Raw genomic sequence first — 144,179 nt, 5'->3', positions numbered from 1 at the left:
TAGAGATATATCTATATATATATTTTTTCCTTTGTTCCTCTGTTCTGGTTCTTTGTTTGTTTGATTGTACATTTTCTCTATACTTTTCTAGATCTCCTTCTTCATTTTCCTCCCTCTCTTTCTGGATTAAGCCCTATAGCTCCTTTGAGTCACTTCCTGGTCTTTTTTTCAACTCCAGTCATTTCTCTTTTTGTTTGGGCTAAGGATTCTTCCCCACCTTCTTCCCCTTTTTTCCAGGATTACTTCAACAAACAAATCAAAGCACACCTGGTGGAAGGCCCAAACCGCCACTCCAAGTAGCGAGGACAGCAGCCAAAGACGCACCCAAAGAGTGCACACAACACACTCAAAAAAAATTTGTTCAACTGCCAGGCCCTGGACAGTGTAGGGGCTCTTTTTATTACAGTAGTACTCGCAGGTGTGGGACACAGAACAAGCGATTAACACACATAAAGGGCAGGAATCTAGCCAAAACGACGAAATCGGAGAATTCCCCTCAAAAAAAATTCCGGGAAGAAAGGACAGCCAGAGAAGGGCGCAAAAGAGACAGAAACCATATATGTGAGCACATGTTTGGAATGACACTCATAAGACGCATAGTTGCGCTTGAAACCACGCATAGAAGACAGCAGACAATCTACTGCTTCAGAGATCAAGGACCTAAGGAATCGTCACGATGAACGCTGAACATGAAATGGTGTAAAGGAGATACAAAGTAAACTAGATGCAGTGACAGCAAGGACGGGAGAAGCAGCAGACAGAATCGGTGAAACAGAAGATACAATTGTGGACAAAGATGAAGCAGGGAAAGGAAAGGAAGGAAATGACTAGATCACGAGGCAGGTACTAGAGACCTACGTGATTCAGTGAGATGAAATATTAGCCACATCCTAGGAGTCCCAGAAGAAGAAGAGTGAGAGAAAGGGGCAGAAGGTTTTTTTGGAACAACTTATAGCTGAGAGCTTCCCTCATCTGGGGAAGGAAACGGGCATCCAAGTCCTGGCGGCACAGAGAATTCCTTTCCAAATCAACAAACCCAGGTCAACACCACGACATGCCATAGCGAAACTGGAAAACTACAAAGATAAGGAGAGGATTCTGAAAGCAGCTAGGGACAAACGGGTCTTAATCGACAAGGGAAGACACGTAAGGCTAGCAGCAGGCCTGTCCAAAGAAACTTGGCAGGGCAGAAGGGAGGGGTAGGAAACGGTCAATGTGCTGAATGGGAACATCTGCGGCGAAGAATCCCTTCCCAGGCAAGGCTGACATTTAGAATAGAAAGAGAGAGAAAGGCTTTCCCAGACAAACAAAACCTCATGGAGTTCATGACCACTAAACCAGCCCTGCGGGAGATCCTAACGGGCGACTCTGTGAGTGGAAAGCAGCAGAGACTACAAAGGACCAGAGGCCTCACCAAAAGCATGAAACCTTCAGATAACACAAGGACACTAAATCCATATCTTTAACTAATCACTCTGAATGTGAATGGACTCAATGCCCCAATCAAAAGACACAGGGAATCAGAATGGGTAAAACACAAAACAAAACCAAACAACAAGATCCATCTATATGTTGTCAACAAGAAACTGATTTTAGACCCCAGGACACCTCCAGGTTCAAAGTGAAGGTATGGGGAACCACCTATCATGCTACTAGAAGTCAAAAGAAAGCTGGAGTCGCCACACCTCCACCAGACAGACTAGATTTTAAACCAGAGACTGTAGTAACAGATTCAGAAGGGCATTGGGTCGTAATTAAGGGGTCTATCCATCAAGAGGAGCTAACAATTGCAAATGTTTATGGCCCCAAAGTGAAACGCCCACACATATGAATCGATTACTCACAAACATGATTAAATGTATACATACAAATACCATGATTGTAGACGACTTTAAGACTCCACTCATGGCAAAAGGCGGATCGTCAAGGCAGAAAATCAGTAAGGAAACACAGATCCAATGTGTCACTGGACCAGATGTATTCAGATATACATAGATCTATATTGGCCTCATATATATACATTTATATACATGGGTATCAACACCGATATATTAAGATCTTTTCACCCAACAGCAGTAGAACGCACATTCTTCTTAAGTGCACATAGAACATTCTCCAATGTCTCCAAGTGACATCCTGGGTCACAAAACAGCCCTCCACAAATATAAAAGGACTGAGATCATACCTTGCCTATTGTCAGATCACAACAACGAGCACTTGCTCATTCTTTCTCTCTCTCCCTCCCTTTCCAAGAGAAATGCAAACATTTCAAAAACATTTAGCTCAGCCCCTTCCAAGAAAGAGAAAAACAAGAATAATAAACCTTGTGGGGCAACGAGTCCTGGATGGAAACCACACACAGACAGTAGAATTCCATAACCAATATGTTGACAATGGAGTTGACAGAAAGTGATGTACTAAAAGAACAGACACTAAAGAAATCGTTTCTGCAAGGACAAATTAGGGTAGGGGTAAACCATTAAAAACGAGCCTGGTGCGGGGAACACATATGTGGCACAGTGAGTTCAGCATCCACCTTCAGCTCATGAGTCATGATCTCACGGTTTGTGGTTATCAGCCCCACGTTGAGCTCTGTGTTGACAGCTCGGAGCCTGCAGCCTGCTTTGGATTCTGTGTCTCTCTCTGTCTCTGCCCCTACCCCGCTTGCACTCTGTGTCTGTCTCTGTCTCAAAAAGAAATAAACTTTGAAAAAATTTTGAAAATACCGTAAAAAGCACGGGGTGAGAAGAGGGAAAAAGGAAACAAAAACAAAAACAAAAACAAATGACCAATCAATCAAGCATGAGCTTAAGACAAAAAAGAAAAGGAAAAATGTGAGCCAAAGAAGGCAAGTGGAAACAACATACATTTTTCAACAGGTACATAAGTAGGATTGGGAATATACTAGGAAAAATAGTCCCTTTAAACCTTTTAAAAATATATGTCTTTATATATGTGTGATATACACACATATATATATATATATATATATATATATATATATATATATATGTGTGTGTGTGTGTGTGTGTATGTTTAGGTGTACATAAATATGTATACATATAAGTGTGTATTTATTTATGTGTAAATATATATGTGTATATATGTGTATATTATATATATCTCTACCTATATCTATCTATATCTATCTATCTATCTATCTATCTATATCCATATCCATCTACCTATGTATCTGTCTATATAATATTTATGTAAAAGAGAGGCTTTGACTCACAGTATATCCCTAATAATACTGACTCTTATCACTCTACAGTTATCTGGTTATAAATACTGTAATAAAGAATTTAATTTTTTTCACTATAAATACATTGTTCAATTCCTGGCATCTTTCGCTTCCGAAAAGCTAGAAATTATTACTAGACTAACAAAAGAACAGAAAAAGAGAGGTTCCTAACACGTCAACATCCACTATGGAGAAAGAATTGGGAATGAGAATTCTAGGAAGAAATGGGAACCTTTAAAGGATGTAGGTAATGGGACACAGATGGGGTTAAACAAACAAAGGCTGAGGACTTTTTCTCTGCAATTCTAAGCTCACAATGGGAGGATACTAAAAATAGACTGTAACCTTCTTTCTTATGTAACTCCTGATTTCCTCAATAGAATTCATTTGCGTGTATACATGTTAAACACTAAAACGGAATATAAACTGAAGCCTGACTTTTTAAATTCACATATTTAATTGTGATATATCATGCGTATTTGGTTACTTTTCAAACTCCATTCTACGGAATTCCATTTCCCTACTCATTTGTTCACATTCAAAAACCATGACATTGCTTCTTCCAAGCAAGACTTTATTTTAGGAGCTCCAGGAGCCAAACCAGTGCGTTCCCTAACCTCCAGGAGCTTATCATGATTTAGGGGCTTTGAAATGAATACTGAAACAAATATCAGATGTCTGAAACTTTAAATTTTAGAATCTGACACAAGGACTAGGAGGAGATAGTGTTCAAAGCTAGAATGGGCAAGATTTCTGAAATTAGAAATTTGACACCTTGGCTATGAAGAGCCTCTGCCCATAGAGCTACTCTTTTCAGCAAAATACGTATTCTTCGGGGAGATGCACAATTTTAACTTACTCTTCATGGAGTTATTTCAAAACTACAGGGGAACACCTTTGTAAGGTAAATGTTGAGAAATAATGTAAACATCTAAATTTCTACATTTTCTAATATGATTTTATTCTAAATGGAGAACAAAGGATAGAGCCAAAGGAAAATGCTGTATCTCACCAAAATAAAACGTGCCCGGGGCGGGGGGCAACCTACAATAGATACTTGGACCCAATCAGGTTTCATTTAGGCATGAGTATTATCAGTCATGTTATGATCACAGTAAGAATCCTTATCCTTAAGCAAACGTCATATTGCCTCCATTGTGGGAAAGCTTTTCCCAATATAATTTGACGGTCATTATATATTTTCCAGCCCATTCATTTATCAGCCTCCACCTGTAGGATTTACCAAAGTACAACACAACAAAACAAAACATTCAACGCGTCATGTATCTGTAACGTGGTTTGTCCTTGCTAACTTTCCATGACACACATAAAATGATGATACACAGGCTCCTCTTAAATTTTCAGAGTGAATAAGGGAGAAAACTCAATTCAGAGCAGGAAAGTGAGTTTCACGGGAGGGTACTTTACCTTGGTACCAAAATCTAAGTCTTCGCTAGATGAGGTAGACCATGAATCGTCAGGACCAGGTATGTTAGGAAGCCTTTAGAGCAAAAAAATACAACAAAAACATGTTCATTCATTTAAAAACAAAATTTAAAAAAGTTAAGGGAAAGGTCACCTATCTGTTTATTCCACGAAGTTTCTTGGTATAATGAAATTTGGCCTCTGGTTTTGTCATTAAGTTTTATTTTAATTCCAGTAATAGAAACATCCAGAGTTATAGTAGTTTAAGTTGTACAATATAGTGATTCACCAACTCCATACTCACCCCGTGCTCATCATGACAAGGGCACTCCTTCATCCCCATCATCTCTTTCACCTTTCCCACCACTCACCTCCTCTCCACAACCATCCGTTTCTTCTCTGCAGTTAAGAGCCTATTTCTTGGTTTGTCTCCCCTTTTGTTTCCTCCCTTTGCTCGTTTGTTGTTTCTTAAGTGCTACATGAGTAAAATCATATGGTATTTGTCTTTCCCTGACTTTGCTTACCATACTACCCTCAGGCTCCATCCAGGTGATTGCAAATGGCAAGATTTCATTGTTTTATGATTGAGTAATATTACAGTGTGTGTGTGTGCATGTGTGTGTGCGTGTGTGCGTGTGTGTGTGTGTATGGATATACATATACACACACACATACATTCATATAGGGCTTCTTCTTCGTTCACTCAGCTGTCAATGGACGCTTGCGCTGGCTGTTGGAAATAATGCCGCAATAAACACAGGAGTGCGTGTGTCCCGTGGAATTCATGTTTTTGTATTCTCTTGGGTAGTATCCAGTAGTGCAATTACTGGATCATAGGAGAGTTCTGTTTTTAATTTTTTGAGGAACCTGCATACTGTTTTCCACAGGGGCCGCACCCATTTGCATTTCCACCAACGGTGCAAGAGGTTTCCTTTGTCTCCACATCCTCGCGAACACTAGCTTCTTGTGTCTTGGAGTGTAGCCATTCTGACAGGTGTGACGTGGTATCTCGTTGTAGTTTGGGGGAGCATCTTTTCATGTGTCTGTTGACCATCTGTATGTTGTCGTTGGAAAAGTGTCTGGTTATGTGTACTGCTCATTGGTAAACTGGGCTTTTTTGGAGGGGGGTGATGTTGACATGTGTCAAGTTTTTAGACATTGTGGATACTAACCCTTTACTGGATTTGCCAAATATTTCCAAATTTCTTCTCCCATTCCAGAGGTTGCCTTTCAGGTTTGACTGTTTCCTTCACTGTGCAAAAGCTTCGTAGGTTGATATAGTCCCCAAACTTTATTCTTGCTTTATTTCCCTTGGCTCAAGAGACATAACTAGTAAAATGTGGCTACAGCCAAAGTTTGAGAAATGACGGCCTGTGTTCTCGTCAAGGATTTTTTTTTTTTTTTTTATGGTTTCACGTCTCACACTTAGGTCTTTAATTCATTTTGAGTTTATTTGTGGGTATGGTAGAGAAATTGGTCCAGGTTCATTCTTTGGCATGTGGCTTGTCCAGTTGTCCCCACACCATTTGGTGAAGAGACTGCCTTTTCCCCACTGGATAGTCTTTCCTGTTTGTGGAAGATGAACTGACCATACAGTGGTGGATTTATGTCTGGCTTTGCGGTCCTATTCCACTGAGCGATGAGGCTATTTTGTACGCCAGTACCCACCATACTGTTTGGAATACTACAGCTTTGGAATAGAACTTGAAAGCTGAGATTGTGATACCTCCAGGTTTCTTCGTTTTCAATATTGCTTTGGCCATTCAACGTCTTTTGTGGTTCTATACAACGTTTAGGATTGTTTGTCTAGCTCTGTGACAAATGCTGTTGGTATGTTGACAGGGATTGCATGACATCTGTCGATGGCTTTGGGTAGTGTAGACACTTTAAAAATATGTATTCTTCCCATCTGTGAGCATCGGATGTCTTTCTCTTTCTTTCCGTCACTTTCAATTTCCTTCATCAGTGTTTTACGGTTTCCAGAGTACAGGTCTTTCACAATTTGGACCCTGTTTTTAAAAAAGCTTTCTGTTCTCTATTTGGCCTCGACCTCCCCTAACCTGTGAAATCTCCAGGAAAGACCCAGTCTCAGTTTCCATAACCAAATATGACAGGCAGGGAATGCTCTGAAATGGTTGAAAATTAAATGTGTAAACGTTACCACAATGACGTCTCACCTCACATCTGTCAGAATGGCTCAGTTTCCACACACAGGAAACAACAAGGGTGGCTCAGGGTGTGGAGAAAAAACAACCCTTGTGCACCGGTCATGGGATGTAAATTGGTATCGCCGCAGTGAAAGCCAGTATGGAGGGGCCTCAACAAATTAAAAACACAAATACCATAGGATCCAGTGATTCCACTACTGGCTATTTATTTACCCAAGGGAAATGGAAATACTAATTTGAAAAGATATACGCACCCCTATCTTTATTATAGCATTATTTACAATAGACAAGATATGGAAGCAACCCAAGTGTCCACCAATACATGAAGAGACCACACACACACACACACACACACACACACATACACACACACACACACAATGAAATATTATGCAGCTCTAAATGAGAATGAGATCCTGCCATCTGCAACATCATGGATGTACCTAGATGGCATGAGGGTAAGTGAAATAAGTCAGACAGAGAAACACAAATCCTATATGATTTCACTTCTGTGCAGAATGTAAAAAGGGGAATAAATGAACAAACAGAGCAAAAGCAGAAACAGACCCATAAATGCAGAGATTTGACTCTTGCCAGAAGGGAGGGGAGGTGGGGGGATGGACAAAATGGGAGAAGGGGAGAGGGAAGTTCAGGGTTCCAGTTATAGAATGAATAAATCACAAGGCTCAAAGGTACAGCATAGGGAATCTAGTCAGTGGTATCCTAATAGCCTCATACATTGACAGATGGGAGCTACGCTTATGGCGATCACGGTGAAACATCCAGAGTTGTTGCATCACATATTACATTGTGTGTCACGTAGACCTCCGTTTATGTAAACGTATCAAAGTTTAGGCTTCTATGTTATGAGTGGTAGTACTAACTAGAGATTGACAGACTCAAAGTTCCCAAGGCCAACTTTGTTCCCACACTGGTCTTGCCTTATTTAGGTCCATAATAACTAGCAAGACACTCCAAGCCTTCAGGGGCATTCAGCTACCCAAGGAGGGAGATTGTGATCAAAATGGTCCTGGTAGTTGTGCCTCTATTTCTCTATACGCTGCCTGAATATTTTCTTCCCTATGAGCTCCCACTCCTACATCACTCTTCGGCACGGTTGTGTGGCATTCCCCAACCTTTCAATCTTTAGCCTATGAAGCCATACACTCCTACAACAAGGATGGGCTCCAATGACCGAGGGTAGGAACCATGTCCTGCTCCTGGAGAACAAGCGAATTGGGAGTCTCACTCATCCACACAGTCACCTCAACAGAGGCATGTTATCACCGATCCAGATGAAGCTCCCTTACTGATTTGACAAGTCAGACCTACCCCTGCCCAGCCCTACAAGTACATGGGAAGGGCATCACAGATTGAGGAAAAGAGGTGGAGTGAGGAGACAGCTTGCCTTGGGCCATACATCTCTGATGTTCGGAATCTCCACCCCCACCCCCAATTCCTTGAGAGGATCTAAGCTATCCTCCCTCAGTTGGGGTGGAAGTAGGGGATATCATATTTCTATCTGCTGTAAACAGACTCTGCCCAGAAGCTCAAATGATTTTTAATCTCTCTCATCAGAAAATCTGAGGTATGCTCGCACCTTCAATGAAACCAACACACGCAAAAGCAGAAACTTGGTCACGACCCTCTTGAACTCTCTATTTGAATATGTCTTTCTAAACAACTCCCCTAATCCTGGGTCCTTCATTCCTGTCATTCACCTTTATCTCACTTGGCATAACCCCCCATATTCTGACATCTTTTCTCAAACTCGTATTCCTAACCAACTCAGTGTAGTTCTCCTGGAAACCTGGTCTCCTCTGCTAATTCGATTCTTACCCTCCTTCATTGTATTCATTAGACCCACTCCCCAGGCTTCTATTATTAAAACAGTTGCCTGCAAGATCAAGACAAAAAAAGAAGGAAGGAAAGGAAGAAAGAAAGAAAGAAAGAAAGAAAGAAAGAAAGAAAGAAAGAAAGAAAACCAGAATTTAAGTCGCATTTCTGTCACTTATCATATCCAAATAGGTCACTTCAATCTCTTTTGAGTTTCAAATTCTCCAGGGAAACAACCATTGGGCAAGGAGGTTAAACATAGGTTGACACACCAGAGGGTGTTTGGAAGAATTAATCTCTGAGGATCCCTACATCTGGAGACTCTAAGTGCTTTTGATTTGGCCTCTGGAAAAATGGAGAGTCCTTAGCTGGAAGAAGTGGGGAAATTATTGGAAAAAAAAAAGAAGAAGAAATACCAAGGAAAAAAAGAGAACAAAGTCAAAAGGCAAAAACACAGTACAAAAAGTCATTGGAAAAAAAAAAACAACTCCAAAAAAACCGAAAAGCTTCTTAGAACTAGACAAGGATACTAGCCCAAAGGGAAACCAGCCTGGGAACTTAGGCAACAGAGAATCATATAGGAATATCCTCGAAATAGAGAGTGAGTTTAATTAATGTAACATGGTCTACAACTAGATATCCTTCCCTTACAGAAAACTCATTTGTCTCAAGAAGAGGGGATATCACTGCATCTAAGGAGTTGCCTGACGACGTCTTGCTTTTTATGTAAAAGCCTTGACACCATGGCCATAGCTGACATCCACCCTAAAATCTCGGATGGTAAAAACAAGGGACTAGTTACCACTGCACTAATGACTTTTGTTGGCACTAGTGGTCAAATATATGAGGCCAAATGCTTGGACTAACCTGGGTTCTTAAGCAAACCCTAAATTAGTGTTCCGACATCATTACCTTTGACATTCTGAGTTGATCTGCCCTAGGATCTGTATCTTCATCTCAGTGCTGCTGAGGAACCAGGGAATGGATGTGGAAGCTTCACGGGCTGATGGGCAAAGCCCCTCAGCAACCCGTGAACTATGGAATCATGGTCGAGTCATCAACCTCCCTGAACCACAGTTGACAAAGGAATAAAATGTAGGCTACAATAGCACAGCTACTTGGCAAAGCTATACAATGACTATATAACGGAACAGATGTTACCCATAGGATATAGTGTCTGGTCCAGTGTAGAACACGCAACAACTGCTTTTGTTCTCTTCGTTCCCTTAGGAGACACATAATTTTCAGTTCATTCATTCCCTTTCCTTTCCTTTCCTTTCATTATCCGTTTCATTTCATTTCATTCCTTTATACTTTGAGAGTGAGTGCCCACAGAAATCGGGAAAGATATCCCAAGGAGGCTGTCAGCGCAAAACCCGACGTGGGGCTTGAACTCACAAACCTGAGTTGAAATCAAGAGTCACACCCTTAACCGACTGAGCCACCCGGGTGCCCCAGCAAATGTCATTTTTACAAATCCATAAAAATCCTACCTGGCTCTAGAATCTTCCTCAGCATTCTTATCTGCTCCTAAAGAAGAAAGCAAAATACATGTTAAATCAACAATCGAAAAATAGAGGAAAATTGCAAGTGTACGGCTTATGATTTGTCAAAAAGTATTGCTTTCGGACCACACCTGGAAACCACACTACACTGAATGGTAATTATACCATTCGTAGGCTTAAAGCACTAAGAAATCTTACTTTCTCCTCTATATTGACCAAAACCAAGAATGGGTTTTATCAGAATTTGACACCTACAGGGGAACTGATGTTTACAATGGCCATCGCTGACCGACACTGTGACACTGGAGGAAACGGGTATCGTTCGGAGAATGATTATCATGAGCTGACAATGTCAGACTGAAGCTAGCATGATTTTTCTGGACTTCCACTACTAGAGGAATTGAAAGAGAATATCTTTATTTTGCTGTAACACGGCAGAACTTCCCCAGCTCTTCAGCAGACACTCTTCAGTTTTAGGAGGAAACACCCCCTCACAACGTGTGCTCTATAGCTATTGTACTTGGCAGCGTGGCCAAACAATAGCAAACAGACTCTCCCTGGCCTTGTTTCCAATGGCAAGGTAAGAAGGAAAGATTTGGCATTCCACTTTGATATAGTTCTAACCTCTTGAGGCTGTCTCCTTCCATTGCTAGAGAGTCTATCTAGACCCGCCGCACATCACAGAGGAGGATGATCCCAATGTGAGTGCTCTGTAGTGGTTCATGAGGTCATTTTTCTCAACCCTCCCCATTAGGTGACACACATCTAGAGAAATCATACTTTTTGTCATGGAAGGCAGAGGTCATCAGATCCTCTACTGATGAGCAACTAAACAAAACAAAGGGCAAAGAATATCTTGAATGCCTACATTCAATTACCAGGATATTTTCACTTTCTAAACATTCAAAGACATCCACTCTATGATTCTAACTATATGACACCTGGAAAGAGCAAGGCTATGGAGCTAAGGGTTGGGGTGAATGTAAGGAGAAACGGGCACAGCACAGAGGACTTTTAAGGCAGTGGAACTCTTTCACACGATACCACAAAGGTGGATTCACATCATTACACATTTGTTAAGACTCATAGAACGTATGACACCAAGGCTGAACACTAATGCAAATTAGAGACTTGGCCTCCAAATGAAGAGTTCGTGTCCATTGAAAATGCACCACTGTTGTCAGGGCGCCTGGGTGGCTCAGTCGGTTCAGCGTCCAACTCTGGATCTGAGCTCAGGTCATGATCTCACAGTTCATGGGATCAAGTCCTGCATCAGGCTCTGGGCTGACAGCACAGGATTCTTTCCCCTCTCTCCCTCTGCCCCTTGGCTGCTCACACGCATGCATGCTCTCTCACTCAAAACTAAACCAAGGAACTGAAAAAAAAATTCCTACTAAAAATGGGCCACTGTCGTGCAAGATGTTAACAACAGGGGAGGCTAGGCGTGTACGGGAGCATGGTATGGTATATGCAGACTCTCTGTACTTCCTATTATATTTTGCTGTGAACTTAAAACTGATGTAAAACATCAGGCTTATTAAATGTATGAAACAGCAAAAACAACAAAATATGGTTTCCATTGAAGCTACTCTTAGCATATACTAACTCATGATACGGTCACCTTGAACATTAAAATAGAGATCAAAGTAACACAATAGGGGTACTGTCTCCCATTTGGAAGTGTATGAAAATACATACACAAAACACAAAAATACAACGGTTATTTGTATACTTAGGCAACAAAACAATTGATGAATATGATCCAAAATCTTATACCTATAAACAGGGGTTCAGCACCATAGGAATCAAACCTGGGTTTTCCATATAATTACGAGATTTTCATTCTAATTTTAAATCAAAAATCATTATGTTGATCATACGTAAGAATCATAATGAAAGCTTAATCACATAAAAAAAAGATTATAATCACCTCATATTGCCCTAGTAATTTTTATACAAATACATACTTCATATGGATGATAAAACTGAAACCAGTACCATGGTAGCCATCATGTTACATGCTAGCAAAACAAAATTTGAAGACACCACCAAAAATGACGTCAGGGCTATAATTCCTACGCAGAACAGATTTCATCCAGCAGGCCAAAGATGGCTACCCTCACAACATCCTACTTGAATGACTGGCCCTTGGTTGTTCCCTGGGATCTTGGATTTCAGGAGGGTTCCCACCATTCCCTAGCTGGTTAAGAGTGGTTCACTGTGCCTAAGTGCTGGTGCAAGCAATGTCCTTTAGGCTGTACACTTGATTTCCTTGGTGGAAACCTGGAATTTTGGGACATGCTAAGGAGAAGATGCCTATGTGATTAGCATTTGATGAAAACCTCGGGCACTGAGTATCCGTAAGCCTCGTACTGGCAGACAACATTTCACTTGTGCTGTCCTAATTTCATGCTGGAGGAATTTAGCACATCCTGCTAACTCCATAGAGAAAGGATTCCTGGAAGCCTGCGCTTGCTTTCCTCTGGCCTTCACCCCATACACCATTGCTCGGTGCTCATTGGCCTTTCTAGCCTGTCCCCATACCAAGCCACACGCATGACTACAACTATATGCTGAGTCCTGTGAGCTCTTCTAGTGAATAATCAAATCTGGGTGTCATTGGGATGCCTCTAACACAACTGCATTATATGAAATTTTATTATTTCGGTTGATGTCTTTCACGTGGTTACAGTCAGAAGGTTATGTCACAGAATACCTTTCCTGGAATCTCTTTTCTTGGTATTTGCCTTGAAAATTCCTACATCCCTATTTATCCATTTGAAGAAAGGTTTAAAAGGAATAGATGAAATCATGATGTCAGAAAGTGTGAAACAATCAACGATCTTATTTTACTCTGAAAAAAAAAACACAGAGGGAGAGAGCAAATCCTGGTGATTGCCCCTATGTTCTACCATATAAAAGTTCTCTGAAATATGAAAAATCAGTTAATTTTCTCCAACTACCTAGGACTTAGTTCATTTTTCTGGCAGGTAGGAATCAAAGAAGTAACAGGGATCATTCTACAACAATCAGAACTGTCAGACAGAATATGAAAACATACTACTGATTATAGTGTTCTTTTGTTTCTTTCCCTTATGTTCCTAGAACATTAAAAATATAGTTCACCTATTAAAGGCAGTTATTGCCAAAATAATCAAAAGCCACAAATACGGCATCCAAAATGCCAGATGAGTTATCTTGATGTCTCCCTATCTGACCCTCCTTCCAATTCTCTTATTTTGCCCTAAATGATACTACCGTATGAAGTACACCCATTTTATATGGCATTAACGTATATACATTTATCACTGACTACAAATGCTTATGTTCACCCATGGTAGTTAGGACATAACTCTGCATCATCAGCTAGGTCAGTCCTTAATGTCTTGCCAACAGTGAGGATCACAGTAAGAGTGGGAACATTTGGGGATACTACTCTGGCAAATTCTGGTACGAGAAGCTCACCTGATTGTGTTGCTGCATTTTAAATAGTCTGCTCTTCCCTTTAAAGAACTAGTGTATTTTACCACCTTCCAGTAGAAACACAATACACACCGGCTTACTTTCCTTCATTTACTCCCTGTAGTCTCCGCCATTCACATCATTCCCTGTTTGGCTCGTCTCTTCTTTCCTGAGGTTCCTTAGGCCTTCCAGTGTCTTGAAAGGGAACTAGTCATTTAGCTCGTTTGGTGGCACTCTCAATTTAATCTGTTGCTGACATCACATATATGCAACTTATCTCCTTTTCGCATCTCTTTCACTTTCCTATGCACTTAACAGGCGGTTTTCTTTAGATATTAGAATATATCAGTGTTCCTGTTTTAAATCAACATTCTGTCAAATAACCTTTGAATAAAATACTGGTCTTACCTTCTACTTGTCCATTTAATATACTTTGCACTTTCTGATCCGCAGCACCAGAGAAATGAAGAACATATTTGTTGGGCTTCTCAGACATACTCTGTTAAAAGTAGCATCAGTAATGAGTTGCGTGAAGACTTCCTATTCCTTTTCCAAGAAAATATCTGAATTTATGACTTTAATAACAATCAGACTTACAAATAAGAAAACCGTATTGAACACCAAAACATTTAAATACAAAACCTCATATATGCTCTCTTGATTCAGCGTCCCTTTGAATCTTCATTTGGCTATTGACTCTCTAAACGGATCATGGAAGGCCAGAATAAATACTTTCAAAGGCAGAAGCCTGGCTTGTATGCAGATTTCAAAAAGGAACTAACAAAAATCCCTTCCTTTGCATTCCTGACCAAAATGAAAGGACACTTGAAATAAGTTTTGAAACAAAATCTTTAAAAGTGTACTTGCTATAAAGGAAAACTGCTTCTAATAAAATGGCCGACATTTGTTTCAGTGTCAATTCATACCTCACATGATCAGAAACTTTGGAGTATATCATGTTGTGTATCAACAAAACACTGTCGTAGCTGCTGCTTCGTTTAGGTAAACATAGGCTTGACCTTTTTCTTGACGAAAGAAGGGTTGGATCGAACGGCAAAGTTGGAAGAGAAACTTTTCTTAAAATTGTGATGAACTAGTAGCAGAAACAATGTAGATATAGGTATGGAACTCTTCAGAATGTGTAGTAAGCATTCAAACGGCAAGTATAAGAACATGTATGTCTCAGTCACCTAAAATGTGCCAAGCACTCATTTCACTATGCACATTTTCTTTTTTACACACAACAATAATAATAGTGATTATGATGATGGAGTGAGCCTTCCTACAGCTTGGTCACTCTAAGGCGTTGGAGTAAAATGATGATCCGTGGTCCTCTCTGTCCAGAATGTCCCTCGCCACGGTCTACACGACTGGGCCTTCTCATCTTTCACTTGGCACCTTTTGCCACTCTCAGATCTTTTCTGGCTACCAAAATTCCCACTCCCACTCTCATCCTCATCCTCACTACAAACGCCCCCAATATTCTCTCAACTAACATTGTCCATTTCCTATCGATGAAGCCTTTATAGTGACTTCTAACAGACTGCTGTTGACTTACTTTTCTGCTCCGACCACAACAACCTAAACCCTCCACTTGTACACTCAGTAGCTAACTGCTTGGTACGTACTCAGTATACAAGGACCAATTAATTAAGGTCAAAACATTTACACTAATCTCACTGAGAAGATCCTCAAAAGTACCCAATCACTATACCGTTGGCCCTTGAACAAAGCAAGGGTTACGGGCTCTGATGGCCATGCCCTCGACAATCCACAAATATCTTTTGAAACCTCAAAACCAAATCAAAGAAAACAAAAATTCCTACCGAATTTCCTACTTTAAAAGCAATCACACTTAAAAATCAAAAAGTATATATGTATTGAAAACCAGAACATTAAAGCAGAATCGCTTGTATATGCTCTCTAGGTCTAATCTACCTTTTCGGCCTAATTTGGCCATTGACTCTGTAAACTGAGCGTGGGAGGTCAGGGTTAGGATAACGGAATGCTGAGCTTACCAACAATATACACAGTCGATTAATGCATGCTTTCCCTGTTATATGTATTACATACTGTATTTTTACACTATAAACTGAAGGAAAGGTTACTAAGAAAATCGTAAGGAAGGGGTGCTGGGTGGCACTGTCGGTTCAGGGTCAGGCTCTTGACTTTGGCTCAAGTCATGATCTATACTTCCTGAGTTGAACGCTGACAGTGTGGAGCCTGATGAAAATTCGCTCTCTGCCCCCACTTCCCTACTCACGTGCTCTGTCCTCTCTCACGCTCCCAAAATGAATAATTAAAAAAAAAACAAGATGAAAAAGAAAATCATAAGGAAGAGAAAATATGTTTACAGGATGGTACTGTATTTATTGAAAAAAATCTGTATGTATGTGGACTCCCACATTCCAAACGCATCTTGTTCAAGGGTCAAATGTATACCTTTATGATGTCATCGCTAAGAGCTTAGGGGAACTTATTATAGCCCCAAATGAGAACATCAAAAACCCATTCTAACTTTCCATTCTTTTCTGGACACAAGGGCCATTTTATTGGCCTTCGAACATCTTCCCATCGAAAACAAGTATTCTTTGGGGAGCATGGGTGACTTAGTCGATTAGGCAGCCAACTTTGAAATTGCGAAAAGCAAAGCAAAAGGTGGAGGGGGGAGTTAAGATGGCAGGGGAGGGGAATCCGAATTCCCCTTGTCCCTCAAACACAGCAGTATTGAGGTCACAACACTTGGAATACCAGGAATACAGGCTGCAGAGGGACAGAAAAATCTCCACAGGTGCAGAGTGACAGCTTGGCGGGACAGAAGGGTGTGTATGAGAATTGGGAGAAATAAAATGGGCAGCACAGGCATGGAGTGGGGGAAGGCCTTTGGTGGAGAAACGAAAGGAAGGTAGAGAGAGAGAGAGGCTGTGGGAAGTGCATTTGGATATGAGAAAGCCTGTCCGGACCACAGACCAAGGAGAGGACCAGAGAGCCAGTTTCTACTTTGGAAAACAGCCTTAGAGGGCAAAAAACAGAATTTTCAAGGCGGCACACTTTCTCTCGACCAGAGCTACCACCTCCCATGCCTGGTGGGGAGGGAGCCGCCCCTAGGCTTGGTAGCAATCTCAGGGCTACACTGGGAGAGAACACCTTGAGTATGGTGGAAAGGGGAGGTATTGCCCTGCCCAACGGAAAAAGACCATGCAGGCATGAGCCAGAGGCCCTCTGTCCACTGGGCAGAGTGGCGCAACTCCACTACCAGGTCGGAGCAAAGCGGGATCCTACAGGGTTTTGAATCCCAGCTCAGTGCTCGGGTGGCACAGGGGACTGTGCAGCAAGGCAAGCCGGCTCCCCAGGCTATTCCGTGAGGATAGCCTAAACAGTGAGTTTTGAGACACCTCGTGTGGGCAGGATAGATGGGGTGTCGCCATGTCTCTCCCCATGACCAACATCGTGGGGCTTCAGGGAATGGACAGTGAGCCTCAGTGAAGGCAGGCCCATTACACCAAACCCTGACACTCTGTGCCTCGTAACTGCTTCTCTATAGGAGTGAGACTGACACTGATGGGACCAGACAGCCCCTGCTCTAGACCAGCACAGCCACCGGTCCCAGGCACCAATAGACAACTCTCCTCCGGTTTTCTATCTTAGTTTGTTTCTTTGTTTGTTTGTTTGTTTGTTTGTTTTCATTTGAGTTATTATTCTTTTGTCTTTCCTTTTCTTTTTTAATGTTTATTTCTTTATTTTGAGAGAGAGAGAGAGTGAGTGATCAAGCAGAAGAGATGCAGAGAGAGGGAGAGAGAGAGAATCCGAGCAGGATCCATGCTCTCACTGCAGAACCTGTTGGGGGTTTCGAACCCACCCACAGTGACAACATGACCTGAGCCAAATTCAAGAGTCAGACGCTTCACCTACTGAGCCACCCAGGCGCCCATCTTTTCTTTCCTTTGCTTTCCCTTTCTTCTCTTTTCCCTTTTTTCTCTTTCTACTCTCCTCTTTCCCCTTCTCCCTTTGGAAACAGCCTAGTAGTGTCGAGTTCACGTGGGTCAAAGCTAATTATATATCTACATTTATCTATATATCTTAATATATACCTATATATCTATACATAGATATATAGAGATATATCTATATATTTTTTTCCTTTGTTCCTCTGTTCTGGTTCTTTGTTTGTTTGATTGTACATTTTCTCTATACTTTTCTAGATCTCCTTCTTCATTTTCCTCCCTCTCTTTCTGGATTAAGCCCTATAGCTCCTTTGAGTCACTTCGTGGTCTTTTTTTCAACTCCAGTCATTTCTCTTTTTGTTTGGGCTAAGGATTCTTCCCCACCTTCTTCCCCTTTTTTCCAGGATTACTTCAACAAACAAATCAAAGCACACCTGGTGGAAGGCCCAAACCGCCACTCCAAGTAGCGAGGACAGCAGCCAAAGACGCACCCAAAGAGTGCACACAACACACTCAAAAAAAATTTGTTCAACTGCCAGGCCCTGGACAGTGTAGGGGCTCTTTTTATTACAGTAGTACTCGCAGGTGTGGGACACAGAACAAGCGATTAACACACATAAAGGGCAGGAATCTAGCCAAAACGACGAAATCGGAGAATTCCCCTCAAAAAAAATTCCGGGAAGAAAGGACAGCCAGAGAAGGGCGCAAAAGAGACAGAAACCATATATGTGAGCACATGTTTGGAATGACACTCATAAGACGCATAGTTGCGCTTGAAACCACGCATAGAAGACAGCAGACATTCTACTGCTTCAGAGATCAAGGACGTAAGTAATCATCACGATGAACGCTGAACATGAAATGGTGTAAAGGAGATACAAAGTAAACTAGATGCAGTGACAGCAAGGACGGGAGAAGCAGCAGACAGAATCGGTGAAACAGAAGATACAATTGTGGACAAAGATGAAGCAGGGAAAGGAAAGGAAGGAAATGACTAGATCACGAGGCAGGTACTAGAGACCTACGTGATTCAGTGAGATGAAATATTAGCCACATCCTAGGAGTCCCAGAAGAAGAAGAGTGAGAGAAAGGGGCAGAAGGTTTTTTTGGAACAACTTATAGCTGAGAGCTTCCCTCATCTGGGGAAGGAAACGGGCATCCAAGTCCTGGCGGCACAGAGAATTCCTTTCCAAATCAACAAACCCAGGTCAACACCACGACATGCCATAGCGAAACTGGAAAACTACAAAGATAAGGAGAGGATTCTGAAAGCAGCTAGGGACAAACGGGTCTTAATCGACAAGGGAAGACACGTAAGGCTAGCAGCAGGCCTGTCCAAAGAAACTTGGCAGGGCAGAAGGGAGGGGTAGGAAACGGTCAATGTGCTGAATGGGAACATCTGCGGCGAAGAATCCCTTCCCAGGCAAGGCTGACATTTAGAATAGAAAGAGAGAGAAAGGCTTTCCCAGACAAACAAAACCTAATGGAGTTCATGACCACTAAACCAGCCCTGCAGGAGATCCTAACGGGCGACTCTGTGAGTGGAAACCAGCAGAGACTACAAAGGACCAGAGGCCTCACCAAAAGCATGAAACCTTCAGATAACACAATGACACTAAATCCATATCTTTAACTAATCACTCTGAATGTGAATGGACTCAATGCCCCAATCAAAAGACACAGGGAATCAGAATGGGTAAAACACAAAACAAAACCAAACAACAAGATCCATCTATATGCTGTCAACAAGACACTGATTTTAGACCCCAGGACACCTCCAGGTTCAAAGTGAAGGTATGGGGAACCACCTATCATGCTACTAGAAGTCAAAAGAAAGCTGGAGTCACCACACCTCCACCAGACAGACTAGATTTTAAACCAGAGACTGTAGTAACAGATTCAGAAGGGCATTGGGTCGTAATTAAGGGGTCTATCCATCAAGAGGAGCTAACAATTGCAAATGTTTATGGCCCCAAAGTGAAACGCCCACACATGTGAATCGATTACTCACAAACATGATTAAATGTATACATACAAATGCCATGATTGTAGACGAGTTTAAGACTCCACTCATGGCAAAAGGCGGATCGTCAAGGCAGAAAATCAGTAAGGAAACACAGATCCAATGTGTCACTGGACCAGATGTATTCAGATATACATAGATATATATTGGCCTCATATATATACATTTATATACATGGGTATCAACACCGATATATAAGATCTTTTCACCCAACAGCAGTAGAACGCACATTCTTCTTAAGTGCACATAGAACATTCTCCAATGTCTCCAAGTGACATCCTGGGTCACAAAACAGCCCTCCACAAATATAAAAGGACTGAGATCATACCTTGCATATTGTCAGATCACAACAACGAGCACTTGCTCATTCTTTCTCTCTCTCCCTCCCTTTCCAAGAGAAATGCAAACATTTCAAAAACATTTAGCTCAGCCCCTTCCAAGAAAGAGAAAAACAAGAATAATAAACCTTGTGGGGCAACGAGTCCTGGATGGAAACCACACACAGACAGTAGAATTCCATAACCAATATGTTGACAATGGAGTTGACAGAAAGTGATGTACTAAAAGAACAGACACTAAAGAAATCATTTCTGCAAGGACAAATTAGGGTAGGGGTAAACCATTAAAAATGAGCCTGGTGCAGGGAACACATATGTGGCACAGTGAGTTCAGCATCCACCTTCAGCTCATGAGTCATGATCTCACGGTTTGTGGTTATCAGCCCCACGTTGAGCTCTGGGTTGACAGCTCGGAGCCTGCAGCCTGCTTTGGATTCTGTGTCTCTCTCTGTCTCTGCCCCTACCCCGCTTGCACTCTGTGTCTGTCTCTGTCTCAAAAAGAAATAAACTTTGAAAAAATTTTGAAAATACCGTAAAAAGCACGGGGTGAGAAGAGGGAAAAAGGAAACAAAAACAAAAACAAAAACAAATGACCAATCAATCAAGCATGAGCTTAAGACAAAAAAGAAAAGGAAAAATGTGAGCCAAAGAAGGCAAGTGGAAACAACATACATTTTTCAACAGGTACATAAGTAGGATTGGGAATATACTAGGAAAAATAGTCCCTTTTAAACCTTTTAAGGGAGAAGTTCCGGAAGATGGCGGCGTAGGAGGACGCTGGGCTCACCGCGTGTCCTGCTGATCACTTAGATTCCACCTACACCTGCCTAAAGAACCCAGAAAACCGCCAGAGGATTAGCAGAACGGAGTCTCCGGAGCCAAGCGCAGACGAGAGGCCCACGGAAGAGGGTAGGAAGGGCGGCGAGTCGGTGCGCGCTCCACGGACTGGCGGGAGGGAGCCGGGGCGGAGGGGCGGCTCGCCGGCCAAGCAGAGCCCCCGAGTCAGGCTGGCAAAAGCGGAGGGGCCGGACGGACTGTGTTCCGACAGCAAGCGCGACTTAGCGTCTGGGAGGTCATAAGTTAACAGCTCTGCTCAGAAAGCGGGAAGGCTGGAGGACAAAGGGAGGGAGAGCTGCTGAGCCCCCGGACGGCAGAGCTCAGCTTGGCGTGGAACAAAGGCGCTCGCCAGCGCCATCTCCCCCGCCCATCCCCCAGCCAAAATCCCAAAGAGAACCAGTTCCTCCCAGGGAACTTGCTCGCTCCGCGCAAACACCCAACTCTGTGCTTCTGCGGAGCCAAACCTCCGGCAGTGGATCTGACTCCCTCCCGCTGCCACAGGGCCCCTCCTGAAGTGGATCACCTAAGGAGAAGCGAGCTAAGCCTGCCCCTCCCGCCCCCGTGCACCTTGCCTACCGACCCCAGCTAATACGCCAGATCCCCAGCACCACAAGCCTGGTAGTGTGCAAGTAGACCAGACGGGCCACACCACCCCACAGTGAATCCCGCCCCTAGGAGAGGGGAAGAGAAGGCACACACCAGTCTGACTGTGGCCCCAGCGGTGGGCTGGGGGCAGACATCAGGTCGGACTGCGGCCCCGCCCACCAACTCCAGCTATACACCACAGCACGGGGGAAGTGCCCTGCAGGTCCTCACCGCTCCAGGGACTATCCAAAATGACCAAACGGAAGAATTCCCCTCAGAAGAATCTCCAGGAAATAACAGCTAATGAACTGATCAAAAAGGATTTAAATAATATAACAGAAAGTGAATTTAGAATAATAGTCATAAAATTAATCGCTGGGCTTGAAAACAGTATACAGGACAGCAGGGAATCTCTTGCTACAGAGATCAAGGGACTAAGGAACAGTCACGAGGAGCTGAAAAGCGCTTTAAACGAAATGCAAAACAAAATGGAAACCACGACGGCTCGGATTGAAGAGGCAGAGGAGAGAATAGGTGAACTAGAAGATAAAGTTATGGAGAAAGAGGAAGCTGAAAGAAAGAGAGATAAAAAAATCCAGGAGTATGAGGGGAAAATTAGAGAACTAAGTGATACACTAAAAAGAAATAATATACGCATAATTGGTATCCCAGAGGAGGAAGAGAGAGGGAAAGGTGCTGAAGGGGTACGTGAAGAAATTATAGCTGAGAACTTCCCTGAACTGGGGAAGGAAAAAGGCATTGAAATCTAAGAGGCACAGAGAACTCCCTTCAGACGTGACTTGAATCGATCTTCTGCACGACATATCATAGTGAAACTGGCAAAATACAAGGATAAAGAGAAAATTCTGAAAGCAGCAAGGGATAAACGTGCCCTCACATATAAAGGGAGACCTATTAGACTCGTGACTGATCTCTCCTTTGAAACTTGGCAGGCCAGAAAGGCTTGGCACGATATCTTCAGTGTGCTAAACAGAAAAAATATGCAGCCGAGAATCCTTTATCCAGCAAGTCTGTCATTTAGAATAGAAGGAGAGATAAAGGTCTTCCCAAACAAACAAAAACTGAAGGAATTTGTCACCACGAAACCAGCCCTACAAGAGATCCTAAGGGGGATCCTGTGAGACAAAGTACCAGAGACATCACTACAAGCATAAAACATACAGACATCACAATGACTCTAAACCCGTATCTTTCTATAATAACACTGAATGTAAATGGATTAAATGCGCCAACCAAAAGACATAGGGTATCAGAATGGATAAAAAAACAAGACCCATCTATTTGCTGTCTACAAGAGACTCATTTGAGATCTGAGGACACCTTTAGATTGAGAGTGAGGGGATGGAGAACTATTTATCATGCTACTGGAAGCCAAAAGAAAGCTGGAGTAGCCATACTTATATCAGACAAACTAGACTTTAAATTAAAGGCTGTAACAAGAGATGAAGAAGGGCATTATATAATAATTACAGGGTCTATCCATCAGGAAGAGCTAACAATTATAAATGTCTATGCGCCAAATACCGGAGCCCCCAGATATATAAAACAGTTACTCATAAACATAAACAACCTTATTGATAAGAATGTGATCATTGCAGGGGACTTTAACACCCCACTTACAGAAATGGATAGATCATCTAGACACACAGTCAATAAAGAAACAAGGGCCCTGAATGATACATTGGATCAGATGGACTTGACAGATATATTTAGAACTCTGCATCCCAAAGCAACAGAATATACTTTCTTCTCGAGTGCACATGGAACATTCTCCAAGATAGATCATATACTGGGTCACAAAACAGCCCTTCATAAGTTTACAAGAATTGAAATTATACCATGCATACTTTCAGACCACAATGCTATGAAGCTTGAAATCAACCACAGGAAAAAGTCTGGAAAACCTCCAAAAGCATGGAGGTTAAAGAACACCCTACTAACGAATGAGTGGGTCAACCAGGTAATTAGAGAAGAAATTAAAAAATATATGGAAACAAACGAAAATGAAAATACAACAATCCAAACGCTTTGGGACGCAGCGAAGGCAGTCCTGAGAGGAAAATACATTGCAATCCAGGCCTATCTCAAGAAACAAGAAAAATCCCAAATACAAAATCTAACAGCACACCTAAAGGAAATAGAAGCAGAACAGCAAAGGCAGCCTAAACCCAGCAGAAGAAGAGAAATCATAAAGATCAGAGCAGAAATAAACAATATAGAATCTAAAAAAACTGTAGAGCAGATCAACGAAACCAAGAGTTGGTTTTTTGAAAAAATAAACAAAATTGACAAACCTCTAGCCAGGCTTCTCAAAAAGAAAAGGGAGATGATCCAAATAGATAAAATCATGAATGAAAATGGAATTATTACAACCAATCCCTCAGAGATACAAACAATTATCAGGGAATACTATGAAAAATTATATGCCAACAAATTGGACAACCTGGAAGAAATGGACAAATTCCTAAACACCCACACTCTTCCAAAACTCAATCAGGAGGAAATAGAAAGCTTGAACAGACCCATAACCAGCGAAGAAATTGAATCGGTTATCAAAAATCTCCCAACAAATAAGAGTCCAGGACCAGATGGCTTCCCAGGGGAGTTCTATCAGACGTTTAAAGCAGAGATAATACCTATCCTTCTCAAGCTATTCCAAGAAATAGAAAGGGAAGGAAAACTTCCAGACTCATTCTATGAAGCCAGTATTACTTTGATTCCTAAACCAGACAGAGACCCAGTAAAAAAAGAGAACTACAGGCCAATATCCCTGATGAATATGGATGCAAAAATTCTCAATAAGATACTAGCAAATCGAATTCAACAGCATATAAAAAGAATTATTCACCATGATCAAGTGGGATTCATTCCTGGGATGCAGGGCTGGTTCAACATTCGCAAATCGATCAACGTGATACATCACATTAACAAAAAAAAAAGAGAAGAACCATATGATCCTGTCAATCGATGCAGAAAAGGCCTTTGACAAAATCCAGCACCCTTTCTTAATAAAAACCCTTGAGAAAGTCGGGATAGAAGGAACATACTTAAAGATCATAAAAGCCATTTATGAAAAGCCCACAGCTAACATCATCCTCAATGGGGAAAAACTGAGAGCTTTTTCCCTGAGATCAGGAACACGACAGGGATGCCCACTCTCACCGCTGCTGTTTAATATAGTGCTGGAAGTTCTAGCATCAGCAATCAGACAACAAAAGGAAATCAAAGGCATCCAGATTGGCAAAGATGAAGTCAAGCTTTCGCTTTTTGCAGATGACATGATATTATACATGGAAAATCCGATACACTCCACCAAAAGTCTGCTAGAACTGATACATGAATTCAGCAAAGTTGCCGGATACAAAATCAATGTACAGAAATCAGTTGCATTCTTATACACTAACAATGAAGCAACAGAAAGACAAATAAAGAAACTGATCCCATTCACAATTGCACCAAGAAGCATAAAATACCTAGGAATAAATCTAACCAAAGATGTAAAAGATCTGTATGCTGAAAACTATAGAAAGCTTATGCAGGTAATTGAAGAAGATATAAAGAAATGGAAAGACATTCCCTGCTCATGGATTGGAAGAATAAATATTGTCAAAATGTCAATACTACCCAAAGCTATCTACACATTCAATGCAATCCCAATCAAAATTGCACCAGCATTCTTCTCGAAACTAGAACAAGCAATCCTAAAATTCATATGGAACCACAAAAGGCCCCGAATAGCCAAAGTAATTTTGAAGAAGAAGACCAAAGCAGGAGGCATCACAATCCCAGACTTTAGCCTCTACTACAAAGCTGTCATCATCAAGACAGCATGGTATTGGCATAAAAACAGACACATAGACCAATGGAATCGAATAGAAACCCCAGAACTAGACCCACAAACGTATGGCCAACTCATTTTTGACAAAGCAGGAAAGAACATCCAATGGAAAAAAGACAGTCTCTTTAACAAATGGTGCTGGGAGAACTGGACAGCAACATGCAGAAGGTTGAAACTAGACCACTTTCTCACACCATTCACAAAAATAAACTCAAAATGGATAAAGGACCTGAATGTGAGACAGGAAACCATCAAAACCTTAGAGGAGAAAGCAGGAAAAGACCTCTCTGACCTCAGCCGTAGCAATCTCTTACTCGGCACATGCCCAAAGGCAAGGGAATTAAAAGCAAAAGTGAATTACTGGGACCTTATGAAGATAAAAAGCTTCTGCACAGCAAAGGAAACAATCAACAAAACTAAAAGGCAACCAACGGAATGGGAAAAGATATTTGCAAATGACACATCGGACAAAGGGCTAGTATCCAAAATCTATAAAGAGCTCATCAAACTCCACACCCGAAAAACAAATAACCCAGTGAAGAAATGGGCAGAAAACATGAATAGACACTTCTCTAAAGAAGACATTCGGATGGCCAACAGGCACATGAAAAGATGTTCAACGTCGCTCCTCATCAGGGAAATACAAATCAAAACCACACTCAGATACCACCTCATGCCAGTCAGAGTGGCCAAAATGAAGAAATCAGGAGACTATAGATGCTGGAGAGGATGTGGAGAGACGGGAACCCTCTTGCACTGTTGGTGGGAATGCAAATTGGTGCAGCCGCTCTGGAAAGCAGTGTGGAGGTTCCTCAGAAAATTAAAAATAGACCTACCCTATGACCCAGCAATAGCACTGCTAGGAATTTATCCAAGGGATACAGGAGTACTGATGCATAGGGGCACTTGTACCCCAATGTTTATAGCAGCACTCTCAACAATAGCCAAATTATGGAAAGAGCATAAATGTCCATCAACTGATGAATGGATAAAGAAATTGTGGTTTATATACACAATGGAATACTACGTGGCAATGAGAAAAAATGAAATATGGCCTTTTGTAGCAACGTGGATGGAAATGGAGAGTGTGATGCTAAGTGAAATAAGCCATACAGAGAAAGACAGATACCATATGGTTTCACTCTTATGTGGATCCTGAGAAACGTAACAGAAACCCATGGGGGAGGGGAAGGGAAAAAAAAAAAAGAGGTTAGAGTGGGAGAAAGCCAAAGCATAAGAGACTGTTAAAAACTGAGAACAGGGGCGCCTGGGTGGCGCAGTCGGTTAAGCGTCCGACTTCAGCCAGGTCACGATCTCGCGGTCCGTGAGTTCGAGCCCCGCGTCAGGCTCTGGGCTGATGGCTCCGAGCCTGGAGCCTGTTTCCGATTCTGTGTCTCCCTTTCTCTCTGCCCCTCCCCCGTTCATGCTCTGTCTCTCTCTGTCCCAAAAATAAATTTAAAAAAAAAAAAAAAAAAAAAAACTGAGAACAAACTGAGGGTGGATGGGGGGTGGGAGGGAGGGCAGGGTGGGTGATGGGTATTGAGGGCACCTTTTGAGATGAGCACTGGGCGTTGTATGGAAACCAATTTGACAGTAAATTTCATATATTAACAAAATAAATAAATAAATAAATAAATAAATAAATAAATAAATAATAAACCTTTTAAAAATATATGTCTTTATATATGTGATATATATATATATATATATATATATATATATATATATATGTGTGTGTGTGTGTGTGTGTGTGTACGTTTAGGTGTACATAAATATGTATACATATAAGTGTGTATTTATATATGTGTAAATATATATGTGTATATATGTGTATATTATATATATCTCTACCTATATCTATCTATATCTATCTATCTATCTACCTATCTATATCCATATCCATCTACCTATGTATCTGTCTATATAATATTTATGTAAAAGAGAGACTTTGACTCACAGTATATCCCTAATAATACTGACTCTTATCACTCTACAGTTATCTGGTTATAAATACTGTAATAAAGAATTTAATTTTTTTCACTATAAATACATTGTTCAATTCCTGGCATCTTTCGCTTCCGAAAAGCTAGAAATTATTACTAGACTAACAAAAGAACAGAAAAAGAGAGGTTCCTAACACGTCAACATCCACTATGGAGAAAGAATTGGGAATGAGAATTCTAGGAAGAAATGGGAACCTTTAAAGGATGTAGGTAATGGGACACAGATGGGGTTAAACAAACAAAGGCTGAGGACTTTTTCTCTGCAATTCTAAGCTCACAATGGGAGGATACTAAAAATAGACTGTAACCTTCTTTCTTATGTAACTCCTGATTTCCTCAATAGAATTCATTTGCGTGTATACATGTTAAACACTAAAACGGAATATAAACTGAAGCCTGACTTTTTAAATTCACATATTTAATTGTGATATATCATGCGTATTTGGTTACTTTTCAAACTCCATTCTACGGAATTCCATTTCCCTACTCATTTGTTCACATTCAAAAACCATGACATTGCTTCTTCCAAGCAAGACTTTATTTTAGGAGCTCCAGGAGCCAAACCAGTGCGTTCCCTAACCTCCAGGAGCTTATCATGATTTAGGGGCTTTGAAATGAATACTGAAACAAATATCAGATGTCTGAAACCTTAAATTTTAGAATCTGACACAAGGACTAGGAGGAGATAGTGTTCAAAGCTAGAATGGGCAAGATTTCTGAAATTAGAAATTTGACACCTTGGCTATGAAGAGCCTCTGCCCATAGAGCTACTCTTTTCAGCAAAATACGTATTCTTCGGGGAGATGCACAATTTTAACTTACTCTTCATGGAGTTATTTCAAAACTACAGGGGAACACCTTTGTAAGGTAAATGTTGAGAAATAATGTAAACATCTAAATTTCTACATTTTCTAATATGATTTTATTCTAAATGGAGAACAAAGGATAGAGCCAAAGGAAAATGCTGTATCTCACCAAAATAAAACGTGCCCGGGGCGGGGGGCAACCTACAATAGATACTTGGACCCAATCAGGTTTCATTTAGGCATGAGTATTATCAGTCATGTTATGATCACAGTAAGAATCCTTATCCTTAAGCAAACGTCATATTGCCTCCATTGTGGGAAAGCTTTTCCCAATATAATTTGACGGTCATTATATATTTTCCAGCCCATTCATTTATCAGCCTCCACCTGTAGGATTTACCAAAGTACAACACAACAAAACAAAACATTCAACGCGTCATGTATCTGTAACGTGGTTTGTCCTTGCTAACTTTCCATGACACACATAAAATGATGATACACAGGCTCCTCTTAAATTTTCAGAGTGAATAAGGGAGAAAACTCAATTCAGAGCAGGAAAGTGAGTTTCACGGGAGGGTACTTTACCTTGGTACCAAAATCTAAGTCTTCGCTAGATGAGGTAGACCATGAATCGTCAGGACCAGGTTTGTCAGAAAGCCTTTAGAGCAAAAAAATACAACAAAAACATGTTCATTCATTTAAAAACAAAATTTAAAAAAGTTAAGGGAAAGGTCACCTATCTGTTTATTCCACGAAGTTTCTTGGTATAATGAAAAGTTGGCCTCTGGTTTTGTCATTAAGTTTTATTTTAATTCCAGTAATAGAAACATCCAGAGTTATAGTAGTTTAAGTTGTACAATATAGTGATTCACCAACTCCATACTCACCCCGTGCTCATCATGACAAGGGCACTCCTTCATCCCCATCATCTCTTTCACCTTTCCCACCACTCACCTCCTCTCCACAACCATCCGTTTCTTCTCTGCAGTTAAGAGCCTATTTCTTGGTTTGTCTCCCCTTTTGTTTCCTCCCTTTGCTCGTTTGTTGTTTCTTAAGTGCTACATGAGTAAAATCATATGGTATTTGTCTTTCCCTGACTTTGCTTACCATACTACCCTCAGGCTCCAACCAGGTGATTGCAAACGGCAAGATTTCATTGTTTTATGATTGAGTAATATTACAGTGTGTGTGTGTGCATGTGTGTGTGCGTGTGTGTGCGTGTGTGCGTGTGTGTGGGTGTATGGATATACATATACACACACACATACATTCATATAGGGCTTCTTCTTCGTTCACTCAGCTGTCAATGGACGCTTGCGCTGGCTGTTGGAAATAATGCCGCAATAAACACAGGAGTGCGTGTGTCCCGTGGAATTCATGTTTTTGTATTCTCTTGGGTAGTATCCAGTAGTGCAATTACTGGATCATAGGAGAGTTCTGTTTTTAATTTTTTGAGGAACCTGCATACTGTTTTCCACAGGGGCCGCACCCATTTGCATTTCCACCAACGGTGCAAGAGGTTTCCTTTGTCTCCACATCCTCGCGAACACTAGCTTCTTGTGTCTTGGAGTGTAGCCATTCTGACAGGTGTGACGTGGTATCTCGTTGTAGTTTGGGGGAGCATCTTTTCATGTGTCTGTTGACCATCTGTATGTTGTCGTTGGAAAAGTGTCTGGTTATGTGTACTGCTCATTGGTAAACTGGGCTTTTTTGGAGGGGGGTGATGTTGACATGTGTCAAGTTTTTAGACATTGTGGATACTAACCCTTTACTGGATTTGCCAAATATTTCCAAATTTGTTCTCCCATTCCAGAGGTTGCCTTTCAGGTTTGACTGTTTCCTTCACTGTGCAAAAGCTTTGTAGGTTGATATAGTCCCCAAATTTTATTCTTGCTTTATTTCCCTTGGCTCAAGAGACATAACTAGTAAAATGTGGCTACAGCCAAACTTTGAGAAATGACGGCCTGTGTTCTCGTCAAGGATTTTTTTTTTATGGTTTCAAGTCTCACACTTAGGTCTTTAATTCATTTTGAGTTTATTTGTGGGTATGGTAGAGAAATTGGTCCAGGTTCATTCTTTGGCATGTGGCTTGTCCAGTTGTCCCCACACCATTTGGTGAAGAGACTGCCTTTTCCCCACTGGATAGTCTTTCCTGTTTGTGGAAGATGAACTGACCATACAGTGGTGGATTTATGTCTGGCTTTGCGGTCCTATTCCACTGAGCGATGAGGCTATTTTGTACGCCAGTACCCACCATACTGTTTGGAATACTACAGCTTTGGAATAGAACTTGAAAGCTGAGATTGTGATACCTCCAGGTTTCTTCGTTTTCAATATTGCTTTGGCCATTCAACGTCTTTTGTGGTTCTATACAACATTTAGGATTGTTTGTCTAGCTCTGTGACAAATGCTGTTGGTATGTTGACAGGGATTGCATGACATCTGTCGATGGCTTTGGGTAGTGTAGACACTTTAAAAATATGTATTCTTCCCATCTGTGAGCATCGGATGTCTCTTTCTTTCCGTCACTTTCAATTTCCTTCATCAGTGTTTTACAGTTTCCAGAGTACAGGTCTTTCACAATTTGGACCCTGTTTTTAAAAAAGCTTTCTGTTCTCTATTTGGCCTCGACCTCTCCTAACCTGTGAAATCTCCAGGAAAGACCCAGTCTCAGTTTCCATAACCAAATATGACAGGCAGGGAATGCTCTGAAATGGTTGAAAATTAAATGTGTAAACGTTACCACAATGACTTCTCACCTCACATCTGTCAGAATGGCTCAGTTTCCACACACAGGAAACAACAAGGGTGGCTCAGGGTGTGGAGAAAAAACAACCCTTGTGCACCGGTCATGGGATGTAAATTGGTATCGCCGCAGTGAAAGCCAGTATGGAGGGGCCTCAACAAATTAAAAACACAAATACCATAGGATCCAGTGATTCCACTACTGGGTTTTTATTTACCCAAGGGAAATGGAAATACTAATTTGAAAAGATATACGCACCCCTATCTTTATTATAGCATTATTTACAATAGACAAGATATGGAAGCAACCCAAGTGTCCACCAATACATGAAGAGACCACACACACACACACACACACACACACACACACAATGAAATATTATGCAGCTCTAAATGAGAATGAGATCCTGCCATCTGCAACATCATGGATGTACCTAGATGGCATGAGGGTAAGTGAAATAAGTCAGACAGAGAAACACAAATCCTATATGATTTCACTTCTGTGCAGAATGTAAAAAGGGGAATAAATGAACAAACAGAGCAAAAGCAGAAACAGAACCATAAATGCAGAGATTTGACTCTTGCCAGAAGGGAGGGGAGGTGGGGGGATGGACAAAATGGGGGAAGGGGAGAGGGAAGTTCAGGGTTCCAGTTATAGAATGAATAAATCACAAGGCTCAAAGGTACAGCATAGGGAATCTAGTCAGTGGTATCCTAATAGCCTCATACATTGACAGATGGGAGCTACGCTTATGGCGATCACGGTGAAACATCCAGAGTTGTTGCATCACATATTACATTGTGTGTCACGTAGACCTCCGTTTAAGTAAACGTATCAAAGTTTTGGCTTCTATGTTATGAGTGGTAGTACTAACTAGAGATTGACAGACTCAAAGTTCCCAAGGCCAACTTTGTTCCCACACTGGTCTTGCCTTATTTAGGTCCATAATAACTAGCAAGACACTCCAAGCCTTCAGGGGCATTCAGCTACCCAAGGAGGGAGATTGTGATCAAAATGGTCCTGGTAGTTGTGCCTCTATTTCTCTATACGCTGCCTGAATATTTTCTTCCCTATGAGCTCCCACTCCTACATCACTCTTCGGCACGGTTGTGTGGCATTCCCCAACCTTTCAATCTTTAGCCTATGAAGCCATACACTCCTACAACAAGGATGGGCTCCAATGACCGAGGGTAGGAACCATGTCCTGCTCCTGGAGAACAAGCGAATTGGGAGTCTCACTCATCCACACAGTCACCTCAACAGAGGCATGTTATCACCGATCCAGATGAAGCTCCCTTACTGATTTGACAAGTCAGACCCACCCCTGCCCAGCCCTACAAGTACATGGGAAGGGCATCACAGATTGAGGAAAAGAGGTGGAGTGAGGAGACAGCTTGCCTTGGGCCATACATCTCTGATGTTCGGAATCTCCACCCCCACCCCCAATTCCTTGAGAGGATCTAAGCTATCCTCCCTCAGTTGGGGTGGAAGTAGGGGATATCATATTTCTATCTGCTGTAAACAGACTCTGCCCAGAAGCTCAAATGATTTTTAATCTCTCTCATCAGAAAATCTGAGGTATGCTCGCACCTTCAATGAAACCAACACACGCAAAAGCAGAAACTTGGTCACGACCCTCTTGAACTCTCTATTTGAATATGTCTTTCTAAACAACTCCCCTTATCCTGGGTCCTTCATTCCTGTCATTCACCTTTATCTCACTTGGCATAACCCCCCATATTCTGACATCTTTTCTCAAACTCGTATTCCTAACCAACTCAGTGTAGTTCTCCTGGAAACCTGGTCTCCTCTGCTAATTCGATTCTTACCCTCCTTCATTGTATTCATTAGACCCACTCCCCAGGCTTCTATTATTAAAACAGTTGCCTGCAAGATCAAGACAAAAAAAGAAGGAAGGAAAGGAAGAAAGAAAGAAAGAAAGAAAGAAAGAAAGAAAGAAAGAAAGAAAGAAAGAAAACCAGAATTTAAGTCGCATTTCTGTCACTTATCATATCCAAATAGGTCACTTCAATCTCTTTTGAGTTTCAAATTCTCCAGGGAAACAACCATTGGGCAAGGAGGTTAAACATAGGTTGACACACCAGAGGGTGTTTTGAAGAATTAATCTCTGAGGATCCCTACATCTGGAGACTCTAAGTGCTTTTGATTTGGCCTCTGGAAAAATGGAGAGTCCTTAGCTGGAAGAAGTGGGGAAATTATTGGAAAAAAAAAGAAGAAGAAATACCAAGGAAAAAAAGAGAACAAAGTCAAAAGGCAAAAACACAGTACAAAAAGTCATTGGAAAAAAAAAAAAAAACAACTCCAAAAAAACCAAAAAGCTTCCTAGAACTAGACAAGGATACTAGCCCAAAGGGAAACCAGCCTGGGAACTTAGGCAACAGAGAATCATAATGCAATATCCTCGAAATAGAGAGTGAGTTTAATTAATGTAACATGGTCTACAACTAGATATCCTTCCCTTACAGAAAACTCATTTGTCTCAAGAAGAGGGGATATCACTGCATCTAAGGAGTTGCCTGACGACATCTTGCTTTTTATGTAAAAGCCTTGACACCATGGCCATAGCTGACATCCACCCTAAAATCTCGGATGGTAAAAACAAGGGACTAGTTACCACTGCACTAATGACTTTTGTTGGCACTAGTGGTCAAATATATGAGGCCAAATGCTTGGACTAACCTGGGTTCTTAAGCAAACCCTAAATTAGTGTTCCGACATCATTACCTTTGACATTCTGAGTTGATCTGCCCTAGGATCTGTATCTTCATCTCGGTGCTGCTGAGGAACCAGGGCATAGATGTGGAAGCTTCACGGGCTGATGGGCAAAGCCCCTCAGCAACCCGTGAACTATGGAATCATGGTCGAGTCATCAACCTCCATGAACCACAGTTGACAAAGGAATAAAACGTAGGCTACAATAGCACAGCTACTTGGCAAAGCTATGCAATGACTATATAACGGAACAGATGTTACCCATAGGATATAGTGTCTGGTCCAGTGTAGAACACGCAACAACTGCTTTTGTTCTCTGTGTTCCCTTAGGAGACACATAATTTTCAGTTCATTCATTCCCTTTCCTTTCCTTTCATTATCCGTTTCATTTCATTTCATTCCTTTATACTTTGAGAGTGAGTGCCCACAGAAATCGGGAAAGATATCCCAAGGAGGCTGTCAGCGCAAAACCCGACGTGGGGCTTGAACTCGCAAACCTGAGTTGAAATCAAGAGTCACACCCTTAACCGACTGAGCCACCCGGGTGCCCCAGCAAATGTCATTTTTACAAATCCATAAAAATCCTACCTGGCTCTAGAATCTTCCTCAGCATTCTTATCTGCTCCTAAAGAAGAAAGCAAAATACATGTTAAATCAACAATCGAAAAATAGAGGAAAATTACAAGTGTACGGCTTATGATTTGTCAAAAATATTGCTTTCGGACCACACCTGGAAACCACACTACACTGAATGGTAATTATACCATTCGTAGGCTTAAAGCACTAAGAAATCTTACTTTCTCCTCTATGTTGACCAAAAGAAAGAATGGGTTTTATCAAAATTTGACACCTACAGGTGAACTTATGTTTACAATGGCCATCGCTGACTGACTCTGTGACACTAGTGGAAAATGGTGTCGTTAGGAGAATGATTATCACAAGCTGACAATGTCAAACTGAAACTAGCATGATTTTTCTGGACTTCCACTGCTATAGAAGTTAAAGGAGAGTTTTGTTTTTTTGTTTTTTTTGTTTGTTTGTTTTTTGCTGTAACACAGCAGAACTTCCCCAGCCGTTTAGTAGAGACTGTTCAGTTTTAGGATGAAACAACACCTCACAAATGTGCTCCATAGCTATTGTACTTTGAATCATGGCCAAACCATAGCAAACAGACTCTCCCTGGCCTTATTTCCAATGACAAGGTAAGTAGGAAGGATGTGGCATTCCAATTTGATAAAGTTCTAACTTCTCGAGACTGTCTCCTTCCATTGCTAGAGATCTAGACCCAATGAACATCACAGAGGATGATCCCAATGTCAGTGCTATGTAGCGGCTCATGATGTCATTTTTCTCAACCCTCCCCATTAGGTGACACACATCTAGAAAAATCATGCTTTTTTTCATGGAAGGCATATGTCATCAGATCCTCTACTGATGAGCAACAAAACAAAACAAAGTGCAAAGAATATCTTGAATGCCTACATTCAATTAGTGGGGAATTTTAATGTTCTAAACATTCAACGATATCCACTGTATGGTTGTTACTATATGACACTCTTTAAAGAGCAAGACTATGGAGGTAAGGGTTGGGGTGAATGTAGGGAAAAAGGGGCACACCCCCGAGGACTATTTTTTTAAATTTTTTTAACGTTTATTTATTTTAGAGACAGAACATGAATGGGGGGAGGGTCAGAGAGAGAGGGAGACACATAATCGGAAGCAGGCTCCAGGTTCCGATCTGTCATTCCAGAGCCTGACACGGGGCTCGAACTCGGGAACCACGAGATCATGACTTGAGCCAAAGTCGGACACTTAACCAACTGAGCCACCCAGGCGCCCAAGCACAGAGGACTTTTAAGGCAGTGAAACTCTTTCACACGATACCACAAAGGTGGATTCACATCATTACACATTTGTTAAAACTCTTAGAATGTATAACACCAAGGCTGAACACTAATGCAAATTAGAGACTTTGCCTGAAAATTATGAGTTAGTGTCCATATAAAATGCACCACTCTTGTCAGGGTGCCTCGGTGGCCCAATTGTTTCAGCGTCCATGTCTGGATCTGAGATCAGGTCATGATCTCACAGTTCATGGGATCAAGTCCTGCATCAGGCTCTGTGCTGACAGCACAGGATTCTTTCTCCCTTCTCCCTCTGCCCCTTGGCTGCTCACACGCATGCATGCTCTCTCACTCAAAACTAAACAAAGGAACTGAAAAATAATTCCTACTAAAAATGGACCACTGTCGTGCAAGATGTTAACAACAGGGGAGGCTAGGCGTGTACGGGTGCATGGTATGGTATATGGAGACTCTCTGTACTTTCTATTATATTTTTCTGTTTACTTAAAACTGCTGAAAAAATAAGGCTCATTAAATGTAAAAAACAATCAAACAAAGTACAACAACCAAACATGGTATCCATTGAAGCTACTCTTAGCATATATTAACCATGATACAGTCACCTTGAACTGTATACATAGAGATCAAAGTAACATAATAGGGGTACTGTCTCCCATATGGAAGTATATGAAAATACATAAAGCAAAATACAAAAATACAAGTTATTTGTATATTTAGGCAAGAAAACAATTGATGAATATGACCAAATATAACTATAAACAGGGATTCAGCACTATATGAATCAAACCTGGGTTTTCCATATAATTGAGATTTTATTCTAATTTTAAATCAAAAATCATTATGCTGATCGTATCTAAGAATCATAATGAAAGCTTAATCACATAAAAAAAGATTATAATGACCTTATATTGCCCTAGTCTTTTTTGTACAAATACCTACTACATATGGATAATGAAACTGAAACCAGTACCATGTTAACCATCATTTTACTTGCTATTAAAATAAAAATGTAAGACACCACCAAAAATGAATTGAGCGCTGTAATCTCTATGCAGAAAAGGTTTCATCCAGCAGGCCGAAGATGGCTACCCTCAGAATATCCTACTTGAATGACTGGCCCTTGGTTGTTCCCTGGGATCTTGGATTTAAGGAAGGTTTCCACCATTCCCTAGCTCGGTAATAGAAGCTCACTGTGCCTAAGTGTTTGTAAAATCAGTGTGATTAACGCCGTACACTTGATTTCTTTATGGAAACCTGGAATTTTGGGACATGCTAAGGAGAAGATGCCTATGTGATTAGCATTTGATGAAAACCTCGGGCACTGAGTATCCATAAGCCTCGTACTGGCAGACTACATTTCACTTGTGCTGTCCTAATTTGATGCTGGAGGAGTTAAGCACATCCTGATAACTCCATAAAGATAGGATTCCTGGAAGCCTGTGCTTGGTCTACTCTGGACTTCACCCCATGCACCTTTTGTCTGTGCTGATTGGCCTTTCTAGCCTGTCCCCATAACAAACCATAGGCAACAACTATATGCTGAGTTCTGTGAGATCTTCCAGTGAATAATCAAATCTGGGTGTCGTTGGGGTGCCTCTATCACAACTGCATTATATGAAATTTTATTATTTGGGTTGATGTCATACACGTGGTTACAGTCAGAAAGTTATGTCACAGAATACCTTTCCTGGAATCTCTTTTTCTTGGTATTTGCCCGGAAAATTCCTACATTCCTATATATCCATTTGAAGAAAGGTTTAAAAGGAATAGATGAAATCATGATGTCACAAAGTGTGAAACAAGCAACAATCCTATTTTACTCAGAAAAAAAAAAAGAGAGAGAATCCTGGTGGTTGCCACTATGTTCTACCATACACAAGTTCCTCTCAAATATGAAAAATCAGTTAATTTTTCCAACTAACTAGGACTTAGTTCATTTTTCTGGCAGATAGGAATGAAAAGAAGTAACAGGGATTGTTCTAGAAAAAACAGAACTATCAGACCCAGTATAAAAACATACTACTGATTATAGTTTTTTGTTTCTTTCCTTTCCTTAATTCTTAGAAAATTAAAAATATACTTCACCTATTAAAGGCAGTCATTGCCAAAATAATCAAAAAGTCATAATTACTGTGCCCTCATTCCTGCTGCTCTCCTCTGTTCATCTGATAAAGTCCTACACATTTTTCATGTCCAATTTACATGCTGGCACACAACCTGGAAACTTCTGAATCTTCTGAGAGTTCTCTCTCACCCCCTAACTTTTCATATTCAGGAATCACAGATTCGTATTAACTATACAGTTTCGGTCTCTGCTTTATCTTTTCCCTGCCATTGCCCTAGTCAAACATGAATTCTTAACTGATAATTTTCGCAGGGAAAAAAAAAGCCACAAAATATTATTGTTATTTCTTTTTTTTTTCAACGTTTTTTTTTTTTTTTTTTTTTTTTATTTCTGGGACAGAGAGGGACAGAGCATGAACAGGGGAGGGGCAGAGAGAGAGGGAGACACAGAGTCGGAAACAGGCTCCAGGCTCCGAGCCATCAGCCCAGAGCCTGACGCGGGGCTCGAACTCACAGACCGCGAGATCGTGACCTGGCTGAAGTCGGACGCTTAACCGACTGCGCCACCCAGGCGCCCCTGTTATTTCTTAAATGAATAAAAAAAATAAGCAAAACAAATGAGAAAGACACAAGGCCCTGAAAAAAAAATTAATGGAATAAATTGAACCCCCTGACGTTTTCAAACTACACAGCTGAAAGTTTCACAATGGACTAATACCAGGCTAAGAAAACAAGAGCTTCCTTTGCCTCCCAGTCTCTTTATGTGGTTTCCTATAACCTATCCTTCATATGAGGGTTCAGCAAGCTACGGCCACTGGTCAAATCCAACCTGCCATCTGGTTCTGTAAATAACATTTTATTGGGGCATAGCCCCATGTCTTCACTTACATATTGCTATGGCTGCTTTCACAAGGGCAGAGCTGAGAAACCACATCACCTAAATTATTCACTGGCTCTTTAGGAAAAAGGCTTGGTGATCTGTATTTTATGCCATAACCAGAGTGTCCTAACTCAAATCTAATCTTACTGGTCTTCTGCTTCAAATTCTCCAAAATCCCTGCATCAAATACTGCTGGCTCCCTCCCTAAGAGCCATTCCATATTCTTCATTCTTGCTAGAGAATCATAACTTTATTTGGATATTTATTGTCTCCATACACAGAGAAGGTGGCCTCACCCTGGCTTCAAAAAGAGAAAGGATTATTCTAAGCTAATCACAGTACCTGATTTACCAGGGACCAGTTTAGGAATGAGTATGTGACATAACCTAGTCTTTAAAATGTTAGGGGCGCCTGGGTGGCGCAGTCGGTTAAGCGTCCGACTTCAGCCAGGTCACGATCTCGCGGTCCGTGAGTTCGAGCCCCGCGTCAGGCTCTGGGCTGATGGCTCAGAGCCTGGAGCCTGTTTCCGATTCTGTGTCTCCCTCTCTCTCTGCCCCTCCCCCGTTCATGCTTGTCTCTCTCTGTCCCAAAAATAAATAAAAAACATTGAAAAAAAAAATGTTAGAGGAAGTCTACTGCAAGCCTCTTCCTAGTGAAAAGAAACACCTAAAGAAAAGCAGTCCTTCCCACCCACTGGATGTTGCCATGTGAGAATATGATACCTGGAGCTGTTGCTAATTAGCCACCCCGGAAAGGAGAAATAAAAATACAAGCAACTCCAAAACTGGACAAGAGATGACTGGGATCCTGATGACATCACTGAACCATCAAAACATTTCTGGTTCCTACTGTTTTAGTCACTGTTAGAAGTCACCTATTATTTGCCGCTAAAAGCATTCTACAGAAGAAATTTCCCAAGGCCTATCGGGTAAGATCTACTCCTTTCTATAGCACTAACAAACTTCCATAAGCTTGTCTTACCTAGGTATTCACCTCATTTCCAACCATTCCCATAGCACACGTTTTCTACCAGCAAAACCCAACTGCTCCTAAATCCTGCTAAGTTCACTCGTACACCTTCGCCTCTGCACTGCTGTGTACTCCGCCAAACACGTAATCGTGATAGTTTACAAACATTGTCAAACATACAAATGTTGGTCCTTCTGCCTCTCTACCTGGCAAACTGAACTCTTCACTCTGCATGCTTACCATAGATTCTACCCAGTTCTTGAAAACTCGGATTCCTCACCGGGAACTTACGGTAACTGGAACAAATGCCAATACAAAATAACAATGATAATTATAAGCACTATGAGACTCTGGCACCCAGTAAGCACTAAATAGAGTAAATAATACAAATGGCAGTGGTAACAACAAAGTCCTGGGGTGCAGAGACTGGTTTTTGAATGTTTGTATTCTACAACAACAGGATAACACTTAGTAGCTAACAGGCACTTAAGAGTTACTTGTGAAGTGAACAAATGGACATGAATAAAAATGATTCCTTTGAAAATTATTTTTAAAAACCACAGAAACTTTTCTGTTTCAAAAACCGCAGGGACAGCTCTATTCTGTTATGAGCACCTTAATGATCCAAACACTGTCTGCTCGATCTCTGTCTTTCCTGTAACTTCCAAAACTAACCTACAGAAGTCCTTTGGTAACAGTCTACCAAGTTAAAGCTTTCTTCCTACTTTTCAGATTGTACAGTGCACTGGGTCCCACAACTAGGGAGCAACAGTAGCATTTTGTGTGTGTGTGTGTGTGATTGTGAAACATCTTTGTGCTGTTATTATAATTTCTGGAGCCCAAGTTGCCCTATTTGAATACTTGTGAAGATAAAATTTTGACTAATGGCAACAGAGTATCTTATTCTAACAAAATTACAGTGTCATGACAATTCTCCAACAAACAGAAGAAAACATTGTTCTAATGAAGTCAACATATCTCATTCTGGATTTGTTGTTGTTGTTGTTGTTTTTAAATGTTTATTTTTTTTGAGAGATACAGAGCATGCATGTACAGGGGAGGGGCAGAGAGAGAAGGAAAAGGGAAAATGCCACACAGGCTCTGAGCTGTCAGCAAAGAGCCCGACAGAGAAGTCTGACACAGGACTCCAACTCACCAACTGTGAGATGATGATGACCTGAGCTGAAATCAAGAGTTGGACACTTAACTGACGCAGCCACCCAAGCGCCCCTCTCATTCTGTCTTGATTTATGAGGAGTGAAGTTGATAATGATGAGACCTTGTTGAGACAATATGTGAAATAACCTATGCCTCTCAACAAGGCAGTGCTTTTCTTCGGTACTCCTGGAAGCTATCTATAAAAAAACAATCTCCTTGGGAGTGCTGCACACTAGCTAAGATTTTCAGTTCTTATTATTCGCCATTTGTTTATGGTACCAGGAAAGTACTGTAGAATTCCCAGTTTTAGGGCTGTTTTCATTTTTTAATGAGACAAATCGCTAGGTAACAATATTTTCTAAATATAATCCATTTGTAAACATTTTATAAAAGATCCATTTTTATAACAAGTGCAATTTGTTATAATATGTTTATGGAGGAAACATAAAACATGCTAACTTAAAAATCTTTTTTTCCTCTGGGCACCTGCATGGCTCAGTTGGTGAAGCATCTGACCTTGGCTCAGGTCGTGATCTCGCAGCTCACGAGTTCGAGCCCCACATTGGGCTCTCTGCTGTCAGCGGTGGAGCCTGCTTTGGATCCTCTGTCTACCTTCCTCTGTCCCTCTCCTGCTCGCTCTCTCTCTCTCTCTGTCTCTCTCTCAAAATTAAATAAACAGTTAACAAAGCATTTTCGTATTTATTACACAAAGATGTCACATGGTATTTTAGGGGTCATGACTAAAATAATGAATTTCTTTTCAGATAATACTGCCTCTTATTTTCAATTACCTACAGTTAACTTCTTAAATAATTCTGAACATTAGACTATAAAGAAAGAAATTAAGAAAGAAAAAATATACATGCAATTTACACATTGGTGTTCTTTTCTTCATTGTTCTTTCATTATCAAAACACCCTTACTCTGACTTTACTTATGTTAGGACGACCAAGAGCAATTCACTATGTAAAGTCTTACCAGGATTGCTGTTTTGCAAAGAATTTTTAAGCATGATTTCTCCTTTATGTCGACAAATTATTTCGTAACTGCAATGTATAAAAAAGGGTGATAAATAATATTACTATTTTAACGCTGATATGAAAAACATTTACCAAATACATCAAATTCTTAGAGTATTTCAAATAATAACAGAGCAAATATGAAAACTTGAATTACCCCATATACTTCAAGTTTGTACGTTCTAGAAGCTTTTCATTAAGTCTGTACTTAAAGAAGAAAAAAACAGGAAGATGAACCAGTCATGAATTGAGGGCATTGTAGCTTAGTAAATTAGAACTAGCTTGCCAGGGGCACCTGGGTAGTTAAGCGTCCAACTTTAGCTCAGGTCATGATCTCACGGTTTATGGCTTTGAGCTCCACGTCGGGCTCTGTGCTGATAGCACAGAGCCTGGAGCCTGCTTCGGATTCTGTGTCTCCCTCTCTCTCTGCAACCACCCCCCACCCCAGCTCGTACTCCGTCTCTCTCTATCAAAAGTAAATACACATCAAATAGAAATGAGAATAATTAGAATTCGCTTGCCAGAATGGAAAGTGTTTGGAACTCAGAAGTTCTAGCTCTATAACCTATAGCTATTTGTTCTTGGAGAAGCCACTTCTCTTTGGCTCAAAATCTCCCTATATAAAAGAAGGGAAATTACTGCCTTATTTTACAAGGTTGATAAGAGGATTTAATGAGATATTATACCCAAAAGATGGCCTCTCAGGCCGCCTCTTAGGTGATGCTCATTACTCTGGGAAGGGCAAGATGAGACCTTCCCTGACTTCAGAAAAGATGCTCCACAGGATTTAAAGCAGTGGTCCAGGGGCACCTGGGTGGCTCAGTCCATTGGGCATCCAACTCTTGATCTCAGCTTGGGTCTTGATCTCAGGCTCGTGAGTTCAAGCCCCATGATGGAATCCATGCTGGGCATGGAGCCTACTTTAAAAAAGGCAGGGGTACAGATATGCTAACAAAGGGGAAAGAGAAGTCCGATCTCTTCCTGCAGCATCATTTGAACCTCTCTGACAGCTTAGAATGGTCCCAACTAACATCTTCTGGCAAAAAAAAAAAAAAAAAAAGACCAACAAGATCCTCAAAGGGTAACTCATAAGGAAAGTCTAGGCTAAGATATGGGTTCCACATAAGGTCTTTGAGTGCGGAGGGACAGGGGTGTATGGCAAAAGCCAGGAGGCCCAGCTGCCCAAACAGGGTGCTGGTGCTTTGGGATAGCTGCTGAGCATATGTGCATGTGCAGTGAACAAAGAAACTTTGTAGCTTTGAAATCTAAGTGTGGAACACCATGAAGACTGTAAACTCTGGATCAGCAAGGGAATCCTGGGAGTAAAGGTCAATCACGACCTGACTGCAGCACCAGCTTCAACAGCAATGCCGCAACAACAGAATCAAAGGAAACTGTAGAATGATCAGGATGTCCTTTTTTCCCCCTCCAAATGACTTGTGAAAGAGGACTCTTTGGTCTTAGGGTGCTCCTTAGGTTCTTGGAAAATTCAAGGGACAGAGTACAGGAGATAGCCCTCAAAGGAAAGTAGAGGGTCTTCTACAAAACTGAACATTTCAAGACCCAAGTTACTAGTTAGAAAACACAGATGTAACATTATTTGTGTCCCATGCAGAGGGGTTATACTTGAAATGAAATGGATAAGGTTAGGCTCCTGGAGGATAAAGGTCTCAAAAGTCCTGAGATAAAGAATCCTGCACACATTCCTACTTCCAACTAGCCTAGTCCTTTGCTTGATTTCTGGCTAATGTTGTGGACTAACTGACTGCCATTCCAAAACTGCCTGACCAAACTACGAAATCCCATCTGTTACATACGAAGTTAACAGTTAAATTATTTTAAACCTCAGTTTAGTAATAACTAGCATTTTAGTACAAACACTTACAGATTAAAACCCCTAATATAAGCATATTCATCTGCAGCCCATCCATATACATCTTGAGGAAAGGGGTCAATACCTTGCTGAAGAACAAGCCTGACTACATTTGTTGAGTCATAATTTACAGCAAGCATGAAGGCTGTTCTAAAATAACAGAGATGACTTCATTCTTAGGAATTTAGAGTTATTTCAACAGCTAATTTGATATACTTTATCAGGTTAATATCTTGCCTATCTGTTCAGAATCGACCATTTACATGTTTCAGTGTTCATCTATGTAAATGACTCCAAGACTAAAATGAAGGGACAAAAAGGAAGCTTCTTGTCCCACCTGGGTAATGTATTATAGAGTTGTTAATTTAAAGTCTTTTGATAAACAAAAAACTATGCTAGGTCACTTATCTGAATAGATAAAGATTTAAAAAAAATAATTCCCCACGTTTTCCTTAATCTGATACAGTGCACTTCAAAGCCATCTAGAGGTCGAGTAAGTATAAAAACTATCTGCAGGCTTGAAATGATAATATTTTAATGCAAATGCTAACAAAACAGGCATAATTATAGTTAACGATGCTGATAAGCATATGGTAGGCACTAAATTAAATGCTATATATATAAAATATGATTTACACACAACCACCCTTGAAGGATATATTATTATCCTCCTTTTCATATCAGGAAACATATTTAGTGATGATACATAACACTCCCAAGGTCACAACACCTAGCCAGTAGGAAAGCTATGAATCAACCTAGTCTTGTGTGAATCTAAAGCACAGCTCTTCCTTCTTTATCACCCACCTATAACTTATCCTCATTAAAGGAAAAATCTATACGGTTAAAGTTATTTTTCATCTTTCTACTCCTACCAATTGAAAATAAAATCAAAAATACATATACTGTACATGAAAAAGGATAAAACCTGATGAGACTTGGTAATAGTAATCATCATTTAGAGATCACCTAACGACATCAGTATTACTCAAAAAAAAAAAGCAATTTAAAGAAAAGTGTCATCCAAAAGACACAACAACTCCTATTTATGTTTAATATGCATCTTTTTTTAACATTTATTTGCTTTTGAGAGACAGAGCTCAAACAAGGAAAGGGAGAGAGAGCGGGATACACAGAATCCAAAGCAACTCCAGGCTCTGAGCTGTCAGCACAGAGCCCGGCGTGGGGCTCGAACCCACGAACCATGACATCATGTCCACAGCCAAAGTCATAGACTTAACCAACTGAGACACCTAGGCACCCCAATAAACATCTTTGAAGGAAAAATGTATATGAAGTAGAAATTCTTTTTTTTTTAAGTTTATTTACGATTTATTTTGAGAAAGAGAGAGAGTGCACACCAGACTGTGGGCAAGGGGCAGAGACACCGAGAGAGAGAGAGAGAGAGAGAGAGAGAGAGAGAGAGAGAGAGAGAATCCGAAGCAGGCTCTGCACTGTCAGCACAGAGCCTGATGTGGGGTTTAACCCATGAACCATGAGATGATCACCTGAGCCAAAGTTGGATGCTTAACCAACTGAGCCACCCAGGTCCCTCTATGAAGTAGAAGTTTAAAAAATACCATAAAAGGGTTAAGAAGGCCAATAGTGTGCCATTAAGTAAATTAAGAGCTGAGAGTCCACCCTTTATAAAACTAAAATGAAATCCCTTTAGTTAACACAAAATCATGTGGCAGAAAACAAACAAACAAACAAACAAACAAAAAACATTGCAGGAGCAACTGGGTGACTCAGTTGTTTAAGCATCAGACTCTTGACCTCAGCTCAGGTCTTGATCTCAGAGTCATGAGTTCAGGCCCAGCATTGGACTCTACGCCGAACATGGAACCTACTTAAAAATAAACACTGCAAATGACATGAGTCAACATCATCAAGGAATATGAATTCTGCTATACCCTGTTCTTCATGTTGCCCAGTCAGAATAATTGCTTTCTACCTAACTGGTGATGTGTTGACATTTTTCACTATATAATTATAAATTAATCTTCTTCTTCTGAAGTTAGTCTTCCTGACTTGAATAATTATTACCGCTGTAGAACCATACTAAGGTTGAAAAGAAAACTACTGCACCTTTTTAATTTATCCTCTGCATGTATATTTGCTGCCTTTTCTACCAGAACTTCCACTATTTGCTGTTTGTTTTCATTTATGGCAACTAGAAGTGGTGTGATGTTATCCTGTAAAAGAGCAAAAACAATTTAGAATTTACAAAATTACACCTTTCCATACGGAATTTTAAAACATACAAAAGATCCTCTAAACTGAAACATATAATACAAAAAGTAAATAAAAAATGGCCTCTTCCTTCCCACCACTGTGCTTTCACCTGCTGCTGCTTCTCTTTAAAATAGCCCTCCTCCACTGGGGCACCTGGGTGGCTCAGTTGGTTAAGTGACCAACTGCAGCTCAGGTCATGAGCTCAGGGTTTGTGAGTTCGATCCCTGCATTGTGCTCTATGCTGGCAGCGCACAGCCTGGAGCCTGTTCCAGATTCTGTCTCTCTCTCTCTCTCTCTCTCAAAAAGAAATACACATTAGGGGCGCCTGGGTGGCGCAGTCGGTTAAGCGTCCGACTTCAGCCAGGTCACGATCTCGCGGTCCGTGAGTTCGAGCCCCGCGTCAGGCTCTGGGCTGATGGCTCGGAGCCTGGAGCCTGTTTCCGATTCTGTGTCTCCCTCTCTCTCTGCCCCTCCCCGTTCATGCTCTGTCTCTCTGTGTCCCAAAAATAAATAAAAAATGTTGAAAAAAAAAAGAAATACACATTAAAAATTGTTTTTAATAAAATAGCCCTTCTCCACCTTCTTCAACAGATCATATGAAGTCATTCTCTTAAACTCACTTCAAACACTCACTGGTTCCAAGACTGTTGCTTCTATCACAGTACTTATCATGGTATACTGTATTATTCCCTATCTAAACCAAGAGCTTCTTGAGAGCAGGGGCTATTTCTTATCTCTGTATCTCCAAACTCCAAAACACAGCAGTATATGATTTAAGTACTTTTACTGAATTAATAACCTAAATGATCATCTCTGGAGTAGTGTTTCTTAAATTATCTTCCAAAGAATACCTACTTTGCCAGAAGGTAAGTACTATGTCCCAATGGAAATATTTCATGATCATCTATGTTTGAGAAATATTATAAAACTGCATTATATGTCTGGCATTACAGAAATCCATGTAAATCTGCTCAGTCCCCATTTGACAATCCTTTTTGTGGCAAACATTCACATTTGAGGAATCAGAGTTTCAGGGATATAGTTTGGAGAGATTTCCGATAAAGGTGAAGCTTTTCCCCAAGTTATACAAACTTGCTTGTCTTCTGTCAGTGGTATCAGGATCCACTGACATCCGAGATGTCAACATAAGGCATCACTGCTCCAAATGGGTCACTAAGGAGATGGGCTCAGAACTCCAAGAGTTAAGCCTCAAATGAACTTTGATTACTTAATATTAAATAGCCCATGGTCTTTCTCCTATTATAAAATGCTAAATTTTTATCTTAACTGTTAGGAAGCTCCATATGAAATTTTATTGTCAATTATAATAATCCTGGGACCCTAATATGTATCTACTTCTAAAAAAATTGTTTGTATTCTAGTTGTATTCCAGTTTCCACTGGAATAGCTACTTACTTTATATTTTAGGCAAAATATAAATTAGAAATAAAAATGTAATGGCTTATCAATAAAAATTCAAACACTGATTTATACAGATCATTTTTAGCATAATGAAAGTGACTACATTATTTGCATTTTTAGGGAACAATGCTGAGGAGAAAGAGAATATTGTCTGCAATAGGCATAACCTATTCAACTGTAACCATGATTAATCTAATACAGTTTGCAAATATTCCAATAGGAATATGATTATTCAAATTTTGTTTCTTTTAATGCTTATTTATTTTTGACAGAGAGAGACAGAGCATGAGCTGGCGAGGGGCAGAGAGAGAGGGAGACACAGAATCCGAAGCAGGCTACAGTCTCTGAGCTGTCAGCACAGAGCCCCACACGGGGCTCAAACTCGCAGACAGCGAGATCATGACCTGAGCCGAAGTCGGACGCTCAACCGACTGAGCCACCCAGGCGCCCCAGGAATACGATTATTTATAGTATACAGAAGGAAAAAGTGTCTTGTTTTCAAACTAACTTATGGGGCACCTGGGTGGCTCAGTCAGTTAAAAGGCCGACTTCGGTTCAGGTCATGATGTCATGGTTTGTGAGTTCAAGCCCTGCATTGGGCTCTATGCTGACAGCTCAGCCTGGAGCCTGCTTGGGATTCTGTGTCTCCCTTTCTCTCTGCCCCTCCCCCACTCATGCACGTGCTCTCTCTCTTTGAAAAATCAATAAACATTAAAAAAAATGAATAGAATACAAAAACAACTTAGAAAGTCTAACCTGGAAAATTCAATCCTATTCCGAAGACACTAACATAAAATACAAAATATATATTATAAATTAATATGGATTGCCTTGAAACCCTTGAAATCTTTATCAAAATAGACCATAAAACAGAGGCGACTGGGTAGCTCAGTCAGTTAAGCATATGACTCCTGACTTTGGCTCAAGACATGGTCTCATGATTCATGAGTTCAAACCCAGTGCCTCCTAGGGATTGTCTCTCTCTTTCTCAAAATTAACTTTAAAAAAAATTACCAAGATTTCTTTGTGTCCAAAAGAGATCTGATTAGCACAGTCTAATATATATATATATATATATATATATATATATATATATATATGTATATGTATAAATATATGTGTGTATGTTTTTGTGTATATCACAGAAATATATGATATATATGTGTATATATATATACATATATATATATACATATATATATACATATATATAATAAAACAGTAATTGTAAACGCATTGCTTATGGAGGCAAAGTAGGTGACTTGAGTAAGTGAAGAACCTAAGTGGGGACAGTAGCAAACTGGAGACACACATACCTCATATAAAAAGGTCAGCCGCTGAAATGCATACCAAACAGTAGTATGGGCTCAAAGTACCAGGTATGATTCTATAAGAAGTGTCTGATCCAGATTTCTGCATGAGTGTCATAATTTTAAATGTTGACTCAATTTATGGAGGAAACGAAACACATCCAGGGGACAAATTTAGTCAATAGCCCACGGGTATTTTGGTTGTGCATAAAGCAAATATTTGTATGTAAATCTTTCCTGAAGTATCAGTATCACATTTTAGCAAAAACTTAGGCCCCGACATGTAATAAAAATTGCTATTAAGACTCATAAGAGGGTAGGGGAGCCTGGGTGGTTCAGTCGGTTGAGCGTCCGACTTCGGCTCAGGTCACGATCTCACAGTCCATGAGTTCGAGCCCCGCGTCAGGCTCTGGGATGATGGCTCAGAGCCTGGAGCCTGCTTCCAATTCTGTGTCTCCCTCTCTCTCTGCCCCTCCCCCATTCATGCTCTGTCCCTCTCTGTCTCAAAAATAAATAAATGTTAAAAAAATATTTTAAAAAACAAGAAAAAAAAAGACTCATAAGAGGGGAGCCTGGGTGGCTTAGTCACTTGAGCATCTGACGCTTGACTTCAGCTCAGGTCATGATCCCAGAGTTGTGGGACTGAGTTCTGCATCAAGCTTGGCACTGAGCTTGGAGCCTGCTTGAGGTTCTCCCTCTCTCCCTCTGCCCTTCTCCCCCACTCACACTCTCTCTGTCTAAAAGAATCACAACAAAAAGACTCGTAACACCCACTTTAAGAATTTTTCCAACGCTTCTTAAAACCGCAATCTATCTGTGTTTAATTCTCCCAGACTGTTAATCAAATAGACAAATTAGTTCACAACTATGCCAAAACTAAATTATGAAAACAATTCCCAACTGCATTGTCACTAACTACATTTCCATGTTTAAAACTACCATTTGGATTATACCAGGGCAATATGAATTTAACAGACATCATAAGACAGTCGGTCACATAGCTTCAACTAATAAAGAAGATTGAAGATTTTATCCTATTGCAATCAGGAAAACACTGCTTGTAATAACCAAATGGCTATGAATATGAGAGAGAGAGAGAGAGAGAGAGAGAGCAAGCATGAGCGAGTGGGGGAGGGGCAGGGAGAGAGATTCTCATGTGTCTCTGCACCATCAGTGCAGAGCCCAATGTGGGGCTCAAACTCACAAACCATGAGATCACAACCTGAGTGGAAGTCGGTCACTTAATCAACCGAAAAACCTGTGTACCCCTGCATTCAATAGTTAGCTTTTTTTAATTTTTTTTAAATGTGCACTTTTTGTGGAAGAGAGAGAAAGAGCACGAGCAGGGGAGGGGCAAAAAGAGAGGGAGACTACAGAATATGAAGCAGGCTCCACGCTTTGTCTAAGCTGTCAGCACAGAGCCCAACACGGGGCTAGAACTTGTGAACTGTGAGATGATGCCTGAGCCTGAAGTCAGACACTTAACCGACTGAGCCACCCACACACCCCAGTAGTTCTTAACCAAGAGTTGTAGCACAGTCTCAAAAAAAATATTTCTAAATATCCATGTCTATGTATACATGTTACTAGATTTACTCAAACTCTTCAGGGGAGAGTTTAGGCTTGTTAAAAAAAAATTGAAACTTCCCCAGGGCACGGGGATTCACCACCACAATTCTAGCTGAGAGGTGGTGCAGCAGACAATCACATCAGTCTCATCTATGTGGCCAACTCCCTCTATCATTTAAATATTTAGCCAAAAAAATGACTTATCAAAACTGCATTTAATTTCCCTGAGCAGAGGTAGAACAGGGACTAAATGTAAAGTCCAAATGCAACTTGATTGCATTACTTTTAAACTTCTTACTTCCAATCAAGATATTCTAGATTTCAGAGCAGAGTTTAGACTCTTACCTAAGTGGCTGTTTCTGCCAGAATAGGATTATATGACAGTGAATTATTTGTTCTTTTTTCTCCTTGACCACTTAATCAACCACCTGTTCACTGCCAATCTGATTTCCTCTGAGTCCTCCTACACTTGGTCTCTAGGCAGGTTTGCAACTCACTCTTTCCCTAAGTAACAATTATTCCCCTCAAACATTGAAGACTCCTTGACTAAACGTATAAACTGAAGGGGAAAAAAAAACAATAAAACAAACAACCTCTTCTTGATATTTTCTCTCACTTGTCAAATTTCCAAATTGGCCCACTTAGTTCTGACTGCTCCCTCCTTTCCCCTTTTTTCTCTTAAGCCTTGGCCAATAAAAGATAAATCCCATTTTTATAAATCACTTTTTTATCAAATAGGAACTTGTCAACAGCAGCAATATTTTTTATTGTAAAATGCATTTCTTTTCTTTGAGTTTTAAGACAAAGCCTAGGGCAAATTTTGCTTTCCTGTGTTGTTTTTCACTAATAAAAAAAATTGGATGGGAAAAATATTTGAAAAAAAATAAGTTTTACCTTTAACAAATATATTGTTTTCATAAATATTTGCCATAAATACATAAAACAAAGCAGTATTCTCTGTTTCTTTAGAAGTATCCTTATTTAAAATGAAATCGTAGGGGTGCCTAGGTGGCTCAGTTGGTAGAGCATCCAACTTTGGCTCAGGTCTTAATCTCATGGCTCATGAGTTCATGCCCTGCATTGGGCTCTGTGCTGACAGCTGGGAGCCTGGAGCCTGCTTCAGATTCTGAGTCTCCCTCTCTCTCTCTGCCCCTCTCCCCCTCTTGTTCTCTCTCTCTCTCTCTCTCTCTCTCTCTCTCTCTCTCTCAAAAATAAATAAAAAATAATAGGAAGAAAGAAAGAAAGAAAGAAAGAAATCTTAGATAAATAAGTTACTGCCAAATATTTTCATTCAGGGAACCCTTGAACTTCCGAATACGTAAAATTGACCCTGCCCATGTCAACCAAGGGTGTTCCTCTAGGGGCTTCAGCAGTGAGAGGTAATGCATGTCAAAGAAAAGGAAGGTGGGCCAGCAAGTGTGGCCATCATCTACTCCCCATGTACAGCTACAACCCTGCTGAGGAGCTACACAAGGTTGAGCAGGAGCTACTCTCTGAAGTGGGACACCCCAACATGGTACATGGCTGGCCGAGTGGCTACCAACACAAGTAGATGCCTTTGCTGGATGTCCAGACATGACCTGACCCCAATGTCCTCATCTTCAGAGCACCGGGGCCTGCAGTGCCCAGCACCTGCAACCTGTTGCTTTCTCCTCCCGCTTGCACACATCCAAGCTCTCCCTGCTGGGTCTGGGTCTCCATTCCTCCTCCCACCTATCCCCAGCAGCACCCCTTGCCTAAGCCCCTGCATAGCACCCAGCCTCCATCGTCGCCTCACTCCCCTCTAGACCTTTAGTCCTTTATGGGCTCTGAGACTACCATCCACTTGTAGGCACTAATGGAAACATTTTCTTTCTGGGGTGGAAGGGTGGCTGGGAGATACAACTTTGCCCTTTCTGTGGGCACTACTTTTTTCTAGCCCTCCCTGACTTGGCATTGGAGTTATTTCCATGATGAAAGGGCCTGATATATAGAATTCAGTGAGTGAGTATGTGTGTGCATGCGTGCATGCGTGTGTGTGTGTGTGAAATAAAACATTTTGTGGCTAAAATATTCACGTGTATATATAAAATTTCAAATAATGTATAAATTAGTTCTTTACCTTATTTCTTGCTTCAGTATTCGCATTGTATAGCAGCAGCTTCTCTATTATGGATATATTATCACCAAAGGCCGCATAGTGGAGAGCAGTGTTGCCACTCACATCCCTAATATTTGGATCGGCACCATTTTCCAATAGTATGTTTACACATTTCTCTTCCTGGCACTGTACGGCCTGTCAGTGATATGCCAAGAAACAGAGTGTAAATTCTGAGAATTTAAAGTAAGCATGCCACAGGTTTCACCAATTCGTTTTGTTTCAAGGCAATAATTTCATTTTCATTCTAAGTAATGACATCAAATCTATCTCAGGCAGACATAGCTGGTACTACATACCTTCATGAGAGCTGTCCTGTTTTCATGATCACAGAGGTTAAGATGACATTTCCTCTCTACTAGGAGGCTCACCACTTCTGGATGGCCATTGGCACAGGCCAAATGGAGAGCAGTCCTAAAAAAGTGAGAGGACTTTTTAGGAAATGATAGTGCACTCTCTCAAAACTTGCAGTTAATTCAGGAAATTGTAAACATTAAGTAGCATGTTATTCCTATGCCTCCAAAACAAAGATTCAGTTTTCCTCTGGAGAAAGTACAATATTTAGTAGTGATTACTCATCACACTAATAAAAGAGTGGCCTGTTTGAAGAGAAAGAGCATGACCTGGGGATTCAGCTCCACTTGGGTTTGAATCCTAGTTTAACTCTGTCACTCACTAGTTATTGCTTAGACTTATCCTCAATGTCCTCAACAAAAGGGGATAACAATAGTAGTTGTCTCGTGTCATCTGGCTAGCTCAGTCTGAAAAGCATGTAACTCTTGATCTCAGGGTCGTGAGTTTGAAGCCCCACGTAGGTGCAGAGATTAGTAAAAAAAAAAAAAAGATAATAAAATGAAATGAAATGAAATGAAATGAAATGAAATACTGAGTAGTTATCTCACAAGACCTCGTTGTGATGCTTAAATGAGGATCTATGCAAGTATTTAGAACATTTCCTAGCACAAATAACATCTCAATAGTTGTTGGATAATATAATTAAATAACATCTCAATAGTTGTTGGATAATATAATTTTTACCATTACTACTGCTTTACATAAACAACACTTCAATTAGGTACCTTGATACAATTACACCTACTTTGCAGATATGTTTTAAGGATTAGCAAGAATACTGCGTTTCAATGATTCTAAGATGCTCATTTTGTCACATTTTAATATCTCTGATATTGGAATGCAATTTATAACTCAAAATGTCTTACAACTGTAAATGGCAGGACTTTAAAAAAATAATTGGCATATAAAATAGTGGGACACCATAGAATCTTGGTGCCTTCCATTATGTGAAATGATGGTATATACAATAGGTCTATTGCAGTTCTAGTCATATGATTGGCACTTAAATAAATTTTAGTTCTGAAAAGCATTATAGGAAAAGAGGACTAAATTAACAAAAGGAAAACATTTTTTAAGGACTCCTTACTTTGCTTCTCAAGAAAGTTTAAGCCACAGGAAACTCAGGATTCCAATGACTAGGAACAGCTCATTTTATTAAGTATTGAGGTCTACAGATTGTACGAAAATCAAGTATTTCCAGTGATCAATATTAGTACCTACTACTATCGTAAATTTCAGAAGGGCAGGTAAAGGTTATCTTTTACAATTTCCTATCTTCAGAAACTTTGACAGGAAAGAGGAAAACTTCCCATTGAGAGTAAATCCTAATACTTCAATGTAAAATTTCTCATCTTAGGGGTGCCTTGCCGGCTCAGTCAGTAGCGCATAGGACCTTGATCTCAGGGTTGTAAATTTGAGCCCCACGATGGGTATAGAGATTACTTAAAAATAAAATCTGGTGCAGAGCCTGCTTTAGATGCTCTGTCCCTCCTCTCCTTTTCCCCCTCCCCCTGCTCATGCTTTCACCCTCAACAATAAATAACACTTAAAACATAAAGTAAACAAGATAAAAGCTGGGGCACCTGGGTGGCTCAGTCTGTTAAGCGTGCAGCTCTTGATCGGGCTCAAGTCACGATCTCATGTTCACTGGCTCAAGCCCCATGCTGGGACTCTTGGAAAAGTGTATTGGAAAAGTTCCTGCTTTCAGCACGGGGCCTGCTTGGGATTCTCTCTCTGTCCTTCCATTGTCCCCATCCCCACCCCCACCCCATCTTTCTCAAAAAATAAATAAATAAACTTAAAAAAATAAAATCTTTAGAAAATAAATAAATAAAATTCCTCATCTTGCTCATACTGTGCAAAATGAAGTCTTTGTGAACAAAAGGATCTTGGGTAGAGTATGTCCGCTAAATAATATATGTGCAGGTTCTAGGTGATAAATAAATGGATGGAAAGAGTGGATAAATACATTTGGAGAGTTCAATATTTTTAAAGAAAAGGTATATAAAGGAAAGCATACTTCTGAAACAGTAAATAATCACTTATATCTGCTGTCTTATTTTTTTCATAAGCACACAACTAATATATTTTATTTTCATGATTAATATAAACCATTTACCTATTACTCGTAATAAAGCTACCTATAACAGAAAACATATGTATATGCTTAATATATGCATAATAAAATCTACAAGTGCAAATAAAAATACTCCCTTTACTTCTGAAGAGGCCAAAAGTTGTCCAAATATGCCAATCCTCAAAAATCATTTTAATTAACTCACTTTTCTTATTTTACATCCAAAAATATTTTTTAACACAAAGTGAGAAATTATTTTTATGTATATAAGATCAATATTCTTGCTCTTCTCCAGGATTACTTCAACGACAATAAACCCTTTCTGTTGATAATAAACTTTTAATAGGACCTTTATACACCTTTTCCTGTAGAAAGCACAGATTTTCTTTGAAGGCAAAGAAAAATGCATGTAAATACAAAGGCTCAGAAATAACAAATGTCATCCCATTTTGTGCATATTTGGGCTTAACATAAAACCGTAGTCTGCTTGTGTGTACCTATGATCACACTGATTTTTGTTCTCACTTAATGATCAACTAAAGCACAGCTCTGCATCTCTGTGTATATCTATTATCTATGCCACTTTCAATGATCACATATCCATCTTATGGATGTAATGACATTTACTTATAAAAGCCATTATACGAGTTCTTCTTAATACATTGCTATTTTAAATAGTGCTGAGAAAAGCAAAATGTATGTCATTTATCTCTAGTGATTTCCTAAAGATATTTTAGTAGAAATAAAATTGATGGGTAAAAGGAATACATATTTTTAAAATGTGGTACTTACACGAAATTGTCTATTGGAAAGTTGAAAACAACTTAAACTTTAGCGGCAGTATAAGCACCATCACTCTATTTTCACAAAGGTTGTAGATGGAAAACTGTATTTCAGTCGCTTTTTCACTTAAATTTCTTTTTTCCCAGGGACACTATATTTCCCTATGTCCACTGGTCCCTTGTAGATATGCAAAGAAATACTTTGCACGATTTCAAATTACAGGTTTTTGTTCATTTTGATTTCAAAGACTTCTCTGTAAAACGAAGATAGATTCTGTTGTCTGATACAAATATGTTGTAAATATTTGCAAGTGCATTGTCTTTTATTTTAATAATATTATTTTCTGATAGAGGCTTTTAGTTTTTTATGTTGCTAAATCAATCTCCAGAATTCTTGATATAAAAAAATATTTTTTAATATTTATGTATTTTTGGGAGACAGAGACACAGCGTGCAAGCAAGGGAGGGGCAGAGAGAGAGGGAGACACAGAATCTGAGCTGTCAGCACAGAGCCTGAAGCGGGGCTCGAACCCACAAAGCACGGGATCATGACTCCCAAAGTCAGACCACTTAACTGACTGAGCCACCCAGGGGCCCCATTTTTTTTTTTTTTGAGAGAGAGAGAGAGAGAGAGAGAGAGAGAGGCAACACAGAATCCCAAGCATGCTCCACATTGACAGCAGGGAGCCCGTCGAAGGACTTGAACACACGAACACCTGAGATTATGACCTGAGCCGAAATCAAGAGTCAGAGGCTTAACTGACTGAGCCACCCAGGCACCCCCCAAAAGTCTTGCTTTTCAAGTCATTCTTAGGATGGGTAAATAGGCATTTGTAGGATTTTTTTCTGTTACTTTTCTTATTTTGCCAATTAAAATTTTTAAATTGACATCCCATCTGGAACTTAATTTAGGGAGATAAAATTCTAACAAGTTTTCTCCAAATCGGCTGTTTCTCCACTACTTACGAATAGTTCACCTTTTCCTACTAATATGAAATGTCACCAGTATGAAATTCTAAAGTCTTATGTATATTTGAGCGTTGGTCATGTTCTACACTGCACCACTCCTTTATCTGTCTTTTCAGCTGTGTGTAAATGAATAATTTGAGGAAATTTCAGGTATATTTTGATATCTGGAAGGGCAAATCTACCTCCTATATAAAAACATAAGTTCTTAGGTTAATTCCAGTTTGTTAACATACAGTGTTCTATAAATTTCAGATGTACAAGATAGTGAGTCCAAAACTTTCCTTAATGACATCACAAGAAGAGCATGTGTAGCTCAAAATTCTTAAAACCAGGATGCTTTCATTTGCTTTACCTAACACTGACAAATACAGGAAGGGCACACATTTTGAGAAAAAGGAGTCCTCCTATTCAGAGCCATCTTCCACTTCAAAATGTCCTTCCAAGGTCCCTCAGGAAATAGCACCTAAGTGTACACAGACATAAACTGGATACTGGATTTTGTCCCAAGAATTTCTAGCCCAGAAGTTGATTACAGGAATTATTTCTCCCATTATGCACTTTTCTGTGACGTTATGGTATGAAAATGAGTCCATTACAAACAACATGTTGTCGACACTTAATTTCGTGTGTATTACTATTGAAATTTGGGTAAATCATGTCAAATTTGAGAGTCAAGTGGTCTATTCAGGAATTACGGGGTACGTGCCAGGGCAGCTGAAGACTCTGTTTTTGCCGCTCACGCTGTTGGCCTGGTGCTAGACCACATAGGGTTCCCACGACCGAGGGGCAGCGGGACCTCAGGAGGGAAGAGAACCCAGCTCCCCGAGGGAGGGCTCGGATGCACAGGTAGAGCTAGGCCAGGTGTGCTCTTCTCCCAGGTCCGTCCCGCCTCCTCCCTGCCAGCCTCCAAGCCCCTATTACCTGTTCATTTTGTCTCTATCATCCACGCCATTTTCCGCGAAGAACAGAATCTGCTGCACTTGCGCTGCGTTGCCCACACAGGCAGCCTTGTGGATCTTTCTGAGATCTCTGTCTTGGACATGGTAACCCAGCAGCAAGTTGTCAATTCCATTGTTCTTCTGCCCAACGCCCCTGCCCTGCCTCTGCAAGCCAGAAGCGGAGCCCAAGGGCGACATGCCCTTCTCCCTCCCGAACCCCCAATTCCTCTTCATTGTGAAGCCTGCGGGCTCCACAGAGACTTCACCCCGCCCTCCCTTTCCACTACCTCCCGAGCCCAACACTAGCGCCGGAGACAGGCCAAACCCGCCTGGCCACAACACCCCAGCAGTGAGGATCCGCCTTTTGGTAGCTGCCACTTCTCAGTAACCGGCAACAAGCAATACCGCCAGACACAAGCGCGCTTGCGCACTTCAGAAGAGGCATCCACTGCGCATGCGCACAGAGGCCTAACTGTCAACGGTAACCAAAGCTCCGATGCCCCCCACCCCCCCCCCCCCAGGCCCAGGGCCGCGCAGCGAACAGAGAGGAGGGGGCTCCGGTGGGGGGTGGGGCGGGGTCCAAAGCCGCGGAACCCAGCGGGAGCCAGCACCTCTGCTCGCCACGCTCGGGTCTCGCCTCGGCACCCTTCTCGCCCCACGCGCGCCTCCCGAGGGGCCCCTTCCCCGCGCCGCAGCCCAGGGTGCAGCCAGGCGGCCATGCCTGCACCGTGGGAAGGGGTGGAGGTGGGGCGTGAGGCGGGGATAGGGGCCGGGCCGGGGCCGCGACGCCCGCGAAGCCTGGAGCCCGCTGCAGCCGCCACCGGATCCCGGGATGGGACGAGAGACTGCGGCGGAAGCCAGCATCTCCCAGCCTGGGGCTCCGGGGGCCGCGGAGCCAACGCCGCCGCCACCGCCGCCGCCACCGCCGCTGTTGCCTCCGCTGCTGAGACCAGGCTGGAGATGGGTGAGTTGACACTGGCGTCACGGGGGACCCGCGCCACAGCCCCTCCATCCACGCACTCCTAGCCCTCCGCCTTGAACTCCGCGCTGACGGCACAATCCCCCCCCCCACGCTTTCAGGGCTCCCACAGCCCCCTCCCTCCCTGAGCATGACCCTAGGGGCGGGAGCGGGAACCCCGGGCCCGGGGGTTGGGGGCTTCGATACAGGGAGGTGGGGGTCGGATGCCAGGGAGACTATTGGGCTCCCACTCCCACGCCCAGGCCCAGCGTGGCACTGTGAACGGAGGGGGGGGGGGGCTCCGGTGGGTGGTGGGGCAGGGTCCGGAGCTGCCAAGCCAGGCGGGAGCTGGCACCTCTGCTCGCCGCGCTGAGGCCTGCCTTTGGCACCCCTCTCGCCACATACGCCCATCCCAGGTGGCCCCTTCCCCGCGCCGCGTCCCAGGGTGCAGCCTGTCCGACGTGCCTGGACTGCGGGAAGGGGTGGAGGTGGGGCCGGGACGCGGGGCTATGGGCCGGGCGCGGGGCCGCGATGCCCGCGATGCCGGGCGCATGCCTCAGCCTCCGCCCGAGCCCGGGATGGGGTCAGAGGCTGCAGCAGACGCCAGCATCTCCCCGCGGGGGCCTCGAGGTCCGCGCAGCCATCGCCGCCGCCGCCGCCGCCGCCGCTGTTGCCTGCGCTGCTGAGACCAGGCTGGAGATGGGTGAGTTGACCCTGGCATCCCAGGGAACCCGCTCCGCAGCCCCTCCATCCATGCCCTCCTCCTGGCCCTCAGCCTCCATCTCCGCGCTCCCGGCACAACCACCCTCCCACAGCGTCAGGGCTCCCACAGCCCACTCCCTCCCTGAGCGTGACCCTTGGGGCAGGAGTGGGAGCCCCGGGCCCGGGGGTTGCGGGCGTGGAGACAGAAAGGTGAGGGTCGGATGCCAGGGAGACTATTGGATGCCAGGGAGACTATAGGGCCCCGGGCCTACAGGGGAACTGCGAACAAAAGGCAGGGGGCTCCGGTGGGCTAATGGGGTGGGGTCCGGAGCCGGGGAGCCTGGCAGGAGCTGGCACCTCTTCTCGCCTAGCTCCGGCCTCCCTTTGGCACCCCTCTCGCCCCACACACCCTTCCCGGGGGGGGGCCCCTCCCCCGCGCCGCGTCCCAGGGTGCAGCCTGGCGGCAGTGCCTGGAAGGCGGAAGTGGTGGAGGTGGGGGCGTGAGGCGGGGATGTGGGCCGGGCGCGGGGCCTCAAGGCCCACGATGCCCTGCGCTCGCCCCAGACTCTGCAGGAGCTCGAGATGGGGTGAGAGGCTGTAGCAGACGCCAGTATCTCCCCGCTGGGGCCTCCAGTGCCGCGCAGCCATCGCCGACGCTGCTGCTGTTGCCTCCGCTGCCGAGACCAGGCTGGAGATGGGTGAGTTGACCCTGGTGTCCAGTGTAACCCTAGCCGCAGTCCCTCCATCCCCGCACTCCTGGCCTTCCGCCTCCATCTCTGGGCCCCCGGCCCAACCCCCACCCCGCCAAGCCCTCAGGGCTCACACAGCCCACTCCCTCCCTGAGCGTCACCCTATGGGAGGGAATGGGATCCCCAGAAACAGGGATTGGGGGCATAGAGACAAAGATGTGGGGGCGGGATTCCAGGGAGACTACTGGGCTCTGATGCCCCCTCACCCAACCAGGCTGGCCCTAGGACCTTTCCCAGGCCCTGGAGGGCAAAGCCTCATGCCTTAGATCCCCTCCCTAGGCCTGGGCAGGGGCGTCCCCTAGGCGCTGGGCTCAAAAGGCTCTTTGTGAGCTGTGCCCCCCACTCCCCAAGCCTCCAGCTTGGGGGTCGTGGAACAGGGCGAGGCGGAGGCTGGGACTGTGGCTGCTCGTCTGTACCAGGCAGAGGGGCGTGGGGAGAGCACCCTTAGTCCTTTCGTTGGGGTTGGGGGGGCGTGGCGAGGCTCAGTTGCTTTTCACTGCACTGCAAAGGGTGGGGAAGGGAACCTGGCCGGAGGAGGGCTCTATCAATATCTGCAAATAGTGAGTTCTGGAAGCTGAGTTGGGGAGGGAAGCTTGGATGTAAGTCAGAATGATGACACCTGAGCTGGAGTGCCATGAGAAGCAGAGGTGAGTCTCAGCCAGCCCTAGTAGCTGGAGGTCACGTGACTCTCCTGGCTCTGGAAGACTCCCTAGAAGGCCTGTGGGCAGGAATACTACCCCAGAGAGACCCCTCCATGGCCCCCCAGAACTGGCACTGCCCCATCCCCATAGCACTCCTTGCCACTCCTGGGACACCAGTCCTGACCTGCCTTGATGAGGAGCTGTGGATACTGGCGGGTCACCTCCCCGGGCAGGGCAGGTACTGAAGATCCAGGCCTCCAGGTGCTGAGGAGATAGGCACAGGGTCTTGGGAAAGTTTGGAAGAGGTTCTGCCAGCCCAGGGAGGAGAGAGAAGTTGCTGGAAGAGTTGGCTTGCTCAGAACTAAAGGGAAGGGCACTCTAGGTAGAGGGAATGGCTGGAACAGAGGCTGTGAGATGTGAGCGCCTGGTCGGGGTGGAGTTGTGGAAGGGGGGGCTAGTCAGGTATGGGAGTGACCCATGTGAACGAAGGGAAGGAGGGCCAAGTGGAGGTGAGGTGTCAGGCCATCCCAGCGATCTGGCACAAGCAAGCTCCCAAGGACAGCGAGGAACTGATGGGGCGGCAGTGCTGCCATCTGGCTCAGCAGCCCCTCTGGAGTCTGCCCAGGGTCCCTGCTGTAGTCAGGGCTGCTTGGCCCACATCTGCTGGTGGCTGGACCACCCCAAGCAAGTCTGCTTTCTGAGTCTCAGTGTCCACATCTGTCAAACGGGGAGACTCCTCCACAGGGTTGTGGGGAGATCTGCATGAGGTGATGAGTGTAGGGAGCCCAGCCCCTGAGAAGGCCTCGGGAAATCCTTGGCCGCTGTGCCAGTATGTTTACCTGGAAAATGGGGGCATTGATGTCAGCTGGTGGGCCAGTCTCAATTTACCCTGTGGCGATGAGGATCCTGTGAGGGCTGGATGTGATCCAGGGAAGCCAGGGCTGGGGGCACTGTAAGTCCGTGTGCTCATGCTATTCTGGAAGAAGAGAGAAGCAGTGGGCGGCGACCGGGGTGGGGTGGCCCTCCTTGTGCCCCTATAGGCACCTTAGCCATGGCATTCAATGGACCCTGCTGTGTTCCCCAAGGCCAAAGCCTCTTTTTTCTCCATGTTGCACGATGCACCCCTTCCTCCTAGTCAGCCCTAGGCCTGCACATGGGGGACCAGAGCTCCCTTCCAGAAGGATCTTCAGACACTGAGACCAACAAACACAATATCTTCCTGCGAGGGGCACTGTCATGGGCAGCCGGGTGGAGAGGACACAGACCTTAGCCCCAGGAGAATGGAATCTATTTGGGCAGCAAAACCAGTCGGGCCTCCATGGTCTTGCGTGGCCCTGTGCTGGCTGCTTAGGGGTGTGTGTGGGGGGCCGGGATTGGGGGGATGGGGGACTGGGCGTTGCAATAATTGCACCATGGGACAGTCAAGGGCAGAAGTTAAAAGCAAGGACTCCAGATCCAGTGGCCCAGGTTCAAATCTCAACTCTGCTACTTCTTACTGTGTGAATGTGGACTGGTGACTCTGCCTCTCAGTGCCTCTATTTCCTTGCCTGTAAAATGGGAACAAGGCACACTAGTGCTATTTGAACAGCTTGGTTCTGTTTCTAGTGGGCATTTATGCCCCCTCTTCCAGAATGGGTCTCCCAGTTCACCCCTGCGTCCAGGAAGATTACACAGCCTGCTCCAGTAGGCTATCATCTCCCTCTTGTGTGTGAGTCCCTATAGGCGGGGGCCTGCCTTTCTGTGTCCGTTGCTTGGGCAGGGGGCAATGGTGTGCTGGCAACAGGCCCTCTGGGAGAAAAAGGTACCTGATAAACAGCGTTGGCAGGTTTCCATGGTGTAAATCTTCCAGCAAGGCCTATTTGAGGTTACCAACAGCTTAACCATCTCGCAGTGGGAGCTGGTCCATGCCAGCTTTAGCACCCAGGCATTCAGTAGGTGCTTAATAAATGATGGTTGAATAAGGAGAGAAGGCTCCAGAGACTTGGAGAGCTGCCAGGCCATACTGTAGCTGAGAGAGGGAGGCATCCGACAGGCTGAGGCCAGGAAAAGAGACCACTCTGAATAAGTAACCCATGGTGAGATGGAGGGCAGAGGGGAAGGAGGACTGGTGGCCTCCCTTCCTGGGAACCTCTGCACCTCTGACCCTGCGTCACTTCTGTGCTGGATCCTCTTGACCTTAGCCTGGTTTGGGCTGTCTGCACAGCATGACCTAACTGGATCCCAAACATTAACCTGACAGAGCTCTGAGAAAGGGTCCAGACGGGTCTCAAATGTCAGATTCTATTCCCTTGCTTATGCTGTTCCCTCTGCCTGAATGTCTGTTCCACCCACTTCTTCCTATGTGCCCTGAAACTCTGTCACCCTTCAAAAGCCTCCACCCCAAATCCCACAGACCCTCCTCCCCTTCTGCTGTTTCTCTGGCCTTACAGCCCCTCTCTTGTGCACCCTGCCTGCCCATAAAAATATTAGTAGCTAACATTGCATCTGGACAACAACCTGTGATAGAGGTACTGTGATAATCCCTTTTGCAGATGGGGCAATGGAGGCTCTGTCTTGTTATCGACCACCCATCCTTTGCCTCTCGGCTTGAGCATCCATTCGTTGTGCAGAGAGGCTCCTTGCTGTGGGCTGGGCAGAGCACCACTTCTCTTTCTTCAGTGTGTTTGCTGTGGCGTGTTCCACTAGACCGTGAGTTCCCTATCCTATAGGAGCTTGAATGAATGAAAGAATGAATGAATGAGTGAATGACTTTCAGCCCCAGGGAGCATCCCTGTTCTTTTACCCATTCCTCCTCCCTTTCCATCCCTGTGGGAGGAGACTGACCCTCCAGAGGGCATCCTGACACCATGGAGGGATGGTCACAGGGACCCTGCTTAGCCACACCTGCCAGAAGGGAAGGGGAAGTGAGGCTTTGGGCGGGGCTGAAAGCAGGCATGGTAGAAGGGTAGTGGACCACCCTCCTGTGGTCTAGAGTGGGGCTGACATGGGCCCACAGCACTGCCTGTAACCCAGGAAGTTAACGGGGTCCCAAAATACTTTTTCTTGCACCGCCCCATGTGGAAATTCCCCTGTTGGCCCACTTATTTTTGTTTTATCTAGAAAAATAAAGTTGGAAACAATCATTCACACACCCTAATTACTCCATTGCTTTACGAATTTAGAGCCTGTTTGGCTCTAGACTTTGGCTCCTGCTGAAGGAGGAATCCCCTGGGAGGGGCAGGGTGAGGGCCAAGGCAGGAGACCAGAGCTTGCTCTGACGCTGGGGCCTCCTCGGGGTCTGCCCTCCAGTTGCCCTCTCCTAGCAGGCTGGGAACTTCCCAGAAGCAGCAGCCCAGATGGGGGTCTGAGCAAGGGAGGGTGGCCAGAGGCAGACTCCAGGATTCTGGTTGACTGGGGCCCATAAAGGATGACTTCCCAGGCTCAACCTCTGAGTCATAATAATTTGCTGCTATTTATCGAGCACTTACTATGTGCTCGGCGCTGGGCCAAGCACTTTGTCGGCATCATTTCAGCTATGCCTGCTAACTTCCCTTGAAGCAGGTACTATTATTCTCCCCTTTTGGCAGTTTGAGTGTGCCTGGGGCCCGGGGCACAGGGCCGGGAAGTGGTGGGGCTGGGATTGTATCCAGCCTAAAGGACCCCCATAGCCCGATGGGGCCCCTTGGATAGGCGCCTCAGTCACTCAAAAGGGAACGGTCTCTGAAGCCTGGACGCCCAAGACAACCACGTCACTGGTGTCCTGGCCTCCAGGCCACCCTCCTTGTGGCCCTGATTGCCACTCCTTTCTTCCCCATAGTCCTGGGCTCTGTCTATGGAAGCCCCATGTAGCCTCACCTGGGTGGCTTGGGGAAAATACAGACTTCCTAGGCCCTGCCACACCCCGCTGAGTCAGAGTCCCACTACGGGAGAGGGGGCTGGAAACCCAGATTTTAAAATGTTGTCCTGGGGATACAGAGGCTTGCAGACTCCCAGAACCACTGCCCGGCCCAGTGGAGTTCAGGCTGCTTTAAGAGACTCCCTTGCCCTTAACCCAGATCCGTATGACCCTGCCCCCGCTTGTGTTCTCAGCCTCTGCCCCCTGCTACCCTAACCCAGCTCTGCACACACCACACCACACTGACCCCCCACGCCCCAATTTGCCTTTATCCAGGCACCTGCTGCTGCTGCTGTTCCCTTCTGGAAACAGGTCGCAGCTGGCCACAGACCCCACAGAGCTTGTTTAATACTCTGGGCAGGTCGATCGTGGCCCCACTCTTGCTAACCCGGGCCTGGCACACAGCCTGGGGGAATCATGGTGGGTGAGCGATGGTGGCCGGGGAAGGCGGAACAAGGGAGGGCTGCCCATGACACGTGGGGCTTCTAGGCTGGGCACACAGGCACTCTCTGGGGGCCGGCACGTTGCCTAACATGCAAAAGGCATTTGATGACTGTTTCTTAACTGCTTAATGAATGGTGCTGGGTCGTGTGACAGGTGAGGGCCACTTCCAGAAGCAGTGCAGATTGGCCGGTTTAGGCAAAAGATGGAGAAGGTGCCTTCCGGGCCATCTCTGAGGACCGTGAATATTAATGGTCCGAACTCATTTATGGCTTGGATGGGAGTGAGGGGCTGGTGCTTTCTTGCTTGATTTCATTTCAGTATCTCAGGAGCCCTGGGAGGGGGTGCTGATGTAATCCTTATTTCGTTCAATGGAAACTGAGCCCTAGACAGGTGACTTAGTAGGGTCACACAGCTGGGAGGGGTCCTGCAGAACGGAGCCTTGCCCATTGTGTGAAAAAAAAAAATAAATGAGTCTGCACTCTACAGTTTCTGAAGCAGTAACACATTATCTCAGTTGGTTCTAGCTGTGGCTTGGAGGTGTGGCTCTACATTTTCACCTATGCCCACATCCCAGGGTCAGAAAACCTGCATCCAGGGGCCTTCTGTGTCTGTAAGGGGTGGTGGTGGGAAGAGATCCTGCCTCCGGGCTGGCAGGAGAGAGAAACAAAGAGGCAGTGTTGAGGGCTCTGGCACATAGTAGGTGTTTGGGAACCCCTGTGGTCAGTTCAGGCAGAGCCAGCTCTGGTCCCATCTGGACCTTGGAACAGCCCAGATCAGTCTCCAGTCTTTGAGCCAAGGCCCACAGGGTGTGGATGACGGGTCCAAGGTTATACCTGCCATAAGGACTAGAGCAGAGGGTGTGAGGCTCCTCCACCAAGGCGGAGAGGTCCAGGGAATGGGGCAGGGGCATTCTGTGTGTGCGGGATGACCTCTGTCAGAGCCATTAAACCACAGAGCCTGGCCCCAAAGGGCCCCCAGGCAAACCCCCTCTCAGGGGTGTCCAGGACTGCTGTGGGGCCTGGCATATTATTGCTGTCACGGAAGTTCAGGGCCATACCTGAGTAGGGGCAGTGGTCCTACAGCCACCAGTGAGGGATGTAACAGACTCTGTGGTCTGCCTCCAGGCACTGGCATGTGGGGAGGGTGAAATGCACCAGCACCCCATCCAGACTAGAATCCAGGTGCTGGCTTCCCCCACACACACCTCCGCCACCCCCGCCCCGCCCCGCCCCGCCCCGCCGCTGGGCTTTTGCAGTTGCTATCCCTCTGTCTGCAGTGGCCTTCCCCTCCTCTCCTGGCAGGTGCTGGATCATCCTTTAAGACCCCACCAGGAAGCCCTGCCTGACTCCAACCCCAAGGGCCAGGCTGACCCACCCTGACAGGATTTCCATCTGGCTGCTCCACAAGATGCTGAGAACCTTGAGGGCCTGGTCTGAGATGCCAGTGGAGTGGACAGGGAAAACAGCTGTAAGGCGCAGCCCAGTTCAGGCAACTGTCCCTGCAGCCCAGAGAGGAGACCACGCTGGGGAGCTAGCCAAACACGTCCATTTCACAGAGGAAACATTGAAGGCGCGAGGTGCTTGGGACTGACCCAGAGCACCCTGGGGAGTGGTTGGTAGTCCCTTTGTGGCTTGTAAGAGGAGAGCCCAGGGCTATGTGGCCGTACCCCTCCCCCACTCCGGTCCCCGGCTGGAACATTTGTCTGCAGGATCCAGGTCAGGTCTAAGGGGGATGGGAAGAAGCCCAGGAGAGCAAAGTCCCCAGGGCTCAGGTCTGCACTAGGTCTTCCCATGTGGAGGACAAAGCTCCTTAGAGAAAAGGCTTGCTGTCCAAAAGCTGGCAGGAAATCCACATCGATAGCTCATTCTAGCAAGAAGGTGCACGGGAAAAAAAGCCTGTGAGAACTTAGGCCCAAATGTTAGGCCAGGGATGGTGGGTGATATTACCCTTCTTTCGCTGTGATTTTCACATTTCCTAGGTTGTAGGTGAAACCTTTATAGCCAGAAAAATGAAGTTACCATGTAAAGGAGAGTGGTCTAAGAAAAGGTGCCCTGAGAACAGCCAGCTCCCCATTCATGAGACTCTGGGGTCACCAAGTGTCAGTGGCTTCCAGAGGGACCCTGGCCCCGGGCCCATCCCCCAGAACAGGCGTGCCTGGGGCAGACAGCTTAGCCTATGTGTCTCTCTTTCTCGGAATTGGGGTCAGAGAGAGTCCAGACCTGGGACTACTGGGATGTAGCACACCCAGAATTCCATTCAAACCTCTGCTGTCCTTTCTGTCGTGTGGGTTAGGCCTCAGGGCCCTCGCCTTCCCACCTCCACCTGGAAAGCCACCCCACCCCAGGCTGCCCTCTGCCCCTCCCAGCCAGAGGTGGCCCTAAGGCTATTTGCTTCACCTCCATCTGGGTGCCCAGGTGGGTGTGTAGCACTGTTGACTGCCTTCCTTACTGACTCCGGCCCCGAAGTGCCTTTCCAGGGGGTCTTCCTACAATGTAGTCAAGTTCGACCTCGTGGAAATGGTCTTTGGAATCACAGCTGAGCCTTGATCCTGGGTGAGGATTCGATCTCCATCTCCCCCATATACCTAGTACAGAGCACCCATTCATTCGATCAGCTATTATTCAGCCAAGTGCCAGGGCCCAGGCTAGGTGCCAGGGGCACAGATCTGCTAACTTGAGGATGTGACGTGTCTGTGTTTTTGAGCACGTGTTTTGTGCACATCACCTGCACGCACACACAGCGTGAGCATCTCTGTCATATGTGAACTCTTGTCTTTGAGGCTGTGACAGTGTGTAATCCTGCTGGGACTCTGGGCACACCTGGTTAATTCATTCTGCAAGTGTTTAACAGACACCCACTAAGGAAGTACCAGGCTCTGACCCCAAAGAAAAATGACCCAAGGTCTCTGTCCTCGGGAAGTGCCATCTTGGGGGCTGTCGCCGTGCGGACTCGTGGGGGCAGAAGCCAGCAGGGCTGGGGGTGGTCAGAAACGTGGTCCTGGAGACACAGGGAAGAGTGGGGAAGAGTGTTCCTGCCCAGCTGTGAGTATGATCTCCAGTATCCCCTTCAGCCCAGTGACCTGGGGCCTGGGACAGGCCTCCCCAGCTATTTTCATGCCCTAAAGCAGCCCTGAAGGCCGACGGAACTGGAGCTTCAGGTGGTGACCTGTGGGCCCCGACTGCTGGGGGCTGGGAGAGAATACAGGGAATGAAAATGAAGCATGTGGGCTGGAGAAACTGCCTGGGCTGCAGACCTTTCTGAGAGGCGAACTTGGGGACCAGGCACCAGAACACAGCACCTGGAAAGTAGAACCCCATGATCCAGACCAGAGAAGCGGGATCACGGAACTCAGAGGAGGAAGATGGAGCAGCAGACCTAGAATGTGGGCCTTCTAGAACCTGGAACACTCAAGTCAGCCAGAAGCTGGAAGATCCAGTCTGTGCCCCTGATGGTCAGTGGGGGAAACTGAGGTCTGGCAAGAACGGGGAGGTCTTGAGCATTGGTGAGCTGCAGTGGCATGCACGTGGTCTCTGCTGAGCCAGGACCTCTCCACAGCTCGCTGCTGCCTGACCTGGTGCGAGTCCTGTCCCCTCTGAAAACCTCAGTTTCCCCCTCTGTGAAATGGTCACGTGATGGTGAGACAAGATGGAGCACTTCACCTGGTGCTCAGGCTCTCCCGGCAAGCTTAGTGGCATTGCTAAGGCCTGGACCCTGGCCACTTGACTCCTGAATGACTCTGTCCCCTTGTGGTGATGGTCTGGTCACTGCTGTTCCTTTCTCTTCTTTCTCACACTCAGTGGGACATTTGGGCACTTGCGGCCCTTTTCTGGAATGCTCTCGGGATCTAGCAGAGGGAAAAGACTAATCAGAGGAGCAAGAACAGACTGACGGCTCCATATGAAGGAGCAGGGGCCCGGTGCCTACAGCCCTGCATGGTGCCCTGTGCCATTTGGTGAGGGCTTCTTGAGTGTCCCCCGGTGGAGACAGTCGGGTCCTGAGCCGAGGGCACCACGGACCCTCGAAGGCAGGGGTGGGCAGAGGTGCATTGGGAAGGGAAAAGAGAAAGGGCTCATTGTTCCAGCTACACGGAGGCTCCCCAGGCGCACCTGCTCCAGGCCACCTCTCCTGAAGGAGGTGGAATACCTTGATCGGGCTCCCAGAGAGCCGGAGCTGTAGGATCTGGGCCAGGAGCAGCCTGGTCACTTCCCCAGATCCCCGTGAGGCGGCATTACCAGCCCCCGCTTTTCTGCCTCCAAGAGAGTAGGATTCCAGAGTTGGGGGCGGGGGGCAGAGCAAGGGTCCCAGCCCATCCTTTGAGCCAGCAGCAGCCGGGCATGGTGCCAGGCACTGATGGGGTGAACCAGGGGTGAACTGAGCACCCAGAGGTGAACTGAGATCCCTTCCTGTTTCCCCTCCTTCCTTGCCGGTCTCCTCCGGACCATCAGCCGTCCTGCTCAGAGCGCTTTGAAGGCTGGAGCCCTTCCCCATGTCTCCGCTCTCCACCACTTCCCTCCCATTGTGGGGGACCTGTCGAGTTCCTGTACATGAGCCACCTCATCGGGGTGTGCCTTGCCCAGGCAGGACTAGACTTTTTACAACCCCCGACCAGTTGTGAGAGCCCAGCAGCACTGACTGCAGGTGCAGGTATGTGGATTTGGGGGCGGAGGGGGGGCTGTCGTCAGCACCTCCTTTGTATCAGGGTCTGTCCTGGGGCCCCAGGAGAGTTGGTCAGCACTGTACAGTTTAGGGTGAGGAGCCCTGATGTGCAGGCCAGGGGTGAGGGAGCTCAGTCCTTCGTCAGTCTGGGGGAATTGCAGTTCAGCTGAGCCTACCTGGGCAGGGAGTGAAAGATTACACAGAAACTTGGAGCCTCCTAGAGGATTTGGACTTTATCCTGGGAGCAGGTGTTCCAAGCTGAGAGGGACAACATCAGATGTGGCTTTTGCTTGGCTCCTGGGGCTGAAGCCAGGAGCCCCTTCCCTGGCAAGGCTCCTGCTGTTGTCCAGGTGAGCGGGGATGGTGGCGCAGGCAGCATGGGACAGTGGCACAGGGGGCCGGGTGGGATGACAAGTACCTGGGCATCGAAGAGATGTGCCTGGCGATGGGGAGCTCGAGGTCAACGAGAAGCCAGATTCAGGATGACTGCCGGGCTCCTGGCCTGGGAGACTGGGTGGATGGTCACATCTCGGGTTATCAGCTCAGGTTTTGGGAAACAGTATTTGAGCGAGTTCTTTGTGCCTGGTTTTGCGGCGGAGGGTCCCAGGCAGGATGGGAGCCAACTCTGAGCCCAGGCCTCTGCCCTCCAGCTTGGCCCAGACCCCGCCTGGTCTGCTCCTCTCTCTCCCTTCACCCTACAGGCACTTTAGCCTCTTGAGTGCATGGCTGCACTTCACAACTGTGCCCTGTACACATGGGCGAGCGCCACTCCACTCCTGCTGCCTGGGTACACAGGGACTGTCCTCTGCCCCAGCACGCTGACCCTGTGCATTGATGTGTCTCATCCACTCGCTGTGCAAGGGCATCTCCCCCAGGCCGCAAGGCTCAGCTCCTGGAACAAAGCCTCTCCGCACTACAGCTTGAATCTGTCACCCTCCTGGCCCTGTGCTGGAGCAGGCTCCAAGAGGACAGAAGAGGGCTGGGGCCCACCCTCCCCTCCCCTCTCCCACCTCAGGCCTGTGGGCTAGAGATGGAGTTGAAGCTCCGTGCTGAAGTGGCCCTTTGCACATTGTCCCCCTGGAGGATGGGGGAGCCTGGTGGGAGGGGCTGGCACTGCCAGACACCCTGTGCTGATCTCAGTGGCAGTGCGGATCCAGATGGGGAGTGCGGGGAGTGGGGGGTGCGGGTTCTCTGGGGCTGGGATCAGGGGAGAACACCCTGCCATGTATGGGCTCGCACTGGCCGGGCCTGCCACCCCACACTAGATGGTACTTGTCATCACTTCTCAGGCAAGGTGTGTCTTCAGACACCAGTTGTTTAGGGAGTGTCTGCTCGGGGCCAGGCTTTGTTCTAGGGGGTGGGGCTCCACTGTGACCGGTGACCGCTGACTGAGGCTGGCAGGCTTAAGATGACCCTGTTCTGTTGACACTCTGAGCGCCAGGGTGTGGGTGGAGGAGACAGACCACGAACAGGTAAACAAGGAGACTGCTAGCTTCCGCTGTGAGTGCTGGGGAGCAGAAGACCTGGGCAGGGGACAGCCGCTGTAGCTGGAGGGCCAGGAGGGCCCCTCTGAGCAGGCAGCCACATTCCAGGCCAAGGAGCAGCCAGTGGGAGGACACTGAGACGGAAAGGTGGAGACTGTGACTGGAGCCGAGTGGACGAGGGCGGCGAGGGCAGCAAAGATTTGAGGACCAGATTGGTGGGGTCTGTGGGCCCAGAGAGGAGGTTGGATTTCATTCTGAGGGAGACTAGTGTGCAGTGGGGTCGAGGGGAGGGTCTTGTGGGAGGAGGTTGGGTGGGGTGGGGGGAGGGGGGATGTGCCCTGGTGGGAACTTTGCAGTGATAAATTTGTGGGGCCCAGTGCCAAATGAAAATGTAGGCCCTGAGGGGTGCCTGGGTGTCTCAGTGGTTTAAGCATACGACTCTTGATTTCTGCTCAGGTCAGGAGTCCAGGGTTATGGGATTGAGCCCTGCGTCTGGCTCCGCATTGAGACTGGAGCTTGCTTAAGATTCTCTCTCTCTCTCCCTTTGCCCCCCTCCACTCTTGTGTGCGCTCTCTCTCTCTCTCTCTCTCTTTCTCCCAAATAAAATAAACTAGAGGCACCTGGGTGGCTCACTTGGTTGACCACTTCAGCTCAGGTCATGATATCGAAGTTCATGAGTTTGAGCTCTGCGTCAGGCTCTGTGCTGACAGCTCAGAGCCTGGAGCCTGCTTCAAATTCCGTGTTTCCCTCTCTCTCTGCCCCTCCCCTGCTCACACTCGGTCTCTCTCTCTCTCAAAAATAAACATAAAAATATAAAATCATGAAAAGAAAAAAAAATGAATGAAATCACAACTATATTCAGTTAATCTGAGAAATGCAAAGTTGGTTTAACATGAGCAAATAATGTAATTCCACACATTAACAAATACTTTCTTTTATTTTTTTATTTTTACTTTTTAAATTTATTTTTTTATTTTTCAGAATTTACATCCCAATTAGTTAGCATAGAGTGAAACAATGATTTCAGGAGTAGATTCCTTAGTGCCCTTGCCCATTTAGCCCATCCCCCCTCCCACTACCCCTCCAGCAACCCTCAGTTTGTTCTCCATATTTGTGAGTCTCTTCTGTTTTGTCCCCCTCCCTGTTTTTATATTATGTTTGTTTCCTTTCCCTTATGTTCATCTGTTTTGTCTCTTACAGTCCTCATACGAGTGAAGTCATATGATTTTTGTCATTCTATGACTGACTAATTTCACTTAGCATAATACCCTCCAGTTCCATCCATGTAGTTGCAAATGGCAAGATTTCATTCTTTTTGATTGCCGAGTAATATTCCATTGTATCTAGATACCACATCTTTATCCATTCATCGATCGATGGACATTTGGGCTCCTTAGCATACTTTGGCTATTGTTGATAGTGCTGCTATAGACATGGGGTGCATGTGTCCCGTCGAAACAGCACACCTGTATCTTGTGGATAAATGCTTAGTAGTGCAATTGCTGGGTCGTAGGGTAGTTCTATTTTTAGTTTTTTGAGGAAACTCCATACTGTTTTCCAGAGTGGCTGCACAAGCTTGCATTGCCTCCAACAGTGCAAAAGAGATCCTCCTCCACATCCTCTCCAACATCTGTTGTTGCCTGAGTTGTTCATGTGAGCCATTCTGACAGGCATAAGGGGGTAGCTCAGTGTGGTTTTGATCTTTATTTCCCTGATGATGAGTGATGTGGAGCATTTTTTCATGTGTCAGTTGGCCATCTGGATGTCTTCTTTGGAGAAGTGTCTATTCATGTCTTTTGCCCATTTCTTCACTGGATTATTTGTTGTTTGGGTGGTTGAGTTTGACAAGTTCTTTGCAGATTTTGGATACTAACCCTTTATCTGATATGTCATTTGCAAATACCTTCTCCCATTCTGTCAGTTGCCTTTTCGTTTTGCTGATTGTTTCCTTCTCTGTGCAGAAGCCTTTTTGTCTGATGAGGTCCCATTAGTTCATTTTTGCTTTTGTTTCCCTTGCCTCCAGGGACGTATTGAATAAGAATTTGCTGCGACCAAGATCAAAGAGGTTTTTGCCTGCTTTCTCCTTGAGGATTTTGATGGCTTCCTGTCTTGCATTGAGGTCTTCCATCCATTTTGAGTTTATTTTTGTGTAAGAAAGGTGTAAGAAAGTGGTCCAGGTTCATTCTTCTGTATGTCGCTGTCCAGTTTCCCAGCACCACTTGCTCAAGAGACTGTCTTTATGCCACTAGATATTCTTCCCTGCTCTGTGAAAGATTAGTTGGCCATACGTTTGTGGGTCCATGTCTGGGTTCTCTATTCTGTTCCATTGTTCTGACTGTCTGTTCAAGTGCCGGTACCATATTGTCTTGATGATTACAGCTTTGTAGTATAGGTTGAAGTCTGGGATTGTGATGCCTCCTGCTTTAGTTTTCTTTTTCAAGATTTCTTTGGCTCTTCGAGGCCTTTTCTGGTTCCATACACATTTTAGGATTATATGTTCTAGCTCTGTGAAGAATGCTGGTGTTACTTTGATAGGGATTGCATTGAATATGTAGATGGCTTTGGGTGGTATCGACATTTTAACAATATTTGTTCTTCATATCCAGGAGCATGGAATCTTTTTTTTTCCATTTTTTTTGTGTCTTCTTCAATTTCTTTCATAAGCTTTCTATGGTTTTCAGTATATACATTTTTCACCTATTTGGTTAGATGTATTCCTAGGTATTTTGTGGCTTTTTGTGCAACTGTAAGTGGGACCGATTCCTTGATTTCTCTTTCTGTTGCTTCATTGTTGGTGTATAGGAATGCAACCGATTTCTGCGCATTGATTTCATATCCTGCAACTTTGCCGAATTCAGGAATCCATTCTAGCAGTTTTTTGGTGGCATCTTTGGGGTTTTCCATATAGAGTATCGTATCATCTGCGAAGAGGGAAAGTTTGACCTCCTCCCGGCTGTTTTGGATACCTTTTATTTCTTTGTGTTGTCTGATTGCAGAGGCTAAGACTCCCAATACTATGTTGAGTAACAGTGGCGAGAGCGGACATCCCTCTCTTGTTCCGACCTTAGAGGGGAAACTCCCATTTTTCCCCACTGAGGATGATATTAGCATTGGGTTGTTAATATATGGCTTTTATGATCTCGAGGTAGGCTCCTTCTCTCCCTCCTTTCTTGAGGGTTTTTATCAAGAAAGGATGCTGTATTTTGTCAAATGCTTTCTCTGCATCTATTGAGAGGGTCATATGGTTCTTGCCCTTTCTTTTGTTGATGTGATGAATCACATTAATTGTTTTGCAGATATGGAACCAGCCCCGCATCCCAGGTATAAATCCCGCTTGGTCGTGGTGAGTAATACTTTTCATGTATTGTTGGATCCAGTTAGCTAATATCTTGTTGAGAATTTTTGCATCCATGTTCCTCAGGGAACGTTGTCTATAGTTCTCCTTTTTAGTGGGGTCTCTGACTGGTTTTGGAATCAAGGTAGTGCTGGCTTCATAGAAAGAGTTTGCAAGTTTTCCTTCCATTTCTATGTTTTGGAACAGTTTCAAGAGAATAGGTGCTAACTCTTCCTTAAATGTTTGGTAGAATATCCCCCTGGAAAGCCATCTGGCCCTGGACTCTTGTTTTTTGGCAGATTTGTGATTACTAATTCAATTTCCTTACTGGTTATTGGTCTGTTCAAATTTTCTATTTCTTCCTGTTTCAGTGTTGGTAGTGTATATGTTTCTAGGAATTTGTCCATTTCTTCCAGATTGCCCATTTCATTGGCATATAATTGCTCATACTATTCTCTTGTTATTGTTTTTATTTCTGCTGTGTTGGTTGTGATCTCTCCTCTTTCATTCTTGATTTTATTTATTTTGACCCTTTCCTTTTTTTCTTTTTTGACCAGACTTGCTAGTGGTTTATCAATTTTGTTAATTCTTTCAAGGCACCAGATTCTGGCTTGATTGATCTGTTCTACTGGTATTTTTCTGTTTTTTGTTTGTTTGTTTGTTTGTTTGTTTGTTTGTTTTGATAGCATTAATTTCTGCTGTAATCTTTAGTATTTCCTGTCTTCTGCTGGTTTGGGGTTTTATTTGCTGTTCTTTTTCCCGCTCCTTAAGGCGTAAGGTTAGGTTGTGTATCTAAGATCTTTCTTCCTTCTTTAGGAAGGCCTGGATTGCTATATATTTTCCTCTTATAACCACCTTTGTTGTGTCCCAATGGCTTTGGGTTGTGGTGTTATCCCTTTCATTGACTTCCATATACTTTTCAATTTCCTCTTTAACTGCTTGGTTGGCTCATTCATTCTTTAGTAGGATGTTCTTCAGTCTCCAAGTATGTGTTACCTTTCCCAATATTTTCTTGTGGTTGATTTCGAGTTTCATAATGTTGTGGTCTGAAAATATGCACGATATGATCTCAATCTTTTTGTACTTACTTAGGACTGATTTATGTCCCAGTATATGGTCTATTCTGGAGAATGTTCCATGTGCACTGGAGAAGAAAGTATATTCTGCTTGTTTAGGATGAAATGTTCTGAATATATCTGTTAAGTCCATCTGGTCCAGTGTGTCATTCAAAGCCATTGTTCCCTTGTTGATTTTTTTTTTTGATTAGATGACCTGTCCATTGCTGTGAGTGGGCTGTTGAAGTTTCCTACTATTATGGTATTACTATCGATGGGTTTTTTTATGTTTGTGATTAATGGATTTACACACTTGGGTGCTGTCACATTTGGCGCATAAATGTTTACAATTGTTAGGTCTTCTTGGTGGATAGACACCTTGATTATGACATAATGCCCTTCTGCATCTCTTGATACAGTCTTTATTTTAAAGTCTAGATTGTCTGATATAAGTATGGCTACTCTAGCTTTCTTTGGTTGACCATTAGCATGATAAATGGTTCTTCATCCCCTTATTTTCAATCTGAAGGTGTCTTTAGGTCTAAACTAGGTCTCCTGTAAAGAGCATATAGATGGACCTTGTTTTCTTATCCATTCTGTTACCCCATGCTTTTTGATTGGAGCATTGAGGCCACTGACATTTAGAGTGAGTACTGAAAGATATGAATTTATTGCCATTATGATGCTTGTACACTTGGAGTTTCTGTGGTGTTCTCTGCTCCTTTCTAATCTTTGTTGCTTTTGAGATATATATATATATATATATATATATATATATATATATATATATATGCATATATATGTATGTATGTATGTATATATTTTTTCAACTTTTCTTCCCTCAGAAAGTCCCCCTTAAAATTTCTTGCAGGGCTGGTTTAGTGGTCACAAATTCCTTTAATTTTTGTTTGTCTGGGAAACTTTTTCTCTCTCCTATTTTGAGTGACAGCCTTGTTGGATAAAGAATTCTTGGCTGCATTTATTTTTTTATTTTATTTGTTTAATGTTTATTTTTGCAGAGAGAGAGAGAGAGAGACAGAGACAGAGCATGAGCAGAGGAGGGGCAGAGAGAGAGGGAGACACAGAATCCGAAGCAGGCTCCAGGCTCTGAGCTGTCAGCACAGATCCCTTCACGGGGCTCGGACTCACAGACCACGAGATCATGACCAGAGCTGAAATCGGATGCCTAACCGACTGAGCCACCCAGGTCCCCCTGCATATTTTTCTGATTCAGCACCCTGAATATATCCCGCCACTGCTTTATGGCCTGCCAAGTTTCTGTGGATAGGTCTGCTGCAAACCTGATATGTCTTCCCTTTCAGGTCAGGGAACATTTTTTTTTCCCTTGCTGCTTTCATGATTCTCACCTAGCCTGAGTATTTTGTGAATTTGACTATGATAAGCCTTGTTGATGGTCGGTTTTGTTGAATCTAATGGGGGTCCTCTATGCTTCCTGGATTTTGATGTCTGTGTCTTTCCCCAGGTTTCGTAAATGTTTTCCGCTATGATTTGCGCACATAAACCTAATACCCCTATATCTCTCTCTTCCACTTCTGGGACCCCTATGATTCTGATGTTGTTCCTTTTTAATGAGTCACTGGTTTCTCTGATTAAATTGTGCTCTTTTGCCTTAAGCTCCCTCTTTTTTTTCTGCTTCGTTATTCTTTATAATTTTGTCCTCTATATCGCGGATTCTCTGTTCTGCCTTGTCCATCCTTGCCACCACTGAATCCATCCGTGATTGCAGCTCAGTTATAGTATTTTTAATTTCATTCTAGCTATTTTTTACTTCTTTTATCTCTGCAGAAAGGGATTCTAATCTATTTTCGACCCCAGCTAATATTCTTATTATCGTGAATTTAAATTCTGGTTCAGACATCTTGCTTGTACCTGTGTTGGTTAAATCCCTGGCTGTCGTTTATTCATGCTCTTTCTTTTGGGGTAAATTCCTACTGAATTCTGTGGTTTGGGTTGTGCAGACTGTTGTGTTAGTCCTCCAATCAGTGTTCTAGGTGTGTAGGATGGTTTCGTGTTGGCCTGGTTGTATTTCATGGATGGGAGACACACACAAAACTTCCATGCTGTTCCGCCATCTTGGCCTCTCCCCCCATTCACAAATATTTTATTTTATTTTATTTATTTATTTATTTTTATTTATTTTTGGGACAGAGAGAGACAGAGCATGAACGGGGGAGGGGCAGAGAGAGAGAGTGACACAGATCAGAAACAGGCTCCAGGCTCCGAGCCGTCAGCCCGGAGCCTGACGTGGGGCTCGAACTCACAGACCGCGAGATCGTGACCTGGCTGAAGTCAGACGCTTAACTGACTGCGCCACCCAGGCGCCCCAACACAAATATTTTAAAAACTTATCTCAGGGTGCCTGAGTAGCTCAGTCGGTTAAGCATCCAACTTAGGCTCAGGTCATGATCTCACAGTATATGAGTTTAAGCCCCACGTGTTGTTCGCATTAGGTTCACCACTGTCAGTGCAGAGCTTGCTTCAGATCCTTTCTCCCTCTCTCTCTGCCCCTGCCCTGCTGGCTTCCTTGGTCTCTCTTAAAAATAAACAGTTAAAAATAATTATCTCAATAGATGTGAAATAAACATCTTTTAACATTCCATATTCATTCATGACAGAACTTAGAAAACTAGTATTATAAGGGAACTTGCTTAATATACTTGTAGCAGAAAGACCCTAAGTGACCCCATAATATCTGTCCTTTAGTGTTGTCACCTTTTCTTTATAATTCTTTTCTCTTAAGATCTGTGACTTGACTCTAGCTATTAGAATATGGCAAATGTAGGGGCGCCTGGGTGGCGCAGTCGGTTAAGCGTTCGACTTCAGCCAGGTCACGATCTCGCAGTCCGTGAGTTCGAGCCCCGCGTCAGGCTCTGGGCTGATGGCTTGGAGCCTGGAGCCTGTTTCCGATTCTGTGTCTCCCTCTCTCTCTGCCCCTCCCACGTTCATGCTCTGTCTCTCTCTGTCCCAAAAATAAATAAAAAACGTTGAAAAAAAATTTAGAATATGGCAAATGTAAAGGAAGGTTGCAGACATAATTCAGTTAATTCAGAGTCAGTCAAAAGAGGATTATGCTAGGCAAACCTGATCTAATCACGTGAACACCCTCCAAGGAGGACTGAGCCTTCTCTGAAGTGACATTCTCCTTGCTGGCCTCCTAAACTAAGTGGCTGTATTGAGGAAGTCTACGTGGCCAAGAACAAGGAACAGCCTTGCTCTAGGCTGAATATTTGTGTCCCCACTCACCCGAATACATGTGTTAACTCTTAATGTTCATCGTGATAGTATTTAGAAGTGGGGGATTTGGGAAATGATGAAGTCACGAAGGTGGAGCCCTCCTGAATGGGATTAGTGCCCTTATGAAGGAGGGCTGTGAGAGCTCCCTTGGCCCTGCGCCAAGCAGGAAGACCAGAGTCCATGAACCAGGAAGCAGGCCGTCACTGTACACTGAATCTGCCAGTGCCTTAATTTTGTACTTCCCAGCCTCCAGAAGGGTGGAAATAAAACTTTCTTTTTCATAATCCTATGGCATTTTGTTAGAGCAGCCAAAAGGACTAAGACAAGTGTCTGGGAACGCTTAGGACCTAAGCCTCCAACTAGCCTCCAACTAGCAAAGAGCTGTGGAAATGAGTCCAGTCATACAGTCACAAGGAAATTCTCTTAAAAACAAACTCAATGGGCTTGGAAGCAGATTCTTCCCCATTGAAGCACCCAAATGGGGAAGCGTAGTCTAGCAGACACCTTGGCTACAGCCTTGTGAGAACCTGAACAAAGGACCCAGCTAAGCCATTGCTTAGCTTCTGGCCCATAAAAATGTGAGATAAATGTGTGTGGCTTTAAGGCGCTGTGTTGATGGTGATCTGTTGTAAACGGCAAGAGCAAACTAAGAGACTAATAAGACATAAACTTTTAAAAACCCCACTATCTACATAGTTATAGGAAACTACTTTTACATGTTGCAATTTCAAGAAGACATGAACACTCACTATCCTCACATTTACTCAACATCATTCTTATAGTAGGAAACAAAAAAAAATGAAAGCTCTAGGAATTGGAAACAAAAATGCCACTATTTATAGATTATATGTCGCTGCATGTACCAAATACAAAGGAATCTGCAGATAAAACACTCGAGTAAGAAACAATATATTGTGGGGAATAAGCTTAGACAATTAAAAGACTAAGTGTTTGGAAAAATCAGTATAAGAAATGTCTTTCCTTACAAACTGTTGACCGATTCGATGCAATTCCAATGAGAAACAGCTTTGGAGAGCTTGCCAAGTTGATTATAAAAGACCTGTGGAGCCCTTCCTTCCTTTCTTCTTTCTCATCCCCAACACTTTAGTTCCCAGTCCTAGAAACAGAGGCATGGAGTTGGGGTCCAGAGTGAGGTGTTGGAGCTTAGAATGGGAAGGCATTACGTGCGGTAAGGTCACCCTGCACCGTGTTGGAGCTCAAGTGACAGCATCCCTGAAAAGTGAATGGTATAGAATAATGAAGTATCACAGACTCAACAGGGTAGGGAGGCATCTGCACAGGGGAAGAATAGCCCAGTGTGGGTTTTCAGAACCTGCAGGGGGCAAATCATCTGCAGAAGACGTAGCCTGGCACAGGGTGTCTGAGAAAGGAGATATTTACGTATCTCAAAGTACTTCCCCATAAAATACTAAATAATTGGAAAGTGGAAAGTTAACATTCCAGGCGAGAAACCTGGCAGATACTACCTCCGGTGGCCAACATTAACATCACCAGTATGGGGACAATTCAAAATTGTAGGTCACATGATAGGATGCAAAGAGTAGGTTGTAGTGATACTCTTGCTAAACATGTATGGTCTGAATTTTACCATAAGGAAACCTAAGAAAAATCCACGTTGAAAGACATTCCACATTACTGGAATTTACTCGTCAAAAGGTTAAAAGTCATGAAAGTCAAGGAAAGACAAAGGAACTGTTCTAGAGTGAAAGAGACTAAGACATACAACTGAATTCAATACATGGCTCTGAACAGGACCTTCCTTGGTATAACGTATACTACAGATAAGTGACCAAACTTAAAAAGAATTATGAGGGGGCGCCTGGGTGGCTCAGTGGGTTAGACGTCCGACTTCAGCCCAGGTCACGATCTCACGGTCCGTGAGTTCGAGCCCCGCGTCGGGCTCTGGGCTGATGGCTCAGAGCCTGGAGCCTGCTTCTGATTCTGTGTCTCCCTCTCTCTCTGCCCCTCCCCCGTTCATGCTCTGTCTCACTCTGTCTCAAAAATAAATAAACGTTAAAAAAAAAAAAGAATTATGAGGAATAAATGATAGAATTATACTTAACCCTTGGACAAAACAGTTTTAATGGGTGCACTGACTGCACACAGATATTTTTTTCAGTACTGGAAATGTATTTTCTTTTATAATTTTCTTCATGGTATTTTTTTCTGTAGGTTTATTTTAAGAATAGAGTATGATACATATACAAAAGATTATTGGTAGTAGTAGTGGTTAAGTCTTTGGGGGTCAAAAGTTGTTCATGGCTTTTTGACTGTGGAGGGTGGGGTCAGAGCCCTTAACCCCATTGTTCAAGCATCCAGTGTATTAGAGTTAATGTTCTGATTGTGAAGGTTGTATGGTAGTTATGTGGAATGTACTGACTTGTAGGATTTAAATGCTACAGGAATCAGGCATCCCATTAGCAATTTACTTGCAAATGGCTTTGGGGCGGGGGGGGGGGGGAGTTCTTTTTTTTTCTCTAATTTTTATTTTCTCTAACTTTGTTTCTAAAAAGCAAATCAAAAATAAATAAATAAATAACTAGAAAAGGTGAAAAGCCTTTGGCAAATCTTATTTCTCCATGTGGAAAGAGCTACGAATCAGTGTTTACAATTAAAATCATAGATAGGTTTTATGGCACTATAAAAAAAATGTAATATGTACAAACATTGTCAATAGCCACAGCAGGAATACATCAAAATAATGTCTAAATCTTTAGGCCCACATATAGTCATAAAAATTGGAAAATACAAAAAGCCATCCATGAACACTACTGAAGTATTAATGACAACTTGGTTGTTTGGGTGCTGTTCAAACCGCTGGTAGTGGAGCGGTCTGATGTATGTAAAACCCTCTAGTGCTGGTTTCCACGTACAAAATGTGCTTAAAAGTTAATGGGATGCCAAGAAACATAGTTTGAAATATTATAAAGATTTTCATTACACACATATGAAACAAAAACTTTTTCCTTTAATCAAGATTTTGCCGTATAGTGTGTTCAATTGGGAAGCAATGAAAATGTTTTGTAAGCATCCAGTAAATTTTTTCTATTTATTTTTCAAATTGTATAATTTTTGTTCAAAATCTGTACATATTCTCGTGGCGCTTTCCATACTGGATCTTGATTTAGAATTGAATCATCAGTAGATACTAAAGGATTTCTACAGGATCCTCATTCAAATTCGGTAGCAGCTGAAAAGGAAAAGAAAGAATTATTTTCTTTCTCCAAAATAATTTTCAACTACAAGTGATTAAAAAAAAAAAAAGAAGAAGAAAAGAAAAAAAAAATAAAAAGACAAAAAGAAAGTTGGGGCCTTTATGATGTTAAGAAAAATGAAAAATACCTATGTACAACTGCAATATGAAACCCAAGATTAGTATTAAATATATTTTGCTCAGGGTTGCACACTGAATTAATTGCTATTGTGGATACATATCAGAGTTTCTGGTTTTTTCATTACAAGGTGAAATTACAAGATGAGGACACAGTCCACCCTGAACCATCATAAACTATAAACTGAAAAATCAAACAGGCATTTCCAAACAGAGCCAAGTAAACAGATGTAAGTGACAGGTATAAAACACAGCACTACTGGAACATACGGAAGGGACATCCCAGTTTTGTGTCAATATTGTCTGCTCTTTGGTGAAGGTGATATGTCAGCTGATACCTGAAGGACAAGGAAAAAGTATGCTAGGTAGAGGGAAGAAGCACATACAAAGAGCTAGAAGTGAGGAAGAACACTTGTGCAATTATGAGTAGTTTAGTTTGACAAGGTGCTAGAGCAAAGCAGCAGAGTAGGGCAAATAGTGAGAGACAAGGCTGAATCATCTGGCAAGAAGCAAACTGATTTGGGTGTTTTCATTCCATGCTAAGGAATTTGAAGTTTTACCCGAGGGCAAAAGCAATGACAAAGTCAATGAGTGAAGATTGAAACCCGTTACCTGTCAAGTGACAGCTATATGACCTCTAATTACTTAACCAAGCATTACTAAGACGACTTTGGATTTTTGGGTCTTCTATCACTAGCAGAAACAACAATTTGATAAAGCACACCTTTTCTGAGACTTGTGCAGGTTGACAGTTCCACAGGGATGGCACCAGTGAAGGAAGATTGTCGCCAGAAATAATAACAGATATATAGACTTAGGGAGATTGAAAAAACTTCTTTAACGTTTATTTTTGAGAGAGAGACAAACCACAAGCGGGCAGGGGCACAGAGAGAGGGAGACACAGAATCTGAAGCAGGCTCAAGGCTCCGAGCTTTCAGCACAGAGCCCTCTGTGGGGCCTGAACCCACCTGAGCTGACATCAGTCGCCCAACCGACTGAGCCACCTGGGTGCCCCTAGACTTGTGGGAGATTTTAAAAGAGCTATGAAACATGAGGACTAAATGAGGAGGAATTGTGTTCTTCATTATGCTCATGCTTTTACATTTTTTATTAGATATGTACAAAAAATGTGAATGTAGTATCTATTATCCAAACAATGGAAAGGGATGACATTTACTATTTATAGTTTAGTTCAGAAATCAATGATATATAACTTCATACATTTTGGCAACATACCTTCTTCTAGTGCTCTGGTTATTCTTTTTCCAACTCCCGCTGCATCTGAAATAAGCCAAATATTATTTAGAATGTGTAAGGTAAACAAGACATGGTAAGAATTATATATAGCTTACGACATGTGGTCTTGAAATAATACTTGTAGAGATTAAACCAAAGTTAGGGATTGCTTAAATAGAAAAACTATCACATGAATAAAATAAATTCCTACCTATTTTATTTTAGTTTTAGATAACGGAGAACAGATACATACACACACACACACACACACACACACACACACGTGTATATGTATACACGTGTATATGTATGTATAATACATATGTATTATATATATGTATACATATACACGTGTGTTTGTATACATATATATAATATGTGTATATTATATATATAATACATTATGTGTATTATACTAATACATATAATATGTGCATATTATATATATATGTATATATACATATATATATAATACTATTTAAGTGAATGTGATAAAAAGCACAATCAATATTGATCTATTGAATGTGTATAATCTCTGAAACGTGATGTTTGGTCTTACTGGTACAAAAAGTTTAAACAAGAATCATATTGTATACTGAATTATTACTTGGAAATGATTAGAAAAACTGCCATTTATGAAAGTTTAATCAGTTTTTTACCTTAATGAATAGTTCCTTAAAATGGGCTTTCCATTTTTTCACTTTTAGAAAAACAAAATTTGAAGGAATGCTTTTTGCTATTAATTTTTCAGGACTGACTCTTAAATACATATAAAATGAAAAAAGTGGGACTGTCTTACTGTCATGTGGAAATTCTACTGGCAAAAAATTGAGTAAAAATATTTTGCTATCTGTATTATGACTAAAACACTTATTTATTTTCATATGCACACAAAGATTTCAGAAAATCTCTTTGAAGAAAGGAAAAATAGAGGGTTACAACAGTTTTCAAAGTTAGCTTCTGATGTATAACTTTCTCCATTAGAGATAAGGAAAACAATATACAATTTTCAATTGTAACTTTGTTTCCTTTCTCCAAATTAGGACCAAGTTTTGAAACACTTGACTTATTAAAGTTATGGTTATCCACTTATGAAATGTGTACGAATATTTAAAACTATAGGTGACCCTTGAATAACACAGGGGTGGGGTACAGTCAAAAACCTGTATATAATTTTTCATCCCCCAAAACTTAATTACTAATAGCCTACTGTTGACTGGAAGCATTACCGGTAACATAAACAGCCGGTTCATACATGTTTCGTACAGTAGAATAAGCTAGGGCAAAAAATGACATTAAGAAAAATGGAAGGAAGAGGAAATACACTTACAGTACTGTACAGTATCCAAAAATAATCCATGTGTAAGTAAAGTAGACCCGCACAGTGCAAAACCATGTTGGTCAAGGGTCAACTGTATATTACAACTGTTCCTGTCTAGAATGTTCTTATTTAGATCTTTCTTAGACAAGGTAGCCTCTCCCTGAATGCCCCAAACAGGCTCCAAAATAGTGTACAGGACATAATCAACACTGTGGTGATAAGGATTCCAATGTCTTTACAAATTTAGGTGTGAGGACAAATGTTTTGGCTGACATATTTCCCAATATTTTCAAAGACTGTTTTCCCTAATACCTTTTTTATAATTGAAGTATAGTTGACATACAATGTTACACTAGTTTTTCAGTATACAAATTCAGATTGGACAATTGTATACACTATGCTAAGCTTGCTACCATACGTGTAGTTACCCTCTGTCACCATACAACATTAATACAATATTATTGAGGATATTCCATATGCTGTATTCTTCATTCCTGTGACTTATTTACTTTATAACTGGAATTTGTACCTCTTACTCCCCTTCACCTATTTTGCCCATACCTCTCTACCCACCTCCCCTTTAGCAACCACCAATTTGTCCTCTGTAGTTATGATTCTGTTTGTTCACTTGTTTTGTTTTTTTTTTGTACTCCACATGTAAGTGAAATAAGATAGTATTTATTTGTCTCTCTCCGAATTATTTCACCTAGCATAATACCCTCTAGGTCTATCAATGTTGTCACAAATGGCAAGATCTCATTCTTTTTGATAGCTGAGCTATATTTCATTGTATGCATATTACACATTGTCTTTATCCATTCATCTGTCCATGGACACTTAGGTTGCTTCCCTATTTTGGTTATCGCAAACAATGTTTCCATAAACATAGGGATGCATACAACTTTTCAAATTAGTGTTTTCATTTTCTTTGGGTAAATACGCAGCAGTGGAATTAATGAATATCTATTTTTAAGTTTTTGAGGAACCATAACACTTTTTTGACAGTAGCATTATATTCAGGCCTTATAAAATGAATGGGACAACATGACTATACCAGACTTATAAAATTAATAACTCAATACCAGATGATGGGAGAAGGCTTTATTCAAACAATTTTATATTACCATTAATAAATACGATATAAAATATAAACCTCGTTTTCTATATGACATGACTTAAGGAGCTACCAAGGTAATGTTGCATCTTTTCCCCAAAAGCTTTTTTCCTAAATATTTACCTTTGTGACCTTTATATTTTTATCTAAGTAAAAACTGTGTTTCGATGGTGAAAATAGCTTTCAAGTCCATGAATAAGAACACATGTGTACTTTTATGTATACCTTTCCATTGATCAGAAATATAAGAGGGTGAGAAAATTATACACAGAAAAACTATATATCAGCAAATTTTAATTCAAAGAACATTTTTAAAGGATTTTTAATTAGAAGGATTTTCTCATTAACTGTTAACATTCAAATATGGCCCATAGAAATCTAAGGTTCGGTTGGGGACACTGCAGGATTGAGGGACAAGGAAGTCACAGCCGTAGTCTCCATCTCTCCTTTAGTTAGACAGCTCTACTTCTCTCTGTTTTACACAATACAGTTTAATGCAAAAAGCAAAAAGCAACGTTCTATTCTTTGAAAAAAATTATTTTGAAGGTATAAAAGTCACTAATTTAGTCAAAATCCCGAATTTTGCGTAATAGACAAATAGGGCTCAGAGAGAGTGTACTTTGCCTGAGGTCATGAAACCAACTAGATGCAGACCAGGAATACACTTGTGGTCTTACCAAGCCTAGAGTTCTATGCCAGTTACTTCCTCATAGTCAGGAAAAATACGTGTATTTTAAGTATGACTCAGAGAAAATGAATACATAAAACTTTGTCATGTGGTTCAGTAATGCTTAGGTATGAGGTACACAATAGTAGCTCTCTAACTAAATTACAAATTTTAAAGTCATGAATGAAAATAAAGGAACAGAAATTATGTTAACTTCTTTTAGTAGCAGTCAATTTTTAAGCACAACTTTTCTTTAATTTTTTTTAATGTTTATTTACTTTTGAGACAGAGAGAGACAGAGCATGAATGGGGGAGGGTCAGAGAGAGGGAGACACAGAATCTGAAACAGGCTCCAGGCTCTGAGCTGTCAGCACAGAGCCCGATGCGGGGCTCGAACTCACAGACCGCGAGATCATTACCTGAGCCGAAGTTGGCCGCTTAACCGACTGAGCCACCCAGGCGCGCCAAGCACAACTTTTTTAATTTTTTTTTTTTTTTTTCAACGTTTTTAATTTTTATTTTTGGGACAGAGAGAGACAGAGCATGAACGGGGGAGGGGCAGAGAGAGAGGGAGACACAGAATCGGAAACAGGCTCCAGGCTCCGAGCTATCAGCCCAGAGCCTGACGCGGGGCTCGAACTCACGGACCGCGAGATCGTGACCTGGCTGAAGTCGGACGCTTAACCGACTGCGCCACCCAGGCGCCCCAAGCACAACTTTTTTAAACCACAGGACAGAGAACTTGAAAGAGAAAATCTTTAGGTGAAGCAAGCAAGCTGAAACTGAGGAAATTCTTCCTGAAAGCATTATTTATTCTTTCCAAAGAAAATTTGGTTTATCAACATCAATCAACCAATGAGTGAACCCATGGTGTGGTTATTTATAGCAAAATTTGAAACCCAACACAGATTTCTCTTTCCCATCTAGCATGCTTCTGCCTAACCTCTCATCATTCGTTGGTATGTACAAAAGACACAATTGACTTTATTAATAATTTAAATCCAGTCGGAAATTATAGGTGAATCTTCACTTCTCACATGTGGACTTATCTCTCTCTCCCTCCCGACGGGAAAGGAGACTTACCTAACAGGTGAATTTGGGAGAAGGAGCTAAGCAGTGCTTATGTGTTTCTGAATCTCCTCTTTGAAAAGATGTGCCTGCCCACAGTAACATGAATTTGGGTCTGCTCTCAGCTCTGTGGTAAGCACCCTGCCCCCGGGGTGGGTGTCAAGCATTTGTTTCCTCAATTTACAACTGTGTGGGGAAGTGCCCAATTTGGGAGGAAGCCCAATGTGGCTAACATAACCTAAATCATATCCTCCAATTTGTTAGTGTGTATTAGTAATAAAGCTACTAAGTTTATCTCCATCTCCCTGTCTCCTGTGTTCTGAATTTAGAAAGAAAAGACCAGGGTTACTTGCCGCCTACCCAGTGTCACCTGTCACAGCTCCACCGAGAAAAATGACTAGACAACACTTACAGAAACATTCTCTTCTTCCTTGACTTCATAACTAACGTACATTGTTCAAAAGCAACGCCCACTCGAAAGAGAGAAAAAGTTGATAGGAACCATTTTAGGAACAAACATGGAAAGTCAGACAAACTGAGGACACAGAGGAGTACATTCCAAATGAAAGAACATGAGAAAACCTAAGAAAACAACTAAGTGAAACAGAGATAAGTAATGTACCTCATAAAGAGTTCAAGGTAATGGTCATAAAGATGCTCAGTGAACTTGGGAGAAGAATGAATGGATCCAGTGATAACATCAACAAAGAGACAGAAAATATAAAAAAGAACCAATCAGATCTGAAGGATACAATAACAGAAATGACAAATACACTAGAGGGAATCAACAGCAGATAAGAAGATGCAGAAGAACAGATCAACAATTTGCAAGACAGGGTAGTAGAAATCATCCAAGCCAAAAATAAAAAATAAAAAAAAAAATTAAAATGAGGCTAGGTTAAGGGACCTGTGTGACAACATCCAGTGTAATAATACTTGCATTCAAGGGCTTCCAGAAAAAGAAAAGAGAAAGGGGCAAAGAACTCATTTGAAGAAAAAAAGGTTTCATTTTAAAAATTCAAATATTTGCTTGATTTAGCTATTTATAAAATGCTCTACAATCACTCATCAAGATATTTTATAAAAATAGAAACAAAGGTGGTATAAGTCAAAAAAAAGGAAAAAGAAAAAAGAGTGCCATAAATAAGAAAGCAATTAAAGATGTATTCTCGTGTAAGAAAATAGCAAAATTTTAACTTAAAAGAGAAATTAATCTTTTTAGTGTTACAAGTTGATTTAATTCATAAAAAGGACTTACCATGGATTCTTTTTTTTTTTTTTTTAAGTAGCCTCCATGCTTAGCGTAGAGCCCAATGCAGGACTTGGACTCATGACCCTGAGATCAAAACCTAAGCTGAGATCAAGAGTTAGACGCTGAACTGACTGAGCCACCCAGGCACCCCCATGGATTCTTTTAAATAGTAAACATTCATGTCGTTAAGTGTTTGGAGGACGAACATTCACTGACATACAGGGGTGCAAAAACTGGATTATAACAAAACGTTCAAATGTTTATGAACCACTGCCAACTGAAAATAAGTCCAAGCATCTAAGTGTACCTATGGTTAGCAGGCAATCACATTTACTTTCTAAAATCAAATTTAAATGAAAGCTTTTCAGGAAATTTTACATGGGTCAGTTTAGTTGTATTTACTGAATACAGTTAATACTAGGTGTCTCTTGTGGTGCATCTGTGTGGCTCAGTTGTTTTTAGTGTCCAAATCTTCATTTTGACTCAGGCCATGATCTCATGGTTTTGAGACCGAGCCCCACATTCGGCTCTGTGCTGAGCATGAAACCTGCTTGGGATTCTCTTTCTTCCTCTCCTTTTGCCCCTCCCCTGCATGCACTCACTCATTCTCTCAGTAAAATAAAATAAAAATAAGTATCTCTTAGAAATGAGAGATCAAGGGACTAATATTATATATATTATATATTATATTATAATATATATTATATACATTATATTAATATTATATATATAATATATTATATATATTATATTATATATATATATATATATATAATTTTACCTCAGTTCTTTCTTAGCACATATAATTATGACTTTTACTTCGTATGTATTAGTTACTTAAACAACTCAGAATTTCACCAAAATAAAAGTAACTATTATATCAGATATCTGAAACCCAAAGTAAAACAGATAATATAACTAACCTTCCACAAGGAAGTCTCTCAGTAGTCATATGACGGCCGTGGGTTCAAGGTAGGAATCACTAAGTTTCCTCCTGGAGTAAAGTTTCCATTGAGCACTAAATTATTTTCAAAATGTCCACAATAAGGTGGTTCCAGGCCTGGGCTCATAGTAAGGGTCCTGAGTAAAGTTTGGTGCTGCTGTCTCTCCACAAGAAGTTTTGTATTGCTCTCTGACAGTCTCTCATTAGTCCTGTGAAGATTAAAAAACACAAATACATTTTCTTTTTCCCTAAATCATTCCTAAATGACATACATTTTTTTAAGTTTCCATAATAGTAAATAGCATTTGCCATTGAACAGTGTTTTAGCACTGAACATGTGACAGAGCACACCTACTATCTAAAATTGTACTTTTAAAACTGTTCTAAAGAAATACTTTTGTTTCCAGGGGGATTCCTAACAATTCAAATTAGGGAAGGGAAATAAGTGGCTATCAGTGATGTACATGGCTTAACAAATAATACTTGCTGTCTTCTGGGATGGCTGTACTGACAGGATGCTTCAGGATACCATTATATATACACACTTATATTTAGTAAACCTGTTTACAGATATAAAACTAAACCATCCCTCAAAGACATTTTCAAGCATTTTCTTTCACCACTCTTGTACATTTCACTTATTATCTCAAAGAAACTGAGCATTTGACACTGAGGAATCATGAGACCAACAATCTCTAGGGGAGATAGTAGATGACAGACGTGTGATCAGAAAGAACTAAAACAGCTACAGAGGCAATTAGCTTATAACAGTTACCAAGGCACTGGAGGCAGAATCTGCCCTTTCTGTCTTCAGTCTTCCACATATCTCCCTTCCACCATGGTGCTCTTTTTAGCCATTTTGGGAATTATACTACCCTTCAGCCCTGTGTGAGTCTTTCTGTATTTCACCTGTATGCCTTTATGTAATGTAGAAAAAGCATAAAGGATAGTTTTTCTCAAGGCCCACTCTAGTAATCATACCAAAGATCACAATCAAGAGAATAAATGTACCAAGCTGCCAGGATGAATAGTAGTAGTAGTACTTGACCTTTTAGGTTAAAGATGTAATCTTCCAAAAAGAAACTCATCGACATTTCTATTTAGGGTAATTCTGACAATCAATTTTATACTAATATGCTTCTAAATGAGAAAGCTTCAAACAATGCACTTAAAGACTAGCAGATCCGATCAATGGAAAATATACAGGGCGGGGGGTGTGGGAGGGGGTGGGGGAAGAGGTCTGTAAAACCGAAAAAAAGAGGAGGGATTGAAACTGTCCTGGACTAACATTTCAAAGGTAAGTTCACTTAGAAACATCATTTCTCAAAATGACACGATCTAGTTGGCTTTCACTTCCTACTCATCTCATGATCTTGGCTCCACAGAAATTATGCTTTAGAAGCAAATTAATAAGCTAAATTTCTTGACTATGATTCTGTTTTGACTTACCTGTTCAGCTTATTTCTCAAGGACTTTCTAACTTTTAATTCTTCTAGGTAGAGTTGCCTGTAGGTTTCCAACTCTGTTTTAGTCGAATCTTCTTGAGAAGTCTTCATTGTAGAGACCTGAGATTCCAGATCTCTAATTCTAAGTTCCATTTGACTTCTCGTTGAAGCATGAGCATTTTCTCTTAACTGGTCCAAGTCTTCTTGAGCTGCTGCTTGTGCCTAAAGCAAATTAACAGGATAGTTTTAAAATAGCTATAAACTGAATAACTAATTATACCTGTTTCCTTTAGTTCGGAGTCAATGATTCAGAGAGCAATTTTAAATGAAAAAAAGCTCAAATGTAAAATATTTATCATATCATAAATATCATATCATATTTATCATATGATTTATAAAATTAAAGTTGAATCATTCTTGTATTAGTATTCACACAATCTGATAATTCAAATAGTAGAATCAATGACAAAATTTTAAAAGTCAACAATAAACTTAAGAATAATCCAAGTACAGTGCAATTTTTAAATCATTTTTCTTTTCCTCTTCATAGTGAGACTAGTTGTTTAAATCATCATTTTTTCTTATCCTCTCGATTTAGTAGGAATAATGATGAAAACTGAAATCTTTAAAGGGGGGAACAAATGCCTCCAGAAATCTACAAATTACCATAAAGCAAGTAGAGGAAACCCCTACAATACATCTATCCAAAATGTAATTTGCAGTGAAATGAATTACAGCACATTACAGATCAATCAATTAACCTGTAAAAACAGGTTGACTTCGTGTAATTTTTCTTCTATGTCCAGTCGTGCTCTTTCTTCAATCTCCCGTTTATACTGTTCCACTTGACTGCGTTCTACCATATTCATTTCCATAAATTGTTTCAATTTTACTACTTCTTGCTGTAACTTCTTGTTATTGCTCTCTAGTTTTTCACGTTCTTCTTCGAAAGATTTCATTGATAATAACTCTTGTTGAAGAACTTGATTTTTTGCATCCAGGTGTAGACATTTTGAAGATGTAGTTTCCAGTTCTGTTGTAAGGACATCAGCCTGCATGAATAAAACACTATAGTTTGGAAGGGAGTGAAAAGAGTCTAACTCAAAACTACTATGAAAAAAAAATTTTTTTCAGATTTTAAGTAATCTCTATGCCCAGTGTGATGCTTGAACTCACAATCTCAAGATCAAGAGTAACTGAGCCAGCCAGGCACTCAAATTTTAAATAAACTCATTTGCAATAAAATGTTACCTGTCTTAGAATGTGGAACCTTAAACAACTCAGAAAATCAAGAGCCAAGTTAAAGCCATCAGGTGTTACTGAAATAGATCTTTGCTATCATTCTCTTTACTACACAACATTTGCACTCAATTCTATACTTTTATTTTCTATGATTTTTTCATATCTTTCTTTCATAAGTCCCCTCTTAGGAGAAAGTCTCTTGGCCCTTCCCCCATCTTAACACTCCATAACTTTTAAAGAAGTTTTAGCAATATCATATTGACTTATGTATGCCCACGTCAAAAAATACGTCCCAAGATAAGACTCTGGAAATAAGACTCTAATTCATGAATCTATAAGTAATGACTCTAACACCATGGTCTGTTTCTGAACTGCAAATGTTTTATGCTAATTTGAAGTGCATTCACAGGAGAAATGATTCTCCAGGATGTGTTAAGAAATCACATCTCCCAGTATAAAACATTAATTGGATGATCCACATATTTTTTGAAGCAAAAAAATATTTAATTCAATACTGTTATCTTGTAATCCGTTGTTACTTTCCAGAAAATAAGAGATCATACTAAACAAAAACAACCACAACAACAAAACTGGTGGAGTTTCAGTGATGCTGAGTTGGGAAGGACTTCCATCCATTCTATATGATTGGTAAGACAAGGTGAATGGATGTGGTGGTTTAATAAATTCGTTGATACTTCTGTGAAAATTCCTCCCCTTAAATATATGCTGGCTTCAGTAACTGGTTTCTAGTGAACAGAATATGCAGAACTGCTGGGATTTTTTTAAAATTTTTTTTTAACATTTATTTATTTTTGGGACAGAGAGAGACAGAGCATGAACGGGGGAGGGGCAGAGAGAGAGGGAAACACAGAATCGGAAGCAGGCTCCAGGCTCTGAGCCATCAGCCCAGAGCCCGATGCGGGGCTCGAACTCGTGGACCGCGAGATCGTGACCTGAGCTGATGTCGGACGCTTAACCGACTGAGCCACCCAGGCGCCCCAACTGCTGTGATTTTTAAGGCCAGTTTAGAAAATGTGATACAGCTTCCATCTGACTTTCTTTCTCTAGGGAAGCTCACCCTTAGAACCCAGCCACCACGTTGTGAGGAATCCTAGGCTACCTAGTGAGTCTTCGTGTAGATACTCCAGCTGAGACTAGCCAACGTCCTAGCCAAAGGCCAGCCTCAACAGCCAAACACGTGCGTGAACAAGCCTTTAGATGATTCTAGTCTCCAGCTTCCAGTTATGCCAGCTGATGCCAAATGAAGAAGAAATGAGTTGCCCTACTCTGCTTTGCCTAAAATAAGATTGGTGAACAAGAGAAATGCTGTTTTGAACTACTAGGTTTTGAGGTGGCTTATTATGCGGCAGTAAATTGCTACCACAGATACTGATACTAAAAATGGTGTGCTGCTATTCAAAAAACCCTAAAAGTAAACTTCCTTTGAACCAAGAGTAGGTGGAAGTGGAAAGATGTAGAAAAGCGTAAGGATGAGACCCAAAAATGGCCTCCACAAGACTCTTAGTGGAACCCTGAAGGCCTATGAAGAGGCTGACAGCAAGGGTCTCTAAGCAAGTGAAGAAAATGACACTGGAGGAAAGGAAAGTCATGCTACAAAATACCTGAAAGTGAAACGGATAGGAAAGAGAAACTAAAGAAAGACTATGCAACTGAAAGGAACCAGGACTTACAGGGTTCAAGTATCTGTTTCTCCTTTACAGCCTCTCTACATGTTGAACTGTCAAATAATGCTAAAATAAAGAAATGGCTTTTGGGTTAAGAAAAAATCCAGGGTGCTACCAGGAAAACAGGAAGATTTAAGGTATGCCTCCAATTTCTTTAAGGATCTTAAGAGTGTAAGATTTTTTTTTAAAGTAGGTTCCACACCCGACATGGGTGTGGAATTAGCATAAACTCAGCACCCAGAGATCAAGTGTCACATGCTCTACCAACTGAGCCAGCCAGGAGCCCCAAGAGTAGACGAATTTTAAAGGCATTTTCCTATAAGAGCTTCACAGGAAACTGAAGCGAAAAGCTTATCTCAAAAGGACTTGCGAGGGTCGCTTTGCTAAAACACGACATGAAATCCAGTAATATTTACAGAAAACTAAAAAAGGTAAGAGATTTATAGTAGCAAACATACTATTTGCTACCTTGGACTAAAAGGGGCCAAATAGTGTAAAATGAAAAGAGGCCTTTGGGTCTTAGAAGTCCCACAGGGAGGAAGCAGGATGAAAAAACAGCTGCAAATACAAGTCATTCCTTATGAAAAGGAAGGAACCAAGAGTTTAAAGAGTAAAGAAAGGGAAGAGACATGGAGGAAGTATTCCCGTGGTTAGGACTAAGTCCTAACTTAAGAACTGACAGCATGCATCAGGCTATATTTCAAAACTCTTATGGACTATGGTGCTTCCCATCTTCTTTTTCTGAATGGGAGAGTCTTCAGCAGTTGACTAGAATGTTCCATTTGTGAGTGGTAAATAACTGTCTCTTTCGTTCTCAAGTCCTCATATTGAGAACCCTTGCAATCAAGGGGCTATACTTGAGATACCATAACCCAGGCAGCTTATCCCCACTGCACCTGATTAAGATGGTAAGATCTTGGACTCAAGCCCTGAAGCTGATGCCATGATAACTGAGACTTGCAGGAGGTATTCGAGGGGGAGGGGAGTGAATGTATTTTTCAGGTGGGAAGAATACAAACATTTGTGGCCAGCGGGTAAATTATACTACTTTTTAAAGGTGTCCATAGGTTTTAAATATTAATTCCATTAAAAAAAAAGGCCATGGAACAACCTTAGTGACTTGCTCCTAATGAACAGAATATGTGACTATGATCCTGTGTGTATTCCAAGCCTAGATGACAAAAGGCGATACAGCTTCTGCCTTGCTCTGTATCTCAGGCTGCTTACTTGGAATCTAGCTCCCCATCTAGTGAGGAATCCTAGGCCACAAAGAGGGTCTAGGTGTGTCAGTTTGTTTCTGCTGCCTCCTGAAGTCCCAGGCAACAGCCAGCATCAACCACCAGACGTTAGTGAACAAATCTTCAAATGGATCCAGCCCCAAACCTTTCAGTTGCCCCACCTGAAGCTGAGCAGGGCAGAGACTACCTGTCCTGGCCACACTTTTCCTAACAGATTTGTGAACAAAATAAATCTAACCTTTGGGGAGTTTGTTAAGAAAAAAACAAAAATGATAAATTGAAAAGTGGATGAAAAAAAAGATATAAGACACATAAACTTGTATAGGAGAAATTGGTCTCCATTAAAGTAGGATATAATAAATGTTAAGATTAATTTATTAACAACCAATGGTGCTCATGAGAAGCAGATAACTAGAAGCAAGGTCTAAGAAATTTTTCTCTCAGTTTTTCCCCAGCTAGGATCATATTAGCTGTTCATTTTCCATATATGGCCTTTATTATGTTGAGGTATGGTTCCTCTAAGCCTACTTTGTTGAGGTTTGTATCATGAATGGATGTTATAGTTTGTCAAATTCTTTTTCTGCATCTATTGCAATGATATGACTTTATGCTTTTTTGAAAATTAATATGAGATATCACATTCATTGATTTGCAAATATTGAACCACCCCTGCAAACCAGGGATAAATCCCATTTGGTTATAGTGAGTGATTGAATGATTTTTTTATTTTATTTTATTTTATTTTTTTATTTTTTTTATTTTATTTTTTTTTATTTATTTTTTAATATATGAAATTTACTGTCAAATTGGTTTCCATACAACACCCAGTGCTCATCCCAAAAGGTGCCCTCCTCAATACCCATCACCCACCCTGCCCTCCCTCCCACCCCCCATCAACCCTCAGTTTGTTCTCAGTTTTTAACAGTCTATTATGCTTTGGCTCTCTCCCACTCTAACCTCTTTTTTTTTTTTTCCCTTCCCCTCCCCCATGGGTTTCTGTTACGTTTCTCAGGATCCACATAAGAGTGAAACCATATGGTATCTGTCTTTCTCTGTATGGCTTATTTCACTTAGCATCACACTCTCCAGTTCCATCCACGTTGCTACAAAAGGCCATATTTCATTTTTTCTCATTGCCACGTAGTATTCCATTGTGTATATAAACCACAATTTCTTTATCCATTCATCAGTTGATGGACATTTAGGCTCTTTCCATAATTTGGCGATTGTTGAGAGTGCTGCTATAAACATTGGGGTACAAGTGCCCAACATGCAGAAGGTTGAAACTAGACCACTTTCTCACACCATTCACAAAAATAAACTCAAAATGGATAAAGGACCTGAATGTGAGACAGGAAACCATCAAAACCTTAGAGGAGAAAGCAGGAAAAGACCTCTCTGACCTCAGCCGTAGCAATCTCTTACTCGGCACATCCCCAAAGGCAAGGGAATTAAAAGCAAAAGTGAATTACTGGGACCTTATGAAGATAAAAAGCTTCTGCACAGCAAAGGAATGATTTTTTTAATGTTTATTTTTGAGAAGGATCACAAGCAGGGGAGGGACAGAGAGAGAGGGAAACACAGAATCTGAAATAGGTTCCGGGGTCCAAGCTGTCAACAGAGCCTGACACTGGGCTCAAACCGATGGACCATGAGATCATAACCTGAGCTGATGTTGGATGCTTACCTGACTAAGCCACCCAGCTGCTTCTGCCCCCGGTGAATGATTTTTTAATGTATTGTTGGATTCAGTTTGCTTATTTTGTTGAAGATTTTTGCATGTTCATCAGAGATGCTGGCCTGTAATTCTCTCTGTGGCGTCTTTATCTGGTTTTGGTATCAGGGTAAAGCTGGCATAGAATGAATTTGGAAGTTTCCCTTCCTTTTATGTTTTTCTGGAACAATTTGAAAAGAACAGGTTAAATTTTTTTTTTTTTTTTTTTGTATTAGCTCTTCTTTACATGTTAAAATTTACGTCTGAAGGCATCTGGTCCTAGACTTGTGTTTGTTGAGAGTTTTTTGATTCTTGATTCAGTTTCCTTGCTGGTTATTGATTTTTTTTTCAAATTTTCTATTTCTTCTTGTCTTACTTTGGTAAGTTATATATTTCCAGGAATTTATTCATTTCTTCTAAGTTGTCCAACTTGTTGGCATACATTTTTTCACAATATTCTCTCATAAATGTTTGTATTTCTGTGGTGTTGGTTCTTATTTCTACTCTCACATTTGTGGTTTTATTTTGGTCTTTTCTATTTTCTTGTTGATTACTCTGGCTAACACCTTATCAGTTTTAATTTTTACAAAGAACCAGCTCTAGGTTTCATTGATCTGTTCTAGTATTTTCTGTTTTCTGTTTGTCTATCATTCATTTCTGCTTTAATCTCTTTTTTTAAATTTTATTTTGAGAGACACCACACATGAGTGGGGGATGGGCAGAGAGAGAGAGAGAGAGAGAGAAAGCAAAAGAGACAATCCCAGACAGGTTCCATGCTGCCAGCAGAGAGCCTAACACGGGGCTCGATCTCACAACTGTGAGATCATGGCCTGAGCCAAAATCGAGAGTCAGACACTTAACCAGATAAGCCACCCAAGGGCCCCTGTTCTGATCATTATTACTTGCTTTCTTCTGCTGGCTTCAGGCTTCATTTGTTGTTCTTTTTCTAGCTCCTTTAGGTATAAGGTTAGGTTGGTTGAATTTTTTCTTGCTTCTTGAAGTAGGCTTATATTGCTATGTACTTCCCTCTTAGGACCACGTTTGCAGCATGTCAAAGGTTTCAGACCATTGTTTTTTTTTGTTGTTTTTGTTTTTTTTTTTTAATTTCCATTTGTATACACGTAATTTTTTAAGTTTCTTCTTGTATCTCTTGCTTAACCCATTCCAGTGTAGTAGCATGTTATTTAACCTGCATGTATTGTTTTTAATAATTAAGGCCTGTTTTTTGTTTGTGATCCATTCTTGAGAATATTCCATGGACACTTGAAAACAACGTGTATTCTGTTTCAAGATGGAACGTTCTGAAAAAATCTCTTAAGTCCAATCTGGGCCACTCTGTCATTCAAAGCCATTGTTTCTTTTTCTTTTTTTTTTTTTTTTTATTAAATATATGAAATTTATTGTCAAATTGGTTTCCATACAACACCCAGTGCTCATCTCAACAGGTGCCCTCCTCAATACCCATCACCCGCCCTCCACTCCCTCCCACCCCCCATCAGCCCTCAATTTGTTCTCAGTTTTATTTAAGAGTGTCTTATCCTTTGGCTCTCTTCCACTCTAACCTCTTTTTTTTTCCTTCCCCTCCCCCATGGATTCCTGTTAAGTTTCTCAGGATCCACATAAGAGTGAACACATATGATATCTGTCTTTCTCTGTATGGCTCAAAGCCATTGTTTCTTTGGTTGTTAAGATCTGTTGATGTAAATGGGGTGTTAAAGTACCCTATTACTGTCTTATTATCAATTAGTTCCTTTATGTTGGTTATTGTTTTATGTACTTGAGTGCTCTTGTGGTGGGTGCATAAATGTTTACATTTGTTAGATCTTCTTATTGGATTGTACCCTTTATTATGATATAGTAGCATTCTTTGGCTCTTGCTGCGGTCTTTGTTTTTGGTTGTTTATTTATTTTGAGAGAGACAGAGTTGGGGAAGGACATAGAAAGGGGGAGAGAAAATTTCAAGCAGCCTCCATGCTGTCAGCCTGGAGCCCAACATGGGGCTCAAAGCCACCAGCCATAAGATCATTACCTGAGCCAAGACCTAGTCAGTTGCTCAAATGACTGAGGCACCCAGGTGCCCCACAGTCTTTGTTTTAAGGACTCTTTTGTCTAACAAAAGTATCGCTATTTTTTTTCTTTTAACGTGATAAATTTTTCTTCATCCCCTCGCTTTCATTTTTTTTTAATAGAATTTATTGTCAACTTGGCTAACATACACTGTGTATAGTGTGCTCTTGGTTTTGGGAGTAGATTCCCGTGGTTCATCACTTATAGACAACACCCAGGGCTCATCCCAACAAGTGCCCTCCTCAATGCCCACCACCCACTTTCCCTTCTTACCCACCGCCCCCATCAACCCTCTCTTTGTTCTCTGCATTCAAGAGTCTCCTATGGTTTGCCCCTCTCCTGCTCTGTTTGTAACTATTTTTCCCCTTCCCTTCCCCCACGGTCTTCTGTTAAGTTTCTCAAGTTCCACATAGGAGCAAAAACATATGATATCTGTCTTTCTGTGACTTATTTCATGTAGCATAATACCTTCTAGTTCCATCTATATTGCAAGAGATAGCACGATTTCACTCTTTCTCCTTGCCAGGGAGTATTTCAGTGTATATATAAACCACATCTCTTTATCCATTTATCAGTTGATGGGCATTTAGGCTCTTTCCAGAATTTGGCTATTGTTGACAGCACTGCTATAGACATTGGAGTACATGTGCCCCTATAAATCAGCATTCCTGTATCCTTTGCATAAACTCCCAGTAGTGCTATAGAGGGGTCGTCGGGTAGTTCGATTTTCAATTGTTTTGAGGAACCTACGCACTGTTTTCCAGAGCGGCTGCACCAGTTTGCATTACCACCAACAGTGCAAGCATCCCCTCACTTTCAATCTGCAGGTGTCTTTATGTCTAAAATGAGGTTTTTATAGGCAGCATACAGATGGGTCTTTTTAATCCATCCTGTCACCCTAGGTCTTTTGGTTGGGAGTGTTTATTCCATCTATGTCCAAAGTAATTATTGACAGGTATGTATTTATTGTCATTTTACTACTTGTTTTGTGGTTGTTTCTGGAGATTTTCTCAAATCCTTTATTGTTTTTCTCCCTTTGATGTCTTTCTAATTTGCTTTAATGATATATTTGGATTTCTTTCTCTTTATTCTTTGCATGGTTATTAGTGGGTTTTGGTATATGATAAGCATTAATTTGTATATCACCTCTTCTGCGTGTAGCAGTCTATATTAAGTTGATGGTCACTTAAGTTAGAGCTCATTTTTTTTCTCCTCCCCATGTTTTGATAAGCTATTATATTGTATATCCTTTTGGGGGGCATTCCTTGATATTTTTTTTACAGAAATATACATTTTTACTGCTTTTACATTTCCTTCCTTTATACTGTCACTTTTGATCTCTCCTTTCCACTCAGAGTCCCCGATAATATTTCTTACAGGCTGATTTAGTGGTCACAAACTCCTTCCATTTTTGTTTGAGGAATTCTTTATCTCTCCTTCTATTATGAATGATAGCCTTACTGGATAGAGTATATTTGGCTGCAGATTTTTCTCATTCAGCACTTTGAATATATCATGCCATTTCCTTCTGCCTTGCAAAGTTTCTGTTGAAAAATCTCCTGCTAGCCTTGTGGGTTTTCCCTTGGAAGTGAATGACTTGTTTTGCTGCTTTTAAGATTTGTAGCAGTGGGGCGCCTGCGTGGCTCAGTCGGTGAAGCATGACTTGATCTTAGCTCAAGTCGTGACCTCGCAGTTCGTGGGTTTAAGCCCTCCAGTGGGCTCTTCATTGACAGCACAGAGAGTGCTTGGGATTCTCTGTCTCTACCCCTCCCATGCTTGTGTCTGCGTTCTGTCACGGAAATTAAAAAAAAAAAAAAGCAAAAAACAAAACACTAAAAAAAAAGATGTTAGCAGTATATTTTGCAAATTTAATTACAACATGTCTTGGGTGTTGATTTTGATGGAAGTTCTCTGTGCCTTCTGGATGTGTATGTCTGTTTTCTTCTCCACATTAGGGAATTATTCAGTTATTGTGTCTTCAAATCAATTATCTGTCCCCTTCTTTCTGTCTTCTTCTTCTGGGACTCCTATCATATGAATGTTTTTACATTTGACGGAGTCATCGAGTGTCTTAAGTCTATTCTTGCATTGGATAATTCGTCTTTGTCTTCTTCAGCTTCACTGCTTTCCATTACTTTGTCTTCTAGGTCATTAATTTGTTCCTCTGATTCTTCCAGCTTGCTGTTCATTTTTACTGCCCTCTTCATCTCTGATACTTGAACTCTTTTATGTCTGTGGTAAGGGTCTCTCGGATGTCTTCCATTCTTTCCTCAAGTCCAGTGAATATCCTTATGATCATGGTTTTAAATTCTCCATTAGGCGTGTTATTTACATCTGTCCCATTTAGGTCTCTGGCCATGGCCTTATCCTGTCCTTTCATTTGGGATAAATGCCTCTGTCTTTTCATTTTGTCTAAATATCTGCCAGCTTCTGTGTGTTAGAGAAGCCAGTTATGTCACCTGCTCCCGAAAGTAATGGACTTAGGAAAAAGACGTCATGTAATGCCCAGGGTCTAGCACTTCAGGGAGTGTCACCAGTGTGTGCTGCATGCGGTCTGCTGTTGTGTTCTGGCTATGCTATCCTTCAGGCCAGTCATCTGCAGAGGCTCTCTTTGCCTGGTCTGGTGAGTGTTTGGTCCCTGGCCTGAACATAGCGAGTTTTAACTAGGTGTGCTCTGGTCTGCTTAGGAAATGAGACCTGTCACCACCTCTCCTGGAACTGAGGCCAAGGGAAACTCTCTGGTTGGGAGATGTGGTGTGGGCAGGCATTTGTCCTTGTCTTCTGGGGGAGGGGTAGCTGTGCTGGAACTCAAGCAAGAGTGATTGAGAAAGGTAGTTCCACCAGAGTGCAAGGGGGTGGCGTTTGGTGTAAGCAAGTTAGGTACCCAGTGTTAGCAATGCACTGCTTCTTACAAGTGGCTTTATGTTTGTGGTGAGGGGCAGGAGAAGGAGATGGTGCCAGCCAGCGGCTTTGTTCCTACAGACAGGTCTCTCTGAACTTTGCCTCTGAGGGACGTGCTCTGAGAAGAGCAAATAATCTCCCCACTGTGTGCCCCAGGCACTCTTCAGACCACTCTACCCATGCTATATGCTCCCATGTTGTTTGCCTGCCCTCTGTCCATGAGCAGTGCAGTACCTCAGGGCTCTAAACCAGCTAAACCGGATTCCCTTTAAAACTCCAGACTTTACGCACTACTGGTTGCAAGAACTCACGAAATTTTTCCAAGCCAGTGGCTATGGGGAAATGTTCTCTTTGTGCATTCCCTTGTGCGTTCCTCTCTCTCACCCTTACCCACAACCTCAACTCCCTCCCCTCTGCAGAAGCCAGGATCTGTTTCTCTTCTAGACGACATTTCTGCATCAAGGACCTTCTTTGATGTGGCCTCTTCTCTCCCTTTTGTTGTGGAGTTTGTTCTGTCAGTCTTCAGGTCAATTTCTGGGGTATTTAGGGTGAGCTGATTGTTATCTAGTTGTATTCGTGGGATGAGGCAAGCCTAGAGTCCTCCTACTCCTCTGCCTTCTTCCTATCTCTAAGATCTTTTTCTAAGATTCCCTTCAATTCCAACAATTCTTACAAGTAGGAAGGAATGCCTCTTTAGAATGTCCCCTCAAGTTAAGGTAGAAACACAGAGACATACGATTTGAAGCACAATAGTTGAAAAACTAGAAAGAGTCAATTTGATAACCAAAATTGGGCCTTTGATCTGATTTAAATTAAAGGAAATAGGCAGTTTTGAGTATTTTTTAATCCATTGAATGCTCAATCTTCATTCTCCTTTCCTCAGTGAGGAAATAAAGAGAATATTATGGAATCATTTTTCATCTTTTCAGTAGCAAAACAAATGCACTGTCCTTTAGCACTACTTAAATTAACTGCATATTCTCCTTTACCTTACTCCAACCTTCTTTGTGTGGGGAGGTAAGATCACTTCATCTTTGTGTTGTCCCACAATGCTTCTCCATATCATACAAGTTGGCTTCAAAAGTTTGTTGTCATTCAAATTACCAATCTACTATTTGTCTCTGATAAATCAACTTAATACTACCTCACTTTGTACAGCTGTATTATTTGAATGATGTAATGTTTATTCCATTAATTATACACTGAGCTAAAACATATAGCTATGCATATCTTTCTACTTAAGTGAAAGAAGGGGAAACAGGCTACCGTGTTTTCCAAGAATGTAGGTTCTGTGCCAAGAACAGGATTAACACCAGTGTTACACACAAGAACTAGGTCAAAAGAGGATCTCATTGTGAATTGTAAGATGATGGGTTAGCAAGATTGCTTAACAGGAAAGAGGAATAGCCCAGAGTTAATCTTTTCCTTCCTAGATGGTGAAAACTATGGATGAGTCTATGCATTATAATGAGATAATAAAACATAATGAAGTAAACGGTAGACTGAGTCAAGAGATCCTATGGCCAAGATATGATGGAAATGAAAGTGGGCAGCACTGACTGAGACACTAAAAGTTTGCACAGGCGGGGAACCTGGGTGGCTCAGTCAGTTGAACCTCAACCTCTCAGGTCATGATCCCAGGGTCATGGGATCAAGACCCCTGTCAGCCTCCACACTAAGCGTGAAGCCTGCTAAAAATTCTCTCTCCTCTCTTCTCTCTCTGTCTCTCTCTCTCTTTCCCTACACAGCCCCTCGTCCTGCTTGTGCACGCTCTAAAAAATATATAAATATAAATAAATAAATAAATAAATAAAAGTCTGAACACACTAAAGAAAGAGCATTTTATGTTTTTGAGCCTGACTTCACATCGAGTCATGGGGTCAGCAAGGCATAGGCTGGCGAAAGGGTCCTTCAAGAAACAAAAATCTCTATAGGAGCAAAGTTAAGTTCTACTACATTGACTTTTTATTATTACATAAGTGACTGGTAATTTGCAAGATAACACGGAAAAAGTTTTCATAAAATTTGATATGGTACTGGCATAAGGACAGACATATAGATCAATGTATTAACATTGAGAATCTAAACATAAACTCTCACATTATAGTGAACTGATTTTCCACAAGGGTGCCAGACAATTAAATGGAATAAGACTAGTCTTTGTAACAAACGGTACTGGGACAAATGGATATCCACATGCAAAGCAATAAAATCAGACCTCTACCCCATAGCATATATAGAAAATTAACTTAAAATCTAAGAGCTAAAATGATAAAACTCTTGGAAAAAAGCTTACGTGTATGTGTTTGTGACTGGATTTGACAATGATTTCTTAGACATGACACCAAAAGACAAAAGCAGATTAAGTTTATTTCATCAAAATTAAAAACTACTATGTTTCAAATATCACCATCAAGAAAGTGAAAAGGCAAGTGACTAAATAGGAGAAAATACCTGAAAATCCCATATCTGCTAAGGGATTTGCATGTAGGATATTTAAATAACTCTTCCAATAATGAAAAGACAATCCAATATAATAACGGGCAAAAGAATGGATTAGTTCTTTAAAGACGATACAGAAATGGATAATAATCACGTTAAAAGGGAGATGTTCGGGGTGCCTGGGTGGCTCAGTCAGTTAAGCTTCTGACTTGGGCTCAGGTCACGATCTCACGGTTCATGGGTTTGAGCCCCGCATCGGGCTCTGTGCTGACAGCTGGGAGCCTGGAGCCTGTTTCAGATTCTGTGTCTCCCTCTCTCTGACCCTCCCCTGTTCACGCTCTGTCTCCCCGTCTCAAAAATGAGTAAAACGTTAAAAAAATTAAAAAAAAAAGATGTGATATATATATATATATATATATATATATATATATATATATATTCATTCCATGGAGTATTACTCGGCAATCAAAAAGAAGGAAATCTTGCCATTTGCAACTACATGGATGGAACTGGAGCGTATTATGCTAAGTGAAATTAGTCGGAGAAAGACAAAACTCATAGGACTTCCCTAGTATGAGGACTTTAAGAGACAAAACAGATGAACAAAAGGGAAGGGAAACAAAAATAATATAAAAACAGGGAGGAGGATAAACACAGGAGACTCATAAATATGGAGAAAAAACTGAGGGTTGCTGGAGGGGTTGTGGGATGGGGGATGTGCTAAATGGGCAAGGGGCATTAAGGAATCTACTCCTGAAATCATTGCTTCACTAAATGCTTACTAATTGGGATGCGAATTAAAAAAAAATAAAACTAAAGATACAACAAAAGAGTAACGCCCCCCCCCCCCCACACACACACACAATTTTTCAACCCAGGAAGCCTCTGGTTGGGGATTCAGGAGATAAGGACCTTCTAGAGAAGTCAGAGCTATGGACTGAGTTGGCTGAAAGCTATCTAAGTTTTTGTTTCACAGGGAAGACCTTAAAGTGGCAGACAATTTCATGCCATAATCTAAATTCCTTTCTAAAGGGATACACAGAAAATCCCTCGTTATTCTTTAATAAGCTTCACCAGTTTCGGATATTCTTACAAATTTTAGTTTTTGAGACTTTAAAGATTTCTTTAGGACACAGTAGCAGGACAATGCCTAGCACTCTCATTCATAGAAGACTGATCAACAGAGAGTCATGTTACTCGCATGAAAAGTTCCCTATTACTATGTGACTCATTTATAAGACGTCTAGAAAAGAAAATAATTTTCAATGCCTCTTCAGCAACAAAAAGGACCAGTCAAGAGAATGTTCTAATTCCTCTGACGGGTATAGCTGTCTAATGAAACTTGCATGTATATTATATAGCTTTTGCGACTGACAGAAACGAGTTGGTCAGTGTATCTCCCTCATTGCTCCCACTTAGGATTTACAATGAGAATCCTACAAAGGAGGGTGTGTGTTCGAGGACATTAACTGTTCTGCTTGGAAAACAGTTGGGGTTTCACTACATATCAATAAATGAGAATCCTGAATGGCACATTAGTCTTTTCTGAGATTGAATTGTGAAATCTGTGAAAGGCTGATTAACTCAAGTGAGTGGAAAAAGATAATGAGTTTCTGAACTTGCAATGGTAGGAGCACTATGTTACTAGGTAAGGCCCTGACAGAGCAGCCATTTCTCCTTTTTCACTGGCATTTCTTTTCCTTTACAAAATCCAACAAAGAGAAAAGTCCATTCCTTTGAGAAGGACGTTTGCATAACGACCTGCTAGTCATTGTTGATGAAGAGAATAAGTTGCAAACTTGTAATTACAAATTACAACAAATCATCATTAAAATAACCCGTTCTCAAACTCTCACTGAAGGGTTGAGACTACAAGAGAAAGTCAGAATTCAAGATGACATGATCACTCAAAGCGTGCGGAAGTTTGAAACACGCTGAAAAATATTAGCAGGGACTCTCACACATCTGTATGCCAACGTTCACAGCAGCATTATTAACAGTAGCCAAAAGGTGGACTAAACCAAACGCTCACTGTGGTATATATAAAATGTTGCTTTTTTAGACTCACAATGTTTTTATGAAAATGTCACTATAAACATCATTACTTTATGAGTTCAATCAACTTCATCTCTATAGAAAAATTCCATCGCTAATAGCAAGTAGGAACAATATCAACCTAACATTTTGATCAGTGAGATTTTTCCATATGATCCAAAACATTCTTATGTACTACACCTATTGAAATAAGGATTCCTTTTCAGTAGGACAGACATCAAGAGACTGACTTACTAAACTTGTCCTTAACAAGTTGCTCGGAAGATTGTGAATTGGGGCCGCTTGCTGTTTGATGGTTCCTTCTGGCCTGGCATGTTGCACTTCTAGCCTAAAATGCAGATCTTAAGGTAATTATTCTCACAAATAAATTTACAAAAATACCATATAATTTCTGACAAATGAGGGGATTACAGAAATTCTTAAAATTGTATCAAGAGGAAGATTTGGCAATTGAGCCATTTTTCTCATTGTCTTTTGTGGATAAGGTGCAAAATTGAGATATAATGTGCCACAATTCTGCATTTCAAAATAACTAAAAGCTGGAATTTGTATCCAGTTTAACAAGGATATACTGGCATAATGAATACATTTCTCATACTACATTGCTTATCTGTTTTATAAAAATCAAGCTATTTTCTTTGAGGATTAAATTATACTTTTCCATATGATCTTACATCTTCTCAGCATATCTTATGGCCTCTGCATGTTGATCCTTTGCTTCTTGCAACTAAAATAAAGAAAACAATATAATTTTAACTACTGACAATCTAGTAGAAACAATCACCTGTTTCTGTAACTAAATGTTTTTATTTTTTTACTTGAGAGAGAGAGAGAGAACACACACAAGTGGGGAATAGAGGCAGAGGTAGAGACAGAGAAAATCGTAGGCAGGCTCCAAGCTCAGGGTGAAGCCTGATGTGGGGCTCGGTTTCATGACCGCTTTCATGATGTGGGGTTTAGGATCATGACCTGAGTGGAAATTAAGGGTCAGGACACTCAACCACCTAGCCGCCCAAGTGCGCCTGTAATTAAATCTTATTGGACCCAGCCAGGCTCTCCGCTACATGCTGATTGATGGCTACTGTTAGATCGTAACAATAAAGTTGAGCTGCTGCAACAGAGACTATGGCCTACAAAGCTGAAAATGTTTCAATACTCTTCTAGAATAATGTACCAACCTTACTCTGCTACAAAATCAGAACGTTTTTAAATTTATTTAATTATATATGAGCAGATAAATGTACAAATGTATCTACTGGTGAAATGGAGGAAATATAGGAATTAACCTTATGGTAAACATTTCTGTTTTCATATTACAAACACTGCATCAACTATGATTTTACATATTCACATAGGTGAATGACATTTCTATTCTTGTGATGATAAAACTGAACATGCTGTATTCAGTGACAACAAGATATTTCATGGAAGAGTTTCAGAAGCAGCATCCTAGTAGGAGTCAGAAAGCCTGGGTATGAATTCCCAATTCTGCTCGTTATGAGCTGTATGACCTTGAGCACACTACCTAAAACTTCCGTGTCTCAATCTCTGCATCTGTAAAATGAAGTTAATGACAGCACCTACTGGGGCACATGGGTGGCTCAGTTGGTTGAGCGTCTGGCTCTTGATTTCGGCTCAGAACATGATCTCAGGGTCATGTGATTGAGCCCCACATCAGGCTCTGCGTGGACAGCGAGGAGACTGCTTGGGATTCTCTCTCTCTCTCTCTCTCTCTCTGTCCCTCTCTCTCTCTCTCTCTCCCTATCTGCCCTTCCCACAATCTCGCTCTCTCTCTCAAAATAAAGAACCTTTAAAAAGTTATTTCAAAATAAATAATAATAGTATCTACCCCACTGGGATGTTGGGAAGCTTAAATTAGGAAATAACAGGTGAAAAACTTAGAAGGGTACGTGGCACATAGTGAGCTCTAAGTGTATGCATTTAGCAAGATTACTTTTGCTGTATTTTGCATTCCAATACATTGAGATAGTTAAGGCAGGTGGCATGCCAATACAAGTGGTCCCCTATACAAATTATACTGAAGTCATTCTTCATACCACTGCAAGTGGCAGCAAATGGGGACCATGAGGCCCAGAATCTCTCCTCAGTACTTCACACAACTTTCGCCAATGCCACTAGCAAACAGTACTTTTTTTTCCCCCACTTATAATACTTTTAACTAACTCCCTCTCTATACTACTCAGTGGACAATACTCACGGACTACAGTACAAATAGCACCTCTTAGATTGAGTAATAGATGATTTACATGACCATCAGAGGCAGGGGAAAGCCACTGACATGAATATAATGGAGTCTTGCTAAACCAAAGTTCCTCAATCATTTCATGCCCATACTGTTTATGTTAGGCTGCTTTACTGGGTACTCTGATGAGGAGATTAAGGCTTTGTGGTAACAGCATAACAGAAAAGCTGGCCCCAGAGCTTTACAGTTGGTAAAGTGCTATAAATCTGTAAATCCTAGCACTGGGTGCATAAGGAAAAAAAGATTTCAATTTCTCCTTTTCTAGTAACCATTTGCTTAACTTTTGAAGCTCTGTCCATCTATCACGCTGCTTCTCCCCTTGCAGTGGACTCGAACATTCTTTAATGTATCGTCTCATCCACAGAATCAACTTTTCTTCACTTATTTCCTTCTTTTACACTAAAATCTAACTTTCACTCCTATCATTCCACTAAGACATTTTGAGGGTCATCAAGAACCACTTTTTAAAAAAATTTTATTGGGGCGCCTGGGTGGCGCAGTCGGTTGAGCGTCCGACTTCAGCCAGGTCACGTTCTCGCGGTCCGTGAGTTTGAGCCCCGCGTCAGGCTCTGGGCTGATGGCTCGGAGCCTGGAGCCTGTTTCCGATTCTGTGTCTCCCTCTCTCTCTGCCCCTCCCCCGTTCATGCTCTGTCTCTCTCTGTCCCAAAAATAAATAAATAAACGTTGAAAAAAAAATTTAAAAAATTTTATTAAGGTCTCTATCCTGCTTCACTTTTCAGCAGCAGCTGAGAAAAATGACCATGCCCTCCCTCTGCTCTTTTAACCACACCTTTACCTAGGCCCTTTTACCTAGGCCATGTGTCCTTTTCGCTCTTCCATGTAGGTGCTCATAGACAACATCCTCAACCGCACACTCAAAAATCATTACTTGACATGGAGTACCTTTGTAGACAGCTAATCGTGTACATTTTATTTGGACTCTTTTCTGTGTTACTTTGAGTGTGTTTTTCTTATTGAGTCTTAGGGAGCACCCTTACCCTTAGGATACTGACCAGCATACTTTGTCTCACTTTTCTTTGTAACACGACATTTATCACAAGGGCTGGATGATCACTGGCTTGCCTTTGTTTCCTTTTGAGTAACTTCTTCGTCCATAGAGATTTCAACTTATGGAAGTCTTCTGAAGTTCCTTTCAGATGCATACTTGACTATATTGTTAGGAAGGTTAAGTTGGCTAGAGCTACCTCTTCTTCCCAATCCAGATTCTTCACCTCAAAATTGTGTGCATCAAATGCCTTCACCCAGGTAGCCCCTGGTTTGGGGATTCAGGAGATAAGGACCTTCTGGAGAAGTCAGAGCTATGGACTGAGTTGCCTGAAAGATAACTAAGTTTTTGTTTCACAGGGAAGACCTTAAAGTGGCAGACAATTTCATGCCATAATCTAAATTCCTTTCTTTACGGATCTACACTAAATCCCTCGTTATTCTTTAATAAGCTTCATCAGTTTCAGATATCCTTACAAATTTTAGTTTTTGAGACCTTAATGATTTCTTCAGGACACAGTAGCAGGACAATGCCTTGCACTCTCATTCATAGAAGACTGAAAACAGAGTGTCATGTTACTCGCATGAAAAGTCCCCTATTACTATGTGACTCATTTATAAGACGTCTAGAAAAGAAAATAATTTTCAATGCCTCTTCAGCAACAAAAAGGACCAGTCAAGAGAATGTTCTAATTCCCCTGATGGGTATAGCTGTCTAATGAAACTTGCATGTATATTATATAGCTTTTGCGACTGACAGAAACGAGTTGGTCAGTGTATCTCCCTCATTGCTCCCACTTAGGATTTACAATGAGAATCCTACAAAGGAGGGTGTGTGTTCAAGGACATTAACTGTTCTGCTTGGAAAACAGTTGGGGTTTCACTACATATCAATAAATGAGAATCCTGAATGGCACATTAGTTTTTTCTGAGATTGAATTGTGAAATCTGTGAAAGGCTGATTAACTCAAGTGAGTGGAAAAAGATAATGAGTTTCTGAACTTGCAATGGTAGGAGCACTATGTTACTAGGTAAGGCCCTGACAGAGCAGCCATTTCTCCTTTTTCACTGGCATTTCTTTTCCTTTACAAAATCCAACAAAGAGAAAAGTCCATTCCTTTGAGAAGGACGTTTGCATAACGACCTGCTAGTCATTGTTGATGAAGAGAATAAGTTGCAAACTTGTAATTACAAATTACAACAAATCATCATTAAAATAACCCGTTCTCAAACTCTCACTGAAGGGTTGAGACTACAAGAGAAAGTCAGAATTCAAGATGACATGATCACTCAAAGCGTGCGGAAGTTTGAAACACGCTGAAAAATATTAGCAGGGACTCTCACACATCTGTATGCCAGCGTTTACAGCCGCATTATTAACAGTAGCCAAAAGGTGGACTAAACCAAACGCTCACTGTGGTATATATAAAAATGTTGCTTTTTTAGACTCTCACAAAGTTTTTATGAAAATCTCACTATGAAAGTAATTACTTTATGAGTTCAATCAACTTCATCTCTATTGAAGAATTCCATCGCTAATAGCAAATAGCAACAATATCAACCAAATATTTGGATCAGTGAGCCTTTCCATGTGATCCAAAACATTCTTATGTACTACTACTAGTGAAATACGGATTCCTTTTCAGTAGGACAGACATTAAGAGACCGACTTACCAAACTTGTCTTTAACAAGTTGCTCTGAAGATCTTGAATTTGGGCCGCTTGATGTTTGATGGTTTCTTCCTGTCTGGCATTTTGCACTTCTAGCCTAAAATGCAGATCTTAGGATAATTATTCTTACACATAAATGTAAAACAATACCATATAATATCTGAACAAATGAGGGTCTTACAGAAATTCTTTAAATTGTATCAAGAGGAAGATTTGGGAATTGTGCCATTTTTCTCGTGTTTTGTGGATAAGGTGCAAAATTGAGATATAATATCCACAATTTTGCATTTCAAAATAGCTCAAAGCTGGAATTTGTATCCAGCTTAACAATAATATACTGGCATAACAAGTATATTTCTCGTACTACACTGCTTATCTGCTGTATAAATAATCAAGGTATTTTCTGTGAGGTTTAAATTATACTTTTGCATATGATCTTACGTCTTCTCCGCATATCTTATGGCCTCTGCCTCTCGATCCTTTGCTTCTTGCAACTAGAATAAAGAAAAAAATAATTTTAACTACTGACAATCTAGTAAAACACCATCACCTGTTATTGTAACCAAATGTAATTTTTTTTTGACTTAGTGAGGCAGAGAGAGAGAGAGAGAATGCCCAAATGGGGAAGGGAGTCAAGGGAAGAGACAGAGATACTAGTAAGCAGGCTCCAAGCTCAGGGTGAAGCCTGATGTGGGTCTCAGTCTCATGACCGCTCTCATGATGTGGCGTTTGGGATCATGACATGAGCAGAAATTAAGAGTCAGGACGCTCAACCAACAAAGCCACCCAAGTGCCCTTGTAACTGAAATCTTTTTGGACCCAGCCACACTCTCCCCTACATGCTGATTGATGGCTACTTTTAGGTCAAAACAGCAGGGTGGACCTGCTACAACACAGACTGTGGCCTACAAAGCTGAAAATGTTTCAATATTCTTCCAGAATAGTTTACCAAACTTACTCTCTTACAAAAACATAACGTTGTTAATATTTATAAATTATATATGATCAGATAAACATACAAATGTATCTACTGGTCAAATGGAGGAAATATAGAAAATTACCTTATGGTAAACATTTCTGTTTTCACATTACAAGCACTGCATCAACTATGATTTTAAATATTCACATAGGTGAATGACACTTCTATTCTCGTGATTGAAACTGAACATGCTATTTTCAGTGACAATGAGATATTTCATGGAAGAGTTTGACAAGCAGTATCCTAGTAGGAGCCAGAAAGCTTGGGTCTGAATTCCCAATTCTGCTGGTTATGAGCTGTATGACCTTGAGCACACTACCTAAAACTTCCATGTCTCAGTCTCTGCATCTGTAAAATGAAGGTAATGACAGCACCTACTGGGGCACCTGAGTGGCTCAGTCGGGTCAGCGTGTTGCTCTTGATTTCTGCTCAGGACATGATCTCAGGGTCACGTGATTAAGCCCCACATTGGGCTCTGCGTGGACAGCAAGGAGTCTGCTTGGAATTCTGTCTTTCTCTCTCTCTGCCTCTCTCCCTCTTTCTCACTCTCCCTACCTTCCCTTCCCCACAGTCTGTCTCTCTCTCACTCTATCTCTCTCTCTCTCCCTCTCAAATTAAGGAACCTTAAAAAAGTGATCTCAAAATAAATAATAATAGTATCTACATAACTGGGATCTTGGTAATATAAATTTAGGAAATAATACAGGAACAACTTAGAAGGGTACGTGGCACATAGTCAGCTCTAAGTGTATGCATTTACCATGATTACTGTTGATGTGTTTTGCATTCCAATACAATGATATAGTTTAGGCAGGTGGCATGCCAATACAAGTGGCCCTGTGTACAAATTATACTGAAGTTATTCTTCATATCACCGCAAGTGGCAGCAAATGGGGAGGATGAGGCCCAGAATCTCTCTTCAGTACTTCACACAACTTTCGCCAATGCCACTAGCCAACAGTACTTTTTTTTCCCCTCTTATAATACTTTTAACTTACATCCTCTCTATACTACTCAGAGGACAATGCTCACAGAGTACAGTACAAATAACACCGCCTAGACTGAGCAGTAGATGCTTTATATGACCATCAGAGGCAAGGGAAAGCCACTGATATGGAAATAATGAAGTCTTGCTAAACTAAAGTTCCTCAATCATTTCATGCCCATACTGTTTACGTTAGGCTGCTTTAGCAGGTACTCTGGTGAAGAGATTAGGGCTTTGTTCTAACAGTATATCAGAAAAGCTGTCCCCAGAGCTTTGCAGTTGGTAAAGTGCTACAAATCTGTAAATCCCAGCACTGGCTGCATAAGGAAGAGAGATTTCAATTTCTCCTTTTCTATTAACCATTTGCTTAAGTTTGAAACTTTGTCCATCTATCACGCTGCTTCTCCCCTTGCAGTGGACTCGAAAATTCTTTAATGTATCATCTCATCCACAGATTCAAGTTTTCTTCACTTATTTCCTTCTTTTACACTAAAATCTAACTTTCACTCCAATCATTCCACTAAGAAAATTTGAGGGTCATATAGGACCTTTTTAAAAAAAAAAATATTAAGGTATTTATCCTGCTTCCCTTCTCAGCAGCAGCTGAGAAAAATGCCATGCCCTCCCTCTGCGCTTCTAACCCCACCTTATTTATGAAGGAGGGCAACCCCTGACATTAAATCCTTGCCCCTTGCTCTCTGTGTTTTGAATTGCTCTTAAGGCTTCACAACCAGATTCTCTAATTCACATTTCCAGCTTTGGCCCTTTTACCTAGGCCATGTGTCCTTTTCGCTCTTCCATGTAGGTGCTCATAGACAACATCCTCAACCGCACACTCAAAAATCATTACTTGACATGGAGTACCTTTGTAGACAGCTAATCGTGTACATTTTATTTGGACTCTTTTCGGTGTTACTTTGAGTGTGTTTTTCTTATTGAGTCTTAGGGGGCACCCTTACCCTTAGGATGCTGACCAGCATACTTTGTCTCGCTTTTCTTTATAACACGACATTTATCACAAGGGCTGGATGATCACTGGCTTGCCTTTGTTTCCTTTTGAGTAATTTCTTAGTCCATAGAGATTTCAACTTATGGAAGTCTTCTGAAGTTCCTTTCAGACGCATACTTGACTATATTGTTAGGAAGGTTAAGTTGGCTAGAGCTACCTCTTCTTCCCAATCCAGATTCTTCACCTCAAAATTGTGTGCATCAAATATCTTCACCCAGGTAGCCCCTGGTTTGGGGATTCAGGAGATAAGGACCTTCTAGAGAAGTCAGAGCTATGGACTGAGTTGGCCTAATGCAATCTTAAGTTTTTGATTCGCAGAGAAGACCTTAAAGTGGCAGGTAATTTCATGCCATAACCCTAATTCCTTTCTATAGTGATGTACAGAAAATCGCTCGTTATTCTTTAATAAGCTTCATCAATTTCGGATATCCTTACAAATTTTAGTTTTTGAGACCTTAATGATTTCTTTAGGACACAGTAGCAGGACAATGCCTAGCACTCTCATTCATAGAAGACTGATCAACAGAGTGTCATATTACTCGCATGAAAAGTTCCCTATTACAGTGTGACTCATTAATAAGACGTATAGAAAAGAAAGTAATTTTCAATGTCCCTTCAGTCATAAAAAGGACTAGTCAACAGAATGTTCTAGTTCCCCTGACGTATATAGCTGTCAAATGAAACTTGCATGTATATTATATAGCTTTTGTGACTGACAGAAACGAGTTGGTCAGTGTATCTCCCTCATTGCTCCCACTTAGGATTTACAATGAGAATCCTACAAAGGAGGGTGAGAGTGTGAGGACATTAACTGTTCTGGTTGGAAACAGTTGGGGTTTCACTACATATCTATAAATTATAATCTTGAATGGCACATTAGTCTTTTCTGAAATTGAATTGTGAAGTCTCTGAAAGGCTGATTAACTCAACTGAATGGAAAAAAAAATGAGTTTCTGAACTTGCAATGGTAGGAGCACTATGTTACTAGGTAAGGCCCTGCCCGAGCAGCCATTTCCACTTTTTTACTGGCATTTCTTTTCCTTTACAAAATCCAACAAAGAGAAAACTCTATTCTTTGGGAAGGACGTTTGCATAATGACCTGCTAGTCATTGTTGATGAAGAGAATATGTGGCAAATTTGTAATTTTAAATTACAACATATCATCATTAAAAGAACCTTTCTGAAACTCTCACTAAAGGGTTGGGTTTACAACAGAAAGATAGAATGCAAGATGAAATGATCACTCAAAGACTGGGGACATTTGAAATACACTGGAAAATATTAGCAGGGACTCACACATCTGTATGCCAATGTTCACAGCACCTTTATATACAATAGCCAAAAGGAGGACTAAACCAAATGCTCACTGTGGTATATATAAAATGTTGCTCTTCTTAGATTCTCACAATATTTTTATTTAAATCTCACTACAAACATCATTACTTTATGAATTCAATCAACTTCACCTATATAGAAGAATTACATCACTACTGGCAAGCAGGAACAATATCAACCAAATATTTTGATCAGTGAAATTTTCCATATGGTCCAAAACATTCTTATGTACTTCTACTAGTGACATAAGGATTCCTTTTCAGTAGGACAGTCATTAAGAGATCGACTTACCAAACTTGCCTTTAGCAAGTTGCTCTGAAGACCTTGAATTTGGGCCGCTTGATGTTTGATGGTTTCTTCTTGCCTGGCATTTTTAACCTTTATCCTAAAATGCAGATCTTAAGATAATTATTCTCACACATAATTTTAAAACTGTATCGTGTAATTTCTGAACAAGTGAGGGTATTACAGAAATTCTTAAAATTGTATCAAGAAGATGATTTGGCAATTGTGCCAAGTTTCTAGTTGTGTTTTGTGGTAATGGTGCAAAATTGAGAGATAAGATGCCAAAATTTTGCATTTCAAAATAGCTCAAAGCTGGAATTTGTATCCAGCTTAACAATGATATACTCGCATAACTAATACATTTCTCATAGTACACTGCTTATCTGCTTTATAAATAAACAAGTTATTTTCTGTGAGGTTTAAATTATACTTTAGCATATGATCTTTAATCTTCTCAGCATATCTTACGGCCTCTGCATGTCGTTTCTGTGCTTCTTGTAACTAAAATAAAGAAAAAATAATAATTTTAAATACTGACAATCTAGTTGAACACCATTACCTGTTTCTGTAACTAAATGTTTTTGTTTCTTGTTTTTTTGTACTTGAAAGAGAGACAGAGAGGGAGAGAGCACACACAAGTGGGAAGGGAGTCAGAGGGAGAGACAGAGAAAAAGGCAAGCAGGCTGCAAGCTCAGGGCGAAGTCTGATGTGGGGCTCGGTCTCATGACCGGTCTCATGATGTGGGGTTTGGGATCATGACCTGAGTGGAAATTAAGAGTCAGGACGCTCAACCAACTAAGCAGCCTAAGCACTCCTGTAACTAAAATCTTATTGGACCCAGCCACACTTTCCTCTACATGCTGATTGATGGCTACTTTTAGGTCATAACAAAAGAGCTCAGCATGTACAACAGAGACTATGGCCTACAAAGCCGAAAACATTTCAATACTGGTACAGAATAGTTTACCAATCTTACTCTCCTACAAAAACATAACGTTGTTAATATTTTTAAATTATATATGATTAGATAAACATACAAATGTATCTAATGGTCAAATGGAGGAAATATAGGAAATTACCTTATAGTAAACATTTCAGTTTTCATATTCCAAGCACCATATCAACTATGATTTTCAATATTCACATAGGTGAATGACATTGCTGTTCTCGTGATTATGAAACTGAACATGCTATTTTCAGTGACATCGAGATATTTCATGGAAGAGTTTGACAAGCAGAATCCTAGTAGGAGCCAGAAAGCCTGGGTCTGAATTCCCAATTCTGCTGGTTATGAGCTGTATGACCTTAAGTACACTACCTAAAACTTCTGTGTCTCAGTCTCTGCATCTGTAAAATGAAGGTAATGACAGCACCTACTGGGGTACCTAGGTGACTCAGTCGGGTCAGCGTCTGGCTCTTGATTTCGGCTCAGGACATGATCTCAGGGTCACGTGATTGAGACCCACATCCAGCTCTGGGTGGGTAGTGAGGAGCCTGCTTGGCATTCTCTCTCTCTCTCCCTCCCTCTCTCTCTCTCCCTACCTGCTCTTCCCACAATCTCTCTCTCTCTCCCTCCCTCTCTCTCTCTCCCTACCTGCTCTTCCCACAATCCCTCTCTCTCTCTCTCTCTCTCTCTCTCTCTCTCTCTCTCTCTCAAAATGAAGAATCTTATAAAAGTGATCTGAAACATAAATAATAATAGGATTTACTTCACTGGGATCTTGGGAATATAAAATTAGGAAATAATACATGAACATCTTAGAAGGGTACATGGTACATAGTCAGCTCTAAGTGTATGCATTTAGCATGATTACTGTTGCTGTATTTTGCGTTCCAATACAATGAGATAGTTAAGGCAGGTGGCATGCCAATACAAGTGGTCCCCTATACAAATTATACTGAAGTCATTCTTCATACCACCGCAAGTGGGAGCAAATGGGGAGCATGAGGCCCAGAATCTCTCCTCAGTACTTCACACAACTTTCGCCAATGCCACTAGCAAACAGTACTTTTTTTCCCCCCCACTTATAATACTTTTAACTAACTCCCTCTCTATACTACTCAGTGGACAATACTCACAGACCACGGTACAAAAAGCACATCTTAGACTGAGTAAGAGATGCTTTACATCACCATCAGAGGCAAGGGAAAACCACTGACATGGAAATAAACGAGTCTTGCTAAACCAAAGTTCCTCAATCATTTCATGTCCATACTGTTTACATTAGGCTGCTTTAGCAGGTACTCTGATGAAGAGATTAAGGCTTTGTGGTAACAACATATCAGAAAAGCTGGCCTCAGAGCTTTGCAGTTAGTAAAGTGCTACAAATCTGTAAATTCCAGCACTGGCTGCATAAGGAAGAAAGATTTCAATTTCTCCGTTTCTAGTAACCATTTGCTTAACTTTTGAAGATTTGTCCACCTATCACGCTGCTTCTCCCCTTGCAGTGGACTCGAGCATTCTTTAATGTATTGTCTCATCCACAGAATCAACTTTTCTTCACTTATTTCCTTCTTTTACACTAAAATCTAACTTTCACTCCTATCATTCCACTAAGACATTTTGAGGGTCATCAAGAACCTCTTTTTTTTTATTTTATTAAGGTCTCTATCCTGCTTCACTTTTCAGCAGCAGCTGAGAAAAATGACCATGCCCTCCCTCTTCTCTTTTAACCACACTGTAATTCTGAAGGACGGCAACCCCTGACATTAAGTCCTTGCCCCTTGCTATCTGTGTTTTGAATTGCTCTTAAGCCTTCACAACCAGATTCTCTAATTCACATTTCTAGCTTTGGCCCCTTTACCTAGGCCATGTGTACTTTTCACTCTTCCATGTAGGTGCTCATAGACAACATCCTCAACCGCACACTCAAAAATCATTACTTGACATGGAGTACCTTTGTAGACAGCTAATCGTGTACATTTTATTTGGACTCTTTTCTGTGGTACTTTGAGTGTGTTTTTCTTATTGAGTCTTAGGGGGCACCCTTACCCTTAGGATGCTGACCAGCATACTTTGTCTCACTTTTCTTTATAACACGACATTTATCACAAGGGCTGGATGATCACTGGCTTGCCTTTGTTTCCTTTTGAGTAACTTCTTCGTCCATAGAGATTTCAACTTATGGAAGTCTTCTGAAGTTCCTTTCAGACGCATACTTGACTATATTGTTAGGAAGGTTAAGTTGGCTAGAGCTACCTCTTCTTCCCAATCCAGATTCTTCACCTCAAAATTGTGTGCATCAAATATCTTCACCCAGGTAGCCCCTGGTTTGGGGATTCAGGAGATAAGGACCTTCTAGAGAAGTCAGAGCTATGGACTGAGTTGGCTGAAAGCTATCTAAGTTTTTTTTTTTTTTTCCCACAGGGAACACCTTAAAGTGGCAGGTAATTTCATGCCATAACCCTAATTCCTTCCTATAGGTATCTACACTAAATCCCTCATTATTCTTTAATAAGCTTCACCAGTTTCGGATATTCTTACAAATTTTAGTTTTTGAGACCTTAAAGATTTCTTCAGGACACAGTAGCAAGACAATGCCTAGCACTCTCATTCATAGAAGACTGATCAACTGAGTATCATGTTACTCGCATGAAAAGTTCCCTAATACAATGTGACTCATTAATAAGACGTCTAGAAAAGGAAGTAATTTTCAATGTCTCTTCAGCCACAAAAAGGACCAGTCAACAGAATGTTCTAGTTCCCCTGACGGGTATAGCTGTCTAATGAAACTTGGATGTATATTATATAGCTTTTGTGACTGACAGAAACGAGTTGGTCAGCGTATCTACCTCATTGCTCCCACTTAGGATTTACAATGAGAATCCTACAAAGGAGGGTGAGAGTGTGAGGACATTAACTGTTCTGGTTGGAAAACAGTTGGGGTTTCACTACATATCAATAAATGAGAATCCTGAATGCACATTAGTCTTTTCTGAGATTGAATTGTGAAATCTCTGAAAGTCTGACTAACTGAAGTGAATGGAAAAAAAATTGAGTCTGAACTTGCAATGGTAGGAGCACTATGTTACTAGGTAAGGCCCTGACAGAGCAGCCATTTCTCCTTTTTCACTGGCATTTCTTTTCCTTTACAAAATCCAACAAGGAGAAAAGTCCATTCCTTTGAGAAGGACGTTTGCATAATGATCTGCCGGTCATTGTTAATGAAGATAATAAATTGCAAACTTATAATTACAAATTACAACAAATCATCATTAAAATAACCCGTTCTCAAACTCTCACTGAAGGGATGAGATTACAAGAGAATGTCAGTATTCAAGATCAAATGACCACTCAAAGATTGGGGATGTTTGAATCACGCTGAAAAATATTAGCAGGGACTCACACATCTGTATGCCAATGTTCACAGCATCATTATTAACAGTAGCCAAAGGTGGACTAAAACAGATGCTCAATGTGGTATATATAAAATGTTGCTTTTTTTAGATTCTCACAATGTTTTTTATGAAAATCTCACTATAAAGGTCATTACTTTATGAATTCAATCAACTTCATCTATATAGAAGAATTACATCACTAGTAGCAAGTAGGAACAATATCAACCAAACCTTTGCAGCAGTGAGATTTTCCATATGGTCCAAAACATTCTTATGTACTACTACTAGTGAAATACGGATTCCTTTTCAGTAGGACAGACATTAAGAGACCGACTTACCAAACGTGTCTTTATCACGTTGCTCTCAAGATCTTGAATCTGGGCCACTTGATGTTTGATGGTTGCTTCTTGCATGGCATTTTTAACCTGTAGCCTAAAATGCAGATCTTAAGGTAATTATTCTCACACATAAATTTAAAACAACAACACATACTTTCTGAACAAATGAGGGTATTACAGAAATCCTTAAAATTTTGTCAAGAGGAAGATTTCGGAATTGTGCCATTTTTCTCATCGTGTTTTGTGGATAAGGTGCAAAATTGAGAGATAATATGCCACAATTCTGCATTTAAAAATAGCTCAAAGCTGGAATTTGTATCCAGCTTAACAATGATATACTGGCATAACTAATACATTTCCCATACTACACTGTTTATCTGCTTTATAAATAAACAAGTTATTTTCTGTGAGGCTTAAATTATACTTTTGCACATGATCTTTCATCTCCTCAGCATATCTTACGGCCTCTGCATGTCGTTCCTGTTCTTCTTGCAACTAAAATAGAGAAAAAATAATTTTAACCACTGAAAATCTAGTAGAACACTATCACCTGTTTCTTTAATTTTTTTGACTAGAGAGAGAGAGAGAGAGAGAGAGAGAGCATGCAGAAGTGGGGAAAAGAGACAGAGGGAGAGACAGAGAAAATGGTAAGCAGGCTGCAAGCTCAGGGCGAAGCCTGATGTGGGGCTCTGTCTCATGACTGGTCTCATGATGTGGGATTTGGGATCATGACCTGGGTGGAAATTAAGAGTCAGGACCTCAGCCAACTAACCCGCCCAAGCGCCGCTGTAAGTAAAATATTTTTGGAGCCAGCCACTCTCTCCTCTACATGCTGATTGATGGCTACTTTGAGGTCATAACAAAAGCGTTCAGCTTCTACAACAGAGACTATGGCTTACAAAGATGAAATGTTTCAATACTCTTACAGAATAGTTTACCAACCTTACTCTCCTACAAAAACATAACATTGTTAATCTTTTTAAATTATATATGATCACATAAATGTACAAATGTATCTATTGGTCAAATGGAGGAAATATAAGAATTTACCTCATGGTAAACATTTCTATTTTCATATTCCAAGCACCACATCAACTATGATTTTACATATTCACATAGGTGAATGACGTTTCTATTCTCATGATTATAAAACTGAACATGCTATTTTCAGTGACAACAAGATATTTAATGGAAGAATTTGAGAAATAATATCCTAGTAGGGGCCAGAATGCCTGGGTCTGATTTCCCAGTTCTGCTCATTATGAGCTGTATGACCTTGAGCACACTACTAAAACTTCCATGTCTCAATCTCTGCATCTGTAAAATGAAGGTAATAATAGCACCTACTGGGGCACCTGACTGGCTCAGTTGGTTCAGTGTCTGGCTCTTGATTTCAGCTCAGGACATGATCACAGGGTCATGTAATTGAGCCCCACATTGAGCTCTGCATGGATAGTGAGGAGCCTGCTTGGGATTCTCTCTCTCTCTCTCTCTCTCTCTCTCTCTCTCTCTCTCTCTCTCCCTTTTCCTCTCTCTCCCTACATGCCCTTCCCCACATTCTCTCTGTCTCTCTCAAAACAAAGGACCTTAAAAAAGTGATCTCAAAATAAATAATAATAGTATCTACCCCACTGGGATGTTGGGAAGATTACATTAGGAAATAATAGATGAACAACTTAGAAGGGTACGTGGCACATAGTCAGCTCTAAGTGTCTGCATGTAGCATGATTACTGTTGCTGTAGTTTGTGTTCCAATACAATGTGATAGTTTAGGCAGGTGGCTTGCCAAAACAAGTTTTCCCCTATACAAATTATACTGAAGTTATTCTTCATTCCACCGCAAGTGGTAGCAAATGGGGAGCATGAGGCCCAGAATCTCTCCTCAGTACTTCAAAAAACTTTGCCAATGCCACTAGCCAACAGTACTTTTTTCCACTTATAATCCTTTTAACTTACTTCCTCTCTATACCACTGAGTGGACAATGCTCACAGACTACGGTACAAATAGCACCTCTTTGACTCAGTAGTAGATCCTTTACATGACCATCAGAGGCAAGGGAAAGCCACTGACATGGAAATAAACGAGACTTGTGAAACTAAAGTTCCTCCATCATTTCATGTCCATACTGTTTACGTTAGGCTGCTTTAGCATGTACTCTGATGAAGAGATTAAGGGTTTGTGGTAAAAGAATATCAGAAAAGCTGTCCCCAGATATTTGCATTGGTAAAGTGATACAAATCTGTAAATCACAGTTCTGGCTGTGTAAGAAAGAAAGACAAATTTAGCGTGCTTTTTCATAGTGAGAGGGAAAAAAAAAACTAAACATTTGATTGAACACTTCTCCTCTATTTGATTAAGTGCTTTCATTAATAGTTTTACTTATATAAGTGTGTGTGTGTGTGTGTGTATAGAGATATACACACATTTTTTAACGTTTATTTTTTGATACAGAGTACGAGTCTGAGTGGCTCAGAACGTGAGGGACACAACGAATCCAATGCAGGCTCTGCTGACAGCAGAAAGCCCAATTCAGGGCTCCATCTCAAGAACATGGAGATCATGACCTGAGCCAAAGGCAGACTCTAATCCGACTGGAGCCAGCCAGGCACCCCTCAATTTAGTATTTCATTTCTTAGCATACATTTAGAATAAAAGCTTTGCTATACCAATGTTTTCAAGAAGAATTTATTGATACGGTATAAAGTAATTAATTTTATTGGAAAAACTGTTAAGTTAAAGTATTTTCAATTTATACAAGGATAAGTATCACCCGTGTCAAATATTACTATCCCTTAAATTTATACTTAGGAAGATGAAATTACCTGTCATGAAAAAAATAAAAACAATGTCAAATAAAGGACTAAATTGTTCTGCACAGGCTAGATGACAAGTGTCAAGAGAGTTAAAGCTAATGGGAGTTAGAACAGTCAGAGAAAATTCATTGGAAAGGAGACTGTGAGCCAAGTCTGAATAACATAGGTTTACTCAAGAGGAACAGAACTAAAAAGACAGGACAGCATGAGTAACGGCTGAGAGATGGTAAAATCAACCCGATTAACTCAGAGGATAAAATCTGATGGCAGAGACATTAAAAACGGATATCCACACAAGAACTACGTAAATGTTCATAAGCAGCCATATTAATAGGCAAGAAGTGGACACAACCCAAAGGTCCATCAACTGATGAATGAACAAGGGCCTTAGCCCACAATGGAGTACTGTTTGACAATAAAAAGAAATGAAGCACTGATATAAGCTGTAACCAACACAGATGAACCCAGAAAACATTAAGTAAAGCTAGCTAGTCCCAAGGGACCACACGTTGTGTGACTCCATTTATATGAAATATTCACAAGAGGCAACTCCATTGAGAGACCAAGTAGTAGACTGGTGGTTGCCTGAGGCTGGGGGCAATGGTAAGGGTTTCCTTTCAGGATGAGGAAAACATTCTACTTGATGGCAGTGATGGTTGCACGAGTGTACACAGAGACAGTGAACTGTGCGTGGCAAATGGGTGACTTTTATGGTATGTGTATTGTACCTCAAAATAGCTTTAAAAAAAACCCAATGGCAGGACACAGAGAATGTTCTTAATTCTCGCTTTTGGGCGTCCATACTACACATGATCAGAATATTTCCGTGCTTTGACAATATGTCTAAAAGGCAAAGAAAATGAAGGAAATGCCGAAGTTCAAGTGGTTTGTTAAGTGATCTTTCTGTACAAGTCATCCTGAAATCAATATACATTCTTCTCAAAAGTGAAGATGAGAACTAAGATAATTATCTGAATCATTCCATTAAACATTATCTTCTGATTTGATCCAGCTTGCCTCATCATGGTAATAGAGATATCATTAAAAAACATTGTTTAGTAGGGGACAAAGTCTCTTGGGGCACCTGGGTGGCTACGTCAGTTAAGCGTCCAATTCTTGCTTTCAGCTCAGGTCATGATCTCACGGTTCATGAGACTGAGCCTCACATTGGCTCTAAACTGACAGCATGGAGCCTGCTTGGGATTCTCTCTCTCTCCTCTGTCTGCCCCTCCCCTGTTAACATGCATGCACACACTCTCTCTCACTTTCTCTCTCAAAATAAATAAATAAACTGTCAAAAAAATTTAAATTAAAGAAAGAACGAAAAAAGTCTCTCAATTTCTCTGAGGAAGGATACAAAAGCCTCAACTTTCCTAAAAGTAAGTATTATAAGAAAACAATGTATAACACAAATAGGAGAAGGAGAGGCAGAAGTTTATGAAATAAATGCATTGTAAAGATACTAAAATCATAATAAATTAATTATAATGAAAATACCAAAGAAAGCGGTCCATGGAAATTGGTATCCTAAAACACTTTATATTATTTAACTAGCTATAAGTTAGCTGTTGACAGGTTACATTTACTACATACCTGACTTCTTTTTTTTAAAAATTTTTTTTTCAACGTTTTTTTTTATTTATTTTTGGGACAGAGAGAGACAGAGCATGAACGGGGGAGGGGCAGAGAGAGAGGGAGACACAGAATCGGACAGGCTCCAGGCTCCGAGCCATCAGCCCAGAGCCTGATGCGGGGCTCGAACTCACGGACCGCGAGATCGTGACCTGGCTGAAGTCGGACGCTTAACCGACTGCGCCACCCAGGCGCCCCACTACATACCTGACTTCTGATTTGACCTAATTTCTTCTTGAGATTCCGTGTTTCATCTTCCAGATGAAGATGTGACATAGACTGTTTCTTCAGAGTATCAGCCAGTTCTTGTTGAAGTTGTCTCACAACTACCTAATAAGACATTTCTGTTACTGATTTTCTAAATCATCTTATTATTAAATTATGTTAATAATAGACAACTCTCACATACGTACTTTGAGAAATATCAACACATACATCAATTCACCGTCTTTTTGTAACACATACACATTCCTGTTCACTGAATTCAGTTAAAGACACTAAAGGTGTTATCTCCCTGTCTACTTCTGATTGTTTATGGTGTCTCTTTCCAGTCTCAGCACGACAATTTTATCCTGCAACATGTGGTTTTTATGCAACCGATCTTGTGTTTTCTCATGATTATCAGAAAGCTAAGTAAAACCAAAAACATTTTCAGATAGCACTCAATAAAATGGCATTATCATGATTTTCTTTTAAATGAAAGCATAATCTATGTTTAAACAATGAAAAGGTTTCAGGGGGTGCCAGGGTGGTTCAGTTGGTTGAGTGTCTGACTCTTGATTTTGGCTCAGGGAATGATCTCACATTCTGTGGGTTTAAGCCCTGCATCAGGCTCTGTGCTGACAGTCAGGAGCCTGCTGAGGATTATCGCTCTCCCTCTCCCTCTCCCTGCCCCTCCCCTGCTTGCATTCTCTCTCTCTCTCTCTCTCTCTCTGTCTCTCTCTCTCTCTCTAATGAATAAAGAAACATAGGAAGGAAGGAAGGAAGGAAGGAAGGAAGGAAGGAAGGAAGATTACAGTAAGTGAATATCCAACTGGAAAAAAAATAAAGTTGGCTCCAAATCTCAAATTTTATACAAGCGTAAGTTCCAAAAAGTTCAGAACTTTAACTGTAGAAAATGAAGGCATGAAAGTAAAAAAGAATTTGTGAGAAAAGTGTTCAGAATCTCAGAATTGGAAAAGCCTTTCTCTGATTTACAACAAACCAGAAGGCCTAAAATAAAAGATTAATAAACCCGACTACACTTAAAAATTGAATTTACAGTAGATATCGAACACAGAGACCCCACAGTAAAATCCTTAGCTCTGCATATACTCGGACAGATTAAATTTCCTAAAATTCTTCTTTCCTGAGAATATTTCATAGGTATCTACTTTGCTACCATTTCTATAGTCAGTTATAAGAATTATATCTATTGATAACTGAAAAATCTAGGCACTGTACTATAATAGAAACACTTCTACACACATCAATGAACTCATTTGGTTATCACAATTCTAGAATGGAGAGATTAAAATGGTGAGCTGTAGGACTCTCCCCAGGTCTTCTCACTCCACAACAAGTGCTCTTGCACCAACCACTGCCACTTCTCTAGTGTAAATACACAAGTACGAAAGAAGTCTTGTATTTCAAAATACTCATAGGAAATAAGGTGAAATTTATACATCTCTTAGAATACCATGAGATTATTTACTGCTACAATAACTTGTATTGCCTCTTGTTGAAAACAGTAATAAATATAAAAGAGGGGAAATACACTCAGCTATTTTATTAGGAATAAAATACCTATCAATAAATTATCATTAAGTATATACCACAGCATACCATTGTTATCAAAAGTTCCTTGTAATGAAATAGGATGCTTCTTGAAGCAAAACTGTTACTTTTCTCAAAAGTAGGAGACTTGATACCGAAAATATGATCAGTGAACTGGCTACACTTGCCCTCCTGTCCATTAGCGGAAGTGTTCAACTAACCTAGTAATATATCAAGGCAGTGAAGTAACTGTTCAAAACCAAAACACATGTTGCTAGTAGCAATAGTTTTGAGATTAGGGAGAGCTCATCAATTCCTACAGAAAGTAATAAAAGCCTCTCCCTTGGATGAGGACATTATGAATGTCACTATTTGTTGCAGACAAATGCATTTAATCAAGAATATTATTTTATCCAGTGAAGCAAAAATGCCACCATCCCCCATGACCCTCCTCAAAATATATGTGCTTTTAAAATCCTCTATAGTTTCCATGATGAACACAGTTCAGTTTCATATATACATACATATATATGTACACATATATATACATAACACACACACACACACACGTATATATATAGATATATATATATACATACATACATACATATATATATACATACACACACGGAGAAAAAAGTAATAATAACTAAAAAATAGAATATATACAAATACATACACACATGTACTTCAAAATAACTAAAGAAGATACCTTAGAACTAGTTTTCTTATGAGCCATTTCTAGCTCCTTTTGCTTGTAAAGGTGATTGTTTAGACTTCCATCTTGTAAGACTCTGGCCTTCTGATCTGGAGAAAGTTGCCACTGAGTGTCACTGCGCTCTTCTACAACCTGGAGACACATTTCATTATGATTCTGGTCTCATACCGTTAAAAAAAAAAAAAGGTCAAAAGCTGAAGTGGAGAACTTTAAAAAAATGTTCAAAAGAACATAATCCCATGTTTTAATTTATTTTAAACCTAAATAATATATCTTGAGTCAAAGGGATACTATAAAATATATATGTATAATATTACACTATGTAATATGGATGGAAATACAGTTTTTATCAAAAACTGATTTACCTGATTTTTGGTGGCCTTCAATTCCATGTTTAGCGTTCTAAGAGCGAGTTCAACTTGTTGTTTTGTTTCAACTTCTTTCTTATATTCGTCTTCTTTTCTTCTTAACTTTTCCCTAATATTTTCATATAACATATCAGCATTTCTTCTTTCTTCTTCTTCTTCTTCTTCTTCTTCTTCTTCTTCTTCTTCTTGTTTTAAGGTACATCTGCAATTACATGTGCTTCTTTTAAAATTTGCTTTGTTAGACATAAAAAGTTCATTTGATGATCTGGTTCCACAAATGTTGGCTTATTATCCAAATGAAAAATTTCTATGTTTTCCGATTGTTTTTCTTGTAGGGCTCATGTTTTTAATTTGTCACTTCAATCTCTTCCAAACCATATATACAGTTGAAAAAAAGCCAGGAGAAAGCATTATGCAACTTCGTTAGTTTCAGTCAGTAATAACTCTGGTAGATGTTGTAGGAAAGGAAGTTTGAAATTATTCAGGAAAGTTAGAGTTGAAAATTACCCCCTTTCCCACAGGTATAATTATTCCTCCATAGGACAGATAATTCAGTTTCTCATTAAAAAGAGAAGTTGCTGTTTATAAGCAAGTTTATCAACTCACTGGAAATGAAATCTCCACTTGATGAAACCTTACAGGTACCTCCAAAAATGATGTGCAGTGAAAGAGAGCATCTGTGGATGTTGTTTACACAACATACATGTGCAGATTACTGTCGTCCAAGACTACGCTGACTAGTCTAATATCTGTTGCCTATGCTTTTTGTTTCTTCTTCCACAACACTTGCAACTTACCTTGTTGATGCATACCTACTTTAGGAATCACTTAAACATCCATTCTAGAACACGACAGGATACGTATTAATTAAGTAAACAATAAAGAGTAATATGACCTTTCAGCATACACTTTTGAATTAATTTTATCTACCTATGACAGAGATGTTGAAAAAACTTATCAGTAATCACTTTCTGTATTACTTTTTTTTAGTTTATTCATTTTTGAGAAAGGGAGAGCCCATGCAAACAAAGGAGGGGCATAGAGAGAGAGAGGGAGGCAGAAAATCCAAAGTGGGCTCTGCACTGACAACACACAGCTCGATGTGGGGCTCGAACTCACGAACCCTGAGATCATGACCTGAGCCAAAGTCGGATGCTTGACTGACTGAGCCACCCAGGCGCCCCCATTTTACTTTGTTTAAATTTTTTATTGAGAGAGAGATGACGCAAGTGAGCGAGGGCAGAGAGAGAGAAAGAGAGACAGAATCCCATGACGGGCAGACCGAGAGGGAGAGACAGTGAGAGAAGAGGAGCTCACCTGAAGCGGGGCTCGTGCTCACCCAAAGCCGGGCTCGAGCCCACCCAAAGCAAGGCTCAAACTCACGAGATCATCACCTGAGCCGAAGCCAGATGCTTAACCAACTGAGCCACCCAGGCACCCCCACTTTACCTTTTAACCCCTGCATGTTAAGAAGCAAACGGAATCAATTTTGGGGAATTTTACTGTCTTGAGAAAAATGACCATTTTATACTCTGTTGGTAGGTACAGAAAGTAATATAAACTTTCCTGAGAACAATTTAAAAATATGGATCAGAGACCTTTTTTAAAATTTTTATACCTTATCCAGATAACATTATATTGAAGAATTGATTCCAAGTAAGTAACCAGACATGTAGAAACAGATTTCTATAAAAGACATTCTTGACAGCATTAATTAAAATACAGAAAGATGAAAAACAGGCAGAATTCAATCTCTTAAATAATGATGTTTCTTGGACTATGGTGGACTTTTATATGGCCATTAAAATTGTGATTTGGAATATACATTAAAGTATTAGAAGTATTCACTGTTAAGAACTTGCTGTGTTTTTTCCAAGAATCGCACACCTCACAACACTAAACAAGTATTCTTTCCAGAAAAATCCCATAAGGTAAGTCAGCAATTACAAAACTGCCTCTACACATCTTTGGGAAAAAAGGAAACAGTTGAAATATTTCCTTAAAGCCAAGATGCTGTACCTCAAACTGCAGAATTCACGTTCCCATTCAACTTTTTGATGCTCTAACCGTGATATCATGTCTTTGGTTTCTTGTAGCTCGTTTTGTAGTGCACTAACCATTTTTTCCATTTTTGTCATTTTTCCCATAAGAAGTTTACAGTGATTTTTGTTAAGTTTCCTTAATTTCTCATAGGAAACACGTATATCTTGGATTTTCAAGAAGCCAGCATAATCTGCATCAGAGAAGAAACAGAAATAAAATAGATGAGTACTTTTTGCATATACAGGCCTGTGCATCTTCAATTCACTCATTCAAACATTGAATAAATATATACCTTCATTGGAAGATGTTATACTCAGCTCTACACATACAATAGAGAAGACCCCTGGCTCTTGATTAGCTTAAAGTCTAGTGAAGGAGAAAGACAACTCAAACGGTAATTCTAAATTCAGATAGTTCCTATTAGAAGACAGAGTTCTGTGATCATAACTTGATCTAGATTGGGCCCAAGGAAGATAGATGTCCCTGAGGAAGAGATAACTATACTGAGGAATGAAGGAGGAGCAGGAGGCAATTAAGCAAAGGAGGAAGACAAGCACTCTCGACAGTCTAGAGCATGTGCTGAAGTTCCACTGTAATCTACTTCTGGACAAGATGGGGTAACCCATACTGATTGATCTTCCTATCTTCCTACCTGAAGCAAGCAAAAACAAAACAGACAAAATACAATTTTAACATGATTTTCAAGACACAGATCTTCAGAAAATGAAGGACAATGATCCCTGAAAACAAAACACGTTAGCCTAACACGTATGCCCAAACTCATTCCCTTGAGAGAGTTTTCAGGCTACGACACAGGAGACATAAATTATTTAAGTAGATTTCACCATACTCCTTGTGTCAAGGTGGCAAAACTGAGAGTGTGGTGAAGTCAAGACAGATAGAGACGACAGGTCAGCATCCAGGAGAGGAGAAAGCAGGACACAGAAAGAACCCTGGGCATCTGCACAGGGTCCCCTTTGGCTATTCAGCAGAGTAACAACCAGTGCATACATGGTTGTTACTTCCTAGTCATCAAGGGAAAAAAATCTGAAAAGAGTAGAGGAAACACTGCCTGGTGCTCCCACAGCACGAGGGACAGTGTCTATTCACATTAGCTAAGATAGAAAAACTCATAATTTGCCTTAGGCTGATCACCACTCTGGATTCAGCCAATAATTCGTAAGAGCAAGATTAAAGGATCCAATTGTTTGTAAGTAACTTAACTATATCTCCAAACAAAGCATGAAAAGATAACTAGAGGCATAGAAGCTATAGTTTTAAAAACCAAATAGCACTTACAGAGATGTAAATTATGTTAGCCATGAACAATACGATGGGTAGGAATAAACACATATTAGACATCACAAAACAAAAGACTGAAGTTTAACATTGGAAACCTGGGAGAAAACTTCAACTGGGAAATATACAATTGCCCAAAGAGGCAGGGGAAAGGGACAGGAAAAAAATATGGCCCAAATCTTCCTAAATTTCATGAAAACTATAATCCCGCTGACCCAGGAAGGATCTGTCTAGGAAAGAAGAAATGGAAGTCAACTCTTGTAATTTGCCTAAACTATATACGATGTGGTATAACATTACTGGAAGGGAGACTGTGATGCTGAAGCCATAGACTATAAACCCTAAACCAACAACTAAAGCAGCAAAACTGAAAAGTTCTAGCTAGGAAGCCTAAATAAATAAGTGAAAAAATGAATACATGAATAAATGAATACGTGAAAAAATAAATAAATGGATAAAACTGAATCATAAAAATTACTCGATTAAAAGAAAGCAGAAAAAGAAGAGAACGGGAACAAGGAGCAGATAAGACAAATGCAAATCAAACAGCATGATGACAGATTCAAATCAACTATCTCAAAAATCACAGTAAATGGCCCTTTGTAGCAACGTGGATGGAAGTGGAGAGTGTGATGCTAAGTGAAATAAGCCATACAGAGAAAGACAGATACCATATGTTTTCACTCTTATGTGGATCCTGAGAAACTTAACAGAAACCCATGGGGGAGGGGAAGGAAAAAAGAAAAAAAGAGGTTAGAGTGGGAGAGAGCCAAAGCATAACAGACTCTTAAAAACTGAGAACAAACTGAGGGTTGATGGGGGGTGGGAGGGAGGGGAGGGTGGGTGATGGGTATTGAGGAGGGCACCTTTTGGGATGAGCACTGGGTGTTGTATGGAAACTAATTTGACAATAAATTTCATATATTGAAAAAAAATCACAGTAAATGAAAACGGTCTAAAAGCCTCAACTAAAACGCAGACTGTCAAAATGGATAAAAAAGGAAGACTCAACTATATGCCACCTATACAAAATGCACTTTAAATGTCAAGACAGAAATTTGTTCAAAAGATAGAAATATGATATGCCACACTAACACTTGACCAAAGAAGGCTGAGCTAGAGTGGCTATATGAATAGCAGACAAAACAGTTTCAAGCAAAAAAATCATTACCAGCAGTAAACAGGTCATTATATAATCATAAAAGGGTCAATTAAGAGCAATCTTAAATGTTCATGTATCTGTTAATAGCTTCAAAGTACATGAAGTAAAAATTGATAGAACTGAAAATAGAAATAGGCAAATTCACAATTATAGTCTGATATTTCAATAGGCTCAACATCAGCAAGGGCATAGTAGACTTGGCCACCACTATTCTTCTCAAGGATCTATGGAACACTTACCAAAAAAGACTATGTTCTGGGTCAAAAATAAGCCTTAATAAAAGGAAGAAGTCAATAGGCCTGAAGTCATAATAGTGTGTTCCCTGACCACAAAACAATCAAATCAAAAACAAGCACAAAAATATCTCTGGAAAATACTCAACTGTTTGTGAACTACAGAACACTTCGAAATATCCCCTGGGTCAAAGAAGTAATGAAAAAAGAAAAAAAAATAGAAAGGATTCTGAACTGAATGAAAATGAAAACATAGTAGAATTTGTAGTGCTACCCTAGTAGCACTCACATGAAGACTGATAGCACTGAATGTATACATTAAAAAAGAAGAGGGAAGTGCGGTGCTCCTTGCTGCCTTTGTGGCTCCTCCCCCAGCTTCCCAAGTGCCCCGCCCTGCCCCGCCCCACCCTGGCAGTGGCTGGAGAGCAGGTGTTTTGTTCACAGGCTCACAGCAGGCACTTGGCCTTGTGGGGGCGGGGTCCGCCACCTGCCGGGAATTGAAGGTGGGGGAGTAGCTGTAGGAGGCGACCCCCCTAGACTGAGGTGGGCATGGGCCGGGCCCCAGGCTCTGCTGGAGCGGGAGGCGGCGGCAGTGGCAGAGGCATGGCCTTCTGGAAGGGAAATCCCAATGCCTGTGCACCTGTCTCTCCTCCCTTCATCTCCGCCCCTGCTATGAGTTTTGTGTTCTAGCTCCCCACCTTTTTCTCACTACCTACATCATCAGCCTTCTTCTGACTTCGCTTCCCAGCTTCTTGCGACCCTTTCTCTCACTTAAGCTTCAGTTACTCAGGCTCTTTTCACCCTAGTCCTGCCAGAGACTTCATATGCCAGCATTCTCTTTCATGGGATGTCCCCATCCTTCCCCTCTCCCCACATCCTATTCTGGGCTGATGGCAGCCAGAAATCCTTCCTATTGCATTTACCGGCAGTTTCTACCTGGCCCTGAAGCTTGGCGCAGATCAAGTCCACCACACCCACGCTGAGAAGGACCCCTAGGAGAACCACTTGTCCCATGGTGGTATTGGACAATATGTTCTCGATTTTCCTCTGGTTGCTTATTTTAGTCTGAATATTTGTTACCTCCACCGCTATACTTTACAAACGTATGTTTTGGCTGCATGACAAGGAGTTAGAAATGAGCCAGAGACCATTCTCAGGTAAGGAGAAGATTTAGACATTTAGGATTAAAGGAAGAAAGGAGAAACAGAATGTTAAGAAGGTTAGATTCCTCAAAGTATTTTGATATCTTTTGTGATCTGAGGAAGTGGAGATTACTGAGCCTACACAGATTGACATTTTGGGAGAAAATTTCATGATGCTTGATTCGCTCTTGGAGTAACGTGAACACAAGTTCTCAAACCTGCATATCCTCTCAGTTGGAACCAGCTGTATATATGAATGTTCACTTTCATCAGAACTTGTATCAGAGAAAGAATGGGAGTCTGGTTCAATGAAAATGACTACGTCCGGGACCTGAAAAGGGTCATTCTGTTTCCTAATAGTGTATATGGCCATTTTAGTGGGCACAGATCTGGATGTTTACAGTTTACTTGGAGTATCCAGGACTGCAAGCAGTAGAGAGATAAGACAAGCTTTCACGAAGTTGGCATTGAAGCTACATTGTGAAAATGTCGATAATGACCCAAAGCAATCTACACATTCAGTGCAATCCCAATCAACGTTGCACCAGCATTCTTCTCAGAGCTAGAACAAACAATCCTACAATTTGTATGTAACCACAAGATCCCAGATAACCAAAATAATGTTGAAAAAGAAAACCAAAGCTGGAGGCATCACAATCCCAGACGTTAGCCTCTACTACAAAGCTGCGATCATCAAGGGAGTATACTATTGGCACAAAAAGAGACACAAAGGCGAATGGAATAGAATAGAGAATCCAGAAATGGACCCACAAATGTATGGCCAACTAAACCTTGGCAAAGCAGGAAAGAGTATCCAATGGAAAAAAGATAGGCTCTTTAGCAAATGGTGCTGGGAGGGCTGGACAGCAACATGCAGAAGAATGAAACAGGACCAGTTTCTTACACCGTGCATAAACTCAAAATGGATGAAAGACCTCAATGTGAGAGAGGAAACCATCAAAACCCTAGAGAAGAACACAGGCCACAACCTCTTTGACCTTGGCTACAGCAAATTCTACTCAACACATCTCTGAAGGCAAGGGAAATAAAAGCAAAATTGGACTATTGGGACCTCATCAATGTAGAAAGCTTCTGCACTTCAAAGGAAACGATCCACAAAATTAAAAGGTACCAACGGAATGGGAGAAGATATCTGCACATGACATATCGGATAAAGGATTAGTATCCATACTCTAGAAAGAATTGGCCAAACTCAACACCCAAAAAACAAATAATCCAGGGAAGAAATGGGCAGAAGACATGAATAGACACTTTTCCAAAGAAGACATCCAGAAGGCCAACAGGCACATGAAAGAATGTTCAACGTCACTCATCATCAGGGAAATACAAATCAAAACCACATTGAGATACCACCTCACACCGGTCAGGGTAGATAAAATTAACAACACAGGAAACAACAGACATTGGTGAGGATGTGCAGAAATGGGAATTCTCTTGCACTGTCGGTGGGAATGCATGGGTGGTGCCACTGCTCCGGAAAACAGAGTGGAGGTTCCTCAAAAAGTTAAAAATAAAATTATCCAACAACCCAGCAATTGCACTACTAGGCATATATCCAAGGGATACAGGAGTGCTGATTCATAGGGGCACATGTACCCCAACATTTATACTATCAACAATCACCAAATTATGGAAAGAACACAAATGTCCATCAACTGATTTATGGGAAAAGAAAATGTGGTTTATATATACAATGGATATTACTTGGTAATGAGAAAGAATGAAATCTTGCCATTTGCAACAACATGGATGGAACTGGAGGGTAGTATGTGAAGTGAAATAAGTCAGTCAGAGAAAAACAGATATCATATGTTTTCACTCATATGTGGATTTTGAGAAACTTAACAGAAGAACATGGGGGAATAGAAGGAGGAAAATAGTTTCAAACAGAGAGGGAAGCAAACCATAAGAAACTCTTAAATACAGAGAACAAACTGAAGGTTCATGGAGGGGTGGGGGAAGGGGAGAATAGGTGATGGGCATTGAGGAGGGCACTTGTTGTGATGAGCACTGGGTGTGGTATGTAAGTAATGAATCATGGGAATATACTCCCAAAGCCAAGAGCACGATGTATACACTGTACGTTAGCTAACTTGACAATAAATTATATTTAATTAATTAATTAATTAAACTACAGCCATGTGTGTTTGTGGGGGGGGAATCTAACAATACGCTAAGGGATAATTTGTTATTACCAAATGGGGTTTATCCCAGAAATGCAGAGTTGGTTTAAGATTCAAAAACCGTATCTATCTCTGTAGATAAAATAAGTTCCTTGTCAAAATTCAACATCCATTCCAGATAAAAACTTTTGGCAATCCTGGAATACAAGGGAACTTCAATATGATTTAAAACAAAACAAAACAAGTCATGATAACTCTATAGCTAACATTATAAACAATGGTGAAAAACTGAATGCATTTCCTATAAGATCAGGAAGAAGACAGGAATGACATTCACTGAATGACTTCTTCTGTTCAGCACTATACTAGCAGGTCTAGCCAATGCAATCAAACAAGATAAAGCAACAAAGGACATCCAGATAGAAAATGAAGTGAAACTGTCTCTACTAGCAAGGACATGGTCACAAAATAGAAGTTGGCAATCTCCAGCCTATGGTCCATGTTACTTGTTTTGGTAAATTAAATTTTATCAAAATACAGCCATGTCCATTAATTTATGCAGTATCTATTGGCTGCTCTTATAGTACAATGGAAAAGCTGATTAGTTGTGACAGAGAATGTATTGGCTACAAGTCTACAATATTTACCATTGTTAGTAAAATAGTAGTTAAAAATGAATTTTATGACCTTTGCTTATGTAGAAAATCTGACAGGATTAAGAAAAACGCTACTAGAATTAATAAATGAATGTATTATGGCACATGGATGACTCAGTCGGTTGAATGTCTGTCTCTTGATTTCAGCTCAGGCTATGATCCCAGAGTCATGGGATGGAGCCCTATGTCAGGCTCGCACTGAGCATGGGGACTGCTTAAGATTCTCTCTCTCTCTCTCTCTCTCTCTCTCTCTCTCTCTCTCTGCCCCTCTCCCCTGCTCATGTATTCTCTCTAATATTAAATATATCCATACATATAAACTTATCAAGGTTGGAGGATACAGAATCATTACACACAAATCAACTGTATTTCTATATATTAGCTATAAAGAATCAAAAATTAAAATTTCAGGGCATCTGGGTGGCTCAGCTGGTTAAGCACTGGGCTCAGGCTCAGGTCATGATCTCACCGTTGGTGATTTCAAGCCCCACGTCGGGCTCTGTACTGATAGCTTGGAGCCTGGAGCCTGCTTCAGATTCTGTCTACCTCTCTCTCCGCCCCTCCCCAACTCATGCTCTGTCGCTCTCTCAAGAGTAAGCATTAAAAAAAATTAAATTTAAGATGTATTATTTACAATTGCACTTAAAATAAAAAAATAATCACAGTTAATATCATAAAAGACAGAAAGACCTATACATTAAACACTACAAAATATTACTGAGAAAATTTTAAAAGACCTATATCAAGGGAGAGATATATACTCTGTTCAGGGGTTAAAAGATTCAATAGAGTCAAGAAGCCAATTCTCCCCAAATAAATCTGTAGATTCAACATAATCTAAACTTAATTTCCAGAAGACCACCAGAGTTGTGGTTTGTTTGTTTGTTTGTTTGTTTTAAGAAACAGACAAACTGATTCTAAAATTCACGTGGAAATGCAAAGGATCCAGAGTAGCGGAAGAACACTGAAAAGAACAGAGCAGGACGACAAACACTACCTGATTTCAAAAATCCTTATAAACTGGCAGTGATTTAAACAGCATAATATTGGTACAAAGATGGACAAAGAGATCAATGAGACAGAATAGAGCCCATACATAAAGCCACACATATGTGGCCAACTTATTATGACAAAGGAACAATGGCATAAAGTGGAGAAAACACAGCCTTTTCAATAAATGGTGCTGGAACAACTAGATATCCATATGCAAAAGAATTAACTTGTATCCATACTCTGTTTCACAAATAAAAAAAGAATATAAAATAGGTCATAGATCTAAATGTAAGACCTAAAAACTATAAAACTTCTAAAAGAAAGCATGAGATAAAAGCTTTGTGACCTTGTGCTATGCAAATATTTCTTAGATATGAAAACCAAAAGCAAGAATCATACAAGAACAAATGAATGTGTAAACTGGACTTCACCAAAAAGAAAAACTGCTCTTTAAAAACACTGTTGAGGGGCGCCTGGGTGGCGCAGTCGGTTAAGCGTCCGACTTCAGCCAGGTCACGATCTCGCGGTCCGTGAGTTCGAGCCCCGCGTCAGGCTCTGGGCTGATGGCTCGGAGCCTGGAGCCTGTTTCCGATTCTGTGTTTCCCTCTCTCTCTGCCCCTCCCCCATTCATGCTCTGTCTCTCTCTGTCCCAAAAATAAATAAAAAACGTTGAAAAAAAATTTAAGAACACTGTTGAGACAAGGAAAAGTCACAGAGTGGGAGAAGAAAAACCTTGCAAAAAAAAGAGAGGTGAGAAAGGAACTGTACCTAGCTCTTTCCACCATCTTTCTGTGCCACCATCATGATGCAAGTGAATGTCGTGGCAGATGCTTCCCAAAGCATAACAATACTGAAAAGAGAAGCAAACGCCAGGTTCTTACTAGGCCATGCTCCAAAGACATTGTCCACTTTCTAACTGTGATGATGAAGCATGGTTACACTGGTGAATTTAAAATCATTGATGATCAAAAGAGTTGGGTAAATTGTTGTGAAACTCACAGGCAGGTTAAGCAAGCATGGAGTGACTGGCCCCAGAATTGATGGAAAATGCAAAGATCTAGAAAAATGGCAGAATAATCTGCTCAGTTTGGTTTCATTATACTGACCACCTCAGCTACAGTCATGGACCATGAAGAAGGAAGATGAAAACACACAGAAGGGGAAATCCTGGGATTCTTTTTCTAGGGATGTAATACATATGTGAAAATAAAATGCCTCAGTGGAAACAACAACAACAACAACAACCACAAAAAAAAGAAAACAAAATAAGGAACTGTGTCTAGAATATACAAAGAATTCTGAAAACTCAACAAGAAAACAAACAAACAAATTTTTAAAACAACCAAAGATTTGGACAATTCAAAGAAGATACACAGATGGCAAACAAGCACATGAAAATATGCTCATCAGTTATTAGGGAAATGTATATTGAAACCATAATGAGATATATACTAAATATCCATCCGAATGGCTAGGATTCAAAAAGCTGACAATACTAAGTGTTCATGAATATGTATGTAGGAATTGGTGCTCTCACAGACTGCTGTTGGGAATGGAAAACCGTACAACTCCTTTAGAAAACAATTTGGCAGCTTCATAATAAGGGAATATGAAGGGACATGAGATTTTTAAGGGTGATGAATATGTTAACTGTCTGGATTATGGTTATCGTTTCATACGTGTAAACATATGTCAAAACTATCAAATGACACACTTCATATATGAACTAAACTTCATATATGAACTAAAAATGTTGGAAACGAAAAGCTCTTTCACAGGAAGAAATGTCTAAAACAGTGGATAAGACACAGACGGAAAGAAGGATGTAAAACAATACAAGATGAAGCCAGAGGACTGTGGCCTTTAACCTAATAGCAATGAGAAGTACTAGCTAAGCTTTAAGCAAGGGGGTACCATGATGAAAGACACATTGTTTTAAAACATATACTAATTATGGTTGCAGTGTAGACCAAGGTCCTGGGAGGTAGAACAGCAGGGAAAACAGTCCTGAAGTTATTTCAGTCATCTAGGAGAAAAATAATGACCTGAACTGGGTGAAGGCACAGAAGAGAAGCAGAGTTAACAAACACATTAGATGTGCCATTCCCTCTAAGAAAGGTACAGTAGAAATGATGACTCTTTGGCTGAGAGGATACAATAGTTCTGCTTTTATTTTAATATAAAACATATTTCTGAGATGAGCAGCTCTATAATACAGCAGTGTTCTATGGTGCAGTAGTAGGCAAGGTGTGCACATATTACTACAGCAATATACGTACCTTTACAATCCATGCCAAGTTGTTCAATCAGCAACATGAAATTCTTAGAGTAAGGCAACTCACAATGCTCTGAAGCTGCTTCAGATGACTGAATGAAGTCGACAAGATCATCCATAGAAGTAATTTGCTTTTTGACCTACCAATGAATAATACCATTTCAAAATGTCCCCCAAATATTTATAAAATATACTAGTTGTAGAGAAGTGATAAATAGCCATCTTTTTATAAAAGCAAAAACAGGGGCACCTGACTGGCTCAATCGGTTGAGCATCCGACTCCATTTTGGCTCAGGTCATGACCTCAGGGTTCCTGAGTTTGAGTCCCACGTTGACCTCCACAATGACAGCATGGAGCCTGCTGGGGATTCTCTCTCCCCCTCTCCCTCAGCCCCTCCCCTACTTGTGCGTGCTCTCTCTCAAAATACATTTTAAAAATAAGTGAATGAACATTTAAAAGCAAAACCATAGAGACTTTTTAAAAGAACGGATTTTTATCAAAAAGACACTGTTATCCATAGCTAGTATTTCTAAATAACTTTTTCACAGCAAATGTCTCTACAACAAAGGAAGATTTTCTATTTTTTCACTACATCTTTCATAAAGTAATTTTTTGCCACTGAACAATATTCCTAACAAATATGTATCAAAATAATATAATAAAATAAAAATAAAACAAATAATAAATAAAATAAAATTACATTGTCTCTTTTGCTTACCTTGTTCTTTTTCTTAGAAATTTTCTTTGCAGGTCTGAAAAAAAAAACAATTCTTTTCAGGCAAATATTAAATACTTAAAATACAAAGCGTATCTAAACCTATTGTTTCTGATATAAAATCTCTGCATTTGAATCTAATTTTCTACAAAGGGGATTAAACAACAGAGTAACATTAAACAACATAGAAAACATACTACTGCTAATATTAACAAGGGATTAGGTGTATCCAGTTGTAGTATATGTGCTGCTGAAGCAAGCACAACAAAGTACTAACGTTAGGTACTAACTAACAAAAGCAAAGGAAAATCCTAATGCTACTTGCATTATTTGATAGGAATGATACCATTGTTTGTGTTGTTGTCATTTTACTAAAAATAAACTTTTACTGGCACTAAAACCTACTTGGAAAGTGCAAGTTAAGTCCCTATATGAAAGAACCCCTTTTTAACAATCATGATATTAACGTGTTGAAGATTCACTATGCAACTACTCTCTAGGCATTACTATGAGCACTTTACATGTCTTCAAGGTATTTGAAGCCCCACAACAATCCTATGAAGTAGGTTATTATATTAGGTATTTTACACAGGAAGAAAATGAGGCACAGAAAGTCGAAGTGACTTTCCCAAGAAGACCTCGTCGCTGGCCAAGAACAGACCCTGAATTCAAACCCAGGAATGTGCCTTCAAAGCATGTGTTTTATACTATGTGGTTAAAGTAATACTCCAGTGTTTCTAACTAATATGACAGCAAATGAATCTATATTATGATTCGATTTCTAGCTATAGTGATACATAACAATTTCTGAATCTTACACATTTTTTAAGAGACTTTATACTTGGCAAGATGAGAAATCTACTTTCAGTAAACTAAAGATTTGCTTCTTCTAGAGAAGTTCCTCAACAGGCATTCATTCATTCATTCATTCATTCCACTGTTTAATTCCACATTTAACACATACTTATTGAGCATACAATCTGTGTCAATGGCACTGTTGGTACAGGAAGCATGGTTTTGGTAATTTAGAGCTCTCTAGTCCAAAAGGAATAATCTGTTATGGATTACTAGTTTCTTTTCCAATTGTAAATAAACAAAATCTTCCCCTTTCCCCAGAACCTAAATAATATTAATTTAATAGAACCAGATACTTTAAAGTCCCTAACACAATCATAGCTATTTGTGATACTATCAAAGGCACTGGATATGTAAAATCATCAAGGAAGGATTAGTTTTATTCAGAATGGCCTCAGTGTTTGCATACATTTATGATAAGTGTGTGTGTGTATACAAATATATACATATAGAACTTATACACATATACTTATATATACATATATAAGAAATTATACATATAATTTGTATATTATGCATATGCATATACATAAAAATATAATATGTATATTATACATATAATATACATATAATAAATATACATATACATACATATAAGAAATTATACAGCCATATATATAAATATATATTTAATTAATTAATTAATTAAATTATTAAATTAAATTGATTTACTTATTTTAAATTATTTAATTATTTAATTAAATTAATTAATTTAATAAATTAATTAATTTAATTTAATATATTTTATATATATACATATATACAAATATATATATATATATATATATATATATATATATACTTGGATACATACATATATATTTTTAAATCTGCACATTCAATTGTATGAGAATACCCCATTGTGGAACCAATTCAGAATAAATCAACTTCTTGCACAAAATCACATGAATAAGAGTAATAAAGACAATTACTATAATTTTTAAAAGATAATGTAATACAATCAACAAACTTCCTAATGTTTGCAAATGCAAACAAAATTAAATTAACTAACCATGTCTATCTCTATTGATCATTTCCAACAGAATACATTCTCTAAAAGCTCCCATCTTAAAATAAAAAGAGAAAGAAAATGCCTTTGCAATTCACATTCTTTTTCAGTTATCATCCATTTCTCTATTACCTTTCCCTATTAAAATGCTGTAAGGAGTTGTTTACACTTACTCATCTTCCATGCTTCATGGTGACTACTCAAACTGCTCCTTGACAAAGTCATTTACCCTCATCACAACTTTTCAAGCAGTGTGTTTGATATGTTGAGTATTTCTTGCTTTAGCTTGGACCTACCTGCACTACAGCATTTTATTTCCACAAAAGGTAATCACTGCTAAAATTCCTTCACAGGCACATAAAGAATCTATAGATTTTACCTGCTTTCATGCTGATCCTTTTCACTGAAATGGCTGCCATCATTCTTTTGTAGTGGACCACCAGTTAGGGAATCTGACTTCTGCAACACTGGTGTGATCACAGATCCTTTTGATGTCCCTTTTTCATTTTCACCTTTCTTTAACTTCTTCACATGTAAACCAGGTTCCCTCCTTAAAAAAAAAAAACAAAGCCATTAAAAAGCCATAAAAAAGCCAATGTTTTCTAATAATTTTACTGATAAAGAATAAAAAGACAATTTTCATCAAGTTCTGAATTTTACCCATCTGACTTAATTTGATTAATTCAGAGAACAGTGCTGAAGTACCAACCGTACAAAAGGAAATACTCATCTGTTGCTTCAAACACAGGTAAATATACAATTAGAATACAATGTGATTTGTAAGAATTGACATGTGAAAAGCTGTAAGTGAGGACGAGAAAGGCTTTACTGAAGAGGGAAAATAAACAGCAGAGGTCGCCAGGGAAAGAAACGGGAGAAAACCATTTTCTTAGAGATTAGAATGTGAGCACAAAAATTACACAGATGGCATCTAGGTGCCTTGAAAGGAAAAAGTATAAGCTTATAGGAACTTGGAAAAAAAACCATAAAATACATGGAAGCAAGTAGTAAGAGATCAGTCAGGAAAGAAATTCTGAAGAACCTTGAAGGTTACACTAAAAAGTTAGAGTTCATTTCCTAAAGGCAGTGACTCTTAGACATGGGAGTAATAACTAGATGTGTGCTCTATTTTGGGCTTTGCTTTTAAATATAAGAATGCTTAATTTCAACAAAGTTTTAAAGTAGCAGGAGGTCCATATAACATGAAAGAAGAAATCAGGGAAATATCTTAGGGGGAAAACTACTTTTAAAATACCCATATGGGGGCGCCTGGGTGGCGCAGTCGGTTAAGCGTCCGACTTCAGCCAGGTCACGATCTCGCGGTCTGTGAGTTCGAGCCCCGCGTCAGGCTCTGGGCTGATGGCTCGGAGCCTGGAGCCTGTTTCCAATTCTGTGTGTCTCCCTCTCTCTCTGCCCCTTCCCCATTCATGCTCTGTCTCTCTCTGTCCCAAAAATAAATAAAAAACGTTGAAAAAAAATTTAAAAAAAAAAAAAAAAGAAAAAAATAAAATACCCATATGTCAGAGCGATATCAGTATCATAGCTGAACAAGATGTACGTTGTTGCGTCTCCCCACCTACAACAAACTGGCATCTCATCCACCCACGGGCAAAACTGCCTTTGCAGGAGCTGTGGGGATCTAGCACCGTATTCCAAGGGACCGAGGACAAGTCTTGCCTACCCGTGCATCAGGTAACAGGCAGACATACTACAGTCTAATCTGTGGACCTAGCAATAGCCCATAAAGCGCCTCCAGCCCCTCCCTCTCAGCCACATCGGTGAGCCCCTCCCTGGAAAACACTCTCTAAGATAATCACCCGTGGATGAGAGAGCCTTTTTGGAAAACCAGGTGTCCTGCAGAGAATTTCCAGCATCCCACCGGAGCAAAAAAATCAGGTTTGGACACACTGAAGAGGTAGTCATTAAAGATTGGAGGAGGTGACTGCTACTTCAAATGCAAAGACAGCAATGCAAAACTGCAAAGAATATAAAATATCAAGGAAATGTTATACCATCAAAGGATCACAATAATATTCCAGTAATCAATCGGAAACACAGGGAGATCTGTAATTTAATCAAAAGAGAATTCAAAAATAGCAGTTTTAAGGAAACTCAGTGAGTTACAAG

At 41.1% G+C, this 144,179-nt stretch overlaps 2 protein-coding genes and 1 long non-coding RNA gene across 3 annotated transcripts; 1 reads left to right on the top strand and 2 right to left on the bottom strand.

Moving 5' to 3' along the window:
- Positions 1-45,384: 45,384 nt before the first annotated feature.
- Positions 45,385-57,583, bottom strand: LOC131496459 (ankyrin repeat domain-containing protein 26-like). The gene is made up of 4 exons (XM_058702017.1): positions 57,119-57,583; positions 52,315-52,429; positions 51,980-52,153; positions 45,385-45,537 (listed from the first exon to the last, which is right to left on the bottom strand). The coding sequence occupies exons 1-4, from the start codon at positions 57,367-57,369 to the stop codon at positions 45,385-45,387; spliced, it is 693 nt and encodes a 230-aa protein (XP_058558000.1). The 5' UTR covers positions 57,370-57,583.
- Positions 57,584-81,256: 23,673 nt separating this feature from the next.
- On the bottom strand, positions 81,257-143,759 carry LOC131496458 (ankyrin repeat domain-containing protein 26-like). Its single transcript, XM_058702016.1, is given in 21 exon segments — positions 81,257-81,498; positions 82,876-82,899; positions 82,902-82,920; positions 89,221-89,449; positions 90,690-90,907; positions 91,447-91,737; positions 110,972-111,065; positions 111,410-111,462; positions 115,569-115,641; positions 115,698-115,753; positions 115,899-116,063; positions 120,239-120,332; positions 120,663-120,733; positions 124,892-125,014; positions 127,152-127,289; positions 127,523-127,727; positions 129,545-129,758; positions 139,477-139,612; positions 140,192-140,225; positions 142,432-142,602; positions 143,734-143,759. Coding segments are annotated over 21 exon segments (2,568 nt in total). The 3' UTR covers positions 81,257-81,364.
- On the top strand, positions 102,828-103,032 carry LOC131495999 (uncharacterized). The gene is made up of 2 exons (XR_009254254.1): positions 102,828-102,867; positions 102,966-103,032. It is a non-coding gene; the product is annotated as an uncharacterized LOC131495999 (long non-coding RNA).
- Positions 143,760-144,179: the final 420 nt, after the last annotated feature.

Source organism: Neofelis nebulosa, chromosome 15 (assembly GCF_028018385.1).
Source record: "Neofelis nebulosa isolate mNeoNeb1 chromosome 15, mNeoNeb1.pri, whole genome shotgun sequence".
Classification (NCBI taxonomy): Eukaryota; Metazoa; Chordata; class Mammalia; order Carnivora; family Felidae; genus Neofelis; species Neofelis nebulosa.
Note: the sequence above shows the minus strand (reverse complement) of the source record. Positions and strands in the feature narration are given on the sequence as shown.

Excerpts from the sequence above, each read along its gene's own strand:
- LOC131496459 (XM_058702017.1), bottom strand. The coding sequence starts at position 57,369 with ATGAAGAGGAATTGGGGGTTCGGGAGGGAGAAGGGCATGTCGCCCTTG. Across the intron at positions 52,154-52,314 it reads ACAGGACAGCTCTCATGAAG|GCCGTACAGTGCCAGGAAGA; the intron begins GTATGTAGTACC and ends TATCACTGACAG. Across the intron at positions 45,538-51,979 it reads ATACTGAAGCAAGAAATAAG|GATAACATCACACCACTTCT; the intron begins GTAAAGAACTAA and ends GCTCTTTTACAG.